Source organism: Misgurnus anguillicaudatus, chromosome 21 (genome assembly GCF_027580225.2).
Source record: "Misgurnus anguillicaudatus chromosome 21, ASM2758022v2, whole genome shotgun sequence".
In the NCBI taxonomy this organism is placed as follows: domain Eukaryota; kingdom Metazoa; phylum Chordata; class Actinopteri; order Cypriniformes; family Cobitidae; genus Misgurnus; species Misgurnus anguillicaudatus.
Window position 1 is genome coordinate 55,953,598 of NC_073357.2, and position 144,179 is coordinate 56,097,776.

Consider the following 144,179-nt stretch of genomic DNA (forward strand, 5'->3'; position numbering starts at 1 on the left):
TTTTATGTTTTGGGGTTTTTTTTGTCTAAAAACGACTTATTTTTTTAAATTTTGCTCATGAAGAAAATGTTAATTTAAGAATTTTTTTTAGATATTTGTACTGAAAACAAGACAAAATACTAAGTAAGAAAGTCATTTTTTGCAGTTTTTTGCAGAGATGTTAAAATGTCTGAAAGTAGGAGTCTCAGAGGATGAAAGCATTGACCTGCAAGATGTGATCAGATATCAAATTGACCACTTTCCTACCTTAAGATCTTCATCACTTCAACTGCGCAAACTTTGTCCACCACATCCAAGTTAGTTGCAGCATCTAGTATGTTTTGTTTACATTTAAAGGCATTCCATGCAGTTTGACGTTTTTGTCAAACAGCGACCCCTAGAGTCACTGGGGAAAACTTGCAACTGTCGTAATTTCGCACCCCCACTCTGTACGTACCTGTAAGGATAGTGTTGGGCGTGAATATGCAGAGATGGACTCCGAAGATAATGACCAGGGAATGTTTCACAATTTCATACAAATATTAGGCTACTGCATATCTACTAAACTACAGATGATGGTAATAGGATAATAAGAAGTTTATGCCAAGTGTAGAGTAGGCATATAATAATAAAGTAGCCTACCGCGTTTGCTGGCTTATTACGTTTATACAAGATTGCAGCTTAATCACAAGTAAACAGTCTATAGTCTAACGTTATGTCTACTGTATAATTTCATTTGTTATTTAATTGTAAACATTACAAAATGCATTGACAAAGTTAATTGTATACGTTGCATTACTTCATAACATTGGCCGTTATTCGTTGGCCATAAGAAATCGAAATTAGACAAATGACTACGTACACATCACAACACAACACTTGAGTTTAGATGGCAAAAAAAAACATGTAAGAGAAACGAGTGTTTGTTAGCAAGTCTGCTAAATGCTCTTATGATCATAAGCTAGCTAGACCCATGTTGAACTTATTTTACTGGTCTAATTATCAACACTGGATGAATGAACAGCAAAAAAATACGCAAGCAAGCGCAACCACATACAACATAGACCGCAAACAAATTTACAAATAAGAGATTTACTTACTTGTCCATCAACAAGATCGCCAGAAGAGTGGGACTCTTGTCCGGTTCCTAACTCCGTCAGATTCTCTTTTTCGCTTTCTACTCTCTTCCGAACGGGTTTTCTTAGTTGTTTCCCTCATCGAGCATCACGTCTCAAATGCGCGCGTGCAGTTGTTGTTACAGGCTTGTTTGACTTCATGCAGCGCTGCAGGAACCGACAGCCGGATGACGTCAAAGTGCCGTCTCGGATCATTCTCGCGGTACTTTTACGTCATCCGACTGCCGGTTCTTGCAGTGCTGCACCAAGTCGAACAAGCCTAACGTGTGTGACGTCGTTGCCGTAAAGCAAGTTGTGATTCTCGCGGGATTAAGTCAGGGGCGGTTCTCTCAAGCTTGCATTGGTGGTTTTTCTAGCGGCGTCCTCCCCGAGCTTCAACAGGAGGATGATTCGCCATACTATGACTTCGTTTACCATCGAAATGACTTTGAAGCTGTTATATTAAGGTAAAATAACTGCATAGTGTGTCTTTAAACACTGTAACAAAGTTGGTTTAACTTAAAAAAGTAAGTTACATGGTTGCCTAAAATATATTAGTTGACACAACTATTTTTCACAACTTTTTTGAGTCAACTAATATGTTTAAGTTGAATGAACTCAAAATCATCAATCGGCTAACTTAATCTTTTTAAGTTGAACCAACAAATCTTTTTAGAGTGTATATAATGTATCAGAATTTTGTATCTAAATCTTTACTTTGTGCAGATGTTGTTTTGAATTGTTAATTCGCGTAACTCAAAATGTAGAAGATGCCAGCAATGCAAGGTTATGGGTTTGATTCCCCAGGAGAGAAATGTCTCAGTTCACTTCAGATGTATAGCTTTGTGGACCATGAGTTGTTGCTTGATATCGCCTGCGTTACTTTCCCTTATCTACACTTTTAGAAAAAAGGTACAAAATCTGTCAATGGGTTTTCAAAAAGTACACTGTTGTACCCAAAGAGTGCATATTAGTACCCTAAAGGTACATAATGGCACCAAATGTATACATATCCACACCTAAATGGTAAGTATTAAGACCTTTTTAAAAAGTACCATCACAGCATTTGTACAATTTTTTTCTGAGAGTGTATTTATGGTACTCAGCATTGTGTCTGAACCTGTAATGATTGGCTTCTAAACCTTGATTTTGTTAAAGATTGATGTAGTGGCCCAGCACATAAATAAGAAAGGAAATGCCTGTTAGACGGCAAAATAATGAGCTGTTCCTCTCTTCGTCCACATAAATAAAACTCTGACCTGGTGTGTTCTGTGTGCTCACTTTGTTCCACTTTATTTTAGACGACACCAAAAAAAAGCCCTCTTGCAACACACAGACACGTGTCCCAGGGGGCTGAGAGGTCTATGATGGGCCTCCAGTCGGAATTTATAGACCTGTTTATTCTCTAATGCTCGCTTGTCATGCACAGCAAAGCTGAGGCCGTGTTTTTTGTAAGTGTTACGTAGCACAGACTATAAACACCCCAGCTGAGCCAATCATCAAATCTCATTGCACCCCTCTGTACACTGTCACTAAATGAAGCTTCTGTTGCCAAATAGGGAATTAGGATAACTTTATTGTTTACATTCTTAAAAGTTTGTCTACTTCTTATTTCTTAAACATTTTCATCTCAGTCAGCTGTGTTGGGGATATCCCATAGTGACTTGAACCTGGGTTAGAAATGAGGCAATAAAAGATTTACAGTAATTATTTTTAAGTTCAGTATATAGTACATAGTCTATAGTCTTAGTTATGTTTTTGCATTTTCATCATTCATGACATCTAAAAGAATTAGTGCAATAGCTTATAAGGGTGAAATTCAGTGGGTTAAACCTTTGTGTATTCAATTTGATACTATCATCTTTCATCTATATTATCATATAATATTATATATTATTATTGTCTCATTTAAAAAAAAAATATTCATGCAGTATGATTATATTAAAAAGGAAAATTTCTTAATGTTTTACGATTGCACCTACAGTAACTTCTAATCTAATCTAATATTTGGTGTCATGACTCCTGCCTCTTGTCATGGACAGTTCAGCAGTGTCCTGCAGAGAAAGAAGAGGCCTGACCTTAGAGATTTTAGACCACAGAGAGATCTTCACGATTTATTCCTTCACATTAGACCCTGCTGCTTTATGACATACATCACAGCTAATGGCAACCGTTCTCGCTTTCTGATGCTTTGTTCTAAAGGAATCTGTCTGGATACGGCCATTATGAACCCCACATATCTCAGTGACTGGAGCTCTGATGGTGACAGTATTTATGCCAACACATTTATAAGCATTTCTAAACAGTTTCTTTAAAATTAAATCTTTTCTAATACAGTTTTGTGAGGAAATAAACAGTAATAAAGTTTAAATAATGAATAATGAATTTGTTATTCACTTTTGTTATTCACCATCTGTCCCTATTTTGGACGAACTATTCACTCTGTTGTGTTCATACATAGTGTGTTTATGATGCACAGGAGAACCAATTAGTTTTGCACATTTTATTCCTTCTACAGCACTAGGTTTGCTTCCAGCTGTACGCAGAAAAGGATGCATATATCTTTTGTTTATTGTGGGGTTACAGATTACTGGATTACAGATTACAATGATACATTTACAGATTACTGGATTACAGATTACCATGATAAATTTACAGATTACTAGATTACAGATTACAGTGATAAATTTACAGATTACTGGATTACAGATTGCCGTGATAAATTTACAGATTAGTGGATTGCAGATCATCAAACTGCAGCTCTACAGATTACTGGGTTACACATTACTGGATTGTTGATTACAGTGATTGACTACAATTTACTGGTCTACAGATTACTGGACTACAGATTACTTTTTCTAAAAATTACTGGGTTACAGATAACAGGACTAGAGATTACAGTGTTGGACTTTAGATTACTGGATTGCAGATGACCAGACTACAGATCAGATTGCAGCTTTACAGATTACTGGGTTACAAGTAATTGGACTACAGATTACAGTGATGGGTTACAGATTACTGGACTACAGATTACAATGTTGGATTTCAGATTACTGGACTACAGATTACAGTGTTGGATTTCAGATTACTGGACTACAGATTACTGGATTACATATTACTGTGCCGGACTACAGATTACTAGTCTACAGATTACTGGGTTACAGATTTCTGGACAACAGATTACTGGTCGAAAGATTACTGGGTTACATATTACTGGACTACAGATTACTGGACTACAGATTACAGTGTTGGACTTCAGATTACTGGACTACAGATTACTGGATTACATATTACAGTGCTGGACTACAGATTTTTGGATTGCAGATGACCAAACTACAGATTGCAGCTCTACAGAATACTGGGTTACAGGTTATTAGACTACAGATTACAGTGATGGACTACAGATTACTGGTCTAGATAATACTGGGTTACAGATTACTGGACTATAGATTATAGTGATGGAATACAATTTACTGGTCTACAGATTACTGGGTTACATATTACTGTGCCGGACTACAGATTACTGGTCTAAAGATGACTGGGTTACAGATTACAGGACTACAGATTACAGTGTTGGACTTCAATTCAGATTACTGGATTGCAGATGACCAGACTACAGATCAGATTGCAGCTTTACAGATTACTGGGTTACAAGTAATTGGACTACAGATTACAGTGATGGACTACAGATTACTGGGTTACAGATTACTGGACTACAGATTACAGTGTTGGATTTCAGATTACTGGACTACAGATTACAGTGTTGGATTTCAGATTACTGGACTACAGATTACTGGATTACATATTACTGTGCCGGACTACAGATTACTAGTCTACAGATTACTGGGTTACAGATTTCTGGACTACAGATTACTGGTCTAAAGATTACTGGGTTACATATTACTGGACTACAGATTACTGGACTACAGATTACAGTGTTGGACTTCAGATTACTGGACTACAGATTACTGGATTACATATTACAGTGCTGGACTACAGATTTCTGGATTGCAGATGACCAAACTACAGATTGCAGCTCTACAGATTACTGGGTTACAGGTTATTAGACTACAGATTACAGTGATGGACTACAGATTACTGTGTTACAGGTAACTGGACTACAGATTACAGTGATGGACAACAGATTACTGGTCTAGATAATACTGGGTTACAGATTACTGGACTATAGATTATAGTGATGGAATACAATTTACTGGTCTACAGATTACTGGGTTACATATTACTGTGCCGGACTACAGATTACTTGTCTAAAGATGACTGGGTTACAGATTACTGTACAACAGATTACAATGTTGGATTTTAGATTACTGGACTACAGATTACTGGATTGCAGATGACCAGACTACATATCAGATCGCAGCTCTACAGATTACTGGGTTATAGGTAATTGGACTACAGATTACTGGGTTACAGGTAATTGGACTACAGATTACAGTGATGGACAACAGATTACTTGTCTAGAGATTACTGAACTACATATACAGTGCTGGACTACAGATTACTGGTCTAGAGATTACTGGGTTACAGATTACTGGACTACAGATTACACTGTTGGACTACAGATAACTGGGCTACAGATTACTGGATTGCAGATTACCAGGCTACAGATTTCAGGTCTACATATTGCTGGGTTACATATTATTGGGTTACAGATTTTTGAACAACAGATTAGTTGGCTGGACTTTCATATGACTGGATTTAGGATTACTGGTCTACAGATTACTCGGTTACAGATTAATGGACTACATATTACAGTGCTGACTAGAGATTACTGGTCTAGAGATTACTGTGTTACGGATTACTGGACTGCATGTTACCATTACTGGACTCCTTTTGGTGTCTGTTTATCTTTTTGAAGCGTGATAGTGTGCAGTCACAATCTACATCTGTAAGACAAAGGATGCCTAAATATTCTGTTATGTTATTCATTTTGTGTTCCCTTTTGAGCAAAGCTCAGGAGCAACATATACCTTATACAGATTTTTATATTTGCGCAAACTATACCTTTAAGAATTCATTTAATACCTGCAGTCATTTGTTAGGACTTGTGTGTTATGCTTGTCTTATTAAAACACACATTCATTTGTGTGTTGGGGAAACATTATACTCAATATGACATTTATTTATACTGTTCCCCTTGAGTAACCCTGTGACAACAAAGTCTGTAAATATACACCTTTTCTGGATATCTCAACGTGTTGTTCTCTCATACATTTTTTTAAAGGAACAGCAAGTGTTGGCCTGAGAAAGGAGGAAGATCCAAATGTTTCTGAGCCTGGCAAAGATCCCCTGTCAGCGCTCAAATATGAAAACCATTAAAACAGCTGACATACTTTTCAAAGGATGAGCACCTCCAATGGGTTTTAGGACAGAAGACAGATATGTACTCCTTTAATCTTCCTTCTTTTAAATGTTTGTCTTTTCTCAGGGAAGCCTTAACAGGTGCTAACATCAAACAGTCCCGCGCAGAGGGGCGAAATGGGTTGCATTAGCTGCGAAACTGATATTTAGGTCCGTTGCGTGCCTGAAGAAACGCATTTGGACTTTTATGTGCTAATCCTCGGTGCTATCCGATGCAGGGAGTCGTGTGAGAAAGATGCTCTCAAAAACCGAAAGCCTCATACATCTCAACATCTGCTGACCCTGTCTGACCCTCGGGTCACTCAATCTTTGCTACCGTCTGAATTATGCTGCATGCAGAGATGAAACTTTAACAAGAACTCCCCCATCTCGTTTTTCTCTCTGTCATGTTTATTTCCAATTTTAACAAAGGAGCACTTTAGATAAGATGAGTTCAGAGACCTCCTCCTCTCGGTGGGCAGGTAATGCGGTCGAGGTCTGCTGACACAGCAGACCGTTAACTGCTCTCAGGAGACACCGATGAATCTTAGATGACACGGAGGACGGCAGACAATGGAAAGACATAAACAAATAAATGAAAGGGGGCGGAGATTACAGTAACCCTTTCATTAAAGGCCTTATTAACCTAGGACAGTTTGGCCATTTACCGCCCGGCGCTCTCCGGTAGACTGTAAAATGTCTACGTATGTCTGTGAAAGAAATGTTTGTATTGAGTAAGATCTTGAGGTGATGAAGACAAGACAGATAAAGATGGGAGGAGATCCAGTCTGGATCTGCTGTATCAAAGAAGATTAAAATTAAAATGGCAGACATGTTTGGTTTAGACCTGGTAGACCAGCTGGTTTTGTCATGTTTTAAAGTACCAGCGTTACTACTTTAATTGCTTTGACCTGATTTTTCCACTCTTTACCCTTCACTGTAAAATACACATAATTCAATATGACCCTTATATTGAGGGCATATTTATACATACGGATCCGGTTTAATTGTGCTCTCAGGATCCAAAGAGCAGAGAGAGGGGAAAACCCAGAGGAGGTTAGCAAAGGTTAGGTCATCAGTGCTGTGGTTAGATGGTAGGTGGGGGGGGGTACCGAAAGATGATGTCATTGACTGCATGGCACACAGGGAAGTTTGGACAATATTTCGGTTAATTGTGCCAAAAGACCTGCCAGTGAAGAATGACCTCAGAGAAAAGGCGACATGGCGAATTATATGGCTATGGTGGTGCATCACTATAATGTAGCTGGACCGTGATCCCGTGTCCGAGGTCATAGTGTCTCAGGCTGTGGTACGGTGATTTAAATCCTGATGTGGAGTCACTCCTCATTAAAAGGAAAAAGGGCAGCATCTTTTCTTATATCTGCAAAAGCGATTGACGTCGGTATTGCTATGGTGATTGGTTAAAGGTACGATGACATCAACATCAGCTACACAAACATATAGTCACACTGTCGCATTAGCCCTAGTCCTTCTCACCATTTGTTTTTGCACATGTGCGCACAAAGGCGAGAAAGTGTCAGACTTTATTTTAAGCATGCATCTCAAAATAAATATGAGAACAGGAAATAATATACGCACAATGACTTAATTTATAGGACTAAAGTAGTTCTGCTTTTTCTTTTATTGTTTAGTAGAACTTTGGAAATTTCAAATTAAAAGCGTGAAGGTATAAATAAAAAATGAGTCAAAATATTAAAATATAGCATCTACTTTACACTGTAAATTGCTGTAATTTTGCAGCTGGTTGCCAGTAACTTACTGTAGAAGAAAAAGTCTGAAAATGTTTCATGTTCTTTTAACTTTGAACAAAATGTTGCCAGTAAATAACATAAATGTAAAATCTACAGTAAGTTGCTGGCAGCTAGTTGCCAGTAATACCCATTAATACTGTAATTTCTACAGACATTTTTTACAGTGTAGGTTCATGTAATTTGAAACAGGTTCCCAAATAAAAATAACTACAAAAATATTAAAACATGTCTGTTTATTGAAATTAAACAGGCATAGATTTTAGTTAAAAGACTTGAAGTAAATTATAATTATATTATATTATAAGTTTAGAGGCTATTATTAACTAAAATAAAACTAAAACTGAAATAAAAATGACATTTCATTTAAATTTAGCAATATTTGTTTGAAATTTTATAAAATAGCAAAGATACGAAATATTAAAATTAACTGAAAACTAAAAACTAAAATAAAAGCTAATATTAGTTATTTTTGTAAAATAATATTAGTAAAGCTAAAATAAAACTCTGGTTCTCAGTTTGATTGAAAGTTGTTTAATACTTGTTTCCTCCACGTTTGATTTTTGGACAAGAGTTAATCTGTTACTTTTTTGTAAGATTTATTCGTACTACATCGCTTTTACTTTATCCTGTATTGCTGTAGGTCAACTGGTATGTATAGGCTTTATGCCCAGCTGCACCACTTCCTGAACTTCAGCCGGCTCCTTGTTTCCTGTCTGCCATTGTTGGACGGGCTGATTAATCCAGGTGTGCCCGACCTCAGTAGTCACAAACAAACTGATCAATCCAGGTGTGCCTGACCTCAGTAGTCACACAACAACGATAATCAGACACACCTGGATTAATCAGTCCGTCCAACAATGGCAGACAGGAAACACCGAGCTGGCCGAAGTTCAGGAAGTAGTGCAGCTGGGCATAAAGCCTGTTGTATTTTTTTAGTTGTATTAACACAAAGGTCAGAAGTTCGAACCCATACACTGTAAAAATGCAGCATGCATTTAAAACAACTTGGTTGTTCAATTAAACCTGCTATTTTAAAGGGGACATATCATGAAAATCTTACTTTTTTAATGTTAAAGTGCTATAATTGTGTCCCCAGTGCTTCTATCAACCAAGAAATTGTGAAAAAAAAACAGTAACTTAGTTTTGGTAAACCATTCTCTGCAAGCATGTGAAAAAATAGAAAATTTGGCTCCCCTTGTGATGTCAGAAGGGGATAATACCGCCCATTAATCTGCACTATCCAACCACGGCGTTGCCATTTAGTGCAGAGATCAGCTCATTTGCATTTAAAAGGCAATTTTAACATGCTATAATAAATTATCTATATGGTATTTTAAGCTAGAACTTCACATATGGATTTATTTGACATCTTAAAAAAGTCTTGTGAAATGTCCCCTTTAAATGTACAGTTTTTTTAATGAGATTTGTGAAAGACAAACATACATTTTCTACATATGTACATCACTTAAAAACGTCTCATCTTATTTGCAAGTAAATCATGTTTCTAGGATGTTTAAATATATTTTTACTGATTACTCAACTGCTGATTGACAATAATGTTTTGCAGTGCTGTTAATATGAATTGTACGTATTGCAATCACACACCGATATTTCTGCATTCACGGATCCTCCAGTCGCGTGTCCTCGCCCATTCCTGTCAGCCCTCATGTGGGCTGTTTCCTGTGATTATACTTATCAACATCTCCTCAGAGACAACACACAAGACATGCATCTCACATTCAACTCACATCTTTCCAATCAAATGTTGCTTTGAAATTTCTTATTTCAAAGCAACATTTGAAATAAGAAATATGCTTCTAATTTTTTTTATCGAAATCAATGCAAAATCGTCTTACACAGATAAACTCAGCAAGTATGCTGAATTATTGGCTTGTTGTCTGCTTTAAAAGTTGGGTGATTTTATTAAATAAGGTTGTCTTGCAGATCGCCTGCTCAGGTTCATTCAGGGGTCAGCAGGACTAATGTCTCATCATGACACTGACTCATGTACACTGACAGAAATGTTATTGGTTATTCTAGTTAGAAAAGAGACTGGACTGTCTCTACCCCTTAGGTTTAATTGACTATGATGGTTTTCAGGTAAGGTACACTATTTACACAATGACCCTGTCACTGTTTTGTGACCTCAATGTTTCACGCCAAAGTTAATATTCTCGAGGTGACAGTAGACTGAGGAAAGATTCAGACTTTGTTTACATTTTCATGCTGCAGTGACACCACATGGCTTACGAGGCAAATTTGCAATAATATCACAGGTTTAGTGTAACACGGTTAGTTTGTTCTGACAGTGGATGTGTAAATGTTGGCAGTAATGCTGACCACCCTGTATGCTTTGTGGATGTGTAACTGAAACACTACACAGCAAACTGGCTTACGTTTCAGTCCACTTTTCTAAGATTTCTGGTGTACTCGTTCTGTTTAAATCTACTGTAATAGTGTGGCATATTAGAAAGTGATGGGTTTTTGCAATTTCACCAGCGTCTGTGGCATTTACTGTAGAAATTATTGTATACATTTACAGTACAGTATAAGTGTTCCTGTAGCTTAATTGGTTAAGCATTGTGTCAGCAGCACAAAATGTTGTGGGTTTGATTCCCAGGGAACACATACACTGTAAAAATGCTGACGTTGAAGCCGTTGTGTTAAATTAAAATGTTTACAGTATATTTGACCCAACAATTACAACCAAGCATGTTGGGTTCGTCCCTTTTTGACCCAATACTAGAAAGTAACTGAAAGTAATATGTACTAATAAAATGTATAGCTTGAATGCACTGCAAGTTCACTGTTAAAATTTCTGTAGAAATTACAGTATTGCTTGCAGCTATTCGCCAGTAACTAACTGTAGATTTAAATGTATGTTATTTACTGGCAACAGTTTGTTCAAAGTTAAATGAACATTAAACATGATTAAGTCTTTTTCTTTACAGAGTCTCACTGCTTTGCATAAGGCTCTTATTTTATTGTTTTATCTGCAAAGACAAAGACTTGTTACTGTTTAATATTCATTTAACTTTGAACAAACTTTTGCCAGTAAATAACATGAATTTAAATCTACACTGTAGATTGAGTAGATTCTACAGTAAGTTACTGGCAAACAGCTGCATAACTACTGTGACGGATGTCAGCGCCAACGCTCCCGGTACTTCTCATTCACCCGAGTATTGACTACATTCCCCATCATGCACTGTGACCCGCTGATTACACACCAGCTGTAGCGTATCAGCGGGTCTATTTAACCTGGGACTCTGCCACTTGTACTTGGCGAAGTCTTGTTTGCCCTAGCAGCATTACTGAGCGTTTTCCCTGTGTGTACCCGTGTTTGATTTCCTGGTGTTATATTGGACTGTCTCTTGGTTTATTGATTCTTGCCGCCTGCCCTGAACTTGGACTGGATAACGACTACGACTGCTTTCTGCCTGCCCCGATCTTGGACTGATTTACGTTTATGAGTGATTGCCGCCTGCCCCGAACCTGGTCTGTTAAACGTTTATGATTACTTGGATGTGCCCTTTGTTTATTGTTGTTTGCTACTTGATAACATCAATAAAGAGTTGCAAATGGAACCTAACCTGTCAGTCTCGTCACAGAAGACTTCGCCACCACAGGCTCCAGCAACCGTGGCACAGCTTACAGGCGAGCTGTCCACACAAGCAAACATCCTGGCGGCTCATCAACATCAGTTAGTCCGATTGACATCTCTCACGGAGGAATTAGTTCGCTCAGTGCAGAGCTTAGCTACATCGGCTAACACCGCCGCTACACCAGTTCCCACGCCTCCTCCACCTCAACCCATAGCCACGCCCCTGGCTTCAGTTACACCCCGTCTGGCATTCCCTGAAAAGTTTGATGGCACCCCAGATCGATGTAAAGGCTTCCTCATGCAGTGTGAGCTTTTCATCGCTCAACAACTCCATATTTACAACACGGAGGTTAGTAAAATCTCGTTGATTTGTTCTTTGCTTACTGGAAAAGCATTAGAGTGGGCTACGGCATTATGGGCAGCTGGCAATTTTAACCAAGGTACCTTTGATGAGTTTAAGAGTACCATGCGAGCTGTGTTTGAACACCCAGCAGGAGGTCGAGACCCAGGGGAACAATTACTCACCCTTAGACAGGGGCGCCGCTCAGCGGCCGAATTTGCTCTGACCTTCCGCACACTCGCCGCACAGACCAACTGGGTTGAAGATACATTGAAGACATTGTTTCGTCAAGGTTTAAGTCAAGAATTACAGTCCGAGTTAGCTTGCCGTGACGAAGGGAGGAGTTTTGATGAATTCGTCAAGCTGTCCATACGAGTGGATAATTTAGTACGCAGTCGCAGACCAGTCCGAGTAGTTGAGACTCACACGACTCATTCAGCACCCTCACCAGATACGAGTGAACCCATGCAAGTGGGTAGAGCACGTCTCACGGCGGATGAGAGAGAACGCCGTTTTCGACAACGTCTATGCCTGTATTGTGGTGAAGCTGGCCATGTCCTTGCTGTCTGTCCCTCACGACCAGCTCAGACACGCCTAGGTCGGGTGAGTGCATCTATACCATCTGCTACATTTGAATGTATGGAAGTTTCGGTCTCGTTGTCATGGCAACATAGTAAATTCAATACCAAAGCATTGCTTGATTCTGGGGCTGCGGGAAACTTTATTGACACGGGATTAGTAAAGTCTCATGGAATCTCTGTAACCCCTTGTGTACCCCCTCTCTCTATCGCAGCGTTAGACGGACGACCATTGGGCACCGGTCACGTCACGCACATCACTCAAAGCATCACACTTGTTACCGAACACAACCACACGGAAGAGATTGTCTTTTACGTCATATCATCTCCTCACAATCCAGTCATTCTGGGATTCCCCTGGTTGCATTTACACAATCCACTCGTTTCCTGGAAGGAAAAGAACATTCTGAAGTGGAGTGATAAGTGTATGAAATCCTGTTTGAATAAGTCACCTGATCTTTCTGTCTGCACGTCACAAATTAATCCAGTACCCAGTTTACCTGATAATGTTCCCCACGAGTATTCAGATCTTGCCATTGCATTCAGCAAGATCAAAGCCACACAGTTACCACCTCATCGAACCAGTGATTGTGCTATTGAGCTGTTACCCGATGCGGTGCCACCTAGAGGACGCATCTTTCCTCTATCAGAACCAGAACAACAAGCCATGAAGAAATACATCGCAGAAGAACTTGAGAAGGGCTTCATACGTCATTCTACGTCACCAGCCTCTGCAGGGTTTTTCTTCGTGGGCAAGAAAGATGGCAGTCTTAGACCATGTATTGATTATCGGGGCCTGAATGACATCACAGTAAAGTTCCGCTATCCATTACCCCTAGTACCAGCTGCTTTGGAACAACTACGCAGTGCTAAGATCTACAGCAAGTTGGACCTTCGTAGTGCTTACAACCTGATTCGTATTCGTGAAGGGGATGAATGGAAAACTGCATTCTCCACTAGTGATGGTCACTATGAATACTTGGTGATGCCCTTCGGTCTATCTAACAGTCCGTCCGTGTTCCAGTCCTTTATTAATGATGTTCTCCGGGACATGCTTAACCGATTTGTGATTGTTTACATAGATGACATTCTAATTTATTCTGATTCTCTAGAACAACATGTGGTACATGTCAGAACTGTCCTCCAACGCCTCATTGAACACCAGCTCTACGTGAAAGCAGAAAAATGTGAGTTTCACCAGTCCTCTACGTCCTTCCTGGGGTATATCATAAGTCCAGACGGGGTGGCTATGGATGAAAAGAAGGTGGAGTCAGTTCTACAGTGGCCCAAACCTACTACGGTAAAGGAACTCCAAAGATTTCTGGGATTCGCTAATTTTTACAGAAGATTTATCAAGAATTTCAGTATTGTTGCTGCTCCTTTAACTTCACTTGTGCACAAGTCCAGTCACAAGCTCTCATGGAACCCGGAAGCCGAAGCTGCCTTCAGTGACCTCAAGATCCGTTTTACTTCAGCTCCCATTCTGCATCATCCAGATCCCGAGAAGCCTTTCATAGTCGAGGTGGATGCCTCGAATTCTGGAGTGGGCGCGGTATTATCACAGAAACAAGGTAACCCAGGCAAAGTTTACCCTTGTGCTTTCTATTCAAGAAAACTGAATCCTGCTGAGAGAAATTATGATGTGGGTAACAGAGAGCTTTTGGCTATGAAGGCGGCCTTGGAAGAATGGCGGCATTGGCTAGAGGGCGCCAAACACCCTTTCTTGATTCTCACAGACCATCGCAACCTGGAATATTTACAATCTGCCAAACGTCTCAATACCCGGCAAGCAAGGTGGGCTCTGTTCTTCACTAGATTTCAATTTACTATCACATACCGACCTGGATCCAAAAACACCAAAGCAGATGCATTATCACGTATCTTTGATTCTTCACCCCAGCCTGTTTGTTCCGAGCCCATCATCCCACCCTCCCTCATTGTAGCTCCTGTTCAGTGGAACCTTATGCAAGAAATAAACCAGCTCAACAATGCTAACCCACCACCAGCGGAATGCCCTGCAGACCGTACTTACGTTCCTCCTTCTCACAGGAAGCAGGTCATTCAATGGGTACACACATCTCTCTCTTCTGGGCACCCGGGCATTAACTCTACTTTGGTGATGCTGAAGAACAAGTTTTGGTGGCAATCCATGTTACCTGATGTCAGCGCGGTGGTGAACGCCTGTATGGCTTGCGCAGCCAGTAAAACCCCACACCAGAACCCAGCTGGTCTCCTCCAACCCCTTGTGATCCCACAGAGACCATGGTCTCACATAGCGGTGGATTTTGTGACGGATCTGCCCAGGTCTGATGGTAACACAGTGGTACTTTCTGTCATTGATCGTTTCTCTAAAGCATGTCGTTTTATCCCTCTGCCCAAGCTGCCATCCGCCATGGAAACCGCTGAACAGCTGCTGCATTGTGTGTTCCGGTATTACGGACTTCCTGAGGACATCGTATCTGACCGGGGACCGCAATTCACGTCCAAGGTATGGAAAGCATTCTTCAAAGCTCTAAACATCAACATCAGTCTTACATCCGGTTATCACCCACAATCCAATGGTCAAGTTGAACGTCTTAATCAAGAATTAACTAAGTTTCTCAGAGTTTACTGTCACAAGAATCAGCATGACTGGTGTCGCTTCCTACCTTGGGCGGAATATGCACAGAATTCCCTTAAGAAAACTTCCACGGGTCTCACTCCATTTCAATGCGTCCTGGGATACCAACCGCCTATCTTTCCCTGGGACGAGGAACTCGCAGACATACCGGCCATTGATGCATGGTTCACTCGAAGTCAAGAAACCTGGCAAGAAGCTCACGTTCATCTGTCTCGAGCCATCAAGAAGGTCAAGGAAAAAGCAGATCGCCATAGAACCCCAGAACCCCACTACGAACCTGGTCAGATGGTTTGGCTCTCGTCCAGAGACCTGAAACTTCGTCTCCCCTGCAAAAAGTTGAGTCCCAGGTATGTTGGTCCTTTTAAAATTTTGAAACAAGTTAATCCTGTCTCCTACCGTCTTGATCTCCCCCCTAATTACCGTATCTCTCCCACTTTCCATGTTTCCCTGTTAAAACCTGCCGAGGACCCGGGAGCGGCTGTAGATTCTGGAGGATCAGGGCCCCCTCCCATCATGGTGGACGGAGAAGAGGCCTATCTGGTCAGCGAGCTGCTGGACTCCAGACGTCAGGGCTCCAACCTGCAGTACCTCGTCAACTGGGAGGGGTATGGTCCCGAGGAGAGGTCGTGGGAGAACACTAATGACATCTTGGATCCCAACCTCATCCATGAATTTCACAGACTACACCCGGATAAACCTGCCCCTCGTCCCCGAGGTCGTCCTCGAAAGAACACTTCCCGCGTCTGGAGCCGCTCGCAGGGGGGGGGCTCTGTGACGGATGTCAGCGCCAACGCTCCCGGTACTTCTCATTCACCCGAGTATTGACTACATTCCCCATCATGCACTGTGACCCGCTGATTACACACCAGCTGTAGCGTATCAGCGGGTCTATTTAACCTGGGACTCTGCCACTTGTACTTGGCGAAGTCTTGTTTGCCCTAGCAGCATTACTGAGCGTTTTCCCTGTGTGTACCCGTGTTTGATTTCCTGGTGTTATATTGGACTGTCTCTTGGTTTATTGATTCTTGCCGCCTGCCCTGAACTTGGACTGGATAACGACTACGACTGCTTTCTGCCTGCCCCGATCTTGGACTGATTTACGTTTATGAGTGATTGCCGCCTGCCCCGAACCTGGTCTGTTAAACGTTTATGATTACTTGGATGTGCCCTTTGTTTATTGTTGTTTGCTACTTGATAACATCAATAAAGAGTTGCAAATGGAACCTAACCTGTCAGTCTCGTCACAACTACAGCAAATCGTTTTCAGTGTTGCTTTGGATAAAAGCATCTGCCAAATGCGTAAAGGTCCCATCCTGCGTTTTCAAAGCTTTGGTCGTGTTTAAGGGGCGCAATATAACATGTGTTCAAGTTTTGTGTGTAAAAAACGTAGTATTTTTCACTCAATGTACTTATCTCTATAGCGCTATTTTTCACCATCCTAAAAACAGGCTGATGTCTTCCTTGTCCTTCAGAAATATGTAACGAGTTCTGATTGTTTAGTGTGTTATGATTCGACAGCTTAGCTTAGCTTAGCTTAGCAGAATCGTTAGCTTAGCTGACGACTGACGTATTCCTGTGGGTGGAGTTTAGTCAGAAACTCTTATATTGACGTCAGCGAATTCTCTTGAAGAATATATATCGCTTGGCATTAAGCTTTGAGCTTTATAATTTTGCAAGCATTATTATGCTCTAACAGCAACCTTACAACAAAAATGTGAAAATGGGATCATGAAAAACTGCAGCTTTAAATGTAGGAAAAAATCCAGTTAAAATTCAGTTAAAACTCAACAAAGATGATTCTTTATCCTTACAAAGTTAAAAGGGCCATGCACTTAAACATGAAACTTGTATTTTATTTATTTTTCCTTTTTATGTCTTTCCTCAAAGTTTTTTACATTTATTTTTTAACTGTAAATTTAAAGATTTTTGAGTTTAAATCAATTTCATTTTGTCATTGACATGCCACAAATACGAAATATCTCAGTTTGTATTGACCTTTCCTTTAAAGAATGTGGCCAGTGTAACATATGTGAGTTTCTCATGCAATGCAGCCATTTCACAAAATAATGGTCAGTTCATTTATGGCAATAAATTATGATAACTAAGTCCATATATTTCTGGTAACAGTGCTAACGGTGTCTGGTCTGTGTGGTGTGTATGTATGTGATGTGTGCATGTACTGTATGTGGGCTTTTCAAGAAAGAAAATGGACAGACTTCATTACAGACGAATCCTCAGTTGGCCGTGAGGGTCACCAGCTCAGACTACAAAAGCTCCACTTGTTTTCCTGACGAAACTCCAATGGCGAGGAATGCTTGACCAACTGAGGAGAACAGATATAAAGGACGGACAGCAGTAAGCCAAGCATACACTACACAAATTGTGCTGGGGATTTACTGCAGATAGTGTCATCTGGGAATTTCGAGGTGTGTGTCAAAAAACTCTTCATCATATTCTTGACTACAATAAATGCCATTGACTGTTCTTCATGACTGCAGAGTAAATCTAATAAATAGTTTTAATCTTAATATCACAAAGATCAATATTTAGATGGCAAAAAATGACTTTCTTACTTAATAGTTTTGTTTTCAGTAGAAATATCTAAAATTCTTAAATCAAGATGTATTTTCTTGATGAGCAAAATGACCCAAGAAAATAAGTCTAGTTTTAGACAAAAAACAAACAAACAATTTAAGTAAGTTTGTGCTTCAAACGAGCAAAAATATCTGCCAATTGGGTGAAAAAAATTTGCTTAAATTGAGTGTTTAAGAAAAAAAACTAATTTAAAAAATTTTCTTCTCACCCCATTGGCAGATAATTTTGCTTGTTTTAAGCACTAATTTACTTAAATTGTTTATTTATTTATTTTTGTCTAAAAACTAGACTTATTTTTCTAGGTCATTTTGCCCATCAAGAAAATCTTATTTTAAGAATTTTTAAATATATTTACTGAAAACAAAACAAAAATACTAAGAAAGAAAGTCATTTTCAAAAATGTTCTTAGTATTTTTGTCTTATTGTCAGTAAAAATATCAAAAAAAAAAATCATAAATAAAGATGCTTTTTCTTGATGAGCAAAACGACCCAAGAAAATAAGTTTTTAGACCAAAAATATCAAATGTAAGTGATTTTGTGCATAAAACAAGCAAAACAAATCTGCCAGTGGGTTGAGCAAATTTTTCTTGAATTTTTTTTTTTTTTTTTTGAATTCAGTGTTTAAGAAAAATGTTCAAGATTTTTTTTTGCTTACCCCATTGGCAGATTTTTTGCTTGTTTTATGCACAAAATCACTTACATTTGATATTTTTTGCAGTGTATGAACACATACATCAATAGTTCCTGATGTTGTGGATTTTCCAGATGGAATAATGGATACAGATATGTAAACTAATTCGTTTTATTAAAGAATTGTATCAGACAGCAATTAAAACAGTACTGGCTCAGCCTGGTGATCACCAAAAAGATGTAACAGCTGAACTGAAACTCCAAACCCCCAATTCCTATTCTTATAGTTTCATTGCAAGCTTGCAACGCACACATTTCATGTTTTTTTAACACCTTTTAATACCTAGACTCAATGTTTCCATAGCAACAGCTACAGATTCTGCGTCTGTCACATTTGCTAATTTGAGCTGACGAATTGTCTGGAATTGTTTGTTTCAACCTTTAAGTTTCCACCAATCAACAATTAGGTTTGCTTTGTTTGCTACAAAGCAAGTTATTTCTGTTTCAGCGCAACTGCACTTTTCTTGGAAACAATGCACTTGCAATGAACTTAGTTTAAAAGGGCAATAATGCAATCAGTGTCCTTTTGATGAACCGATACTTAACAGCAAAACAGTTCTATTCAGGTGACAGAAGACACATTAATATTCAACTTTAAGATATGCATTACAGTTAAAACACTCAATAAAAAAAACATTACACAAATACAGGATTTAAATGCAATATGAATCTCCCAAATTCTCTCTGACACTGATTATTTATAGTGAAGGGGTCAAAGGTCACGCAAATCCATTTGTGCTTTTCGACGGCCACGCGGATATGTTACGCTAAAGCGTAATTGATATTTACTTCTTAGGACTCAGTTGTAAGTCAGTGAATAGATAACAAAGCTTTGTGACAGACGTGTAGACAAGGGGGTGGAGGTCGGGGTGATCGAGTGCACTTTTCTTGGCTAACCTTGACTTGCTGACATCAATAGTTTGGTTACCGTGGTAAATTGGCTGAAGTGTGTGAGGCAACCAGAACAATGGACTTCCTGTCCGTGGTAAACTGGTCACTCATCTCATGCCCTCAAGGAAGGGGGGAAAGGAAGGAGGATTACAATCGACAGATTTCCATTTCCTTGCGGAAGAGTAGTGGGTGATGTCATTTCTGGAGTAGGCTGGGTGTGAAGCGTTGATGTGCCAGAAAAAAAACTTCTTGGCTGGTTAGAAGTTGTGCCTCTTGATTTTGTGAATGTTTGGGTGTGCAAACAACAGAAACAGTGTGAATTACAGGGATAGTTCACCACAAAATGAAAATTCCAAATACATTCGGAGTAAAAGTAAATAAAATACTTATACTTTCAACTTGATAATTGCATTAAATATTTAAGTCTCACAAAAATGCATTCATCTCATAAAAACTACTCCAACAATTTATATGGTACATTACTTTTGAGGTAAAGTGATGGGTTTTTGTAAGGAAACATTTATATTTAAAACTTTTTACACTACAGGCGTACACATGTTCATTAGAGATTTAAGGTCAGGCAGAAGGCTGACCCAACATTACAAAAACCTATCGCTTCATATCAATTACAATTAATAACTGTATAGATTATAGTCTGATTAATGGAGGTGCTTTTGGAGCTTTAAAGCTCACGTAACACACGCTGTATCTGCATTTCTGATGTTAATCTGGAGTACCTATAGAGTAGTATTACATCCTTTTTATTTCCGAAGAGTCTTTAGTTTAATCAGATTTATAAGAGAAAGATTAGCTTTACTGAATCTTTCCGATAATGTACGAAAAAATGAAGAAGGAGGAGTTACTACCGCAGGTGGAGCGAGTACGAGTCATGCAACACTATACAACACTTTCAACTTATTATTCACTACATGTTCGTGTCATTTATATAATATGCACGCGCCTATTTCCAACATAAGACAGAAGTCTTAGTTACCGCATGCTGACCTGGTTGGGAAAATCCAGCGCATCAAACATACAAGCAAAACTTCGCTGCTACCCCGGATAATAAACTATAGCCATTGTTTTCATAAGGCTGACTTTCTTCTCCTTACATCCAAAAACACACTTCTTCTTTCGTGCCATTGTTGAGTTTTGAAATTAAACGAAGCTGTGTCGCGTGATAAGATGTTTGCAAGTTCTAGCGTGTCCCGCTGATTGACGGGTGGGCGGGGTTTTCCGGCGGAAGTGCCCAAATAAAGAAGTGATACGTATAGAAACCCCTGAAACGTCAGCTGGAACTGTATTCGAAAAAAACTTTCTGAAACTTGTACGAACTCTGTCGAAGTGCATTCGGCACAGAAATACTCTTTGCCAACGTTTAGCATGAGGAAACAACTCTATAACTGTGTTAACAAGTCAGAATGCTTGAAATACCATTGAACCACCCCTTTAAAAATGAGGCACTACTATCAACTATCAACAAAAAATCCAACTTTTGTTGGAGAAACTCTGTTTTTAATTTCACATTTAAGACAAGAAAAGTTGAAATAACTTAAAAAAATATTAAAGTGAAATTGTTAAGCAATTAGTATGGCAAACTATGGCAAGCTGAGAGAACTAAAAGCTGAAACTAAACGCCAGGGGGATGCAAACTGTAGGCGCTTGCCAGCTTTTTTCAGCTGAGTGCTTTGGTTGCTATAATCAGTCCCTCCAGAAAAACGCGATAATGCGATCGCATGATTCAATGCATAAGCAACCAAAGTCCACATATTTATGCGGGGCCCGCATTTTTTAGATGTGCCGCACTTTCGCCGCATAAATTGCAGATTTCTGCTTGCAAAAAGTCATATATATCTTGAAAATTGTTGCATTTACTTCACACATGCGCAGCCATGTCCCCTGTTGTCATGGGAATGTTAGGAAGTGACGTAATTACGTGACGTAAATTTCAATGAAAAGCTGCAAACAGTTTTTGGAATTCACACACACTGAAAAAAACAACTTGTAAAATTTACTTTAAAAAATCCTCGTAACAATTTGCACGAACTTTTTTTTACTGCTTTTTTATAAGTAAAACTTACCTACTAAAATCAAATAAAATTTACTTAAAATTGCATGATAAAACATATGTTAAATAATTAATTAAATGTTACTTAATTATTTTATTTAAAAGTTAGATTTATTTTAATCGTTTAGGTAAAGTCTATTAGGTTTTTTTTTTTAATTGAAGCATTGCTGTCCTAATAATATTAAATAAATCGTATTTTCTGTTTGTTTTTTCTTTAACATATTCCTATGGACCTAGTTATTTTTAGTGTTATAAATGGCATTATAACACAAAATTCATGACTGACAACAAGTCAGTCATTGAATAAACTTGATTCGGAACAGAAACGCACACAAACTGTGTTTCTGACATGCATTATCAGCACTGTGGAGAGAATTACAATACAATGTTCTGAACAGGGTTCATGTAAAGAAACACTGATCACCTAAATGGTGACTTCACAAAAATATTATTCACAACAAAACAACATTAATAATATAAGAGCTTAAACCTTTATGACATTTTGCTAACAAATATTTAAGTAGTTAAAGTTCTTATCAGTTCTTATTCTGTGATAAAGTTTAAAAAATAAAAATATTCAGGCGCAAAGAATTGTGGGTATTCCTTTCAACATGTGCAAATAAATGTAAGTAAATTTTACTTAGATTTTTTAGTTTAATGGATTTAATATTTTTAAGTAAAATGAACTAAGATTTTTTACTTGAATCTGCTGAAGTTTTTGATTAAAATGTACTTAATTATTTTAGGACTATGTGCAGTGACTATAAAACAGTTAAATCATACAGGAAAATATCTAATAAGACTTACTATTCCCACACAGTTCATTTTTTACATTAATTAATTGTGTATTTATCATCATTTTACTTAGGAAAATCTAGTTCTCAATAAATGTTAATATTGTTATGTAGAAATTATGAGAGTTAATCTAATAAATATTACTACACCAAAAAGTTCGTTTTTTCAGTGCAGTTTTTGCAAGTTCCCGCAATTTCATCGCATAAAATTGCATAAATATCCCACATATTCAATCGCATTTTTCAAGAGAACGTGCCACAAGATCAAGGATTTTTGCCCGCAACAATCACAAAAAAACCTTGTTTTTCTGGAAGGACTGAATTATACTTCTGCTTTGTTTATCAGTCGTTGAATGATGCACCGGTTGATTGTTGTAATATTTGTCCCACCCCTCCTCCACTGTGATTGGATGGCTTAGTGAGAAGTGACATTGATGAGCTGAGCGTTTCACCCAAAGTTGAAAAATATTCAACTCTCTGCGCCCAGCTGCTGGCGTTTTTGAAAAGCGCCACGCTTCCATTGGAAGCAATTGAACACATACGCTGGCTGCCAGCATTAACTCTTTGGCATGCACGCTAACTAAGTGTGTTAATAAAATAGGGCATTCTCAGTTTGGTATTAAGTATGATTTTTGGCATTTCTTCCACATTATACACAAGGGTTGCCCTACTTTGGAATTGTTTTTGTATCTGGTTCTTACATGTTCTTTTGCATTGCTCATGCCATTGCTCATGCCAATTGAGCTACTTTATAAGATATCTTAGGCGAAAGGATATTTAAAGAGCACCTATTGTCCGATTCACGTTTTTAAAATTTAATTGGGGTGCATAAGTGTGTATTAGTACACGTTAACTATATGCAAAAGGAACAAACCCCAAAGTAACCAATGACGTGAGTTATCGTCTCCAACGTAAATCTCTTTTCTTGGACTACGACCAACAGACGGATTGTAGGTAACAGCTTACTTTCTGGGATTGGTGACGTAGTAAAGACCGACATTATCATAATTCCTCCTGCTTTGGACAGTCTGTAAGTTAACTTATGTTAGTAACTGAATCTTTCAAACATGGTAAGGAGCGTCACATTTCCGACTGACGTCAGAGGTATTTAGGCCAATCACAGCATACAGATTAGCTGGCCAATCAGGGACAGAGAGCTTTTCAAATCTGTGCGTTTCAGGAAGAAAGTGAAATCTGGAGCTACAAAAATGTACGGTGGTATATGGAAAATAATGTGTCTTTTAACCATAAACCACAGGAACACATTGAATTATACCAAATACACAAAATAACATTGTAATACCGGTGCTCTTTAAAATATATGAATGTGTACAAAATGGATGTCAGTTTCAGTAATAAATTATTCCTCTCTCTCTCTCTCGCTCTCTCTCTCTCTCTCTCTCTCTCTCTCTCTCTCTCTCTCTCTCTCTCTCTCTCTCTCTCGCTGTCTCTGAGGCGTGTAAGCTGTAAAAACAGAGGTGAGAAAAGCACTTTGTTTTTAATGTGAGTCTTTGAGACCTTTGACCGGCTGAGAATAACAGCTTGCACGTGAGCACTGGCGTACTGTGACGGAGCAATAACCCAGACTCCATGCTTTGCCTATGAGGTCAGGAGGACCATTATTATAGATCTTAATGCCTTCATTTCGACCTGCTGAGAGTGTTTCTCTGATCCTGTCTTCAAAGAGTCCAGTCCTCCCTGAGATTCTTATCGCTGAGAGCTAAAACTAACTCACCCGTCGTATAACGCTCTCTGTAAACCAAGCTGAAAAACAAAATTCACCTGGTGTTTAATGAATAACCCGAGAGTCTCTGTTGTGATGGTTTGCTCTGTTGACATGGATTGACTCATGCCCTTGGTATCGTTTACATGCTGCTTCTCTTTACTAATCTCACGCTGTATGTTTACATGCACTTTAATGCTTCAGTTTCAGTCTGACTAAAACGATAACTCAACTTTTTAACATTTCTGCTTTGGTCTTGCTAAATGGTTTTAAAAAACGCTATGCATTAAAAGATGATGTCATCCTCGGTTCTCTATGACTCTCAAATTTAATTATAAATGCTGATGATATTCAAATGAGTTTAAGTTTGATGATTTTATGGATTGTGTGAGTCCAAGCGAATTAACGGCCTTTCTGGTCTGCATACACAATTGTAGGATAAAACCAATAAATTATTGATTAGCCACTCCTATGAATTCCTTAAGTGTTCCCCTGCATCAATATTCCTAAAGGGAACATGTTTTGCTCTTGTATAGATTAGGAGTATGAAGTATGAATTGTTCAGTACTGTGCAAAAGTCTAAGGCTTTGTAGGTTTTTTCGGGTCTCATTATTAAGATACAAGCAGAAAATACTGGAAATACACACACACAATGGTAAAGAAAACTCACAAATTTCAACACAAAATGGCTTCTTCAGGCAAAACTCAATATTTCGATAAGAATGTTCAGATAATTTGAAATCACATTTAGGACACTATTTTAAAGGACAAGTTCGGTATTTTACACTTAAAGCCCTGTTTTCAGATTGTTTATGATGAAATAGAACGGTTTTGACTGAAATTTCGACATATGCGGCTGCCCCCGAGAATTTTCGGGTGTTTGTGTTTCACCTCCTACCTTTACAATGGGTTTAATGGTGCACTGTAGCAATCCTTCCTAAAATGCATTAAACTTTCGTTTACAAAGACGTGAAACTCACCGAGTGGTCAGGGATGTTCACTGGTATTCTCACACAAAAATCGCCGCAAAATACGCATTCCAACAGGTTTTATCTTAGTTTTTGCCAACTCCATTGACTTGTATAAGATGTGCTGTGAGGTACGGCATTACTCCGCCCCAGGAACTTTGTTTCTATTCTTGCAATTGGCAATGGCGGATAAGCGCCACCACCTGGCCTGGAGGGTTTATTATTCAAGCTCTAAGCGGAAGAATGTACGGGTGTGAGGTGTTTGAAAAAATAGGTCCACAAGTTAACAACGAATGCTTAAACACCTGTTGGAAAGCATCTTTTAACACGATTTTTGTGTGAGCATATCAGTGAACACCCCTGACCACTCGGTGAGTTTCAAGTCTTTGTAAACGAAAGTTTAATGCATATTAGAAAGGATTGTTCCAGTGCACCATTAAACCCATTGTAGAGGTGGGAGGGGAAACACAAACACCTGAAAGTTCTCGGGGCAGCCGAAATTTCGAAATTTCAGTCAAAACCGTTCTATTTCATCATAAACAATCTGAAAACAGGGCTTTAAGTGTAAAATACCCAACTTGTCCTTTAACGATCTAAGCGCATTGTCTAAAGCGCACTGTCTAAACAGGCGTGTCCGATTCCACTTTTGCTAATTTAACGACGGGAAAAATGGTTTTTGCACCAAGCGCGCGGCCTAAAAGGGTTGTTTCTATTCTCCTAATAAGTAATGGGTGTGTTTTGGGTGTTACGTGCAATAAACCAATGAGTCTCAGCTCTCATCCCCTTTAAAAGCAAGTTGCGCATGGCGCCATGCCTAATCCCTATTTAGAAAGCTGAATTTGTAAACTGAAAAACTAAGTGGGGAAGAAGACCACCAGTTTAAGAATAATGTTAAAATAATTGAGTTGTTTTCATTTTTATTGAAATTGTTATTTTTTTTGTATTAAAAACGTTAAAGCCATTTTTTTTCAGTCATAGAAGTAAAAATAGCAGGCTTTTAAATGCTGTAAATGTATTGATATCCTACATAATCATTGTAATCTCATAAAATAATTTGCAAATATGCAAGAAAAGGTTTGTACTATAAAAATACAAACAAGAGATAAAGAATTTACAAAAGTGCGTAGCGACTGATGTGATGATTTTTTTTAAGCATTACTTAAAATGTTTCTCATCTCACCATATCCACAGGTTCAGAGTCATCATATAAAATAAATCTGTAGGGTAGCATTTAAAAAAAAAAACATTTAAAAACAGATGCATTTGTTTAAAGCAAAGCATTTATTTACTTACCAGGGTAACAGGTGAAGCAGCTCTTTACGCCTTCTAAAGTCTTATAATCGGTCCTCATTTATGTCCAAGAGACTCAAAAATAATCTTTTACATTTTAATCCTTTAATTTTTCATATTTAAAAGTGTTTTTGTGCTGCTGCGCTTCCATGTGCAATCAAAAAAATAAAAAGTTGGATATACTTAAAAAAACTTCGTCAAGTGGGTTCCACATAGCTTTGTTAGGTAATGTCAACAAATAAAAAGTAAGTTGTATTTACTAAAAAAGTTTGTGTAAAATTGACAATTTAAATGTTGCATGGACTAAAGAAATCCTAGTAAAGTCACTATTATGAAACATTAAATTGATGAAAACAAAATTAAAAATAATGATTTAATAACTCTATAACAACGAATCAATCAATCAGAATGCAGCTGCTCAATACAACCTTTATTTAATTACAGTTCATCAAACTTATCACAAACATATTTGAAATGCAATGTAACATTTCAAACCATTTGTTGGTTTGTTTTGTTGTAAAACATATCAGAACAAGTTAATTAACTTATACTTGGCCACTTATTACTCAGGTAATCGTGCTACACTTTTGCAAGAGGGTACAAAAATTCTGCCAGAACAACAATTTACCCATAATACACTGCAGCATCATCAGCCAATAAGATGCAATTCTGTATTGGTTTTATTAATCTGTTACTTTTACGCAACAATGTTATATTGGCTGAACAAATAATTTTGAAGTAAAGCTGACAAGACACAGTCTTTTGTTGAAATTACTAAGTTAAATTAATCATATGCCATCACTTGTGTTTGTTAAGTAAAGTGAACAAGAAATTATTTAGTAAAACTGACTCCAACCAAGTTCATTTTTTTGAGTGTGTGTGATAAGCAAACCCCCGTTGTCGTCCCATTTATAGACGCATATTTCTAACGTGCTCTTTAAAAAACAATAACAATATTGCGCCATTCACTTTAGACCAGGTTTTAGTTGGTCAAAGGCGTAGTCTATTTTAATTGCCTCAAAATAACAATGCGCCTGAACACACCTCGTTTTCAGACCAGAACACCCAGTGCAAAATTGAGGGCAAATGCATTTGCTATTTAAACAACGTGGTGCTAAACGTGAAAATGATCATTGCACCGGGTTGAAACTATGAACCTCCGGCCGAAACACTACACTAGCAAAAAACACTTGCGTCGCACATTGCGCTGGGTGTATGATAGAGCCCGTAATGTCAATGACATTTAAATGCTGACTTTAGTTAAGAGAGTTAAAATCTTATATGAATCTAGACGAGATGCATGACCAGGAAAGCAAGAGACTTAACAGTTTGATCATTTAATTTAATAAAAAGCATTCACTCATCCTCTTGTTAGGATGTCTGGGATGAAGTCAATGTGAGCAATGCATTTAGAAATGCACAGCCCGCAGCTGTAATGTGGACCACAGACGCCAACGTAACACTGTCTGTAAGCAGGACTGTCATTATTAGTCTGATGTTGTCCTTCCTGCTGTTGTTTTGTTGTCTTAATTGGACAGAACAATGTCATCCAAAAGAGGTCAAACTTCAGACAACCTTCTTCAGACTGATAATAAAACTGCCCCATTTTTTCAATGTCAACATTATCTGAATTGTCCATTATCTTTAGTTTCGTTCGGACGTCCGCTTTTAAAACGGTAAATAAGCGCTGAGTGGTGGTTTTAAACGGATGGAGTTGTTTTGCATGCATGAATGGGCGCCGTTTACTCAGGACGTGTTTTTGTGTTAATAAAAAGCTAGACGGAGCGTGATGGAGTGGAACAAAACGCAGGTGTCTCGAGACGGACGCTTGTTTAAAAGTCTAATAGTTTTAATTTGACACAGCGTCACGGTGATCAAAGACGTCTGTCTTGTGCATGTTTACCTAGAAAAACACTGAAAAATCTTTACAGATGGACACAAGAATGCATCATGTGTAAATGGCCCCCGAGTGTAATAAAAACGGCCCCCTTGCACACACGTTAGTTCCCTTTTTACACATTACTTACATACACAGAAATGCTAACAAAGCCATTGAATACAGAATGGTGCATTAGGTCTAAATTATTTTACTCAGTTTTTACCGAGGGGCAACCTTCCATTCTCTCTGAAAAGCCAATACGGAAGTGATTTAAACTGCAATTCATCGACTGGCCCCTAGAGGCAGGCTTCAAAAGAGAGTCAATTCCCATAGACCTCCATGTTAAAATGGCCAACTTTACAGTAGAAAAAATTATGTTTACAGCCTGGTACAAAAAGTGTTTAGTTAATTTTGCCCTTCATGACAACTGTGAAGGTGGTGAATTTGTTTGTAACTCATCCGTTTAAATTATATTAAGCCTTAAAGTTCTGCATAATTAAGGGCATGACCACTTGATTGAAGGTTGAACCACTGCCGTCACTAGAGTCGAGCTTGGGGGGCATGGTTTAGGCAACCAGTCACCTCAGCTTCACCCACGTCCCGCCTCTTTACCCATTTTTGGATATCCGTGAGTGATGCGCGGTGACACGCGGCCAAGATGGCCTACTTTAAGCTTCAAAAACGATCTTCAGAACCTATGGGTGACGTCACGGACACTACGTCCATCTTTTTTTACAGTCTGGTTTTTACACTAATACTGTACATGTTGAGTGCATTGCATTGTGTCGTGTATTACATGACGACATACTTCGGATACAGTTTTATTACTGTGAATCATGGGTCTCCATTCTTGGAGGGCACCTGTCCTGCATTTTTAACCCTATTTCAACACACTTGCCTGCATCTATAATTTTTTGGTAGCCCTAAACAACTTGATTAGCAGGTTCAGGTGTGTTTGACTGAGCTTGGAGTTGAAATCGTCACGGACAAGGTCGGAGAGCCATGCTGTAAATACTATGCATAATAAGTAGTGCTGCACTGTAATAGTAGCATGCATGTTAGTATGCTATACCAACATAGCCAAATTCATACAGCACACACCTGCTGACAACAATATGAAGTTGAGAATAATTGCATCCCATTTAAAAATTCTTTTTGGCAGGCAGCAAACTATAGCATGCTGTCACACGGCCACGTGTGCGATAAATTGTCGCTCTTGTCAACCGTCCCTTCCACCCCCACCGCTTTTCTCTATTTCCTCTATATGTCCCTATTTACGAGCCCGTGTGTTTTCTCGCCCATAGAGAAGCAACACCCCCCATAACTCCCCTTTGGCAAATGAAATAAGGACTTTAATGTGATTGAGCGGCTCTCTCGCTCACTATCTCTCTCTCTCTTAGTGTTCGAATGGAAGAGGAGGCATCCGTTGACTGCCTTAGCTAATTTAATAAAAACCCCATCAGGCTAATGGGGCCATGTGCACTGAGTCGCCTCCTAGGTCCCCCACTGCCCGGCACACCGCCCTTCAAGTCCCAGTGCATTGTGGGAAACCATTCACATTCATCAGCATGTGCTTTTGGCTCATTTATTGAACATGCCAGAATAGAGAGGCATGGCGAGAGTAAGGCTGAGAATAATGAACAGAATGGCTGTGCGATATTTCCAGTAGCTCAGTGGTAGATCATTGCGTGAACAGCGTAAAAGATCATGGGTTTGATTCCCAGGAAACACACACACATATTGATAAAATTTATAGCTTGTAATGCATTATTAGTTGCAACATGATCTCATGGAAAGTCGTGTTATAGAAAAAATTTGATTAATTTATTTTTGTCCGTGGCACGAAATTCTGCTTTTTTCGTGCCTTGAGCACGAATGTCTTTTTCGTGTCACTTGCATGAATTTCTATAAATAATTTTTCATGTCCGTGGCACGACTTTATTTTCCGTGTCATTTTATGTATTGTTTTCTCTTTTTTTCCTTTTTTTTAAATCATTGTCACTTGGGGTTGGGGTTAGGATGTACTTTTATTATTGGTTTCTACATGTTTTTCATCCGCTTTTAAAACTTTTCTCACCTGGAGTTGGTGTTAGAGTTGTGGTTTTTGGTTTGGATGTCTAAAAATGTAACAGAAAGTGATTCTAACCCCAAGCAACAATGGTAAGAAATAGGAAAAAACTATGAGAAAACAATACATAAAATGACACGAAAAAGAAAGTCATGCCACGGACATGAAAATGTTTTTAAAGAAATTGGTGCGAGTGACACAAAATAGACATTCATGCTCAAGACACGAAAAAAAGCTGAATTTTGCATGGACACAAATAAATTAATAAAATATTTCGTGACTATAACACGACTTTCCGTGAGATCAGTCTGATTAGTTGCTTTGGATAAAAGTATCTGCCAAGTGCCCTTATGTAAATGTATTTTAGCTATTTATGAAGTACTGGACATAGTATATGCATTTTCTGTAAACAAATTTGCAGAATACAACAATATACACTGTTTGAGATACTATTTCCGATAATGCAATGCATGATCATTCATTTTCTATGAGATGTGATGAATGGTTCATTCATTATTCAGAAATCATATCCAACACAAGTGGTTTGGCTGATTAGCATGGGCCAGTAACCTCTACTGGTCAAAATATATTATCCTGACCAAATAATCTATGTGCAAGCAACATATAATTTGCAAATCATATAGTATTTTGTTTATTTTTTAACATCATCGCTATAAATATCTTCAACTTCTGCACTGCCATACTTTAGCATAGTAAAGGATGTGCTGTAATTTGGGTAACAGTAAAGATATCAGTGGATGGAATTCAAATTTACATTTATGCATTTGGCAGATGCTTTTACCCAAAGCAACTTACATTGCATTCAATCTATACTTTAATCAGTATGTGTATTCCCTGGGGTTCAAACCCATGACCTTTTATGCACTGCTAATGCAATGCTCTACCAATTGGGCTGCAGTAACACTAGGATAATATATTCAGCTTATGCTTTTGTCACAGTTGTTTCTCTACACTACCAGTTTCCTAACTCAATCTTGTGGCCCATTTTTCCAAATGCACAACCCTTATCTTACCCTCCTTGACATTATACCCATCGTATCTTATCCAGCCGTCTCCAGTTTTTGCATAAACTCATGCTATCTGATGTATCTCGTTTATTATGACAAGACTGTTTAAAAATATTATCCTAATGCATCACTCACTGGGCCATTATGAGATAAGAGCAAATGGATTGTAAATGATAATGGTGGGCAGTGAAAATGTTCTGTGTTTTATTGCCGCACACTACATTTGTCACAATCAGCAGGAAGGGGGAGTGTCTCTGACATTTAGGAATTAAACAGACTGTTCCTATTGCTCCATTGGTAGAGCATAAGCAATGAAAAGTTTGTGGGTTCGATTCCCAGGAAACACAAATACTGATAAATATTGTATAGCTTGAAGTCGCTTTGGGTGAAAGCATCTGCCAAGTGCAGAAATGTAGTGTAAATGTTTTTACTTTTGCAACCTTACTACTGTAAGACCTTTGTGTGTACTGTAAGTATACAGGTTTTGGTCGTATAATTAGAATATCATCAAAAGTTGATTTATTTCACTATAAAGTGAAATATTCATGTAAAAAGTGAAACTTGTATATTATATTCATTTATTACACTATTTCACATGTTTATTTCTTTTAATTTTAATGATTATAACTGACAACTAAGGAAAATCCCAAATTCAGTATCTCAGGAAAATCCCAAATTCAGTATCTCAGAAAATTTGAATATTACTTAAGACCAATACAAAGAAATATTGGCCAAAGTATGAGCATGTACAGCACTCAATACTTAGTTGGGGCTCCTTTTGCTTGAATTACTGCAGCAATGTGGCGTTGAGTCTGTGGCACTGCTCAGGTGTTATGAGAGCCCAGGTTGCTCTGATAGTGGCCTTTACTCTTCTGCATTGTTGGGTCTGGCATATCGCATTTTCCTCTTCACAATACCCCATACATTTTCTATGAGGTTAAGGTCAGGTGAGTTTGCTGGCCAATTAAGAACAGTGATACCATGGTCCTTAAACCAGGTACTGGTAGGTTTGGCACTGTGTGCAGGTTCCAAGTCCTGTTGGAAAACGAAATCTGCATCTCCATAAAGTTGATCAGTAGCAGGAAGCATGAAGTGCTCTAAAACTTCCTGCTGTATGGCTGCATTGACCTTGGACCTCAGAAAACACAATGGACCAATACCAGCAGATTACATGGCACCCCAAACCATCACTGACTGTGGTAACTTTACACTGGACCTCAAGCAACATGGATTGTGTGCCTCTCCTCTCTTCCTCCAGACTCTGGAACCCTGATTTCCAACAAAAATGCAAAATGTACTTCTGGAATAGCAAAATGTACTTTCATCAGAGAACATAACTTTGGACCACTCAGCAGCAGTCCAGAAGAGAGACGCTTTTTAAGCAGTCTGTAGTTTAAGCTTGACACAAGAAATGCAACAGCTGAAACCCACGTCTTCTTGCATGGTGCTTCTTGAAGTTCTTGACTACAGCTGCAGTCCACTCTTTGTGAATTTTTCCCACATTTTTGAATGGGTTTTGTTTCACAATCCTCTCTAGGATGCGGTTATCTGTATTGCTTGTACATTTTTTCTACCACATCTTTTCCTTCCCTTCGCCTCTCTATGAATTCACCTCTCTATTAAACACAAAGCTCTGTGAACAGCTAGCCTCTTTTGCAATGACCTTTTGTGTCTTGCCCTCCTTGTGCAAGGTGTCAATGGTCATCTTTTGGACAACTGTCAAGTCAGCAGTTTTCCCCATGATTGTGCATCATTTGAACAATTTTAAAGGCGATTTTAGATTTTTTGCACCTCAGATTCCAGATTTTCAAATAGTTGTATCTCAGACAAATATTTTGCTATCTTAACAAACCATAAATCAATGGAAAGCTTTTTTATTTAGCTCTAAGATCAACACATTTACCCTGTATAACTGGTTTTGTGGTCCAGGGTCTAGTGTTGTAGTTCTCGAGACCGGTCTCGGTCTTGAGACCGGTCTCAAGACCACTTTTTAAAAGTCTTGGTCTCGTTTTGGAATCGACCGCACTTTTACTCTGACTCGTCTTGGTCTCAGACAAAGAGGACTCAGAATTTTATTTCAAGACCGGTCAAGACCACAACTGATGGCTCATCACAAATTTATTTTTTATCATTAATTGTATGCAATTTATTCAGGTGTGGCATATTGTTCAAGCATTGTTTAAGTTTCTCCCAATGACAATTTTTCTAATTTTACTACAAAAACACCTGCATTGTTTTAAGTGGATGGCAAGCCATGGAAAAACAGTTCAGAATAAATGGTTAAGTTGATTTCAGCTCTTTAGTGTTTGTTCACTTTTATTTGCTTATAGACAAAGATTAATTCCCACATATCTGCAATGCCTTTGATTATTTTATCAACTTCTCTGATGGCATACAAACACACACACACACACACACACACACACACACACACACACGCACGCACACACACACACACACACACACACACAAAGAAGTGCCTAATCATATGCATATTCCACATTTTATCATAAGTGTTTTAATGCAGTGACTTGCACTGGTCTTGGCCTTGACTTGGTCTCGGCCTGTCTTGGTCTTGACTTGGTCTAGACCCTTTAAAGTCTTGGTCTTGTCTTGGTCTTGACCTGTCTTGGTCTTGGTCATGACTTGGTCTCGGTTTAGGTGGTCTTGACTACAACACTACCAGGGTCACAGATGTCTTTTAAAAGAGAAATTAAAACGGTTTGACATCCATAACACACACCCTGTTCCTTTAAGTTATATTCATTATATATTTTTTTATTAAAAGAACAATTGACCACTTTGGAGAGACAAAGTAATTTTCTGAAAACACAGATCTCATTGACTCCATAAAAATAAACCTCACTGTTGTGGAAAACACTGTGTCAGCAAAGCTACATAGTGTAGGATTATGTGCAGCAAAGAGACACTGAGGTCTTTGAGGTGATAGACAGCCAGCATCATGACCGGCTGTTGGTTACCATGGTAACTTCCATCATCTTCCTGTGCTGAGTCATCTCATGTTTTCCATGGACTGTTTAATGTCTCTTGGGCTCATGAGAACCTCATCACTGGTAATTATAGCAAAGATCTGTTTGTTAGCAGACGTGACCCTGGTAACAAAGTTTCCCAGTTGTGAACTGTACCTGCCAGGATTCATCTAGCTAAACATGATCCACACAAACTCTACACACACTGTAATAAATACATACCAGTATCCTATCCTCCCCGGCTTAGAGACATAACTAGAGAAAACACAATATCAACTGACAGGATCTCATAAGACAGGTCACATTTTACAGCAATAAAACTCATTCACTGGAACGCAGAGAAACAGAACGCCGAGCTTATAACTCTCAGACCGGCTGTCTCGTAATGTTCAATGATGAGAAAACAGAGAGACATTAGGCTTGATGAGGGAAGAAAAATAGGGATTGTAAAATAAGGGAGTGCCTTTACTGCGGTAAAATACTCAGATGGTCTCATAACATTTTGAAATTCACACACAATTACTTCTCACACAAACATGCGCACACACATATGTGGGTCATTTTTTTGTTATGATGAGGACTTCTCATTATCTTTAGTCGTATTGTCACATTGTGTATATTTATTAAATTCTTTGAACATGTTTTAGTGAAATGTTTTTTATTTCTCCTTTAACTATGAAGTGCTATGGAGTCTTTCTACCAAGTGATACCGTACTATTTCTGAATACTATTAATCTGGTTAGTGCAGCCATGTTGTACTCTTTTTATATGAAGAAATAAATCATTGCTATATCCTGTGCCGTTCACTCATGTGCCCCGCAGTTATGTTTAGATGAACAACGTATTTAATGAAAACCCGACCAAAGAAAACATAGAACAAAGCATACGTGCCATATGCGTTGGCTCGGCTGAATCTCATTTAAACTTCAAGGCATCGTAATGGTATTGAGACAGTATTACATAAATGTGGATTTTCTGGCCGCTTGAGTGATGCAATCACATTTTTTTTGGGGGGGGGAGCTGCCGTCCCAGTGTACAGTCACGTATTGTAGCCTGGTTTTCCATTACAAATTTGCACAAAACTTTTTTGTTATTTTTTATTAGTCAATAAAAAGCTATTGTGAAATGACTGCATTTCATATAAATCAATAAATATATGAAATAAATCAATTGATAACATATTAATTAATCATTAGGGTTGCAAAATTCAACGCTGGAAACTTTTTATGGGAATTAACAGAAATATATGGGAATCAACAAAAATGGGAATTAATGGAAATAAACTGGGAATTAGACTGTAACATGGAACTTAAATGTAACATAGTTAAAAAAAATCTTTGGTAACACTTTACTTGAAGGGGTGTTCATAAGACTGACATGACACCTTCATATTCCAACATGATCTCACAAAGTTCCGTGGCATAGTCACGGAATTTTGTGCTCATTTTTCCGTGGCATTCTCACGGATCTCCGCATTTTTCCGTGGCCCTGCTACGGACTGTCTTTTTCCGTGGCATTCTCACGGATTGGTTACTCAACTGCTTTTTCCTATTTTCAAACCATTTTCACTTCGGTTTAGGGTTAGATTTAGTGTTTGCGTTAGTATGTCACTTTAACTATTGGTTATATAAATTTTTTCTGATTTATTGTTTTATATTTTCTAAACTTTAAACAATTGTTGCCTGGTGTTGGGGTTAGAGTTGGGTTTGGGTAGGGATGTCATTTCATGTAAATCTAACCCTAAACCAAAGCGAAAATGGTAAGAAAATAGGACAAAACAGTTGAGTAACCAATCCGTGAGAATGCCACGGAAAAAGAAAGTCCGTAGCAGGGCCACGGAAAAATGCGGAGATCTGTGAGAATGCCACGGAAAAATGAGCACAAAATTCCGTGACTATGCCACGGAAATTCGTGAGATCAGGTTGTCATATTCATGATGTGACACGTGTTATGAACATGCAGGAGATTTTATGCCTTTTATGCCAACTGTCATTAAGTGTCATTTGCTCAATTATGTAATTTTTAATGCAAATATGACATTGTTTAAGATGTCTTTGTTATGACAACTTGACATAAACCAATACATCATTTCTTGTCATGACAATTTGACATTACCAACTCAAAACAACTTGTCATGAATCTGCCACAAACATGGCATAGCAGATTAATTATCAAACTTAAGAAACTACAGCTTTAGCTTCAATACGTACCACTGTAGTTGAGGTCAAGAAAAATATTCATAACGCTGTTATAAAACAACTTGACGGAGTTTTATCACTGACATTTGACTATGACATTTTAATGACAAATTCAATTTGTATCACTGACAAAAAGTGGTCAGAAAAATATTTGTGACGCTTGACAGCCAATGTCAAAACCAACCACATGACAATTTAATGTAACGTTAACCCATAAAGCTAGGAAGTGTCTTAAGATTGATTGTTAATCTGCTATGTCATGTTTATTACCTGGGAGTAACGCATTACAAGTAACACACATTACGTAATAATATTACTTTTCTGAAGTAACGAGTAAAGTAACACATTACTTTATAATTGCACACATTAATATTTTAGTTACATTTTTAAAAAAGTAATGTGAGTTACTTTTCAGTTTAATTCATTCAATTTAAAAAAAAATAATAACGTACTGAATTAAACTGAACATATTAACATAGAATTACACACTTTGTGCGCCTGAAGGGGAACAGTTTGAGTCAGAAACGGAGATGGCAGGCCAGAGCTTGATATTTTTGTGATCATAAAAAACACCTAAACATTTTTTAAAAAGCCTCAGCCAAGTAAGAAAAAGTGGTAACACTTTATTATAATGTTCATGATTTAACATAAGTTAATGTATTAACTAACATGAACAAACCATGAGCAATACATTACAGTATTTATTCATCTTTGTTAATGTTAGTTAATAGAAATAAAGCTGTTCATTGTTTGTTCATGTTAGTTCACGGTGCATTAACTAACGTTAACCAAATTTTAATAAAGTATTAGTAATTGTTGAAATTAACATTAATAAAGATTAATAAATGCTGCACAAGTGCAGTTCATCATTAGTTCATGTTGACTAATGTAGTTAACTAATGTTAACTAATGAACATTATAATAAAGTGTTACCTTGGGGAGTACTGTAATATTGTAATGCATTACTTTTAAAAGTAACTTTCCCCAACACTGTTTATTACAGATTTATGACAAGTTATGATTAATTGGTTTATGTCAAGTTTTCATAACAAAGACATCTCAACAAGATTTAACAAGATTTAATGCAGTTTCAGTTGAATTTCTACCCTGCATATAACTCAGTCACATGCACTCATCACACTTTTTACTAGAATGATTTCTGAAGGACTTTTGATGAAATAAATTTAGGCTTGGTTTTTATTAAAACATTTTTTTGCATCTTTGATGCAATTCTGTGACAGTAAGCTTAGGAAATTTTTTTACTTTTCTAACCATACTCCTCACTGTGCATTGTGGCAAGATAAACTTGGGACCTCTTCCAGCCTTGTTTGTCACTGTTCCAGTTGTTTTAAACGTCTTAATGATTCCTCCGACTGTAAATACGGGCAAGTTAAGGCGAGTGGCTATTTTTTTGTAGCCATTGCCTGACTTATGAAGGTCGACACACATCTGCCTTACTTGAATGGTGTGTTCTATTGTCTTTGCCATGATGACAAATGGGTAAGAGAATTAGACCTCTTTGTCACGTCATATTTATACCCCAGGGAAACAGGAAGTCATGAATTACTAATTAAAACTTTCTAGATGCCCGGACCAACTTTAGCAACTACAAAATTGCAACAGGAATTGTTAGGGGTGCCAATAATTGTGGAACAGGTGATTTTATAATATATATATTTTTCCTAATTCGTGGATTTTTTAAAAATTATTATTAACTTGTGCTAAAGGGTATATTTTTCAAAAAAAAATCTGTTAGAGATTATGCTTCTGCAAAAAAAGAAAGAATTAATTTGATCGCTTTTAACACATCTTAAAAAGGGGTGCCAATAATTGTGGAGGGCACTGTATATTTCCAAATTCAAGCATTACGTTGTACAAAATGTATTTAGCATATATTTAAAATATATTTTGGACAGAGAAATTTATTTTTTGCCATGGAATGATATAGTTTATATAAAAATTTCCTACATTTCCAAATAATTCCAATAAATTCCCGTAAATTCTCATAAATTCCAATTTGAAATATTTCCATAATTCCCCAGATTAAGTTTCCATGGAAAGTTTATGGAAATTTACCAGAATCTTTCCGCCCCTTTGCAACCACCGACACAGCTGTCTATTGTTTTGGGTGTGTAAGTTTAATCTCATTAAATGGTTACATTTGGGCACCCTAAAGAATGCACTTACTGCTGCCAAAAAGTATCAACACCATACTAGCTTGTTTTTGTATCCTGATGAAATTAAGGGCTAGTAAAGGGTTGCTAGGTGAATGTTACTGTAGGTTTTTAGGTGTGGTTGCTACACTCTAAAAACAAACGGTGCCACACAGCACCAAAAGTGGCTCCCCGCTCGCAATCACAGAAGAACCATCCCCAGCGCCATATAGCACCGGTGAAGCACCATTGCACCTGTGTAGAACCATTTAGGGGCCATATAGCACCACATATGGTTCTACATAGCACTATATGGTTCTACACGGGTGCTTCACCGGTGCTATATGGCACTAAAAATGGTTCTTCTATGATTACGAGCAAAGAACCACTTTTGGTGCTATATAGGACCGTTTGTTTTTAGAGTGTAGATGGTGGCATACTAGACTAGAGGAGCCCAAATTTGGGTCTCTTTTATTTGTAGCACATGATACAAGCCTTATATCTCTAACCCTAAGTATGAACAATAAATATGCACTGTGATGCTTGTCTTAGTAAATATTATTGATTATCAGTCCATTATCAAGAATTGAAGTTTGGATTCAGTAATGTACTCGTAATGTATAGAAATGTTCTTCGTTTCATTAGTAGTCTCTGTAATGTCTTGTGGGTTGTACCGGCTTGTACTGGCTTGTGCTCACCATTCAAAGTCGCAGCTGGCACTTGGCAGCCCTTTCAAAGCCACTGGCATTCACAGCGTCCAGAAAAAGCAGTTTCATATCTTACTGATTATGTTTAAGAATGGACTCGCTCTTGCCAAACCCCTCCCCGCTCCACAGGCTGCACCAATCAGAGTCCGACTTCCGGCTTGATTGATGGCTGCATGCGTCAGCCGCTAGAGGATGTTATATTTCTGCCTGACACTAAATAAATCTTCAGCATATCGCTTCTCTGGCTGTCCTTCAGAAGACCTTTAAAGCCTGGAATACTCACAAAGGGAGGCTTTGTGTTGTGGATGGCATTTCCCATCTCATTTTGAACGTCTCCAAGAAGTATTATGTGCTTTTACTGCTGTTCTACAACATTACAAAGTCACTCTGCAATATATCAAAAAGACAAATCCTGTGCTTAGGATCTGCTATATAGATATACTCATAATGGCCACCATGTTCAAGCCACATGAGCTGCTGAATGTTTAAAACTGTTATCGGACATTATCGGTTGTACATGTAAAAACAACCGCTGGTTATCAGTAGTTTTGGCTTGATCCCAATTTTCACCATACAACATAATACACCTTTTTGAATAAATGCTTTTAAATGTTTAACTACAGGCTTCAGAAAGTATTAAGACAGGCTACTATGAGGTTACTAAACATATTCCCATAAAACAAGGGTGTCATGTACTGTCAGTGTTGGCATGAAAACATTATCACTTAGTTAAATTCATTGCCTTAAAATATGTTGTAACATTAACACAAGAGTCACACTTTTCTTTTCTGGCATGCAAGGGATCATGATGAGTAATATTAGCCAAAAAAGCATGCATGATAATGCGGAAATCCATGGGAAATAGAATTACATCCGTACACCTTTGGCATACTATTTCCCCAAAGGTACATACTTACAATATAATGTACATTTCCATTTATGCATTTATCCAAAGCAGATTAAATGCTATTTTTTTAAATACTGTATGTGTTCTATGGGATTGAAACCTGGGACCTTGCCATTGCTCCAGTTTAGCATGCATGCAAAAATAAATAGTTAATAGTAAAATACACAATCTCATGGCAGGTATACAGTAGATATATACATGGATACGTTATCATTATCGTTATCGGTTGTTTCTATGGGCCGCTATACACAAGTTGTCTGCCATATTGAAACATTCAATGGGATACGATAATCAGTGTTGCCAAGTCTGCGGTGATTACTATAAAACTAGTGACACAGATTGCTTCCTGCAGGCCAATTAAACGTTGAAGCCAGGGTTTTGTTTATCGGAGATTGTGAATCCAACATGGAAGTGACTTAAACTGCAATTCATTGACTGGCCGCTAGAGACTGGCTCCACCCACGTTTTGCTTTTTTGCCCATTTTCGGAAATCTGGGAGTGACATGCAGTGACGCGATGCCAAGATGACGACGGCAGGCTCTGCCAGCTTGAGATTCAAAAATGCTCTTCACAAACCTACAGGTGACATCATGGGCACTACAACCATATTTTATACACACAGAAAGGATGTGTTAATTTTTTTACACATCTTTTTGTGTTAAGCTTTTAACACATTATGTGTCATTTTGTGTTGATTTTGTGTTAAAATAAAACCCAAATTGTGTTAAAAGTAACACATAATGTGTTGTTTCAATAATAACACAGAGATGGGTGGATTCTGGGACAACGCACACTAATGTGTTGTTTTTAACACATCCGTTTTAAAAGTGCAGTAGTGTCTAGAGCCGTATACACCCATGCTTGATCAAATGTTGTAGATCTAAACATTATAACTGCTAAACTAACATGATACACCAAGACAAAAGTGTTTGCAAACCTGAAATATTAATATTAATATTAAATACACATAAAAAAACATATATAAATATATCTATGATGACAATACTGGATGTTGCGAACAGTATTTTATTGGCTAATTCTTCATATGGTTTTTGCACAATCCCATTCGTTTTGGTGTAATATCCTTTTGCCACTGTGATGCTAGGGTTGGGGTGTGGTTTTATTTAATTTATGCTTTTTTATTTATTTATGCTTTTTCAGATCATCGTATACTGTTGTTAAATTTATTTTGTATGAATTCATACAAAATCGCCACCATGTAAAATAGGTTTACCTGTAAAACCTTTGTCAGAAACTGTGCATGTGTACATGTGAACAGATCTTTTACTGGAAGGCCGGACTGGAGGATCCATACTGACCGTTGCGATCTACCCCATTCATATCAATACCAGACAGTGACACATCTTAATATTGAATACACTTACATATTCACAAATCTTTCTTTAAAAACACATCCTAATATCCAGGGCTTTGAACCAGAATTTTTCCCAATTGGTTCGTTCCGGTTTTCGGTTCAACCCTAAAATTGACGTTCCTGTTCTAACCGGTTAGAACAAAAAAATAAAGCTCCCGAACCGGTTAATAACGTTCCATGTCAGCTGTGGGACATACAAATAAGTAGGCTGATGTTTAGGACATTAAACTTAAATTATTAGTCTACATAATTTTCCTTAAGTCTCTATCTTGTCATCAAACATTAAAAAAGGCTAGATTATGTAAGCGGCATAACTGTAATTCTGACATGCCTACATTTGTTAAGTGCACGTAAACACGCGCACACACACAGACAGAGGACGAATTCCAAACAGCGCTTCAGGAAGAAGATGCAGCATAAACAATCGCTCCACATAAAGTGAAAATTACGTTGTTTTCAATGCTTTATTCATCAAATGTATTTTGAAATATTTTGTTAAATCAACTCAGATTTACAAGTCATGTCAACAGAGATGAGTTGTCACAATTTATAAAATATAGTTGAGAAAAGTCAACTTAATTGTATAAGTTATAACAACTCACATGTAGTTATAACAACTCATCTCTAGTCAAGATAAATAATAATAAATTGAAATGACCCCGAGTTGATTCAACAAAAAATTTTAAGGCAGCAAAGTATTTTTTACAGTGTATGTAATCTACTTGCGCACATCGGTGAACTCGGTCTGGAGTGAACCCACAGTTAGGTGAAAGTTTTCATTTGCTCTCATTTGAATCTTATTGATGTCTATAAAAGATAATTAAAATTAAATCTCATCAGATTTTTTTACTTATGGGTGATGATAAAAGTTTGAAAAGCTGAAAAATCTGAAAAGCAGGAGAAGCGTCTCTATTTAATCTCATTGCTGCTTTTGCTGTCTGATTCTATTATCCGACAGGTCAAAGTTTTGTCTGCAGAAAATAAAAGGATAAAATGCATATGTAGTCACAAAAGCGCTCACAAATATTACAAAGTAACACCGATCACAGTCCAAACCGAATCAAGATTAACAAGAGTCAAATAAACTTTTTGCAAAAACATTTGCACAATCAGCATCAATAATCTGAAACATAATCACGTCTGCTGCCCATTAGCCAGCGGGAACAAAAAGAGAAAACGTTGTTAAAACAATGACGTGCCCACAGTAAATGCTCAATGCCAAACCATTAAAACATGCTAAGAGCCCATTACAAATCCATAAGACAGACTGCACCTCAGCTCAAATCTCCTGACTCAGCCTTCTTCGCAAAACCCTCATCATCGTCATCAGGGATTTTACAGGCCTGGCTTCCTCTCTGTTTCCCATGGTGATTCTACTCAGTGCTTATTCTCTATCTGCTTTTCCTACAGGATATCAGTTTTTCCCTCTTCCTTTTACCATCACTGTTTACTTGACCTACTTCTTATGAGAAAGAGAGAGAGAGTGTGTGTGGGTGTGAATGTCAACCTAAACTAGATAAAGGGAAAGAAATGAAAAGAAAGTTTGAGGGAAAATATCCAAACAGCCCAATGTGTTAAACTATAGAGAGTCAGAGAACAAACGGTGCTAAAAGCTTACAATGTAAAATTCCTATTTTTATTCATATGTATTTTCTTATGTTTAAGGCAGCAAAGTATTTTTTACAGTGTACAAAGTCAATGCAAAGACGCGATCAGACGCAATATGGGTGACTTGTTTGCTGCGAAAACACACGCTATTCGCCTCAAACGCGTCTTCACCCAAGTTGAAAATATTTAACTCAAGTGAAAAAATTGCATGACACAAAGTTAAATCCCGCGAGTAATCTTGAGCGAGTAACGCGATGCCCCGCGTTTGGTGTGTACGTAGCATAAGTCTCCTGCATGGATCTTTAATATTTGTCCTTAGAATAGAAACAGAACTCTCACAAATATCTGCATTAGTTTCAGTAGAGATCTGAACAATGTCACAAACATAACCACATAATGGAGCAATCAGCTAGGCATTGCAGACGACTCCGGGCCGGATCCGCACCGAAAGTGCTGACGTTTGCTGTCTGTGCTCTGATTGTTAACGTTTTACTTTATTTTTTTATCTTTTACCCTATTGATTGTTGATTCAAGTTTCACAAAAACTGTCTAAAAAAACCATTACAAGAGCAAGGATTATAAACAGCGTCACACACCTTGCTTCTCATGCATTGCTTTGTTAACACCCTCACAAGCTGTTTAATGTTCATGCATACACTGTGAGGATCGCAGCCAACCACGGGTTGCTATTCTGGGATGTGAGGTGTGAAGACAAAAACCACTGACCTTTCCACCCACTGCCTGTGCCAGCTTCAATCCGAGCCACATTTTCACTCGCCAGCCCTTTGGACAGCTGATCGCTACGCCCACAGAGCCACACACCAATACCCTTTCATTTCTGTACAAATATGTCTGTCAACTGAAATCCAGGCCCTCTCCACCTGTTCCCACCCAAGAGAGATGGGGATATAGAGCGGGTGATGAAGAGTGTTAGGGATGGAAAAAGCAGCAAATGCTTCGGCTCTCTTTCACCGCACCCTGAACGTGACCCTCGACTTGCTGCAACAATGTTATCAATTACATTCCCCCAAACACATCCATATCAGAATCAACTGTTTCAGAGCTTACATACCATTACAAAGCAATACTGCAAGGATATTTTAAGTGAATACCAAAGTACCAAAGAATGTATGTACGTATTTTTTCCCAATATGCAATATTACAATATAAGATACTATTACAATAGTTGATATTTTTGTTGCAGTTTCCATAAACAGTGCAATTTTGTGTCATATTTCTTAAAGCAATAATGACCCAAATCTAGAGACCTTACACTCTAAAAAGTGGCGGCCGGTGACTTATTTTTTCGAGGGCGCTCAATGCGAAGTTCGTCACAACATGTATGTAGCCCGTCATGTGTGTGGTTCGTAATTTCAAATTATGTGTTCTGCGCGTCAAGTAATCAGAGTTTACTGTTAAGGGAGTGTCTTCCGTGTATTTTGTGAACGTGAGCGTCTCTTTTATCATAAACCGTGTTGACGCGTGTGCAGTAGGCACTTATTTTGACAAAACACGTGATGCACATGGTTCACATGCACAACAAACACATATTTTGAAAACGTGAGCAACACACGACACTCCGAACACTTATTTTGAATTTGCGCCCCTCGGACAAGCGCCACTGTTTTTAACCCAGCGTTGGATCAAAAAGGGACGAACCCAGCTGTTGGGTTCAATTAACCCTAAAAGTGTTTAGATATGGCCCAACAATGGGTTAAAACAACTCAGCATTTTGGGATGAAACAACCCAGCATATTGTAGGTTAAATTAACAGGTTGGGGTCAGCCCTTTTTGACTCAACCCTGGGCCGAATACAACCTAGCATATTTTTTTTACTTTATAACGTGTATAAAATGAACATACATAGAATAAGGATTGAAATTATTTTATATTTATGTGAAATTAATAATGCAGTACATGCATGCTAGAAATGCTGGGTTGTTTTAACCCTTTGTTGGGTAAATATGGAAAAATTGAGTCAAAAATGTCCTTTCCCAGCCATTGGGTTAAATTAACCAAGAAAATGTTCACATTTTACCCAACTATTGGTTTAATCAACTCAGCATTTTTTTCAGGGTGTTGCTATGTAAGTTAGCACCACAAAGGTTTGCTCCTCAAAACATACATATTCATAAAACATATACCTTATGTCAACATTAGTAAATACATTAGCTAGCATGAACTAACAATGAGCAAAATTTTGCAGCATTTATTGATCTTGTTGATGTTAGTTAGTCAATAAAAATCATGTTAAAATGTATTAGTAAATACTGAAATTAACATGAACTAAGCATAATAAATGCTGTTCACTGAGCAATATGACATAAGAAAATAAGTCTAGTTTTAAGACAAAAAATATCAAATTTAAGTGAATTTGTGCATAAAACAAGAAAAAAATTCTTAAATACTTAATTCAAAATTTAAAAAAATCTTAACCCATTGGCAGATTTTTTTATTTTTTGTGCTTGTTTTATACACAAATTCACTTAAATTTTGTTTTGCTTTTCTAAAAATGAGACTTGTTTTCATTTTGCTCATCAAGAAAATATCTAAAATGAATTTTTAGATATTTGTACTGAAAACAAGACAAAAATTCTAAGAGAGAAAGTCATTTTTGTGCATTGCACTGCAAAAAAAAATATTTTCAAAAAATTATTTTTTTATTTTTGTCTTGTTTTTAGTAAAAAATATCCAAAAATTCTTAAATTAAGATGCTTTTCTTGATGAGCAAAACAACCCAAGACGTCTAGTTTTTAGACCAAAATTATCACATTTAAGTGATTTTGTGCATAAAACAAGCCAAAAAATATGCCAATGGGGTAAGCAAAAAATCTTGAACATTTTTCTTAAACACTTAAATTTAAGAAAAATTCGAGAAAGATGTACTTACCGTACTGGCAGATTTTTTTGCTTGTTTTATGCACAAAATCACTTAAATTTGATATTTTTGCTCTAAAAACTAGATTTATTTTCTTGGGTCGTTTTGCTCATCAAGAAAAAGCATCTTAATTTAAGAATTTTTAGAAATTTTTACTGAAAACAAGACAACAATACTAAGAATTTTTTTTATTGAAAATCATTTTTTGCAGTGAATGTCTTTTTTTATTTCATGTTAATGAATTATTTCAATTAATATTTATTGCAACAGAATAAGAATCGTCAAGGCACCTTTATGGTATGTTCTCCTTTGAGTGACAAGAAATGACAAGCAGATATTTGTGAAATACAAGGATGTGTTTGACACCTTCACAATGATATAAGCCCACATTCACCTGTTCACACAGTTCATCTGACAGGAAGATTCAGGCGGCAAGGCCTGCACAACACATGCCGCCCCCCAAGGATGTTATCTGTCTGACATCATCTCTGGGTTACTAGTTTACACATCCACTAACATTCCACACTAAATGCCTCCTGTCGAAATGCTTGACTAGTTACTTGCCACTTAACAGATGCTTTTCATCCAGAGTGGCTTTCAATACACTAATTGTAAGGATGATCCGCCTGAAGCAACCCTAAGGTTAAGTGGCTCGCTCATTACACATAACTAAGCTCTTACTCAATAGGTCGCACATTCTTGGATAATCGAGATTAAACGGATGTGCGAGCAAACTAGATACAGTGTTCGCCTGATGAAGATGGTGTGTGAGTACAGATGTGTTCTTTACAGCTTTGTTAGTCATATGCAAAATAAGTAGGATATGTTTCCCCTAATTCCTCCTTATAGGACATAAAATATTCAGTATTAAAGGGACACTCCGCATTTTTTGAAAATGTGCTCATTTTCCAGCTCCCCTAGAGTTAAACATTTGATTTTTATCGTTTTGGAATCCATTCAGCTGATCTCCGGGTCTGGCGCTACCACGTTTAGCATAGCTTAGCACAATCCATTGAATCTGATTAGACCATTAGCATCATGCTAAAAAGTAACTAAAGACAAGAGTTTGGATATTTTTACTATTTAAAACTTGACAGATAATTAAAAGTTGTGATTTTCTAGACAGATATGGCTAGGAACTATACTCTCATTCTGGCGTAATATCAATGGCTTTGCTGATGTAACATGGCTGCAGCAGGTGTAGTGAAATTACGCACTGCCCGAAAATAGTCCCCTGCTATTGAAAGATACTAAGGGGACTATTTTCGGCTGCTGCGTAATATCGTTGCGCCTCCTGCAGCCAGCAAAGTCCTTGATTATTACGCCAGAATGAGAATATAGTTCCTAGCCATATCGGCCTAGAAAATCACAACTTTTAATTTTCTGCACTGCAAAAAATATATATTTTCAAGGAAAAAATTCTTAGTATTGTTGTCTTATTTTCAGTAAAAATTTTAAATAAAATTTTTAAATTAAGATGCTTTTTCTTGATGAGCAAAACGACCCAAGAAAATAAATCTAGTTTTTAGACCAAAAATATTAAATTTAAGTGATTTTGTGCATAAACAAGCAAAAAAATCTGCCAATGGGGTAAGCAAAATTTTTCTTGAATTTTTCTTGAATTAGTGTTTAAGAAAAATGTTCAAGGTTATTTTCTTGGGTCGTTTTGCTCATCAACACTGTAAAAAAGTGTTTCTGTGCCTTAGTAGATTTAACAAAAATAAATTGAGTAAACTGTATTAAAAATTTTAAATTCTTGTTTTTTTTATCAAAACATGAGTTAAAATAACATAAAAATTTGAATAAATTCAACTTAATTTTATTATGTACAATCCATTTAAATTTGTAAGAAAAAAATTAACTTAATAATTTTGTGTAAAACTACATGAATTATTTTAGTAAACATAACTAACTAGGCAGTGGACTTGCAGTTCCCAGCATGCTTTGCATGGGACTGCATTTGGAGAGTAAAATTTGAATTGAAACTTTCTTTTTTTGTTTTTAACTAAAAAGAAAGACTTGTTAGTGTTTAATGTTCATTTATATTCGATATTTGGAAGAGTTTCTGTTTCTTCTTTGAGCTTTGTAGTTACCATTGTTCAGAAGACTGGTGCTTGTGCATAGACTGCATACTGAAGTATGTTACGCTTTACAGCAGCCCAAAACGAAACTGAGTGGGTGCGTTGATTGAATAAACGTTTCGTGCCCTCATCTCACAGAATAAAAAACAACAACTAATCATAAATATGTTACCTATACTGTACCAAGAAAAGTAGGTTTATCTAACTGAGTAATACAATTAGTTAACTCAACTCAATTTTATTGCATTCATATTAAGTAATGTTAGTGTGTTCAATATACTTAAAAAAGGTTGCAAGTTGACTCAACCTAAAACTTCCCATGCAGTCACTTGCCTCAAGTAAGATCTAGGTATTACTTTTTACAGTGAAGAAAAAGCATCTTAGTTTAAGAATTTTTAGATATTTTTACTAAAAACAAGACAAAAATACTAATTTTTCTTGAAAATTATCTTTTGCAGTGTGTTGGTCTCAGTAGACGATGTAACTACAGAAGAATCAAGTTTTAAATGGGAAAAATATCCAAACTCTTTGGTTATTTTTTAGCACGATGCTAATGGTCTAATCAGATTCAATGGATTATGCTAAGCTATGCTAAAAGTGGTAGCACCAGACCCGCAGATCAACTGAATGGTTTCCAAAACAGTAAAAATCTAATTTTTAATGCTACACTGCAAAAAATTATTTTCAAGGAAAAAAATTAGTATTTTTGTATTGTTTTCAGTAAAAATAAAAATCTTAAATTAAGATGCTTTTTCTTGATGAGCAAAACAACCCAAGAAAATAAGTCTATAGTTTTTAGACCAAAAATGTCAAATTTAAGTGATTTTGTGTATAAAACAAGCAAAAAAAAATCTGCCAATGGGGTAAGCAAAAAATCTTGAACATTTTTCTTAAACACTAAATTCAAGAAAAATTCAGATTTTTTTTTTTCTTTTTTTTTTGCTTGTTTAATGCACAAAATCACTTAAAATTGAGTTTTTGGTCTAAAAACTAGACTTATTTTCTTGGGTCGTTTTGCTCATCAAGAAAAAGCATCTTAATTTAATAATTTTTTTATATTTTTACTGAAAACAAGACAAAAATACTAATAATCTTTTTCTTGAAAATAATTTTTGCAGCGCATGGGAGCTGGAAAATGAGTATATTTTCAAAAAAAGGTGGACTGTCCCTTAATTCTTAATGCAATTCTTAATGTAAATGTTGGCTTGTTAACCCATAGTTGGATCAAATATGCACAGACTATGGTGTTTTAACAATATTGAAATTTAAGACATTGCTCAGATCTCTTCTGAACCTCTGTAGGAGACACATTAAGGTCTTTTGCTCAGAATAAAAATCTGCATCGGAGTTAAGCAAACATCTTTGCTCTTAATTTAATCTCATTGCTTTCCATTGGAAACAATTTAAGATGTTACAGATGCTGCTGTGTCTCATGCAGTGGTGTTGCTTAACACAGGGTGGAGTCCGATCCGTCTGCTGACCTTTAGGGTCACGGTGTCAGGTTTGTTTAGTCTGCCTCTTTCTGATCCCTCAACACCTCCTACGTTCAGGAAAGAGATGCGCTAACACCTGACAAAAGCAGAAGAAAAGAATGACAAAGACTGATGGAGGAGTGGGAGCGCCGCTTGTCAGACTATGAGTAAGACATTGACACAAATAAATGCATTGCAAAGATAGAGGCGGTGGGATTTTTTGGTGTTTGTACCGTATGTCGACACCTCAGGGTGACACATTTAAAAAAAAGTTCACCTCATATCTGTGTGGGAAAACATTCATGTGAACGCGTTTTATTGATCTGTTCCGTTTCTATGAAACCAAACCACTAATAAGGAAACTCCCACACACCAAAAACACAGCCATCCTGTCCTGTGCTTTCCCCATTGGCCTTCACATAATACATAAACTTCACCTCAGATAGAAACAAGGAACTAAAATACTAAAATAACAAGAGTGACCTTTGATCTCCTGTAGTGTTTAAGGTATCTGTGCTCTCATTGGTCAGTCCAATAGTTCTTGCACTGAATCAGTAAATGATAAATACGAAATAGTGCTCGTATGAAGGTCACAACTGGTATTCAAAGAGTTTTTTTTATTATGTCAGTCAAAATGGGAGGCTCATTCTGGTCCTTACCTCGCATCCCTAATTCTTATTTTTTTATGATTTTGGCTCAACAAGGTAAAAGATTTGATGTATCAGAACTGCCTATATGACATATGGTGTGAGATGAGTTATACTCAGATTGATTCATATTTCTAATTAAAGTTACAAGTTTTATAAAAGTATAAGAAACAGTAATACTGTAGAAATGATTAGTTATTGTGATGTGCTTTCATATTCTCATGTTTGTCCTTTGCTTCACGGTGACATTCATCGGCCACCACCACCAAAGCCAATGAAGAATTTCTTTATTGAACCTCGTCTGTCCTTTTATTTCTCCTCTGACGCCCATCCATCAACTACCGGACAGACATTTAGCATAATGTGATGGCTTTTTGTTTTTCTGCCTTCGCTTCGTACGGACAAAAGTGGGAAATCAATACATATCCAGTTACCATAACTCGCTTATATCCATTATAGACAGCGTGAAGAATCTTATCAGGGCTTTTGTGAGGTCACAAAGTATCCCTCAATGAAGCAGTGACTTGTTGACCTTGCATTTACCACAATTATTTCACTCTTTAAAACGAGTACATATTATCCAGTTCAATGGTTTTCTGCACATAACCGTGCGTCAAAGCTTTAAATGGGACATATCATAAAAATCTGACTTTTTCCCTGTTTAAATGCTATAACTGAGTCTCCAATGCTTGTTTCAATCTAGAAAATGTAAAAAAGATCAACCCAGTAACTTATTTTTGGTAAACCATTCTCTGCAAGCATGTGAAAACATAGATCATTAAAATTTGGCTCCCCTTATGATGTCAGAAGGGGATAATACCGCCCCTTTATCTGCACTGCCTTTTAGTGCAGAGAGAGAAAATAATTGACATAATTGAGTCTCAATTTCAAGAAACCACCATTATTGCAATCAGTGTTGGCATTTTATCAGCTCAATTGCATTTAAGGGGACACACCCAAAAAAGGCACATTTTTGCTCACACTTATAAAGTGTCAATTTTTACATGCTATATTAATTATATGTATAGTATTTTGAGCTAAAACTTCACATATGTAATTTGGGGATACCAAAGATTTATTTTACATCTTAAAGTCTTGTAAAATAGCCCCCTTTAATTTTGGGCATCTTACATGTCCCATATTGCAGAAATGTTTATTTGAAAGGACTTGCAATGCATTTAAGGTGTGCATTTAGCTATTTGTATGTTTCCTGAATCGAACCCATGACCTTGGCTTTCATCGCCAAGACCTTTGACGACTCCGGGCCGGATCCGCACTGAAACTGGGAGGCTTTCTTGATTTTGCCAAGTGGTTAATGTCCTCAGGGCAACATTGTGTTGACCCTGGGACAACATTTTAATCAACCAATCAGATTTCAGAAATAGGTTTAGTTTGTTTCAAGTTTTAGCTTACACCAATAACCTGCTTCTAGACCATTGTTTTCATTTATCTTTATCCTCTGATTTGAGGGTTCGAGGTTGGGTAGGGTGGGTTTAGGTTTTATTTACAAAAATATTGTCCTTAGGTCAACACAATATGTTGTTCTTTATGACATCTCTCACTTGGCAAAATCAGGTAGAGTGGATCTGGCCCGAAGTCAGCAGGTCCAGAACGGATCTGGGGTCTCATTTATAAAGCGTGCGTCTGTGCGTGCGCACAAAACGGGGCTGGAAACTTGCGTACACCACAAGTTCCCATGCAAAGGTTGTGATCTATAAAAAACAAACTTAATGGGAGAATGGTATTGCAGGGTGTGATCTAAGGATGATTCATGTACTCACACTTGCAGGTGATCTGTGATTTATAAAGGAAACATTGCTTCGTTTGACATTTTTTGTCGTATGCCATTTTTGGCTTTTGTGCGTACATAGACTTTTAGTATGGAAAGTAGTGTTTTATAACTGTGAGCCCCTGGTCCAGATTCATCTGCTGTCTGGGTTCCCTCTGTTCTCGGATCAAATTAGGTAATGATTTCAAGATCATGTTTCAAAGATCAAAATTACTTGTTTGCACCTGAAAGATTTCAGTGGCATTTGTGTACCTGTCTCAGGTAAAAAAACAGTTTTGTGCGAGGCGTGCTGCTGTCATAAGTGTATCTCTCACGCCACCTGGTGTCAATTGTGTGTAACTTAAGTAAAACAAGCTCACTTAAAGGGATAGTTCACCCAAAAATTAAAATTCTGTCATTACTTTCTTATCCTCATGTTGTTCTAAACCTGTATGAATTAATTTTTTCTGATGAACACAAAAGAAGGTGATAAATGATGGTAAGCACACAGATGAATTATCGACTTCCATGGTAGGAAAAACAAATACAATGGAATTCAGTCATGTGCTTACCATCATTTATCAAAATATAATTTTTATAATTTATCACAATGCTTTCAGAATATTTGTTTCCTACTATGGAAGTCAATGATACAATCACATGTGTGCTTACCATCATTTCTCAAAATATCTTCTTTTGTGTTCATCAGAAAAAATTCATACAGGTTTAGAACAACATGAGCATGAGAAAATGATGAGAGAATTTTCATTTTTGTGTGAACTTTTAAGCAAAGAAATACATTTTTTACCAAAATATTTTTAAACAGTTTAGATGTAAATGTATTTATTCACAATAGGAGCGAAACATAATGTGTTCACCAAGAAAAAATAAAGACAAAGATCTATTTATTTGAAAAGTTCTGTTGATATGGAAAATAATATAAAGCTTAGTACTAGTAGTGTAAATATTTTTGGACCTAAATCCTTTTTTCTTTGAAGCTGTACAGTTAGGCTACAGTGAGTTTTCCTCCATATTGAAAAGAAAAATAGAGAAACAACTTAACAAGAATGATGAAATATTTTAGTTGTTCACAGTATCTTGAGCATTTCTTTAAAAAATGCATCACCTTAATAATCTTGTAATGATAGTTCCACATACACGCTTCATTCACACATGAACAAGCACAAACTAATCTTTGTAAAACCTTCCATTCAGTCATACAGCAAGTCCACAAACTACCTGACAGACAATCTTCCATAAAATATTAAAAATGAATTTGTACGAGCAGTCACGTGAAATAAATGGCTTTGATGTGGGTGGCTCTGAACATCATTCTGGGATGTAGGAGAAGCCGCTTGCTTAGAAGATGCCGGGCAGCAGACGGTAAGGCACCGCGGCAGTGTAGCGGTCCCAGTCCTTGCTGTATTTGTTACTGCAGCGATGCTCATCACGGATACAGCGATGTACCAGCAGGATGGTCATGTAGACGATGTAAAAATACGGCAAGATGTGCTCGCCGCCGCAGGCCATGCAGTACGCCAGCGAGCCCATCAGGTCGCCCGTGTAGTTCATGTGGCGTGCCATCCCCCAGAAGCCCGAGGTCATCAGCTTGCTTTTGTGAATGCCGCTATCGGCCGACCGGTAGGAGCACTCGATGAAGGTGGGCTTCTTACCCCAGATTTTGCAGTTGCCATCCGTGCGACGGAAAAGGTCTTTCTGATGGTTGGTTGCACGGAAGATGTAGTATCCCAGCAGACCCAGGATGAGGACACCTGCAGCGTGGGGTGTGGAAAGCTGGATGGGGTTGTAGACCAGGTAAAGGCCCTATAGCGCAGGAATGAACGGAAACGTAAATGGTAACATCTATATGACATCTACTTTATTTTTTTGCAAGGAAAGGACAATGCAACAGAAAGTTACATATTGGCAATATTGCCGGAAACATCACCAGACATCTGCTGAGAAGATACAGACCTGTAATGTGTAAAGGTAAGGAAGCCAAACGCAGTCTCCCCAGCCCAGGTACCAGCCAAAGTGATCATGGCAGATGTCAATAGTTTTAAGGTACCAGGCTTCATTCCAGAAAAAGTCCAACACATAGATGGCCTTAGAGAAATAAAGAAGAAATGTTATATAGGATCGATAAGGATCGCAAATAAGCTTTTCTGTAGCTCAGCTGATGGAGCAAATAAAAGCATTAATAAAAATACACTGCATAGAATTACTTTCTTACTTGGTATTTTTGTCTTGTTTTCAGTACAAATATCTCAAAATTCTTAAATCAAGATGTTTTTTTCTTGATGAGCAAAATTACCTTAGAAAATAAGGCTAGTTTTTAGGGAAAAACATACAATTTAAATACAATTTGGGATTTTTTTCTTGAATTAAAGTGACACCATGTAATTTTTCAACCTTCATAATAAATTTTCAAGACCCTTGTGATAGTACATCGACTTTAAATAGGTTGAATGACATGTCTACCATAGCCTGACGGGATCTTTATCACTTTTACTCGTATTTTAAAACTTAGGGTTTCTGGTAGTAACCAGAGCACAAAAAAAACTACAAAATTCGACTGCTTTACGGCATACGTCACTTCCTCCACACAATTTGTTTTTAACGTGAATTTTGCTGGAGGCTACTTAAGGAGTGTAGAGAGCAGTTTCTATTATGTGACTCTGTGGTAGGCTTGCCGCGATAGTCGGTGAAACAGTGATAACCGGTGCTTCAGCCTCTCACCGGTTATATCACTTGCCCACCGCGACACCGTCTTTCACCGTCGTTTTGATATTTTCATGTAATTAAATCATTTAGTTTCGTTACTAGAGAGCAAACACTTACAACTGAATGTGTCTGTTGTCTGAATTCAGCGGGGCTGAACGCGCGTCACGTCACAGAGCCGCAGGTGTCAGATTTCATTTATTCCTGTCAGAGTTTGCAAGGCGAGCTGACTGACCAGATGATGACAGAAGCCGCGTGCTTTGCTCGTTTTTGTTATAATATACATATATGATGTTTAATATAAGCGAGATCGTTTTGTTGTTGTGTTTTTCATCAAGAAAAACATTAAACCCATCATTCAAGCAGCGCTTTTATGGAGAAGTAGCCGGTTGCTCTGCTTGGGACTGGCGGGTTCTGTGAGAATTACCTGCGCACATTGACTCAAGCACTTAAGTAAACCAGCTGTTGCACTCACATTGCACGCAAATTCATAGGCGATTTAACGCAGCTTACCCAAGCGATGCATTTAAACCGTTGCATAATTCAAAAGTGAAAGTAAAATGTGCACGTCTGCATGCGCATTTATAAGCCCCTCCCACTCGATGATACCGGGATCACCGAGTTTGTGACGCGCTGATTAACCGGTGGGAAAATTACGTCACCGCGGCAACCCTACTCTGTGGCACAGTCTTTAGTGTCACGGACCTATGACACGGGCGACCCGGGTTCGATTCCCCTTTAAGGCAATTTTTTATATAAACTGTTGATTCATACATAAATGCGATGTTCTTTATAAATTACGGCGATTATATTGCATATAGTTCCCTGTATTCAGATGCTGTGTTCACGTATTTACCTTTCTTTTACTGTGTCTATGATATTTACATTACAATCCAGGATGCTATAGCACTCAAACTTGCTCACAGTGTAAAACCAAACCCTATTCATTCACCAATCAGATCCGAGCGTTTCTCTCTTCTATCTTCCTCAATTGCTGCGTTCCGCTGTCACTCGCGTGACGTATTACAAAGCGGCAGACCTAAACGCATCGGTTTACTTGGATTTGGAGCGATTTTCACACAAAAAAGCGGAATAACGAGCGCCATTGCGGAAAATCCTGGTGGCGAGGGAGAGAGAGACGATGCAACAATATTTGTTTGGAAAAAGGCAAGGAAATACGTCTGGTCGTTTCTGAATTGGAAGGCTGCAGCCTCTGGAGGTCAAATATGCAGGCTGCATACGTCATCAAGCCTGGTTTATTAAGGTAAACTGAGCATTACATTCGCAAGTCATAAGCATACTGCAACAATTTACGATTAACTAAGTATAATAGTCAACTTTGTAATTGTTAATATTGTGAAATAAGACAGTCTTGATGACGTATACAGCTTAGAAATACGACATCCGGAGGCTGCAACCTTCAGATTGAGAAATGGCTTCTGCAACTTTTCTTCCTCATCAGAAAGTTGTAACATGACTGCGTTTCTCCCTGTTGTCTCAAAATGTTGATCGTTTAGCATTTTAAATGTTTAGTTTTTAGTTTAGTTTTAAGGTTGGCCAGTTCCTTTCCTTTGCGACAGTGCTGCGGCGCTTGTGGGCTCTAGGGGCGCTAGAAGTGAAAAATACGTGTCTAGCACCCCCTAGTGGCCAAAAAGTTTCATGGTGTCCCTTTAAGCGTTTAAGACAAAAGGTCAAGATTTGCTTTTTACCCTATTGGCAGATTTTTCTGTTTGTTTTAAGCAGAAGTTTACTTACATTTTATATTATATTTCTTATGTCATTTTGCTCATCAAGAAAATACAAGGAAGGATTAGGGCCAATCTAAAATTAAAACATAAAACCTTCTTGAGGTTAAAGTCATTATAATGCAGTATTTAACTAGTAGTTTTTAGATTAAAAAAAGTCTAAATAAATGAAATAATGATAATATTTTGTAATATTTCTAGAATTCAAGTCAATGTAACGAAAATAAAGTCATAATATTTTAAGATTAAAGTCAATATAACGTGAATAAAGTCATAATATTTTAAAAATAAAGTAAATATAACAAGAATAAAGTCGTAATATTTCGATAATAAAGTTGATATAACGAGAATAAAGTTGTAATATTTCTAAAATAAAGTCAATCTAACGAGAATAAAGTCAATATAACGAGAATAAAGTCGTAACATTTCGAGAATAAAGTCAATATAATGGAAATAAAGTCAATATAACGAGAATAAAGTTGTAATATTTCAAGAATAAAGTCAATATAACGAGAATAAAGTCATAATATTTTGAAAATAAAGTCAATATAACAAAATAAAGTCGATATAACGAGAATAAAGTCGTAATATTTCGAGAATAAAGTCAATGTAACGAAAATAAAAGCAATATAACAAAAATAAAGTCGTAAAATTTCGAGAATGAAGTCAATATAACGTGAATAAAGTCATAATATTTAAAAATTAAAGTAAATATAACAAGAATAAAGTCGTAATATTTCTATAATAATATAATGTAACGAGAATAAAGTCAATATAACGAGAATAAAGTCGTAACATTTCGAGAATAAAGTCAATATAATGGAAATAAAGTCAATATAACGAGAATAAAGTTGTAATATTTCTTGAATAAAGTCAATATAACGAGAATAAAGTCATAATATTTCGAAAATAAAGTAAATATAACAAAATAAAGTCGATATAACGAGAATAAAGTCGTAATATTTTGAGAATAAAGTCAATGTAACGAAAATAAAAGCAATATAACGAAAATAAAGTCGTAAAATTTCGAGAATAAAGTCAATATAACCAGAATAAAGTCAATATAACGAGAATAAAGTCGTAACATTTCGAGAATAAAGTCAATATAACGGAAATAAAGTCAATATAACGAGAATAAAGTTGTAATATTTCGAGAATAAAGTCAATATAACGAGAATAAAGTCGTAATATTTCAAGAATAAAGTCAATATAACGAAAATAAAGTCAATATAACGAGAATAAAGTCGTAATATTTTGAGAATAAAGTCAATGTAACGAAAATAAAAGCAATATAACGAAAATAAAGTCGTAAAATTTCGAGAATAAAGTCAATATAACCAGAATAAAGTCAATATAACGAGAATAAAGTCGTAACATTTCGAGAATAAAGTCAATATAACGGAAATAAAGTCAATATAACGAGAATAAAGTTGCAATATTTCGAGAATAAAGTCAATATAACGAGAATAAAGTCATAATATTTCAAGAATAAAGTCAATATAACGAAAATAAAGTCAATATAACGAGAATAAAGTCGTAATATTTCGAGAAAAAAAGTAAATGTAACAAAAATAAAAGCAATATAACGAGAATAAAGTCGTAACATTTTAAGAATAAAGTCAATATAACGAAAATAAAGTCAATATAACGAGAATAAAGTTGTAATATTTCGAGGAATAAACTCAATGTAACAAAAATAAAATCAATATAACAAGAATAAAGTCATAACATTTCGAGAATAAAGTCAATACAATGCAAATAAAGTCAATATAACGAGAATAAAGTCGTAATATTTCGAGAATAAAGTCAATATAACACAAATAAAGTCAATATAACGAGAATAAAGTCGTAATATTTTGAGAATAAAGTCAATAAACGAAAATAAAGTCAATATAACGAGAATAAAGTCATAATATTTCGAGAATAAAGTCAATATAACGAAAATAAAATAAATATAACGAGAATAAAGTCGTAATATTTCGAGAAAAAAAGTAAATGTAACAAAAATTAAAGCAATATAACGAGAATAAAGTCGTAACATTTTAAGAATAAAGTCAATATAACGAAAATAAAGTCAATATAACGAGAATAAAGTTGTAATATTTCAAAGAATAAACTCAATGTAACAAAAATTAAATCAATATAACGATAATAAAGTCATAACATTTCGAGAATAAAGTCAATATAACGCAAATAAAGTCAATATAACGAGAATAAAGTCGTAATATTTTGAGAATAAAGTCAATATAACACAAATAAAGTCAATATAATGAGAAAAAAGTCGTAAGATTTCGAGAATAAAGTCAATATAACGCAAATAAAGTCAATATAACGAGAATAAAGTCATAATATTTCGAGAATAAAGTCAATATAACGAAAATAAAATCAATAACGAGAATAAAGTCGTTATATTTCCAGAATAAAGTCAATATAATGAGAATAAATATAACTTTATTCACGTAATTTTACTTACTTTGACTTTTTTATCAAAAAACTACAAGTTAAATCTCGCATTATAATGACTTTAATCTCAAAATGTTTTTATTTTAGCTTGGCTCTAATTCTCCTTGGTAAGAAAATGCATCTTAATTTATGAATTAAAATAATATGTAAGAAAGTCATTTTTTTGCAGTGTGATAACAAAATTTGTGACCCTGGACCACAAAGCCAGTCATAAGTTGCACAGGTTTATTGGAAGCAATTATCAATTTTTTAATGCCAAAAATCATTAGGATATAAAGTGAAGATCATGTTCTTATCCTAACAAACCATACATCAATGGAAAGTTTATTTTTCAACTTTTTAAGATAAGACTCTTATGACTGGTTTTGTGGTCCAGGGTCACATTTGGAACATCTTTAAAACAATTTAGCAATTACAATGCATGCCATTAATAAACCTATCTTTACAGTTTCCTGTATAATAATTTGCAGTTGGCCCATAGTGCCACCTTGTGGCTACATGACTTACTTGCAAAACATTGACCAGGATCATCGAGTTTGTCACGTAACCGTACAGCTCCTGCTGTTTAGCAGCATAGGACAGGTTGATAAGAGTCCACGCTACGATACCCGGCCGTCCGTTGAAGAAAAGCTTAAAGTCGAACCATTTTCCTATACGTGGGTTAAACTCAATTCCCATCATGTAATTGTAGAAGACGTTGCCTGTGAATTTACTGCAAAAGTGAAACAAAACAGGACAGTTCAGGACTTTAAAACCAATGACATTATAATTCTGTATATGTCATATGTATTCTCACCAGTCCTCTGGATTGGTGGGAAACAGATAAGCTTTGATGAAAGCGAAAGTGGACACGATGTAGCCGAGGATGTTGGTGCACCACAATAAAGGGATCCAGTTGTCGATGATGATGGTTGGAGAAAACCAGTGGAAGTATCGTGCATTGGCCACCCACAAAACATGAGTTATTATCCAGCACTGTAAACCGTTGACCTCATATTTATTAATTAGACCTAAGAGAAAACAAAACAAACACATTGGATAGTCCTGGACACTGCGCTCGCAACTTAAAGGTCACGGGTTCATGCAAGAAAGCATTTGCTATGTGGTTGTTGCTAGATGTTGGCTTACGGTAACTAATCCGAAACTATTGATCCCTTATTTTTTAATACCTGCCGGTGTTCGAGCACCATCCTGAACTCCTCCCACATAGCCTGGCAAGATCTTGTGCAGAATATCTGGAATGCACATGTACAACACAACCTAATACAGAGACAAGCGTTACAATTCATGGCAAACCTATACAAACTTTGTTTCAATCTGTACTTCTGAGGTTCTCCAGACCTGAAAAGTGACCCAGGAGGCGTAGATCTTGGCAGAGGCCCACGAGAAGGACGGGGCTCGATTCCAGATAGTCAACAGGGTGGTGTCACCGTTGTAAAGGTCCAGTAATGGATGGGTGATGGAGCACTGGTACTGATCGCATGCCATGATGAAGAAGAAGACGATGAAGGGGGCCAGACATAGCAGCAGGATCACGCCTGTCAGGGAAAACCAATCCACCTCCCTACAAAGAAGATGAACATTAGAAACAATACAATACTAACGGCAAGCCACTGTTATGAACCTTAATCTATAATTATCTATATATAAATGCCACCTCCATTAAAAATGAAAAAATTATATTGATTGAATGCTCTCGGCACCTATTATACTTTTATCAAATACTTTTGCTTCATAGAATCCATAGTATCCAAGTGTGCACGATAAATGAATTGGATAAAAAACCGTGGATCACATTCAAACTTGGGTCCCTTGTTGGATACAACCCAAATGTGGAAGTAACATGGACCACAGCGCCCCCTAATTTGTGCCTTAGTTTCTTCATTTTTACATTCAGACTTTCATTGTTTGCAAGGTTTTAGTGGCATCTTTAATTCAATTCAATTTATTTTATATAGCGCTTTTCACAAAAGTTAATTGTTTCAAAGCAGCTTTACATTAATAGATGTATGAAAAGCATAGAAAAACAAGCATAGTAATAATGTAACGTATACAGTAAAGTAGTAAGTTAAGCCAAAGGTGGCAGATTCTCCAGGGGATGAAAAAAATGATTTTCATCTTTAATGATTTTGCAACTGTTTACTAGGGTGATTCTCACGAAACCATTGAAACACCACGGCACTAATGATTTTAGCTTTAAAATGTGTAATATAGTAACATTTAAAAGCATCAGAATTAACACAATACTGTGTTCTACCTTGCACAATGTGTGATTTCAACATAAGAATTTATAATTGTAAATTTTATCTCATTTTCTGTTGAAATTCTCATTACCGCAATGTGTCCGGCTGTGTTTGAACATGCGTTATGTTGTAATTTAATCAAATTAACACAAAAATATTAAGAAAAAAAATAAATGGATGTTTTGCTAGACTACTTTAGATGACAGAAAAAATATTTACTGAATATTCATGTATAATAATAATGAAGAAAAATTAGGAAAATTATGTGTCCATGCCTGATGTTCTCATCCTCCGCAATACTTTTTGAGAACAGTTTAAGCACACATGCAGAATTTTAATAAAGTTTGATTTTGAGTGACCAAGCACATGGACCAGTTACTTCAAGATGGCTACCAGGTAAGATCATTTTTTTTACAGTTAATTTGAAATATTGTCTTGTCAGAATGCTTATACGACATTTTGATTATCATTACCGCAACAAATGCTTATTAAATGTTAATTTAATTAATAGAAGCATAATACTTTGATTTTAAATGCATGTGCAGAATCTCCAAATTATGTTCTTTCAGGTTTGTCATGTCATTTTGAAAATATGTCAGTGTTGATGTTTTCTGACTGTTGCGGTAATGAGATTTTTTAGGACTAATTTTTTTAATTATGTTACAAAAAGTGTTAAATGATAAGTAAAAGTTTTTAAATTAATGTTCTCATTTACTCCAGACTTTGTTTTTCAATGTCAGGTGGGAAAAAAAGTAAATTTAAGCAATTTTTACATTTTCATGCTTGCCATTTTTAAAACCAAGTTTTCGTGAGAATCACCCACTATGTCTTTTCCAAAAAAGTGGATTTATTTTAAAAGTGATGTTTTTTGCCAAAAAAGCTTGCATGCGTTATAATGGTTTTGCAGCCGAATACATTAAAATTTGTTCAATTACAATGAAATAACTAAAATGACATTCATGAAAATAAGGCATTATGGTTACTGTTTTCATTGCCATTGAAGTGAACTCCTCATATTTACTATTAAAGGGATAGTCCGTCCAAAAATGAAAATTCTGTCATCATTTACTCATTATAAACCTATATCAATTTTTTTGAACATGAAGGAAGATATTTTAAGGAATGTTTGTAACCAAACCATTCGTGAGCTCCATTCACTTCTATACTAGGATAAAAGAATAATATGGAAGTGAATGGTGCTCCTGAACTGTTTGATTACGAACATTCCTCAAAATATCTTTTACATGTTCATCAGAACAAATACATTTTTACAGGTTTGTAACAACACAAGAATGAGTAAATTATGACAGAATTTTTATTTTTGAGTGAACTACCCCTTTAAAGCATATTCAGGTCTATTTCATATTAAACATTAATATATATTACTGTACCAAATAATCAATATGTGTCAAATATATGTTTTGTGTGTTATTTTTGCTGCCAGTAATTGTTTTTAATTAATTATCTGACATTCTTTTAAAACTTTGTCTATTAATATCTGGTTTGGTGAAAAGAGTGCTTTCTGTATGAGAGTTAAATATTATTGATAAGCCTTAAGTATGCAACCTTGTTCACTCAGCATTGTTGAGATACTGTATCTGTAACACCTGTACTGAGGTCAAGGCTATACTTTGATTCGCTTGCAATTCATAGTGATACAATACAGTGCTTTAATTCATATTTAGCAAAACGCCTAAATAATTTGTTAATTTCAAAAGAAGAAAACGTATCTAAAAATGTCTATACTGAATGTGACTGATCAATGTTGAATGTAACTAATAATCATGCTTATTGAATTATATTTCATTCATGAAGACCTGAACATTACTGTCTTAATATACATGCAGTATCTGTATAAGCAGAACATATCTGTGACTTACCACGCTCTTCCCCATTGTGCCGGCTCCTTTGCTCCTTTGTTTCCTACACCTGCCCCGGCTCCATTGGAACTGCCCTTATGGCGCTTTCTTACAGAGCTGGATGTAGTCATGGATGTCTGATGGGGTGAGATGTTAAAAGCCGTGAGAAAGAGAGAGTGAGACCTTTGAGAAGTATCCCTGACTCTCTGGGGCAAACTGGTATAGAGTAAGTGATCCAGCCCCCTAATTCAGTGTAAAGGGAACAAAGTTCACTGAAGATAACAGAGATAACACAGAAGATAATAAGTTAATTGTATATGATAATGGATGATATTAGAAATTGCACGAGAGTAGGGTTGTGCAATTAATTGCCTTTTTTTCCATTTTTGATTCAAAAAATGACAAAAACAAGACAATCGAGGTTAAAGGAATAGTCTACTCATTTTTAGTGATGGTCGTTTTCGAAGCACTGCTTCATGAGGCTTCGAAACATTTACGAATCTTTTTTTTTCGAATCAGTGGCTCGGAGCTTGTTTCAAACTGGCCCAAGTCACGTGATTTTAGCAAACGAGGCTTCATTACGTCATAACTGTTTCGAAAGGTTTCGAAAATCCGACGATTCACCACTAGGGGGAGTTGATCACATGACCAGTGTCTAATATGTTTCGGTGAACTCGGGCCAGTTTTATTATAAAAGTTCATAAAACATTTATCCTTCTGACTAATAACACAGCCATTTTGTCTATTTATTGTTTATAGACAGATTTAATGACAAAAATGTGCATAATTAAAAGGGTAGTTAGTTTTAATCATTTGTTTGCCCTAAATAAAACTAAAAACACATAATACACTTTTAAATATGTCTAAATTAAGTTAAATAATTGTGAAAACGAACAACCCGATAACTTAGTTTTGGTAAACCATTCGCTGCAACCATGTGAAAAAAAAGGTAGCCTAATTGAAATGTGTCTCCCCTTGTGATGTCAGAAGGGGATAGTACCGCCCCTTATTCTGCACTTTATCCAACCATGGCACTGCAATTTAGTGCAGAAATCAACTCATTTGCATTTTAAAGGACACAGTACACACCCAAAAAAAAGGTACATTTAACCTATTTAACATGCAATAAATTATCTATATGGTATTTTGAGCTAGAACTTCACATACGCACTCTTGGGACACCACATATTTATTTTACATATTAAAAAGTATTGTGAAATGTCCCCTTTAAGACTTAAGGTATAATTTATGAACTGCAAAAAGGGTGTATACTGTTATATTCTAAATAAGTGTTTGGCGTGCCATACACATTGACCTTGCATGCAGTTGCTCAATTATCTAAATGTGAAATAACCGGTTTTTAAAGTGAAATACGACTCCGATTACGTCCTCCTGCGCCTAAACTACAGCAGTATTGATAGTGTAATTATTGTGACAGCTGCTGTAATTACAACGAAAAGTCTACAGTCACTAAACTTTACTTTGAAGCAGCTCGTGTTACATTGAGTCTATGGTCTAAAGTCTTCTGTATGATAAACGTGGCTGTGAATTAGTGAACAACCAGTAGGAACAACAATCGCGTGCATGCACGTTTACAGTAGATCGTTATATACAGTACATCAAACTATTATTTTATACCGTGAATAAAACTGCATTAGTGGAAACGCATAGCAATACTCTTATTTAACGTTATTGTGCTGCACACAGGCAATGCATCTTGTGGATCGATCTTTGAATATGCTTACGTTATAATAATAGCAAAGATGCTTAATACAATTTACATATATACAAGCAAATGTACCTCAAACATACAAATTTAACGAGTGCTTACTGTTATGTGGGTGATGCTGCGCCACTTATCACGCTGCCCAGATGTTCCGTGATGTAAACACCTAAAGGGGAGTCGCTAGTCTCATTCTAACTCCACCCACAGCGTTTTAAATGGCCAATCAGAAAAAAGAAAAAGCACATCTGCATCAGTGATTGGACAACAGAGACCTGAACCCATAGCGCCTGATGAGCTCAGCCAAAATGTATCATCAAGAGCATCCATGTGCGCCACATTTACGCAGCAACAATAGAGCTATTCCAAAAGGCAAATATTTAACTTATTACAGACATAAAGAGTGTTTTAATTTACGCAGAAATAAACAATGCATATTAAATATAGCTTAATAATAATGAATGAACGAACAAACGAAATCTGTAAATATAACTGGATTTGCGCAGCCAATGCAATGGGTTGCAGATTTAATCCAAACTAGGTGAAAAATGCATCACTGCTGGACACTTGGGTGTCCTTGAAAGTTTAATTATTTACTGTTCCTCACTCGCACTAACTGACTTTAATTTTGAAGTAGATATTAAACAAGACCGGAAATGCAAGAAAACAAAATAAAAGTTTACAGGACTTTCACGTTTAGTATCAAGTGCAGATTTTCCCATACAATTTAATCTGTTTAAAATGGGTCGCAAGGTTACATTAGCGACTTGCTCCTTAAATCAGTGGGCTTTGGACTTTAAGGGCAACCTGACCAGAATCCTTAAAAGTAAGTTTTGTTGACATTTGACTTGTAGTTTTTTTACCCCTCACGTTTCTACAGAAGTTTGTATTGAATGCTTAAAAGTTAACGTTACCTCTTATTTGTGCATCGACTTAATTCTGCAAAATAGGTATTGAGATAGCCAAGCTGAAAGGAGCCAAATACAGACTGGGACCAGAGCTGGAGATCTGGTAATACTGTACTCTTTAACCCACAGCAGAGACTATGAATATATTAAAGAAAAAATGTAACTTAAAGCATTGGTAATGAGCAATGCAAGACGTTTTTTATACTTTAGTAAATTACTTAAAAAATATAAATGCTTGAGGGAAGTTTTCCTAAAGTTGAAACAGCAAGTAGATTCCTGGTGTAAATCATTTGTTTTCAAGGGCATACCAAGCATTTTTCTTACAAACTGCATTTCAATGTTTCAATTTATAATTTATGCTTTTCATTTCAGAATGGTTTATATTAAAATTACACAACTGACAGTTTCAGGCTTTACACACTTTTATTTTATTTTTTTGTAATTTTAATGTAGTTATTAACCCTTTATAGGTCACGCCAAGAAAAAAATCATTTTTTGGACTTTAATAAAAAAATCACGGAGTATACAAATCTGATTAAAAAAATGTGCTCTTCAGGAGCCCTTCTCTCACCGTCATTCTGTCAATCATAGCTGTCAATTGCTTAGTCATCTAGTGGTCATTTGTGGTAATACATGCTTCATGTCATACAGATGGCCCCAAATGTTTGGTTTTTGATTTGACCATATGTGCTTACTCAAAACTAGTTCAACCAAATGATTATTCAGACCTTCAAAGGGTTAATTACAACAAGGGTATACACTTATGATGCTTTGTTTTGTAAACAAATTATTTTTTGGTTTAGTGGGTACGGTTGTGCCGACCATTTCTACGAGTCCGACACCTTGCTTCATTGCTTTCAAGTCCTGAAGTCTCTCTTGGAATCTCCCTTGACAGAAGACATCATCTGTGATGTGGGAATGTAGGTGATGGGGTCTATAGTGTGTTTCAATTTAACTGAATACACTACATGACAGATGCAAGTGCAATGTATTTAAATATCAAAACAACGTTCCAAAAAGTACAATGCTTGTATTTGAATTATAGTGTAAAGTTTTAAATGCATTAACATTTCGATTAAATGTGCTCTTTCTATAGGCCTATTATGCATCACAATGTTCGATATAACTGCAGAGTCATTTTCCTGAACAAGTAAGTTTTGTTACAAGTACTTTACAGTATACAGAGGATTTTACAACTGTTTAATTATCATCAAAGCAAAAAAAAAAAAAAATCTGCATAGTAAGTAATAGGTCAAGGATTTGATAATGTCCATTGAACACACGGATTGATAAAATGTATACCTTGCATGCATCGTAAGCCATTTTGCATAAAATTTTCTGCCAAATGCTTCAATTAAACATGAAAATTATATTTAATTCATGTCTAACATTATCACAGAAAGATATTGTTGATTCGTCCAAAAATGCTCTTGGCAAATTATGGCAACAACAGAGAATTTCGGTGGTTTTCACCTTGGAGTCAACCTAGGGAAGTATTTATATTGTATTGATATAAAAATTAATATGGATTGATGACAAATAACATTTTATTGATTGAACTTCATTTCTCTACAGACATGTTGAGGAGTACTTTTTACCAAGAATGATTCAAGATGTGACAGGACAGGTAAAGTATTACCTGTATCACAAAGAACTTCATAAGCATAAAAATCAACATTTCATAATATTGACAATCCATATTGTAATATTTTACAACTATAAACCAGTTGACAGGCTTCACTAGGGCAGGGGTTCTCATAAGGGGGGCCCAGGGACCCCTGGTGACTCCCAATGCTTAGCCGGGGGTCCGTGAAATAATTTGTTATAAATTATATAATTGTGTTGTATTATTAAAAAGGTGATATTTAGTGTTTCTAAACAAGGGGACGGGCTCCACTAGGGCAGGGGTTCTCATAAGGTGGCCGCAGGAACCCCTTGTGGCCCTCAATGCTTAGCCAGGGGTACGTAAAATAATTTGTTATAAATTATATAATTGTGTATTATTATTATTATTATTATTATTATTATTGTAAAGGTGATATGTGGTGTATCTAAACCAGGGGACAGTCTCCACTAGGGCAGGAGTTCTCATAAGGGGGGGCCCAGGCAGGGCCGGCCCTGGGCATAGGCAGAATAGGCAAATGCTAAGGGCGCCGCCGACCCCTTGGGGCGTCCATGCGCCCAAATTATTATTTTTTAAATATATGTATAAACATTTAACTATAAATATTTAATTTTGCACAAGAAAACATCAGTTATTAATGAATTATTAGTAGCATATAAATAATCTCGGAAGATCGTGCTTGTTAAATAGCTCTGTGGCTATACTGCACTGAAGCGGCAGTTTAAAATATAAATCCAGAATTCAGCAAACGTCACGAACAAGAAAACAACAATCAGACAGAGACGCGGAATTTACATAATGTTACACAGACCATGTTTAAATTTTAATGTTTCTACACAGAAATACCAACTTGTTCACTTTGTTTGTTATTAATAAGCTGCGCATTGGAGTGCTGGCCGCGGTGCTGAAGACGCGCTCGGACGGAGTACTGGTGGCAGCACAGATATTTACGTGCAACCTATTGGAAACTATTATTCGTTATTATATAATTAGTATTCGTTTTTTTACTTTATTACTTTCACTTAAGAAGAGTTTTGCACTTTTTATTTCAACATTTCTCTTTATATAAATACTATTTTGTACTTAAATCTATAATTTCATTATTTTACTAACCAAACTCATCTGCGCTTTCCGATAGGTTGCACGTAAGGGGAAAAGTAAAGCTTTCTTCCCCTTGAGAAGAGTTGTGCACTTTTAAACTTAAAAAATATCTCTTTACAAAAAAACTTTTTTCTTCTATTTAAAAGCTATAATTTCGTTATTTTACTAACCCAACTAATGACTCCTCCGCTTTCCAATATATTGCACGTAGATATCTGTGCATAGTGCCATCACGCGTCTTCAGCACCGCGGGGAGCAGCCAGCACTCCAATGCGCAGCCCACCAATACCAGACAAAGTTGGTATTTCCGTGCAAAAACATTGAAATTCAAACATGGTCCGTGTAACGTAATTTAAATCCAGCGTCTCGGTCTGCTTGTTGTTTCCGTTTTCTTGTTCTTGACGTTCGCTGAATTCTGGGTTTATATTTTAAACTGCCGCTTCAGTGACAATGTCAAGATCAAATGCCTGAGTGACAGGGTATTGTGTGTATGTGTGCGTGCGTGTGTGGTTGTGTGTGTTTCCAAAATATTTTCAAAATTAAGAAAAACAAGACAAAGCTGTGCACTTTGTTTCTGTGTAAGTTTATGAACAAAATGATTGGAACATAATTGTGATTCTGTGATTCTAAAGGGCACCAGGTGAAATTTGCCTAGGGCAGCAAATTGACCAGGGCCGGCCCTGGGCCCAGGGACCCCTGATGGCCCTCAATGCTTAGCCAGGGGGTCAGTAAAATAATTATTTATAAATAATATAATTGTGTTGTATTATTTAGAAGGTTACATTTAGTGTTTCTAAACCAGGGGACAGGCTCCACTAGGGCATGGGGTTCTCAAAGTGAAATAATTAGGGCAGGGGTTCCCATAAGGGGGGGCCAAGGGACCCCTGATGGTCCTCAATGCTTAGCCAGGGGGTCAGTGAAATAATTATTTATAAATTATATAATTGTGTTGTATTATTAAGAAGGTTACATTTAGTGTTTCTAAACCAGGGGACAGGCTCCACTAGGGCATGGGGTTCTCAAAGTGAAATAATTAGGGCAGGGGTTCCCATAAGGGGGGGCCAAGGGACCCCTGATGGTCCTCAATGCTTAGCCGGGGGTCCGTGAAATAATTAGTTATAAATTATATAATTATGTTGCATTATTAAGAAGGTGATATTTAGTGTTTCTAAACCAGGTGACGGGCTCCACTAGGGCATGGTTCTGAAAGTGGGGTCTGGGAACTTGTGGTGGTCCTTATTGCATAGCAAGGGGGTCCGTGAAATAATTAGTTATAAAATATATGATTGTATTGTATTATTAAGGTGATATATACATATGTGGACCATCTAAGAACCATCTTAGTCTTTCTTCTGTTAATTTTATGAAGGCTTTTTTAAATAATTAAAAAATGTATAACTGTTGAGTCCAAATGTAACTGGAACCAAATTACCCTTTTAAAAACACATAAGTTGAATTAACATGATTTAGGAGCTTGTGTTTTACTTTATCACTATGAAACAAATGTAAAAATATGCTTTAAAGTAAGAATATGCTTAGGAACTGTTAGAATCTTAAGGGGGTCCTTTAAAATTTTGCTCACCTTTAAGGGGTCCCTGGGTGCAAAAAGTCCAAAAAAAATTCCAGTTTCTGTAGCATTCAACAAATTTGTATTCTTCTCTATTTGTGCAAAACGTGAAAAATCATAGACAACATTTTTCACAAATAATTTAATCTCAACTTATCTTCTCGTTGGTAGGCCACAGTACCGTTTGGAGATGGGGTGCTGTCCACCAAGGACACCTGTTTAGGGAGTGAGATTTGTGCTGAGCTGTGGAACCCCAGAAGGTATTTCTTTACAAATACAGACATTATCATAACACCATAGAGCACATCTTTGTTCAATGTTAAATTATTGAAAATCACACTATTATGATTTTCCAAGACCTTTGAACTTTCTTCCTATAGTCCACATGTTGACATGGGTTTGGATGGCGTTGAGATCTTTACCAATTCTTCTGCAAGCTACCATGAGCTACGCAAGGCTGACCACAGAGTAAACTTGGTGAAATCTGCCACCACTAAGGTAAATCCATTGAGCAAGCATGTTTGTTTCATTTACATTCGATGAGACACGTTATGATTGACAGGAAGCTCAACTAATATTACTATGTGACACACATTCAAACACAATTAATCGTATATGTGAACATTTTGCTTGCATTTTTATCCAAATTTCAGAAGTTTAAAATTTGTTTTTGTTTTTTAGAGTGGAGGGATTTATCTGTTCGCAAATCAGAAGGGCTGTGATGGAGACCGTTTGTACTATGATGGCTGTGCTATGATCGCTCTCAATGGAGATATTGTTGCCCGGGGGGCGCAGTTTTCACTTGAAGATGTGGTATGAGCTGATGGGCTAATTCACACTTAATGAATATTTAGCTGTTAATTCAAAAGCAAGGAGGATTGTTAAATTATTACAAAATATTATTAAAAAAGCACAGGGAGCACATGAAGAGTTCAGATGCAAAACCCTTTAAGTGTGCCTTACATGTTTTCTTGTTAGCTTTTTTTATCAAGCTCTTATGTTAGGTTCAGTAATTTCACTTTAATGACAATGAAAAGGTTTTTTAGGTAGTCATTGAATTGCCTTATTTTTTACCATTGTCACTTTAGTCCTTTCATTGGTATTTAATTTAACAAATTTGACTGACTTGCTGCGAAACCCTCTAAATGCATGCAATCTTTTTAATTGTTTTTGCAAAAATATCCACTTATCCACCTGGGTGAGTAAAGGTAAAATGCTCAATAACTAGGTCAATATCCTAAAATATTCGGTAAACCTCTTTTAACTAGATAAAAAACTTAGCAGCTCGACAACTGAAATCCAACGTACACGCACCGTTGTTCAATTCTTCTTCCGTGCACTTAGAGGACTTTGCTAAAAAATCGATGTCGCTTAAAGGAAACGTGGCAATTTTTTAAGCAGACTTAGTTTGCAGCACTTTGACCTCGGGCACAGTAATATTGACAGAAGTTTGAGCGAGAGGGGGAGTAGTCAGAAGTGATGATGTTACTGCGCGCCAAGCTCGAGAGCTGCAAACGAAGTGCTCTTTCGCCATACAATATATTTCTCATTTTTTATCCGCTTAAAAAGCCGTCAAGTTTTGTTTTGTCCCAACATACTTACTCGTGTTACTCATTTAACGGTCTTTAAATAGAGAAAACATGGAAGTGTTTGGTGACTTCTAAATTCATCCCTGTTTGGATCCTAAGCAATGAATGGAGCCACGGAGGTGGCGTTTAGCAGCTTTTGCAGCCCTTATAAATAATATTAGTGTTTAAAATGCTTCTGACCAAACAGATACTTTTTCTGTTAACTTGCAGGAGGTTGTCACAGCTACTCTTGATCTGGAAGATGTGCGCAGTTATCGTGGAGAGAGGTGTCACCCTCACATGGTGAGCGATTCTGGATACTGAAACATTAAAAAGCAATTTTATTACTGTACTTTTGTCATTTTTGTTATTTGTATTCTATGCACAGTGGTGTTTACAATTTTGATGAGTATTTAATTATTAAAGTGATACTCTTGCCAAGTACCACATGATTTACTCACCCTCAAGCCATCCGATACAAGCTAGTTGCTAGTTATTTTAGTGTGTAAAGTTTTAAATATAGATATTTTTCTTGCAAAATCGCATTGGTTACCAGCAAAAGACCTTTATTAACCTCTTAGAGCTGTGTGAATTACTTTTATGAAGGATGGTTAAACTTTTTGGGCTTCAAAGTCAGACGTTGTCTCCCATTATAAAGCTTGGAAGTGCGAGGACATTTACTTTACTCCAAATGTGTTTGTCTGAAAAATAAGGGACATATGTATTCGGATTGCTTGATGGTACGTAAATTATGAGGTTATTTTGATATGGCTAAAGTATCGTTATAACAAAGCAAAAAAGTAGCAGCGGATAAGGTCACGCATTTCATCCCAGGAAATGCACATATTTTGATACAATGTATACCACATTGAACTGTAAATTGCTTTGCATAAAGGTGTCTGCTAAATGCATGTAAAATGTGATTATGCTTCTTTTTTCTGTGTAGGAGTATGAACACAAACCCTATCAGAGGATTAAAGCAGACTTCTCATTGTCTAACTGTGATGATATGTGTCTGCCCACGCTTCAGCCTGTGGAGTGGAGTTTTCACACACCTGAAGAAGAGATCAGGTAACATCATTGACTGATCACTTTAATTGCTACATCAACGTGATGCCTATGTTACAATACAGTACCAAAGGGAAAAAATACACAGGCATTTTTACGAGCGACCTCTGACCCCACTATACTTTTATGTGCTGCTTTGCTTATTCTAGCTTCTGTATACTGTCGCTCAGTCGTATAGGATTGCATTAGCAGCGCAAAAAGAGATGGGGTCCAACCCAGGGATCATATATAATGATAAAAAATGTATAACTTGTAATGCATTGTAAGTTGCTTTGGATAAGTGTCTGCCAAATGCATGAATGTACATGTAACAATGTGCGCCCTCTAGTGGAGATGTGGATTTTTAAAATATCTCTTTGGCTAAGTGCTCGAATGAAACCACTGAATTTAAATGAGAGACAGACACAGACACTGTACTTTGAATAATAATTTCTTTATTGATACTCTTTTGAAATAAACCACGAGCAAGAGAAAATGTCAGTAGGCAAAGTTGATTACAAACATAGCATTTATAATAAAGCACTTACAGTAAATTAGTGGGTATAAGCGATGCATTGTGTACTTGTGTTATTGTGATAAGTGATGTATTATTGAAGTCTGTTACAACATGTTTTTGGATGTTATTTTTAGTCTTGGTCCTGCTTGTTGGCTATGGGACTACCTAAGGAGAAGTGGACAGGTGTGTGTTTTTGTTACCTTGATGATTATTGTGACATTCCTTGGGTGCATCCCAATTCGAAAGTTAAACCCTTCAAAGGAGCGAACTGAACTAAGACGGTCTAGCCTTTGGAGGGAGTTGTGTAACCTGCTGTTCCCGCCCACCACGCCTGTCAGTGAGACATACAGTAACAGCAAAGACATCTCAGACTTTGAAAAATAAATATTAGGGTAGATGTTTTTATTGTATTTTGGAGACTATGGCACAGATAAAACTACCCAACAGTATTTCAAATTTACCAACCTTAAAGAGCATCAATAGTCCAACAATTTTACATGTCCTTTGGTGTGTAAGTGTGTATTAGTACATGTTAACGATATGCAAAAGGTACAAACCCCAAACTAAACAATGGCTGTTTCTCAATTCCAAGAATGCGTAAAGTGATTTCAGCGCGCAAGTCTGTACTCGATGCATCCTCGATATCAAGAACATATCCGGGTATTTTCATGCATCCTCTGTACTTGCGTTCTTTGGAATTGAACTTCGACGGTTAATGATTACGTACAGTGAGAACACAAGGACGCAAGATCGCTGAAGAACGCATATTGAGAAACAGCCGATGACTCGAGTTATCGTTTCCAATGTAAATCTCTTTTCTTGGACTACAAACACAGGGATTGTAGGTAACGGTTTACTTCCTGGGATTGGTGATGGAGACAAGACCGACATTATCATAATTCCTCCTGCTTCAGACTCACAGCCTGTTAATTATCTCCTGTTAGCATTGCATTGTGCGCGAATCTTTCAAACATGGAAAGGAGCGTCACAGAGGTATTCAGGCCATACATGCAGATTAGCTGGCCAATCAGGGACACAGAGCTTATCAAATCCGTGCGTTTCAGGAAGAGAGTAAAATCTAGAGCCACAAAAATGTACAGTATGTGGAAAATAATGTTTTTTAACCATAAACCACGTGAACACATTGCATAGCAAATACACAAAATAACATTGTTTTAAGCAATGAAATAGGTGCCCTTTAAAAATATACATAAGTAAAACGCAACATGCACAGTTTTACAGCAATAATATTAATTCACATCATTAATTTATAATAGTAAAACAGTGACAAGGACCTTTAATTTATTTTTAAATTAAATGATACACTTAAATTATTAAACTATACACTTTTATTTAACTGCAGTTATTTTAAAATACCCAAAGGTCACAGGCGTCCATTGAATCTTGGGATAGCCAAGGCTGTGAAGGATCCATTTGATGTATCCTTCATTTCACAGTAAACAAAGGACACATTTGGAGGCCACATTTGAAGGCTTTTAATTCTTTCTCCGCCATTGACGGGTTATCTCGTCAATTAAGAAAAAACATTTGCATGAAAAAAAAACGTGTTCCTGATGAGTTTTTATGGTTATCTGTAATACAGCGCTTATCAACTAGATGGCACTATTACCCAATTTATAAAAAATCTGAAGCAAAAAATTATTTATTAATTTTTAGAAGAAAATTTTCCTGGAAGGCATTTTGTGAAACTTTTTGTGAAAATTACAAAAAATGCTGGCGGACAACTTTTTAAATAAAGGCTGGCAGGGAATTATTTAAATGAGCCACCGAATTGGGACAGCCTCTGTTGCGGCGCGTTGACGTCACTGGCCTTTCAATAGGGCGTTTGGAGGATGCAGCCTTGGAATTGGGATGCACCCTTTATCTTGACAATTTGTAGGATATCTGTATTAGCATGTTATACCTGAGACATGGGTAAATCTCCTGTTTCAATTTTTTCATTTTCGGGGTGATGTTCCATGTTAAACTATATATATATATATATCATATTTTTTTAATGGTCATTTCCCCCACTATTATTATTACTGTAATGGAAAAATACAGTACATTTAGTATAGCACATATCATAATGTATTTGTAATATATATTAAACATCATTACTTTTCGCATATTGCACTGTAAAAAATCTGTAGTTTTTACAGTAAAAAATTTACTGTGGTTGCCGCAAAAGCACCGTAAACATACAGGATACATGTAAGCAACTTTGCATGTAAAATCTGTAAAAAAAAAAAATATAATAATATGGTGATATTTTTTTATTACAGCATACAGCAAAGTTTAGTAAATTTCACAATTTGTAACTGTATGTAAATGTCAAGGTTTTTCAGAGTGAGACAATTAACGGGTTTTTACTGTAGAATTTTTACATTTGTTCAAAATTAAGTTTTTTTTCACTGTGCAGTAATTTTTTTTGCATAGTATTGATGAGAGTTTAGAGGTGGGGTCGCAATGTCACAAAGCATATGCAGTTCCTTTGTTTAATAAACGAAATATGACCAAAAAAAGTTTTTTAAATATATTTATAACTTATTCTTTTCAGGCTGGCTTTCTTCTTCCTCTCAGTGGTGGTGTAGACAGTTCATCCAGCGCCTGTATCGTGTACTCCATGTGTGTGCAGATCTGCCAAGCCATCAGACAAGGCAGTAAGACCCACACTCACGTTAAATCTAAACCCTAATATTGTCCCATACAAAATGCACATCCCTGTCAGATTCTCAGGTGTTGGAGGACGTGCAGCGGGTGGTCAATGATTCGTCCTACAGACCCGATGACCCGCATGAGCTGTGCGGACGTCTCTTCACCACATGTTACATGGCTAGTGAAAACTCTTCTGAGGACACGCGCAACAGAGCCAAAGATCTCGCAGCTCAGATCGGCAGGTAAGGGAATGCATTTGCATACTGCAATACAAAAAAGTATCTTGCATTGATTATGGTTGGCTAGTACTCATAATGCTTCTGTTCTTATTTAGCAATCATCTGAATATCAATATCGACATGGCAGTGAAAGGCATGCTGGGAATTTTCTCCATGGTGACAGGAAAGTGGCCTCAGTTTCGTGCAAACGGCGGGAGTGCCAGAGAAAACTTGGCACTGCAAAATGTTCAGGTTAAATGAACACATATCATGCATTCATTTTTATTTTAAAAATTTTAGCCCACTGCATATTAAAATTTTTACTGCAGAAATGTTAACGTTGTTAATCAGCAAATAGTTGTTGGGTTGACCCCTGTGTAAGTTTTAGTGATCTGCAGAAGGCTGTTAATAATTTGCTCTTGCAAATTCGCTGACATTCAATAGGCTGTTTGCTGGCATTGTAACACAACCACCACAATTTTCACAGCAACTCATTGCAGTTGCACACCTCAAGCCTCAAATGACTTTATGCATTTGCTGACCCTGGTAACGCTGTACAATTAATGCTACAGTTTTCATGACACGTGTGCTTTAGAGCAGCATGTTTGAATAAAGCTCATGCAACTGAACTTATTGAACTTAAAGCACATTTACGGTTATGTTTTGACACAGCTTAGTTGAATTTGCAAAAGGTATAATGCATTTCAAATTCAGTTTATTATGCAAAATATGAATTGCATGGTATGCCATGTACGGCAGATAATATCATAGTTTCACCATGTTGCATGTCCAGAACATTATACTGATTTGCAACGCACATGCATATTTACTACAAAACTTTAAAGTTGGACCTGTAAGTCTTATATGTGCTGTTTGCCATCACCACAGGCTCGTATCAGGATGGTTTTGGCCTATCTCTTTGCTCAGCTCTGTTTGTGGGCTCAGGGGAAGCCTGGTGGTTTATTGGTGCTTGGTTCAGCTAATGTGGATGAGAGGTGTGTGGTTTACTTTTAGTGGTTATACATCTTCTGTTTGCCTCTGTCTTACAGTATCATTTGTTTTCTCAGTTTAACAGGATACTTTACGAAGTATGACTGCTCCAGTGCAGATATTAATCCCATCGGCGGTGTTAGTAAGACGGACTTGAAGTGTTTCCTAGAGTACTGTATTAAACACTTCCAGCTCACGGCCCTCACAAGGTGTGTTATCCTGATCAGGTCATGCAGGGTTATTGATGAGACTTGTAATTGTTGAATTGGAAATTGGTTTAAAAAAATGCATGTGAACTTTATTAAAGGAATAGTCCATTTTCTTAAAAGAAAAATCCAGATAATTTACTAACCACCATGTCATCCAAAATGTTGATGTCTTTCTTTGTTCAGTCGAGAAGAAATTATGTTTTTTGAGGAAAACATTGCAGGATTTTTCTCATTTTAATGGACTTTAATAGAGCCCAACATTTAATACTTAGCTCAACATGTAACAGTTTTTTTCAACGGAGTTTCAAAGGACTATAAACGATCCCAAATGAGGCATAAGGGTCTTATCTAGCGAAACGATTGTCATTTTTGACAAGAAAAATAACAAATATGCTCTTTTAAACCACAACTTTTCGTCTAGGTCCGGTCCAGCACAACCTAACGTAAATGCGTAAGGACGTTGGGAGGTCACGTGTTACATATATAAAACGCAAATTTGCGGACCATTGTAAACAATAAACTGACACAAAGACATTAATTAGTATCAGTTGACATACAACAATGTAGGAACGGTCCTCTTTCTCAACACTTGTAAATACTGGGGCGGAGTTTCGCGTTCGTCCTCTGTGACCTCTTGACGTCATGACGTATTGCGTGGGGTCACGCTGGCGCATCACGACCAGATCTAGACGAGAAGTTGTGCTTTAAAAGTGGATATTTTTTTATTTTTCTTGTCAAAAATGACAATCGTTTCGCTAGATAAGACCCTTATGCCTCGTTTGGGATCGTTTATAGTCCTTTGAAACTCCGTTGAAAAAAACTGTTACATGTTGAGTTAAGTGTTAATTGTTGGGCTCTATTAAAGTCCATTAAAATGAGAAAAATTCCTGCAATGTTTTCCTCAAAAAACATAATTTCTTCTCGACTGAACAAAGAAAGACATCAACATTTTGGATCTGGATTTTTCTTTTAAGAAAATGAAATATTCCTTTAAGGCATGTAAAAAAAACATCAAGTTTGTAGATGCACACTCTGTCTGACAGAACTTAAAAGGGATAGTTGAGCCAAAAATTTAAATTACCACATGATTTACTCAACATCAAGCCATTCTCGATGTTTATGTTTATCTATTTTCAGAAAAATGTAATCTGAGTTATATTAGAAAATGTCATGGCTGTTCCAAGCTTTATAATGGAAGTAAATGGTGCTTCTGATTTGAAGGGCCCTATCATACTGTTCCACCGCGCAATGCACGACACAAGTGTCTTTTGCTAGTTTCGACCCAACGCAATTATCCTTTTCACGTTTAGCACCACGTTGTTTAAATAACAAATGCATATGCGCCCAATGTTGCGCCCATGGGCGTTCTGGTCTGAAAACGAGGTGTGTTAAGGCGTTGTTGGGCCTTGCTATTTTGAGGCAACTAAAATAGACCACGCCATTGACCAACTAAAACCTAGTCTAAAGTCAATGGCGCAATAGTGTTTTTGTTATTTAATGAGCGCGTTAAAAAATATGCGCCTATAAACAGGACGACAACGCGGGTTTGCTTATCACACACATGGATGCGCAGCAGCACAAAAAAGCTTTTTAATATGAAAAAGTAAAGGATTAAAATGTAAAAGATTATTACTGAGTCTCTTGGACTTAAATGAGGACCGATTATGAGACGTTAGAACGCGTAAAGACAAGAGCTGCTTCACATGTAGCCTGGTAAGTATATAAATGCTTCGCTTTAAACAAATGCATCTGTTTTATGATGACTCTGTACCTGTGGATATGGTGAGATGAGAAACTTTTTTAAGTAATGCTTTAAAAAACTCACGGCGCTGTCCGAGTGCTGAAATGCTTCAGCTCTCCGCACGTTTGTACATTTTTTATCTCTTGTTTGTATTTTTAGAGTACAAACCTTTTCCTGCATATTTTCAAATTATTTTATGAGATTACAATGATTATGTAGAATATCAATACATTTACAGCAAATAAAAGCCTGCTAATTTTACTTCCATTACTGAAAGAAAACGGCTTTTAATGGTTTTAATCCCAAAAAATTATAAATTCAATACAAATAAAAACATCACAGTTTTTTAACATTAATCTTAAACTGGTAGTCTTCCTGCGCTTAGTTTTTCAGTTTACAAATTCTGCTTTCTAAATAGGGATTAGGCATGGCGCCAGGTGCCACTTAAAGGGGATGAGAGGTGAGACTCTCATTGGTTTATTGTACGTTACGCCCAAAACACACCCATTACTCATGAGAATAGGAACAACCCTTTTAAGCCTTGCGCTTGGCGCATAAACCATTTTCCCTTCATTAAATTAGCAAAAGTGGAATGGACACGCCCATTTAGGCCGTGCGCTTTAGACAATGCGCTTAGATTGTTAAAATAGGGCCCAAACTAAAATAACTAGCTTCCGGTAACGACTGACGCACGTTCACTTTTCCAGCATATAAGATAGGGCGTAGAACACAAAACGAGAGAGAAACGAGACGCTACGTCCTACGTCTTGCGCTGGAAAATCATCTCTCGTAAAAGTTAGTTACTGGAAGCTAGTTATTTTAGTTCGTAAAGTTTTAAATATTGATATTTTTCTTACAAAATCACATCAATTGCCTTCAGAAGGCTTTTATTAACCCACTGGAGCCGTGTGGACTACTTCTGTGAAGGATGGATGGACTTTTTTGGGCTTCAAATCAGAAGCACCATTTGCTTGGAACAGCAAGGACATTTTTAAATACTCCGATTGTGTTTGTATGAAATAAGATCATTATATACATCAAATATGGCTTGATGGTGATTTTTGGCTGAAAATGAACTTTTAAAGGAATAGTTCCTTTACTCGTATTTACTTGCCCTCATGTTGTCTCAACTTTCTTTTGTGCAACACAAAAAGAGATTTTAAATGTTGACGCTTGTCCTTGTTTCATTTAATTTAAATAAATATTCACTGTGTCTCCTTTTGGGTTTTACTAAAGAAAGCAGGTCAGTTTTGGAACTACATGAGTGCTCTTTAATTAAAGAATTTAAGTTTCGGGTGAAAAATATTTTAATGTTATCTTGCAAGTCTGAAATAGTCAGTAGTGAGTCCGGTTTGCCATCCATAAATATGGTAACATGGCATTAACACATCATCAATCTGCCATCATTTATGCAGAATCCTGGAAGCTCCACCCACTGCAGAGCTCGAGCCACTGACAGACGGGAAGGTGGTCCAGACCGATGAGGTAAAAAAAACTTTACCAGGAAGGGTACATGCAAATTGTATGAACTGTATAAAGTACTGAATTAGTCTGTTAGTCAAGTCCTGATCTTAATGCATAACTTACATGTAATGTGACAAGTGTGGTGGGTACGCACTAATGAAAAACTGATCTGAAGAAAACCTGTATTGAAGTAGCAGGCCAAAAACGCAACAGTGTGCCAGACTTAAAACCAGTTTACCCACTTTTAATGTTATGTTGAAATAGGCCAAATATATGCTGTGCATCAATCAGCTCCCTTGTTCAGTAGTCAGGGCACTGATCGGGAAGGACTGCCTCAATCGGAAAATCCTTTCAGTAAACTGGAACATACGTAATAAACTTCATTAAAATGCGACTTTTATCAAGAAAAGCATTTGATTTAGTTTTAATATTAACACACATTGAACGCACAGGAAGGGGCCGCAATCTAGGGAGCTGATTGAGACACAGCCATAGTAAAAAGGGATTTTGGTAATGATTTTGAGTGCTTGCTTGAAATTTGAGTGATATAAAAAAATTTCAAATCGTACGATAGTTCCATCTCTTACAATTTGTTTGGGTAACTAGTAAATATGATTTCCTCAGTGTCTTGGGAGTACTGGTTCCTTTATTGTAATATTAACTGTCACAAAACTTCCTCTTTCCTAATACCACATACATGCAGACAAAGGTCTTATGCACGTGCATCTGTCCTTACCCAACAGGCTGATATGGGAATGACCTACTCCGAGCTCTCTGTGATTGGCAGACTCCGGAAGATTTCCAAATGTGGCCCGTACAGCATGTTTTGCAAGCTCATTCACTTATGGAAAGAGACCTTTTCTCCTTCACAGGTTAAATATACTCTACCTATCTCACATCTTTACAGAATATGCTTGCAATAATTAGATTAAGATTATTCCTGTGGCTTAACTGGTAGAGCATTGGTTTAGCAACACAAAGTAACAAAACATCTATAGCTTGAATGCACTGTATTGAGATTGCCAAACATTACATTGCTTACACTCCCTGTGTTAAAGGACAATGGGGTCATTAAACTGTTGTAATAGTTGAATGCCTTTTTATTTTGGGCTATTGTAGGTGGCTGCTAAAGTGAAGCACTTTTTTAGGATGTACTCGATCAACAGACACAAGATGACGACCGTAACTCCCTCATATCATGCTGAAAACTACAGCCCAGATGACAATCGATTTGACCTACGACCCTTCTTATACAACACACGATGGGATTGGCAGTTCGGCAGCATTGATGATGAGGTCAGTCGCTTTGACCACAGGTTAATTCATTATAGAGGCCGATCTACTGTAAACACAAATGTTTAAAACCTTTTGCATTTTTGTTATATAGGTGGCTATAATTGAGAAAGAGGGTGGCCGTATGTAGATCTGTTTTGAGATCTGTACTTCATTGATCACTGGTCCAAAGATTCATCTCATCCAGTGACGTGGATGCCGATGTTTTGCAGTACTCTACACTCCTTTATCCAATCTTGCTCCATTCACCTGTAGATAGTTGAAATGTTATTGATTTTTACTTATTTAGCAAATTTGTAAATCACAAATAATGTCTTTAGCTGTGTTAGCATTGATTATTAATGTAATGTATTAATGATAGATATGATAATGTTATATTACTATGACAGATCTGTTGTTAAATTCTTTATTATAATCAACAAACCTATTGTGTGCATTCAGAAAATGCAAAGTAAACACATTGGTCAGATAAGATCGGCGGCATATGGTGTGAAAGAAGTTTTGGGTCAGTTTACACTAGTTTACAATAATGCCATTTGCAGTTTGACAAGCCTAAAGTTAAAATATAGATTTTATATCAGGTTTTATGTTAAACTGTTTCCATATATCTGATTTAAAGAAAATGATGATTAGAGTTGTCAGGTTGATGCATGCAAAATGATAATATAAAGCAGTAAAGGGCGGATGTGGAGAGGTTTGAGGTTTGACTTCCTTCTTGTATGTGTGAAACGGTCTGAAAGTAAGATAACGCGACTCGTTTTGTCAATGATCAGGAAGAGATTAGTTGAAATCCATAATGTCATTCATTAATCTAGTAATTCATTTTTTTTCTTGGATCTATCCGTATTAATGGTGTTTAAATGAGGTCGCTGGCAAAATCCCATTATTGCTCAATCATGTTCTTATTCAGGTTATGACGTAAATAACTTTACAACAATCGGATTTTTTATTTATATTTTTTGTAAAATAAATATTTGAATATATATTTATAAATGATATAAATATGTGAAAAGCAAAAAAAAATAAGCAAAACACCAATACAATATGCGCAACAAAACGAAAGCGCACTGACTGTACTACAAATCGTCCAAATCACGAGAGAATGATTCTTTTGAATCGATTCCTTGTAAACAAACCATAATAAACAGCACATTAGTTACAGTTTATCAAAAACGTAGCAAAAAGTATCGTGTTAGCAGCAAATATAGCTTGTTCCGCTGTGACTTATGTGAGATATTTCTGAGTAACGACGCCAAAGAAATAGTGAATCATTTCACCGAGTGAATCGCTCGGATGAGTCGTTTAAATGAACAGAATCTTCCCAACTCTCTCCAACATGAGAGAGCAGAAAGTGTGAGTTGAGTAAAGATATGGGAGGAGTTGACGTCCCTTAAAAAAACACCCCTGAAATGTTACGCATGGTACCAAACCAGAACGTTGGGAACGAAACCGAGAATGTTCAACGTTACTGACAGACCAACAATCGGGTTATTTACAACAATGGACAGAAGGTGTACACTCGTTTAGATTTGTTCACTACTCGGACAGGGTTATTTTGAGTATTTGGAGACTCGTTTAGATTCACTTCATGGAGGAAGAGCCGCTGTTGACGGGAAACATTAACCGGAGCTCAGGTGATTATGGATCTCATAAAGATTCATTCGCATCAACAGGACAATCTGATTCAGACACTGAAGACGGTATGTGTTCAACAAACTGAACTTAAATACGTGTTGTGTCCGTACATAACCTGTATTTTCCTACTATAGTACTTTGTACTTTGCCATATAAGGCTACTAAATATTAAAGTATACAAACGTATTCACTACAGTAGGTAATGTTACAGAATACTGCAGTATACATTAACAAAGTAGTAGTTACTAAAATACTCTACAGTATACTTTACTACGGTAAATACTGAAGTATACTACATCATTCTTATCTACAGTTTCATTTTATTTTATATGTAGTTTTATACACAGTATAATCATGAACAAAAACAACAGAAATTCAAATGGGTTTAATGGTTGTAATGTGGGTTGCATTGGTTTTAATAGATAGTATTGGTGTCTGTGGGTCTCTCTTGATAATTTGTTGGGTTCTTCTGGTAGGATGTTATCTGGTGAGCAGGAACCAATATAGAGCACCAATAAAACCTACTGTATTAAGACCATAAACACACACTACATAAAGGAATTTTTTAATGGTTTTAATGTTAAATTGGAGCAGATGGTTCATAATGTTTTTTTTTTTTTAAATGCACATCACGTTTACTTTAAACTTTTATATAATGATTATGTACCGTATTTACACTTAGATTTTTTGATAACTCTAATGGATTGAATGGTGGTTATAATGGAAACTATACTGGACTCTATCACTCAGTGACTGGTAAAGTGTTGGGTTGTTATCTGATGGATGGGAACCAAGATACAATACCAGCATTAAATCCTACTTTAATAAAACCCAACAACATGATACATAAAGAAATTTTGTAATGGTTTAAGTAATTTTTTTTTTTGTAAGTGATACAGTAAAATTACAGTAGTTGTCTCTAATCTGGTTGAGGACAGTGAAGAATAAGCAGTAAAGTTACAGTGTAGCAGCCCATTATCTGATTCTGAATATTGTCAGAAAATCAAATACAGTAGTATTTTACCCTTTATTTGGGTTTGATTTAATTCAACTGTGTTTAGTTCATGTTGTGTTGTTAATAAGTCTGTAATGTGCATGTACTGTTGTTGTAAGACTTGTGTCATCTCCAGTGTTTGGTTTCTCTGTGTCATCCTGAAAAGCCTTGGTGCCTTATAAACCACTGTGCAGGGAGCATATTACAGAAAATTTCTTAATTTAAGAGATGATGTATTAAATCGCAAATTCATATCACAGAAACAAATCTTAAGTTGATTCAGGATTCTCATCTTATCTCACCAAATCTTATCTCATCCTTAGGAAATCTTATCTCATAGTTAGGAAATCTTAAATTGCTTAATTATGTTCGGCTATCAATTTTTAGGTCTGTTACCAAGCAACCACCAATGCGCGAGCTGCTGCTGTACAGTAAATAAAATAAATTTTCTTTTTATTTCAATGGGGCAGGAAAATTTGATTAAATTCATTGAAATAATTCATAGTCTGTGTTTTTATCATTGTTTTAGCATCTATGCACTGCGCAATATCTGTGAGTTACCATTCAATTTAAACATTTAGCAAATGTGACTTACAAGAGAAAACTATTATTCCTAAAGTGTCTATAAGTGCTAGGATACTGGTGTGCACTACAACATTTGATAGACATGAGAAGAAATAGATGCTGAGTCAAGTGTGTACGGTATTCTTTATGATCCAATCAAGTGTTCACGGATAAGATAACTTTTTTTTGTAATAATGAGGGATGACAGAGATTGGAAGATCGCTCCACTAGTGAAAAACATTGTGATTATGTGAATAATGGAAGTGATGTAGTGAATGTAGAAATATTCAAAGAGTAATCCAAAAACAAACATTGCTCTTTATCATCCTGCACTTTGTTAAACAATGTAATGTCATTCTCCCGCATGTTTATCATAATGGGATCGTTTTAAATTTTAAGTTAGGACACCTGTGGGGTTACCCTAAAGTTAAGTTTTGTCAAGCCAGGATGCTTCTGTAATACCACTTTCCTTTCTGCAGTTAAGATAAGATAATGCACTTAGGAACTTTATTCTGTAATAGCTTTTGTCTTAAATGAGGTACTAACTGAAATTACCATGTTTACAAAACAGTTAAGATAAGATTTTTAAGTTCTGATTTTTCTGTAATACGCACCATGGACAACATCTTTGACTGTGTTACTGGGATAGTTCACCCCAAAATGAAAATGCTGTCACCCTCAAGTTGTTCCAAACCTGTATGAGTTTCTTTATTCTGTTGAACACAAAAGAAGATATGAAGAGTTTGGTTCCAAAACGCAATAAATCCATTTTGACAAATTTCGGTAAAAACGTGTTTTCTATACCAAGAAAGGGACAAAATGAAAACCACTATTATCTTTTACAAACTTTTACATAGCATCTTTAGGTTATAAAAACATATTCAAATTCAAATCCATAACTTGATTTTCAAAGATTTATTATAAAAACGAATTACTTTTCCACAAAATGCGATACATCCATGACAAGTTTTTTTCCAAAATGCTATAAATCTATTGAATCAATGTATAAATGTGCATTCAAATTTGCCATGTTATATTCATTTAGTTGAGTAGTGGTATACACTGATAAAAAATAAACATTAATGGCATTAATCAAAACACTTACTTTGTCATATAGTCATTGCTGAGGTTATACTTGCAACGTTGTCGTTTAACATTTTTCACAGCGATCAGCTGTTAAATGTTTTGGTCCTGCTCGATTTTCGTTTGACTTTGAGTAAAATAATGGAAAGTTTTTCATAAGATTCCCTGGGGTTAATTTGTTAGCATGACAGACGGGGCGGCAGTGGCTCAGTGGTTCATGGAGGTTGTCTACAAATCGAAAGGTTGGTGGTTCAATCCCCGGCTCCACCGGACCAAGTGTCGAGGTGACCTTGAGCAAGACACCTAACCCCACCTGCTCCCGACGAGCTGGATGGCGCCTTGCATGGCTGACACCGCCGTCGGTGTATGGATGTGTGAGTGAATGGGTGAATGTGAGGCAACTTGTAAAGCGCTTTGGATGGCCATTGGTCTATAAAAGCGCTATATAAATGCAGTCCATTTACCATTTACCATTTACCATTGATGCTGTCGGGCAGTGGTTCTCAACTCCAGTCCTCGGGACCCAGTGCTCTGCACATTTTGGATGTCTCATATTTGACACACTCAGTTCAGTTCATGGAATCTATCCTAACGAGCTGATGATCTGAATCAGGTGTGTTAAATAAGGGAGACATCCAAAATGGGTCCCGAGGACTGGAGTTAAGAACCACTGCTGTCGGGAGAACAAGCAACAGTCTCCCGAGTGCCTCTCGCGTATGGCTTACGTTTCTTTCCCATCACAGAAAACCACCACAGGTTTATCAATCCAATCAAAAGTATTATTTTGTTTTTGTTTGTTTGTTGATCACAAATTACAAAGTAGATGAGGAAAACTCTGTGTACTCAACGCGCCGCCATTGTTTGTTCACAATGCGTGGAATGGTGCGCTGTAATTTGTGGAGCGGATTTATTGCGTTCTGTAAAAAAGGAGGAGTGGAGTTTTAAATACTGACCTGATATAATACTGATTTTGGCAGTAACTCATTTTTTTTTTTAAAAGGCGTTTATCGCGTTTTGGGACCAAACTCTTCATATTTGGACAAATGATGGTAACCACACAGTTGATGGTACCCTTTAATGTCTGTGGTAGGAAAAACAAATACTATAGAAGTCAGTGGTTGCCATTTACTCAACTTTGTGCTTACAATCAGTTATCAAAATATCTTTTGTTTGTGTTCAACAGAATAAAAAGTCTCATACAGGTTTGTAACAACATGTGAGTAAATGATGACAGAATTTTCATTTTGTGGTAAACTATCCCTTTAAATGTATAAAAAATATATTTTGAAAAGGTCACATGATGGATAATGGTCTCAAATTGATACAGTATGTTTTAATCTTGTCTTTTGTTGTTAACCTGGAAGAGGATTTTGTTTGTTAGTAGCCTATACGAAAATTTTTGTTGATAATGTCAAATGTTATATTCACATTTCAGACGGATTTGTTTAAGGAGCAGAGACCTAAATCTTAATCATTGTGCATGTTTGGTTTTTGTTTGTGTGAATCAGGATGATTGATTTTCCTTTATAGGTTTTCTCTTCCATCTGTTATTATAAAGGCCAAATCCAGTATAAAGCCGAATCATTGCTTCGATGTGTATTTACTGTCAGCTCAGCTCATGGTTTGGATTTGCTGGCTCATATCCTGTTGAGAAGCTCGGGTTTGGCAGGGAACCCTTGGATATCTTGTGACAATTTGAACTATGGGGCTTCTGGTGCTTAAAACATCTTCATCTGATTATGTTTAAACGGGCAGGTTAAAGGGTGATAGTAGTATGAGTTCCCATACATTTTGCATTTAAGTTAGAGATGACCCCGTAACCCCCATTGACCCAGACTTTGTCCCTGTAATCAGTTTTTCAGTTTTACTGAAGTGCTGTTGGGAGCTTTTCATATAATGTTTTATAGGATATATTTAATATTCATATCAATATTTCCAAAACTACTTCTAGAAGATTTAATTTGTTTTAGGTTTACCATTATGTATTTTTCACTAACTGCATACGTATTTATGTTTTGTCCTATGAAAAGATGCCGACCTTTATATCCAGCAAGCAGTTGTATTCATTGAAGATGCAATTCAGGTAAGAAAATTACATAAATTATTGTCAGTATTTATTATTTGCTGTGCTTTTGCTATATATATTTTTTCCTTTTCCCGCAGTATCGATCAATTAATCACAAGGTTGACTCTGGATCTTTACGGTTATATAGGTGGTATTACTCCAATATATGTCAATGGTAAGTGTAATTAAGCCTTATTTCTTTGTAAAAGCAACCAAAAAACTTGTTTACAGTAATGCACCTACAATAAAATGTATAAAATAGTGGTTTTATTTCGTCCATGCAAAGATATGTTTAATATTATTTGTCTGGGTTTAGTAGTATAAACATTGCTTGGTTTATTGTTACACACATGCGTCATGCACCAAAATGTTTTAAGGGAGCACACTGTGTACAGCTACCCTTCATACTGTAATCATAATTATTAACCTAAATTAAACATCAAAACCTTTTATACACTATATTCTTATAGACTACACAGACAAAAAGAGAAACATTTAAGAATTATTTTATTGCTATTTTACACATTAATGAAAAGCTCATGCGCTCAACAGTCACGTCTGTGATGGGCGGTAATGATCAACACAGTAAAAACAGTGAATAAAAAGAAACCTGCGGTAATCGACATATTTTCGTTTTATTGTTTATTTAATTGCATTGAAAGCATATCGTTTTTAATTACTAGCCTATTAACATAATATAATTGGTAACACTTTACACTAAAGAAAACATTGATAAATGCATTAATTAACATGTACTAACAGTGAACAATATAGTTTTTCAACACGTATTCATTCTTGTTAATGCAAATACGTTTGTTCATGTTAGTGCATGGTGCAAGCTATAGACGGTTGAGCAGTAACAACACAAACAAGCGGCTTTCGTGGTCCTCACGTAACTTCCGGTAAAGTCAGCGAAAAATAAATTACAACAAAGTCCTTTTGAAGTAGTTTATTTATATAGCAAGCAAAATAAACAACACGTAGATTACATACGAACCCAAAACCTTTCTATTTTCAACGAGTTATTTGTTTAAGAGTTCAGTTTCTGCGACTAGTCAGACCATTAAACAAAAAGAAACCGGAAGTAAAGTTCAGACCAGATCACCAAACGTGCGCCCCATGAAACGGTCTATAATGCCTGGTTTTATAAATGTATTAGTTAATGCTGAAATTCACATGAACTAAGATTAATAAATGCTGTAGAAGTATTAACATTGTTAGTTCATTTTATCTAATGCAGTAACTAATTATTAACCAATACAACCTTATTGTTACCAACATATTTACATATATTTATATACAGGGTTCCCACAGGTCCTTGAAATCTTTGAAAGTTTGTGAATCTGGGGGAAAAAATTCAAGGCCCTGGGAAGTTTTTGAAAATATACATACATACTGTAGATACAGGTCATTGAAAGTGCTTGAATCTATTTTATGCAAGAAGTTTTCTGGAAAATATCTATACTATTCTCTGTTTAGTGTAGGATAATATCATAAAAAATAGACTTTTTAAGCACGCGTGCTAAATGTTTATATCTTCTGTATTCAAATGTTGATTCATACCAAAATGCTTTTTTGCATAGTTGTGTTTGACACAAATGTCTCGGGTTACGTATGTTACTGTTGTTCCCTGAGAAGGGAACGAGGCGCTGCGTCTCCCTTGCCATACTTCCTGCGTCCCAGTAATGCCGCCTTTGGTAATATTTCAGATAGCGATAAACTTCCTGGCTCCCGCGTCACCCTGTTTTTGTCGTTATGTCTCACCATTGGTTGAATTTGATATACACATTCAGACGCACTTACCCTTGGAGGCGTCCACAAAGTGTCACCGCAGCGACGCAGCGCAAGTTCCCTCGAAAGGGAACTGTAACAATGTATCTTTAAAGGTAACACATTGTAACCTTGCTTTCACTTGAAATGTGTCCCCACATAAAGTCCTTGAATTTGAGGGTATTGGACCTGGAAAGTCCTTGAATTTGAAGTTAAGTAAGATGTGGGAACTTAGTGTTACCAACATATTTATATAAAACTATTTTAGGAATGCATTCTTGCATCATATTTGACGTCAGAGTACTTTTGTAACTTCATGCCCTTTTCAGGAGTGATTCTAGATATAAACATTAAGAAATGGACTTTGACCTTTGCATACGTGGTAACAACGTCATTGTTGCGTCTGGTTTTGTATAATTCATTAGTAATTCATTGCGTCCAGATTGAAGTGTGTGATTAAAACAGCGAAATGTGAAGAACTGATCATATATTGCCCATGAAACAAAGTAACAGATTAAAAGATGCTTAATTGATTTTAAGTTTGCATGCAAACTCCATTTGGCTCACAAATCAAAAAAGTTTCAATGGGCAGGATGCCTCTGGTTACACAATGTCCCTAATTGCATGTATTATGCCAAAGTACAGGGTTTGCCGGCTTAATATGGCGAGAATGCAGTTAAAAGACTAGATTATAGCACACAGACCAGATTAGTAAGTGATTCTGTCACACTAATCTCATGTTAAGTCTTGTAGCTTCTGAAACTATATAAACGCTATCCCAGTCTTGCCCAAATGTAAGTGCATTACTGTAAATGTGATGTTTGTTTTTGAGAGGTGTGTTCTGGGTCTGTTATTGTCACAAAGTATTTCCTGTAAAGCTGCTTTGCAACAATCAAAAATGTGGAAAGCACTATAAAATAAAATTGAATGTATTTTAGCCTTTTTATGTACAGGACTGAAAGTTTCTGTCAATCTATAGACACATATTTGACATTAAAAAGTGCTTTCTTGAAGGGGTCTGGGCTTCACCATTGCTGTTGTGCTGGCTCTGGCCTTCATTGAGAAACCCTCCTCTCTGACCTATACATCTGACTTACGTTTCAAACCTGAGCCATGGCAGCCTCCGTGTGGATTGACTGAGTCTATTGAGTTGGTTTGCCTTTGTATCTTCATCCTGGATGTCACTGTGAAGGTAGAAGAATAGAGATGTGCACATTGAATTTAATTGTATGGTTTCAATTAGCATTTCCATAGTCAATCTTACTGCAATATTTAAAGTAGCATATGTAATAATAGTATAATAGTATTATAATAAACCAATTATTATATAAACCAAAGCTTGCTCAGTATTATATCATAATTAAAGGTCTGCTTTTTGTTTTGAAGGGCTATCTGATTGGATGGGAGGAGTTTCGTGCGAACAAATGGCTAATTGGCTACGTAATAGTCATTTCAGCATCAGTTATTGATTGGGTGTTGAGTATTAGCATGATGTGCAATGAGGTGAGTTTGACTAAACCCCCCAAAACTGATTTTTTGGAATTTCAACCCCTATATACTGAATATTGGGTAACACATTACAAATGTTGTATTTGTTAACATTAGTAAATGCCTTAGCTAACATGAACTAACAATGAACAATATAGTTCAGCATTTATTAATCTTTGTTAAAGTTGGTTAAAGGCGGTGTGCATGATTTTTGAAAAACACTTTGGAGTCGGGCCGAGCATCAAAGCACACTTGTAGCCAATCAGCAGTAAGGGGTTTGTATACTAACAGACATCGTTGCCTGGGTTGCGTATGTGTAGGGCGGGTCTATCAAAAGAAGGTCCAGATTCTATTGGGGTAGGTGCGTGTTTGTTTAGGTGATATCAAATGTCAACATTGGCTTTCAGAGATCATGCACCCCGCCTTTAATGCCAATAGAGTTCATGTTAGTTTGTAGTGCATTAACTAATGTTAACAGTTACAACTTTTAATTTTTATAATATATTAGTATATGCTAAAAAAAAATCAATCAAGATTAATAAATGGTGTAGAAGTATTGTTCATTGTTAGTTAAAGGATTACTCCACTTTTATTTAAAAAATCCCGATAATTTACTCACCCCCATGTCATCCAAGATGTTGATGTCTTTCTTTGTTCAGGTGAGAAGAAATTATGTTTTTTGAGGGAAACATTACAGGATATTTCTCCTTATAGTGGACTTTAGTGGACCTCAACAGTTTACAGTTCAGTGCAGTTAAAAATTGCACCTTCAAAGGGCTACTAACAATCCTAACCGATGCCTACTGTAAGTGTCTTATCTAGCGAAACAATTGTCTTTATCGCCAAAAATATGTACTTTTAAACCACAACTTCTCGTCTTGCACTAGCCGCCCCAGCATGACCTTACGTATTGCGTAATCACGTCAAAGGTCACACGTTAGATTAATAATCAGAATTTTTTAATGAAAGTGGAATAATCCTTAAATGTTACCTAATTATTTTACCAATGTTAACAAATACAACCTTATTGTAAAGTGTCAGACTGATTGATGTCACACTGTCATGTGACCCACAGGGTTTAAGGGTCAGGAGATTGATACGGCCGTTTTTCCTCCTGCAAAACTCTTCCCTCATGAAGAAAACTCTAAAAAGTTTAAAAAAGACTCTTCCAGAAATTGCAAGGTAAACAGTTCATCTTTATGAGAGGGGTTTTGTTCAATTTCATTCCAACCTTGGTCAATATTTTCACTTCTCGGTATGTGTGGAATGTTGATACTGCAATGTTGATACTGTAATTTGAAGGTTGTGAAATAAACATTTTTTTCCTCTTGTCCATTTCAGCGTCCTTCTGCTTCTGGCCCTGCATCTCTGTTTATTCACTATGATTGGAATGCTGATGTTTTCTAAATCAGATGTAATAATTGATCACACTCTTATTTTTATTTCTCACTCTATTTTTTTTTTTAAATATAACATTTTTGCTACTTGCACCCTTAAAAATAAATGTGCTTCACGATGCCATAGAGCAGAGGTGCCCAAAGTTGGCCACAATGACTTTTATATGTTCTTTTGTTTTATTTACGCATCACAAAAAATGTTAATTGAAATGCAAGGAATGAAATTTAAGTGCAAGGAATTAAAGTGATTTTTTTATATACACGCAATCTCACGAAACTTAACAAACTATAGGTACTATATACTACTATGCAGGTACTATAGGCTAATAATGGAGAGGTCGAGGCAGTGGCACACAGACAAAAGGAAAATGCTTGGCAAAATGATTTTTTTTTACAACAGTTCCCTTTGAAAATATAAAAATGCATTAGTTATGCAAAAACAGAGTAATGTTTGCTTATTTATTTTTTTAAATATTAGAAAATTATAAGGAAAAGTTTGGGCACCCCTGCTATGGAGGAATCATTTCAGACTGAATGGTTTAATAAAAAAACCTTTCTGTTCCATCTAAAGGCTTCTTTAGATTATAAAAGTGTACGAAAGAAATCATTCTTTAAAGAAAATTTGACTGAATGGTTCTTTGATAACGTTAAATTATTTTTCTATGGCATCACTGTGAAGAACCTTTTTTTTAAGAGTGTAGAATAAAGACCTGTTCACGCCAACAATAATACTGATAAAAATTGACTATAAAGATAGTGTAGGTCAACCTGTAAGTCAACTGGTTCCCTGGCAAAAAAAAACTATGCATTTTTCCCATCGACTTTTGGAGTATCGCAAAAATAAGCTCTGTGTTTAAAAAAAGTTTATGACCAGCAAGTTAATCTTCACAGATGAAAATGTATGCATTTTTCTAAAGTGTAAATGCTTTACTAGAAATACAAAACCCAAATTTTGACTTTAAAATTCATTAAAGTTATGGTTATTTATAAAGTCTAACTTGTTGGACAAGACATGTAAGTCTCTTTAACTTTTGTTAAAGCGACAGTAAGTAGGATTTGTATTTTGCATTCAAATGAATAGTGCTCTCTAGCGCCTCGCTTTTCCAAATGGGTGTTGCAAATATGGTAGCCGTTATGTACTCACTGATCTCCTTGTCCGTTTCAGCTGTTTCACGTGTTCTGAACGTAAAAGCGTTGTGTAAACGTGTTGGTAGGCTAGTGCTTTTTATCCCTCTCTGCTATTATAGTTTATCAGTATAGCGGAACGACATGGAAGCCTTCTTGGACTTACCCATCCAACATAAATAAAGAGAAGGAATTTGAAGCTTACAAAAAAAAAGTCAAAATCATTGGCAGAGGTCATTTAACACCAATGAGGACATTTATGAATGAAGACATTGATTTTGACTAATAAAATACAAAAAAAACTACACATTGTTCCTTTAAACACAGAGCTTATTTTTTGCTGTAATTCAAAAGTCTATAGGAAACATGAATAAGCCCGCTAACTTCAGGGTTAGCCTACAAAAATACATCATCCCTGCGTCACTCTATAGCTTAGTCACGTTGATATCACTTTTAAAATAGCTGATGATCTTTTAAACATTGATAGCCATTCAAAATCCATGTGAAACTGTGGCGTACAAGCTTACAATCATAGATATATATATACATAGATATGTCATTCCACCGCTTCATTTAAGTAGACGCGCCGGCCATTTTGGAATTGTCTAGTTGTTAATGTCACTCACAAAACACAACACACACACAACACTAGCTGGGTTTTCATTCAAATGTGAAGCGAATCTTTTCAAAATTCCCTCAAAAAAAAAAGTGAATTAGGTGCGTTTCCATCAAGTTGTTAGAGTGAATGACGATGGTATTGGTAACCTAGTAACTAACAGTAAATAAAATAAAGCACGCTTAGAAAATAAAGACAGGGCATAAATAAATTTAAAATAAAAAAAAATTACTAGCAGTGAAGCTTGCACAAAGGAAGAAAAGCTGAATTTTTGATGCCGGCACTAACAGCAAGGGCATTACGATGTCGTCGAACCCCAAATATGGGAAAGACAACGTCAGCTGATACAGCTAGATGATCAGAATTTGTTCTGCAGATGCGTTTCCATTTCCCATTAGTCGCATTTACTCTTTTTCGCATGAATCAAAAACATTTTTGCAAATTAAGGGATTTGTATTTGAAATTTGGTGTTTCCATCATTCGTTTCTTATGTGATACTTCAAAATGCGCATATAATCATGGCGTTGGAATCCCAGGTACTGGTTAATTTTTCCGCGCCATTATCTCGTCAATTAAGAGAAAACATTTGCATTAAAAAAAAAACGTGTTCCTGATTTTTTTATGTTAATCTGTACGGTAATACCGAGATTATTAATTTATAAAAAATGAAGCAAAAAAACTATTTACAAATTTTAATCTCTGTGTATGTTTTGATAGTCATTCTGAATCTGATCTCTAACAAAATTCCTTCACAAGGATGCAATTTTTTAGATTTCTGCTTAAAAAAAAATTTTTTTAAAGACAAATACCAATCTTTAAGAATTTTTCAGCAGATAAAAAATATAGATAGGATGAAACCGATTTTTTGTTTGTTTATTGTTTGTTTGAAAATTTTCATTTGCTATATTTGTATGTTTATATATTTTAAGAAGAAAATTTTCATGAAAGGAATTTTATGAAACTTGTGAAAATCACATAAAATGCTGGCGGGCAACTTTTCCAAAAAATGCTGGCAGGAAAGAGTTAACGTATGGCATTGGACCGGTCCAATATGGCTGACGACTTGTTTATAGCAGCCCATAGAAGCAGCTGCTAATGACGTATCTATGCGTATATATATATATGAAGAGTTTGGTTCCAAAACGCAATAAATCCATTTTGACAAATTTCGGTAAAAACGTGTTTTTTATTCCAAGAAAGTGACAAGATGAAAACCACTATTTTCTGTTACAAACTTTCACATAGCATCTTTAGGTAATAAAAACATAAAAAATTCAAATTCATAACTTGATTTTCAAAGATTTATTATAAAAACTAATTATTTCTTCCACAAAATGCAATAAATCCATGACAGTTTTTTATTTCAAAATGCTATAAATCTATTAAATCAATGTATAAATGTGCATTCATCTTTACCATTTTATATTTATTTAGTTGACTAGTGGTATACAATGACAAAAAAAAAAAACATTAATGGCATTAACCAAAACACTTACTTGCTGCGGTTATACTTGCATCGTCTCTTTACATTTTTCACAGCGATAAGATGTTAAATGTTTTGGTCCCGCTCGATTTTCGTTGACTTTGAGTAAAATAATGTAAAGTTTTCATAAGATCCTCTGGGGTCAATGTTTTAGCATGAGAAGCTTGATGCTGTCGGGAGAACAAGCAGAAATTATTAGATGTTGATGGCTTACGTTTCTACGGTTCTGAAAACCATCACAGGTTTAGCAATGCAATTAAAGTTTGTTTACAATGTATGTTTACAATAAACATAATGTTATCATCTAGTGGTGCAGATGCTAATATAATTATCGTTAAAGTCACAATGAAATGGAAGTAGCGATTTTCTTATTTACCCCGTTGTGACGTATATCCAAATGAAAAGTAGGACTTGAATTCGTCCATCGAGAGTTGATTGGATTGTTTGAAGTTGGGTCATGTTGCTTTTTACTAATCGCTGCGATCTTTTCCCGGGACTCACGCACCTGCCTTACTCCATGACCCGAAGTAAAGAGAAATCGTTTTTTTTATTATTAAAGATTATGAGGACACATAATTTTTTTAAATGAAGCTCACAGAGTCATTTGTAAAATACCACAATATAAAAAAGTTTTTAATTTTAATTTCTTTGTGACTTTAAAGTAGGGGTGTCACGATTCTCCAAATCCTCGATTCGATTACATTTTCGATTCTAAGGACACGATTCGATCCGATTCTCGATTTTTACATATTTTTTATATGGCATATAATTTAGACAAAAATTATATGCCATTATTTATTGTTATTATTATTATAATACTTTAACATTAACATGCACATTGCACAACTCGCATGGGGGTTTGTGGGCTTCACTTAACGCGAGAGCTTGTAGAGAGAGGATTGCTTCTTGCACACACAGATCGGGCGGATGACGTGACAAATTTTTTTTTATTATTAAATTCGGTCGACTGCTTGTTATTAGCTGTGTCCTTCTAAGCATGCGACCTCTCTGCCTTTCATAGTGGCAGCCACAGAAGTTCAAGAAGAGAACTGAAATGAGACGGTCTAGCCTTCTGAGGACCCAAAATTTGCGTCACCTGTTGCACACGCCCCCAGTAGCGCCCACCGCGCCTGTCAGCAGAAAACAGCGGAGACATTTCTGACTTATTAAAATAAATATGTAATCAGAAAAATATTAATTTATTTTAGAACATATGACACATTGATGTAGATTAATCTATTCAACAGCATATCAAATAATCAACCTAGAAATATACGCAACATAAACAGAATAATATTAACACAAAACATAACTTATAATACTAAAACAGTGACAAGAAAAAGTTTTCTAATAAATACACACTTTTATTTAATAAAGCTTTTAATTGTTTGGGATATCCTCGGCTGTTAAGGATCCATTCGTTGAGGATGCATTTTGGCACAGCTCTTATCAACGCCAGCGAAGGAGGAACGTGGCAAACTCAAAAAATGAGAATTAAAAACAAAGGAAATAGAATGTCAGAAAAGGGTTGCCTGGAATAAATTTTACAAAGTGGTAAATCAGGATGACACCAGTGCAGGCTATGTAATTTGTGCGTTTAATTTAGGCTATTTATTTATTTGTTTTTGTCCCATGTGCGCCGATCGGAGACGGAGTTCACTGCAGATATTTAAGAGCTTTCTAGTCTCGCGGCTGTCATCAGCAGCGTCTTGCATCGCCCAGTCAGCGGATGGCGGGCGGGTGCGGTTTTGAAAACTGGTTAGAAACTGTGCGGATGGATGGTGGACGGATGATGAGTTTTGTTATGCGGTTGCGGATGAAATAATAGTCCATCCGCGCATCTCTAACATGGACTTAATGCACATGGACTTAATGCGCGTGTCTTGGACTCATAGCATCTGAAATAAATCCAGCACCATAAGCAGCTGCGCTTCTCTCTGTCTCACGTGTGCATGCGCTCTCGCATCTGTCCGAAGTCTGAACATAAACTAAAGTAGTAATCCTTATGTATTTGTTCAGTTTTATGCGTTTCATGCAAGCTGAGGCAAACTATCCTTTTGTTTAAAATATAACCCGCTGCATCTTTGCGCCTTCCTCACTATCGCGCACGTGCAGAGAGCTGCGCTCTGTCCAAAGTCAGATCACGTAATCCTGTTTATGATATGCATTTCAAGGAGTTGTACTAGCAATAACTTACATCCCTCGTGTTTAAAATATGATCGCTTTCTGCTGGACAGATGTTTTTAAAGGCATCTCTGAGGGTTTTTTTCCTCGCTTGCCAAGCCGACCAGACGTGAAATGGGGGCGTGGCAGCATCGACGATCCCATTTTTTATTTCGAAGTTCGGAGCTGTGACTTAATTTCGATCGATTTCGATTTAAAATCGAAATCGTGACACCCTTACTTTAAAGTTATCTTTATAGCTATTTTTATACTGTGAACATACTTTTAAATTTAAGGATTTGAACAGTATTCATGTGAATCTTTTTGTAGGACCCCACGAAGAACGGAGAGTGGCAAACATACTTCAAAAACATGCCAATGGCCCTCTCATCACTGCTGGTTCTTCTCACGACCGCCAATAATCCCGACTGTACGTCTTTATTTTTTTATTTTATTTTTTATTTTATTAGGATCCCCATTAGCTGATGCAACAAATGCATCCGCTACTCTTCCTGGGGTCCACACATAACACAAAACTCACATAACAATACACAATCCTTTTATCCAGTCCTACACCACAAACAGCAAATACTCATAAAATACAAATATACATATACCCACTCACATATACACATATACATACAGACACATATACCTCTACATACACATACAATATACTCTATATACTCTTCATTTAACTTTGACGTGTTGGGTGTGAGGTGCGAGTCTCTGAATGACTCAGTGTACAGTCATATATAGTTCAGTGACGCATTCTGCCACTGCTGTGTCGAATCTGCGTGTCATCACCTCTGGTCCATCGCAGTGGAAGCTGTGAGTCATTTGGTTAAACTTTAAAGCACATGATGTCTTGTGATCTCTCACAGTAGCGTGTTGAACTTTTACAGGTACCTGAATGTGTTTACAGATAACAGCTGTAAAGTTACATCTATGGCCTTCCTGTATTTAATGTGATACAATGTAATAACTCATCATCTCTTCCTCTGTTAACAGCCATGATTCCTGCGTACTCCCTGAACCGTGCCTATTCTATATTTTTTATACTGTTTAGTGTGTTCGGTAAGTTGTATGTCAATCATTTAAGTTTAGAGTATGTGACCCATGCATGCATTAGATATTGATTTGTTTTTGTGTGTATGCCAGGAACATATTTGTTGATGAATTTAATGACGGCTATTATTTATAACCAGTTCAGGGGATATTTTCTGGTGAGTGTCTTACTCCATTAAACTGTTTTTATGATTTTTTTGAATAATGCACTAAAAATAACATTAAATGATTAACTTTAGGATCTCCACCCATTTGTTTTAGATGTCAGTCCAGACGTCTATAATCAGGAGACGTCTGGGTATCCGGGCTGCATTTGAGGTGTTGTGCTGTCCAGGGAGAGGACACACCAGCAGTCAATCCGAAGGCCATGTGTAAGATCAGATCTTCTAACTTGATGCATCTAACTGCTTTTTGGACACTTTGCTTATGATTAGCACGAGGAATCCAACTCTTAAAGGGATAGTTCACCCAAAAATTAAAAAAATGTCATTAATGACCTCATGTCGTTCCAAACTCGTAAGACCTCACAGTTTAAGATGTCTTATATTAGCTACTGTATACTGTCCATGTCCAGAAAGGTAATAAAAACATCATCAAAGTAGCCCATGTGACATCAGTGGGTCAGTTAGAATGTGTTGAAGCATCTAAAGTACATTTTGGTCCAAAATAAAAAAAATTACGACTTTATTCAGCATTCTCTTCTCTTCTCTGTTGTGAAGCGTGAAGTCACATGACTGCAGTGACGCTGCTGACGTGTTATCTGGTGCGCCCCAGCTGTTTGTTTTTTTGTGCGCCTGGGCTTCGTTTACTGTCTGAGGGAGAGGCACGCTGCAAGTTTGGAAAAAAAACTTTGCAAACATGTCTGAGGATAACACGTCATCCGCTTCACTGCAGTCTTGTGACTTTAGTCTCGCGCATGCGCTTCACAACAGACGTGGAAGAAAAGAGAATGCTAAATAAAGTCGTTAGTTTTGGACCAAAATATATTTTCGATGCTTCAACACATTCTAACTGACCCACTGATGTCACATGAACTACTTTGATGATGTTTTTATTACCTTTCTGGACATGGACAGTATACCATACATAGATTTTCAATGAAGGGTCAACAAGCTCTCGGACTAAATATAAAACATCTTAAACTGTGTTTCTAAGATGAACGGAGGTCTTACGAGTTTGGACGACATGAGGGTGAGTCATTAATGGCATTATTTTCATTTTTGGGTGAACTATCCCTTTAAACACAGTTTATACGTCAGAATGCATGAAATAGCATTAAACACCCCCTTTAAGATTCGGTCTTGGAGCAAAAATCCGTAACCGTTCACTATTAGTGTTTTTATAATGTGGGGTTTTACTGTATGCCTTGTGACATCACTTCCTCTCCTGTTACTGCTCAGGGAGCGAGTGGCCGTTCCCATGTTTCTGCAGGTAATGGGTAGAGTTCATATGAAGTCTTACTACAGAGCAGCCATCGTTAAGGTTAGTACAGATCTCAGAACAGTTTGTTATACTCGAGTTCTCACTGATCATGACATACAGTGTATTTGTGTCTCAGGCTGCTCAGCAGTTTCCAGATGGCTTTATCAGCGGCGAGGCCTTCCAGAACCTGTTCAACGAACTCGACAAAGATTTTATCAAAGAGGTTTGCTTCCTCTTTTTCAGTATAGAAGCATTAGTTGCACAGTTGGCTGAATATCATGATAATACATTATTTACTGTAAATTTGTAGATGTCATTTACATTTCAAGCTAAGAGCTGGGCAAAAAAAATCATCTGTGATTCTCCAATTCTCATTCGTGTCTCTTCAGTAAAGCCGGTTCCTTGATTAGTATTAAATCGCCATAACCGGCTTTTAGATAGAGGGGCATTTACTACACAGAGCCAAATTTCACCAAGAAGATTGCAAAATCACGTTCATAATCGTCGGAATTCGCCTAGCTTCTCGGTGAAATACGGCTCTGTCTAGTAAATGCAGGCGATTTTTTTTTGCCCAGCCCCAAGATTTATACAAAGCAACGTAACACAAGGTATATTTTTATAAGTTTGTGCACTCCCTGAGAATTTAACCAATTACTTTTGAACTTACAAGAACACTTAAAGTAAATGTTTTGTCTGGTTGACAAAATTCAGAATTGAAGAATTGTGACCCCGGACCAAAAAAAACTTGCACGGGTATATTTTTAGCAATAGCTAACAATACGTCTTATGGGTCAAAATTATCAATTTTATTTTGCCTAAAATCATAAGGATAATAAATAAAGATCGTGTTCCATGAAGATATTTTGTAAATTTCCTACCTTAAATATATAAAAATAGGGCTGGGCATAGATTCATCTAGATTAATCTCATACAAAATAAAAGTAATTTTTTGCCTAATATATGAGTTGGTGCTGTGTATATATATATATATATATATACACACATCTAAGAAATATTTTATTTATATATATTTTTTTATTTATATATAATATAGAATATATAAAAATATAAATAAATATATATACACATGTAAATGTTTCTTAAATACATACACGAATGTGTGTGTATTTATATATACATAATAATTACACACAGCACAAACTCATGTGATGCAAAAAATACTTTTATTTTGTATGAGATTAATCTAGATTCATCTATGTACAGCACTAATAAAAAATTATTTATTGTTAGTAATATGTTTTGCTAAGGACTTCATTTGGACATCTTTAAAGACAATTTCCTAAATATATATATATATATATATATATATATATATATATATATATATATATATATATATATATATATATATATATATATATATATATATTATTTACATCCTCAGATTTTCAAATAGTTGTATCTCGGCCAAATTTTGTCCTATTCTAACAAACCATACATTGATGGAAAGCTTTTTTTCAGCTTTCAGATGATGTATAAATCTCAATTTTAAAAAAATACCTTTATGACTGATTTTGTGGTCCAGGGTCACAATTGGCTCCCTATTCTTTCATTCAAACTGCAGTTTACTAATTTGTCACAACAAATAGCTAATGCAAAATGCAAAAAAGCATGAATTATAAACTATCATGGATTACTATCTGTGTTTTTTTAGGAAACATTTTTTCAATTGACAGCAGTTTTGTGCATAACCCGGTTACATAGAAACTTGGTATTGATTCCCGTAAATGTTATAAACAGGTTAGTCTTGTGTTTTTGTGCAGCATCCACAGAAACCCGAATACAGTTCCTCTGTCCTGCAGCAAATCCAGCGGATCTACAGTCATTACTACATCACTGTACTGGGAAACGTCGTCGCTTTGGCAAACGTCATGTGCATCTGTGTAAGAAACACATCAACGCAAACACCATCCTAAATATACTAATTAAGACAATCAAGAAATGATAAAATATATATATATATATATATATATTGCATGATTAAATGTGTAACTTTTATTAAATGTATTAATAATTTATTATTTGTTTTATTTGTGAAAATATAAAGATATAATGTGGAGTGTCTAGACCAGGGGTCTCCAGCATTTTTGTGAGCAAGGGCTACCACAAAGTAGGGCTACATTTTGATATAGTGTACTTAAAAAGTTTTACTTGTTGATTTTATTTTATTTTACTTGTTGATATGTTTTATCATTGTTTAAAATGTTAACATACATAAAAGAAGCCAGACTAATATACAAAATATGTAATAAATAAATAAATATTACAATTGAGAATATTAATAGAATGTGCTTTGGCGGGCACCTCACACACTCTGTGCGGGCAATCTGGTGCCATGGGCACCATGTTGGAGACCACTGGTCTAGGGCAATTTTATCTAAACTATTCAGCTAACAGTCAGATAATAATTGAAAAATTAAAATCATTAATTAATGGACCTTTACCTAATGAGCTCTTGTTTTATAAACGTGCAATGAGGACATCTTGTGGATAGTAGATGTAACAACAGCCTCATAGCTTCATCAGTCCATCACGTGCATAAAACAGTACACAAATAGCTCAGGTTCTTCTCTGATATCTTCTGGATTTCTTTCTGCAGACTGTGTTGGTTCTGGATTCAGAGAAATCTGCATCAGAGAGAAATTACTACTACATGGAGGTACAGTATCATCATTTCAGCTTCATAATGGTGTTATCGGTTAGTTTATGTGTAAACAATTTTATCACTTGCTGTATATTGTCTAACATAATGTTTGATAATTTTTTAAATAGCAATGAAACCTTTATGCTATCCGTATATAAAGTACAGAGTGCATCAATGAATAATGCAAATATATTTTCTGTCTTCTAGATCATCAACTGTGTTTTCATCATGTACTATTTAATAGAGATGTTACTAAAAATACTGGCTTTTGGTTGGAGAGGTTACCTGTCTTATAAAAGTAACGTTTTTGATGGAGTTCTTACTGTTGTTCTGCTGGTAAGACATTTTTTATTAATTTATACGTGTGATTTAATTCAAAATCAAACCCTACTAGAGGTTTCACTACTAGAGGATAAAGTTAAAGTTGGTAAAGAAATGATTTTGGTTATTGAAGATGGTTTTGTATTCTTTTATTCTTGACAGGCGATTCAGATTGCTATATTAATCACATACAGGATTTCTCTTTCAAAAGTGTGAGTACTGTATGTGTAGTTTGTGCTACACTGAAAAAAATGATTCATTGAATTTAATCAGTTTTTTTTAAGGTAAGTGGTTGCAATCAATTTATTTAAGCTACATTTAAACAAAAATGATTAGTAACGTAAAATAAAATATAAAACTTTTGTTTAAATGTAGCTTAAATAAATTGATTGCAACCACTTACCTTAAAAAAATTATTAAATTCAATGAATCATTTTTTTCAGTGTATTATATGTGACCCTGGACCACAAAATCCGTCATAAAAGTTATTTACTTTTACTTTCCATTGATGTATGGTTTGTGATGATGTGACAATATTTGGCAAAGATGTAACTATTTGAAAAACTGAAATCTGAGGGGGCAAAAATATTACAATTTTGAGGAATTCGACTTAAAAGTTGTCCAAAGGAAGGCCTTAGCAACTGCATCCACTCACAAAAATATATTTTTTATATATTTATGGTAGGAAATGTACAAAATATCTTCCATGATCTTTACATAATATCCAGTGTTCGAATTGGGGGGGCTGGAGTGGTCCTGGACCTCAAGCATTGAGGGACCCCCATAAAGCACAAACATATAAATTGGGGGTCCCCTGGTTTTTATTAAAATTAAAATACTAAATGAATTTAAAATTCTTGTGCTGCGCTGCCACAAAGCGATACTGTTAATTATTTGTCCTAATTTCGCATTAAACTAATCCAAAAGATTTCTTTCTGAAATAAATGTAAATTTCTCAAGTGCGCCTCACGCTGTTTTCTGGAGGAATTGACAGATTGTTAGATTCAGGATTGGGTTAGGGGCTTTTAAAACATTATTCTCAAACTATTATTTCAATTAATTTGAGGGGTAAAATGGTTAGGGTTTGGATTAGCCTAATCTGGGGTTTCTTTGATTAAAACGTTGATCCACAACCAACAAAAAATGTTGATCCAGGATCACATATACTAATCACAATATCACAATAACAAATATACGCGTCACACGTGTGACTTATGAGACTGACTTTGTGCTTCAGGGTCACATATGAAGTATTGTTGAAATGATTTCTCAAATCATCTCCCGTGTTGTTCTTTCAATGACTTGATCTGATGATTTTTGTCATTCTGACAGGGATTCGGGGTCAAAGCATTTAATATCATTATGGGAGATGGTGCGACTGGTCAACATGTTAATCGTTTTCCGCTTCCTCAGGATAATTCCAGAAATCAAGGTTGGCAATACGAATCATAGTAACAACACACACACATGAAGTCCACAATTTATATTTTTGTTCAGGTGATATGTGACCCTGTGTCTTTTAAATCCATGCTAAAGTCTCAGAATCTAATGTTGAGATTTGGAGCGTTTGATTTCATACTTGGACATGATCTTATTTAATATTAAAGTTTTCACAAAAATATAATTCATTAAATTCATTGATTGTTTTCACTTTAGTTGATGGCTGTAGTGGCCAGCACTCTTGTGGACCTGGTGAAAAACTTACGGGCATTTGCTGGAATTTTATTGGTGAGAGCCGACTCAGTATTTGTGTCACTTCTTGGTTGTGATCTCAGTTTCCTAACATCTGTGTCCTGTCTGATCCAGGTGGTTTACTATGTGTATGCAGTTTTTGGTATCTGGCTTTTCCAGGGTGCTATAACCGCCCCATCAAACATGAGGTACCTTTTATTAACATCCAGTGAAAGATGAAGTCTGATGATTAAGTGTTGTAGTCAAGACTGCCTAAACCGAGACCAAGACAAAACCAAGACTTTGAGGGCTTAAGACCTGATGATAAGACCAGACAGGCCAAGATGCCATAATTAAAGTAAATGCAGGGGTAAATTTTATGTATAGATTTTGAGCAAACAAATACAAACACTAAGTGGACGATATGGATTTCTTTTTTTTATATTTTCAAGGCCGAAATAGTGATTTTACATAAACATTAACAAGAAGTTAATATTAAGTGACATTTTAGACACAATTTCATAAAACAGCACTTTTGCTCTTGTGATGATGGCGCTGCGTGTAGATTTTAGCGGCATCTAGTGGTGAGATTCTGAATTGCAATGGCTTAGTCCACAGCTCACTCCTCACTTTCGAAGCACACAGAGAGGACAAACATGTCATCGTCTAAGACAGCGTAGTGATGAAATGCGCTCTAAAGAGAAGTTTGTTTATTTAGGGCTACTTTAAAAACATGTCGGCACGAAATAGCAACTTCCATGTAAGGGGACCTGCGGCGTATGTAGATAAAAACGGCTCATCCTAAGGTAATAAAAACAACACAGTTCATTATTTAAGGTCTTTATACACCAGTGATAATATAGTTATGTATATAATATTGCATTTCTGTCAAGAGATCTTTCTAAAAGTTGCACAATGCACCTTTAATTATATCAGATGTTATAAAATAAATATTAAGATCTCATTTAAGCACTTTTTGCAATCATATCTTGAATTTTTTGGGCTTTTGTATTTTGTTGCCTGCCATTTTTAACCCAAACTCCCATTTATTTCAAAATGTATTTTTCACCAATACATTCTTTGGCCGTTTTTGTATATTTTGAAATATATTTAAAAAATATATATATTTTAAAGCATTTATATTCATGTTGCATTGGAAGAAAAACTTTGTATGTTACAAAACTGCAAACATAACAACTTTGAAAATATTCAAATTTAATATATTTTAAACCGCAAAAATAAACTTATAATTTTATATCTTATTCATACTTATGCATTTTACGCTTACATTTTAAACAAAAAATTTATTTTGGCCAGTAAAAATTTAAATTTTTTGTCGTATGTGTTGTAAAATTAGAAATGCATTTTGAAATATATATAAATATATGAAGGTTAAAACTTAATATATTTTAAAATCCAGAAAAATATTTAAAAATTATTTCTGATCCAATGACTAACAAAAGAAATCAAATAAGTCGTCATTGATTGATTTTGAAGCAGGATGTTTTTTTATTTAATCACATTAGTGATGTTAACAAATAAATCAGCCTGCAACTTCTCCACAGCTGTGGTCTTGTCCCGTCTTAAAATAAAAACTAAGTCGTCTAAAGCCTGGAGTGTAATGATAATGATAATGTTAATGGCAACCTGTTGTAAGCATACAGTATATGTGTGTGCGCATGTGAAGCATGTAGCAGATGGCGTAGTGTTGATAGCTGTAAATAAAGAAACCAATGTTGCTTTTTATGAAATGTTTTATTCAATGGACTCAGTTTTTACATATATGCAAACGTGCACGCACAATCGAACGCACAACCTTAAAAAGTATAGTTTATTTGACTCGTACGTGTACACAGACGTTCGACCAAACATGACCGAAGCGTATAATGTATGCCGGGTTTCAAAAATCTGATGAAAAGTCTTCTGATGACAAAAATGATGTCAAGCGCACTGTACGCGGACCCTCGTGTACACATAAGAAATAGACTATACTTTGCCCTTTAGTAAGGGACCGAGACAAGACCAAGTCCAAGTGAAGTCAAGACCGAGACAAGACCTAGATCATCCAAAAATTTGGTTTTAAGACCGGTATCAAGTACTTGAACACTACTGATGATGTACAGTATTACTAGATAAAGATTCTCATGTGATGCAAATGTTGTGCATTACAGTTCATGAATTGTGTTGTTACTCAATATGTCATGAATCTCAATTGAATCTAAACCTCTTTTCTCAGTGTGATCTATAACTCCAGTATTGTGAACCTCACTGGTGCCTACACCATGAGTTGTGGCTCTTACGAACAGCTGGAATACTGGCCAAACAACTTTGATGATTTCGCTGTAAGTTTCCCAGAGAATAATCATCTTGGCTTTTCTTCCCATGATGCACTTTTCTTCCACATGACCATTCATCATTTGAGCTATATTGCATCCAAAAGCTTTCCAACAAAATCTAACTTTTAAAGGGATAGTTCATTCTGTCATCATTTTCTCATCCTCATGTTGTTCTTAATCTTTATGTTTTTTTTTATTTTGTAAATGATGGTAAGCACACAGCTGATTTACTTCCATAGTATGAAAAAAAATAAGATGGAATTCAATGGGTACCAACTACTGTGTGCTTACATCATTTATCAAAATATCTTCTTCATAATTTATCACAATACTTCTATAATATTTGTTTTCCTACTATGGAAGTTAATGGATACAGAAGCTGTGTGCTTACCATCATTTATCAAAATATCTTCTTTTGTGTTCAAAATAAAAAATCTTATACCGGTTTAGAACAACATGAGGATGAGAAAATGAAAATTTTGGGTGCACTATTCCTTTAATGGATCGGCTGGCATTATGTATCATATTTAAATGGTCTTATAATGAGTGCTTTAGTAATAGGAATATTAAAGATTGTGAGCTTTGACATTGTTTAATGGCTTAGTTGTTGAAGGATATTTGTTTCGGTTGCAATGCTATGAAGTAAAAAAGATACTGTATCTAAACATACACCAATGCAATATACATGTACAATGCCGTTAAGTTTGATCACCAAGAAAACACATTTGGGTGATTCTCACGAAATCCAGATTTAGAAGGTGTCCAGCATCAGAAAAGCCCTTGAAGCCAATTTTTTTGCACAAATAAGATTAAGGTATGAACTTACTATAACCATTATTTTTAGAGGACTAAACAAATATTTACAATTTTTTTTTTAGATTATTATTATTAACAAAAATTATCATTATATTGATATGGGTTTCAAAAATCTGATGAAAAAGTCAAAAAATGATGTCAAGCGCACTGTACGCGGACCCTCGTGTACACATGATATTACATTAAATATATGCATTTACAAACTCATGTTTCGGTAATGAGAACTTAAAAGTTATCTATGACAAACTAAACTTCAACTTTTATCTGGAGAGAAAAAATAAGAACTGCTTACCAGGTAGCCATCTTGAGTGTCACAGTAAATAATGTTTTTTTGTTAAAAGTTAGTTCCTTGAGGGCTTAAACATTGATTGAAATTTGTTGCGGAGGATGAGAAATTTTTTCTTGGACACATTTATATTCCTTATTATTGTCTCTACATTTAGCAATGATCACCAAATACCACATGTTTCTGTACTGTAAATGTTTATAGTATAACATGCACTAAAGCTTTTTATTTTTTAGATTTTTTAATTATAAATATTTTCATGTCAAAGAACCCAAATCCAGTCATAGACATGTTGCGGTAATGAAAAATTTCCCCATAAATGTGGAAAATCAACAAAATTGGTTTGTATTCATGTGAAATCATGTGCAAAATAGTACATGAAGAGATGTTTGTTATTGTATGCTTCTTATTTAATAGCATTTACTTTTTTTATCAAAATGTTTCATGACACCTCATAAGTCTTAATTTGAGCGAGAATCTCCCCTTTACTTATGCATATGTGTCTTGTAATGCAAGTCGCTTTGGATGAACACATCTGCAAAATGCATGAACATAAATGTTGTCAAATTCTGTCTCTTTCAGTCCTCTTTGGTCCTGCTGTATAACATCATGGTTGTGAATAACTGGCATGTCTTCACAGAGGCATACACCAGATATACTACAGAGTAAGAGCAGCTCCATCAACACACATGCCATTGTTTGTTTTGGATGGGTGGGATTTTGTAACCTCATACCCCAATCCTCTCTTGTCAGGTGGTCTTTGGTGTACTTTGTGGCCTGGTGGTTGACGTCTTCAGTTATGTGGGTCAACCTGTTTGTGGCCCTCATTTTGGAGGTATGATGTAGATCTTTTATTGTAAATAATTATATGTTTGATGGTAAGTCGGTACTTTAGAAACAATACTGATGTTTAGTGATGAAATAAATAATCAATGAATTCCTACATCTCACTGTTATACATTGTGTCCAGAACTTCACATATAAGTGGGACAGAAGTAACACGCTGTCTGTTGCGGAAGTGGAGATGATCGCATATCAAAGCACCGTTCAGCTCATGTTCAGGTATGAATTTAATTTTGAGCAATAAACAGGACTGTGATTTACTCTCATTTTGCATTGTGTTGTGATTTTTGCGGTCACACAAGTGCAGCATAAGTTCTCATTTAAAGCTGAAAATCTTTCTGTGGCTCATTTGGTAGATCATTGAAATTTGAAGTGCAAAAGGTCATGGGTTTGATCCCAGCGAATACATATACTTGTTATGAACTCTGTCTGTGTACCCTGTCTTGTACTCTTATTTTGAAGTCATGTCTGTGTCATCCATGTCTGTAGTTCTTTGTAGTTCTTTTGTTCATTGGTCCGTGTGATGATTGTTCCCCAGGTGTGTCTTGTTTTCCCTGATTACTCTGTGTATTTAAGCCTAGTGTTTCCAGTGTCTGATGTCGATCGTTATTTGATGTTATGGTGTTTTCGTGTTCCGTGTTCTTGGTTCCTTGTTTGACTACCTGCTATGTTTTTGTTTGTTTGTTGTTATTTTTAATAAAACTCACTGCATTTGGATCCGCATCCTGTCTTGTTGGATTTACCCGTAACAGAACGATCGACCATTAAGGATCCAGCAGCAATTCCTCGCTCCCCTGTGTGTTTCCCCTCGTGCTTCCAAGGTTTCCCTGTGTTTTGTCCGACCCCGCTCACAAGATGACTTCCGCCGTGTCTGAGCCGGTGCACAAGTCACCAGGTTATCCGGTTCATCCCGTGAAAGCCCGGGTCGGCTGCTTAATCTCCAGTGTGTTGGATTACCCGCTGATCACTGTCCGAGCGACCAGAATCCCTGGACCGCTCGTTCTCTCGAGTGAATCTTTCCCAAGTGAATCTCCGAGTGAATCCCCGAGTGAATCCCCGAGTGAGTCCTCGAGTTTGTCTTCGAGTGCGTCCTCGAGTGAATCCCCGAGTGAATCCCCGAGTGAATCCCCGAGTGAGTCTTTCCCGAGTGAATCTTTCCCAAGTGAATCTCCGAGTGAATCTTTCCTGAGTGAATCTTCCCTGTGTAAATCTCTGAGTGAGTTTTCCCTGTGTAAATCTCTGAGTGAATCTTCCCTGAGTCAATCTCCGAGTGAATCGTCCCCGAGCAGATCCCCAAGTGAATCATCGGCCAGCAGGTGTGTTACATCACATGAGACAGCTACAGAGCTCTTGAAACTGTTTGTGCCCATTGATTCACTGAAGGCCTCGGAGCTCCTAAAACTTTTTAATCTGTGTGAATCGTCAATGTTAGCACTGGCATTGTGCTATGTTTTTTCAGTGTGTGGCTCACCAGTTCAACGGCAGGTCAACCAGACTCATGAACACGAGTCCTCTGAGCCGAGTGAATCTCCCGAGTCCTCTGAGCCGAGTGAATCTCCCGAGTCCTCTGAGCCGAGTGAATCTCCCGAGTCCTCTGAGCCGAGTGAATCTCCCGAGTCCTCTGAGCCGAGTGAATCTCCCGAGTCCTCTGAGCCGAGTGAATCTCCCGAGTCCTCTGAGCCGAGTGAATCTCCCGAGTCCTCTGAGCCGAGTGAATCTCCCGAGTCCTCTGAGCCGAGTGAATCTCCCGAGTCCTCTGAGCCGAGTGAATCTCCCAAGTCCACTGAATCTTCTGAGTTCCCCGAGTCCCCTGAATCTTCTAAGTCCCTTGAATCTTCTGAGTTCCCTAAGTCTTCTGATTCCCCTGAGCTGAGTGAGTCTTCTGATTCCCCTGAGCCGAGTGAGTCTTCTGATTCCCCTGAGCCGAGTGAGTCTTCTGATTCCCCTGAGCCGAGTGAGTCTTCTGATTCCCCTGAGCCGAGTGAGTCTTCTGATTCCCCTGAGCCGAGTGAGTCTTCTGATTCCCCTGAGCCGAGTGAGTCATCTGAGCCGAGTGAGTCATCTGAGCCGAGTGAGTCATCTGAGCCGAGTGAGTCATCTGAGCCGAGTGAGTCATCTGAGCCGAGTGAGTCATCTGAGCCGAGTGAGTCATCTGAGCCGAGTGAGTCATCTGAGCCGAGTGAGTCATCTGAGCCCCATTGGTCAGCTAGTGTGGTCACCGCGATGCCCCAGAGACTCTTTGTCGTCACCAAGACTATGGCCAGTGCTGAACTCTCTGCATGTCCCAAGATGACTGTCCCCAAGCTCTTTGCCCTCACTGTCTGGTCTGAGATGTCAATATGTGAACTCACTGCCCTGTCTAACCAGGCCCAGAGGGCCTCTCTCTGTTCTCTTCTACCCAGGTTCATGATACCACCAGCACCACCCTGGTATCCAGTCCCTCTCTGGTCTCCGGCTCCGCCCTGGCTTCCCGCCCTGCCGGCTCCGCCCTGGCTTCCCGCCCTGCCGGCTCCGCCCTGGCTTCCCGCCCTGCCGGCTCCGCCCTGGCTTCCCGCTCTGCCGGCTCCGCCCTGGGTTCCCGCTCTGCCGGCTCCGCCCTGGGTTCCCGCTCTGCCGGCTCCGCCCTGGTTGCCAGTTCTGCCGGCTCCTCCTTGGTCCCTGTCTCCGCCTGCGGCTCCTCCTTGGTCCCTGTCTCCGCCTGCGGCTCCTCCTTGGTCCCTGTCTCCGCCTGCGGCTCCTCCTTGGTCCCTGTCTCCGCCTGCGGCTCCTCCTTGGTCCCTGTCTCCGCCTGCGGCTCCTCCTTGGTCCCTGTCTCCGCCTGCGGCTCCTCCTTGGTCCCTGTCTCCGCCTGCGGCTCCTCCTTGGTCCCTGTCTCCGCCTGCGGCTCCTCCTTGGTCCCTGTCTCCGCCTACGGCTCCGCCCTGGCTCCAGCCTCCGCCCGCGACTCCGCCCTGGCTCCAGCCTCCGCCCGCGGCTCCGCCCTGGCTCCAGCCTCCGCCCGCGGCTCCGCCCTGGCTCCAGCCTCCGCCCGCGGCTCCGCCCTGGCTCCAGCCTCCGCCCGCGGCTCCGCCGTGGTCCCTGTCTTTGCCTACGGCTCCGCCCTGGCCCTTGGACTTTCATGGCCTTGGCCCACCATCCCTCCCCCGGGTCCACCTCCATGCCACCGCCCTCCTAGACTGTTGTACTTTGGGGTTTTCTGGGGGGCGTCTGGAAGCCGCCCTTTGAGGGGGGGCTATGTTATGAACTCTGTCTGTGTACCCTGTCTTGTACTCTTATTTTGAAGTCATGTCTGTGTCATCCATGTCTGTAGTTCTTTGTAGTTCTTTTGTTCATTGGCCCGTGTGATGATTGTTCCCCAGGTGTGTCTTGTTTTCCCTGATTACTCTGTGTATTTAAGCCTAGTGTTTCCAGTGTCTGATGTCGATCGTTATTTGATGTTATGGTGTTTTCGTGTTCCGTGTTCTTGGTTCCTTGTTTGACTACCTGCTATGTTTTCGTTTGTTTGTTGTTATTTTTAATAAAACTCACTGCATTTGGATCCGCATCCTGTCTTACCTGGATTTACCCGTAACAATACTGATGACATGCATAAATACAGTAGAAATGCACCGTTGCTTTGGATAAAAGCATTTGCCAAATGCATAAATGTAAATGTTTTCTTCACTTTTTTAAACTATGGGTCATGATTTGCTTTTGGTGGAATTGGTGTGTTTACATTTACATTAATGCATCTTGCATTATTGCATTACAAGGTATACAGTAAATAATTTTTAGCATGTGTGTTCCCTGGGTTCGAACCATAGACTGTTAAAAATATGGACGTAGTGTCCGTGACGTCCAAATGTGGAATAAAATATAATCATCAAGTTTGGTGTAATATGATTTTTTTACATACATTTTTACATCATTTGTCAAAGATTATTTAAAAACAGAGCTGTTTTCAGTATATGTCAGGACAAATATTACAAAAACTTAAAATGTGCATTTAGAAATTATATTTTGAATTATTATTTACGCTTACATGCCATCAAGGTGGATAAAATATTTAATATTTCTCATTCTTTGGCACAATTGGCGGTAACACCATTTAAAGGAATAGTCTACTCATTTTCAATATTAAAATATGTTATTACCTTAACTAAGAATTGTTGATACATCCCTCTATCATCTGTGTGCGTGCACGTAAGCGCTGGAGCGCGCTGCGACACTTCAATAGCATTTAGCTTAGCCCCATTCATTCAATGGTACCATTTAGAGATAAAGTTAGAAGTGACCAAACACATCAACGTTTTTCCTATTTAAGACGAGTAGTTATACGAGCAAGTTTGGTGGCACAAAACAAAACGTAGCGCTTTTCTAAGCGGATTTAAAAGAGGAACTATATTTTATGGCGTAATAGCACTTTTGGGAGTACTTCGACTCGCCTGAAATTTCCGCTCCCCTTCTCACTCTCATCATGGGAGAGGGAGGTTGTTACTGCGCCGAGTCAAAGCACTCCCACAAGTGCTACCACGCCACAAAATATATTTCCTCTTTTAAATCCGCTTGGAAAAGCGCCACGTTTTATTTTGTACCACCAAACTTGCTCGTATAACTACTCGTCTTAAATAGGAAAAACGTTGATGTGTTTGGTCACTTCTAACTTTATCTCTAAATGGTACCATTGAATGAATGGGGCTAAGCTAAATGCTATCGAAGCGTCGCAGCACGCTCCAGCGCTTATGTGCACGCACACAGATGATAGAGGGATGTATCAACAATTCTTAGTTAAGGTAATAACATATTTTAATATTGAAAATGAGTAGACTATTCCTTTAACATTTTCACATCCATTCAGTCTTAACTTTCATAAAAATGGTGCAAATGTAATTTTTTTATTGCATAAAATTAACATAAATACACTGTGCATTGAAATAAATATGGACGTAGTGTCCGTGACGTCACCCGTAGGTTTGTAAAGAGCATTTCTGAAGCCCATAGTAGGCGGAGCCTGCCGTCGGCATCTTGGCAGCGCGTCTCTCCTGGATAACGAAAAATCGGCAAAGAACCGGGACGTTGGTGGTCCTGGTTGTTGAAATCAACAACTAGCTCGACCGGAGTGACAGCAGCGACAATTTACCTGTCACTCAAATGGTCCTGCCCTTTATAATGCAGAACTTTAAGGCTTAATATAATTTAAACGGATGAGTTACAAAAGAGGAAAGTTTCCCCTTTGTACTCATAACCTTTTGCTCTCCCAATGCAATGCATGGATTTTTATGTTGTGCTTGTTGATTTATCTTACAGTATTGTTCTTCACAAAATTGTCTTTTTTTCCTCTTCTATCTATAGAGAGCATGTCCAAGAGCCAACAGAGGAAGAATTACTAGCACAACTACAACAACACCCTCATCTCCACCTCACCTGGTGACCCTAAGCTCATACACCCTTATCTTCACCTCACGTGATGTCTTTAATACATACAATGACATAATTGTGGCAAAACATCCAGAATCCTCTAGGATTGAGAAGGCCTCGTGTTTACTAATCCATCAATTTCTGAAGGCCTGTTTTCCATTATGGGATCTGTGTTCTTTCAGTTCAGCCGAAGAAAGGATGTGTGTGTTTTCATGTTTAGAAGAACAGCGGTTTTTCGTGAGACTTTAGATAAAGACTTAAAGGGACCCTCCACTTTTTTTTTAATAGGCTCATTTTCCAGCTCCCCTAGAGTTAAACATTTGATTTTTACCGTTTTGGAATCCATTCAGCTGATCTCCGGGTCTGGCTGTACCACTTTTAGCATAGCTTAGCATAATTCATTGAATCTGATTAGACCATTAGCATCGCGCTAAAAAAGAACCGAAGAGTTTTCGATTATTTTCCTATTTAAAACTTGACTCTTCTGTAGTTACATCATGTACTAAGACGCCAGAATGAGAGTATAGTTCCTAGTCATATCTGCCAAGAAAATCACCACTTTTATTTTTCCGTCGGTCTTAGTACACGATGTAACTACAGAAGAGTCAGTTTTAAACCTGGTACAATCATACAGCAAAAAATTAATCTGTGGTAAAATTATAAGGGGTGGTTTCGCAGACAAGGGTTTAGTCTAGTCCCCGAAAACAGCTTGTGCTAACATACACTATCTTAAAATATATGAGTGTCATTGTTTTGTTTCAAGGTTCATACCAGTAAAAGGTCTTTTTGTAAAAACTACATACGGCAAAAAATATATATTTTCAAACATAATTTTTAATATATTTCAAAAAAGGCCAAGAAATATTATTTACTGAAATATATTTTGAAATATGTTTACAAAAATGTATTTTTCACCAATATATTATTTGGCCATTTTGAAATATATTTTAAAAATAAATGTATTTTAAAGCATTTATATGCACGCTGCATTGAATGAAAAACTTTGTATGTTACAATCCTGCAAACATAACAAGTTTGAAAAGATTAAAAATAAATATATTTTCAACAGCAAAAATATACTTATAATTTGATATTTTATTCATAGTTATACATTTTATACTTACATTTTAAACAAATTTATATTTTGGCTGGGAAAAATATATTTTATTGCCATATGTGTTGTAAAATTAGAAATGCATTTTGAAATATATGTAAATATATGAAAGTTTAAACTAAAATTCAAAAATATGTTTCATTAAGCTTTACTTTCTACAAAATGTATTTCGCATAAATTTAAAACATATTTTGGGACAAATAATATATATATTTTTTGCCATTTGGCAAAGGCCTAGTCCTGGCTTAATCTAAACCATAATCCTGGAAACCACCCTATAAAGTTTAAGATTTACAGATATAGATCGCAGATTATGTATACAAGATATCCTCTGTGTGCATGGAAAACAAAGGGACATGGATCATTGCTGTCTTAAATGTTTTTATTTCTCTGTGTTGGTGATTTCTAGATTGTTATTCATTGTATGACCTGTTTGTGCAGTGCATTTATTTATAAAATATACTGAATATTTTGCAGAAAACTTGATGACTGAATCTCATAAATTTAGGAATATCTATATCGTATTTTGCCACAAAAAAAACGGTAACACTTTACAGTAAGGTTGTATTTGTTTTAACATTCAAGTTAGTGCACTGACTACACAAAACAGCATTTATTCATCTTAGGCTGGCCCCACACTTGAAGATTTTAAGCCCGATTGCACCTTTAAGAATCGAAAGGGAAGCAAGGCCTGTTTAGTGTTTTACCGCAGGCATTTTTGTTTAAAGAAACCTTTGGGGCCATGATCCAGATTTGGAAATCCCATGTTTTGCAATTCAGGATCAGGTAAACCATTTTACTTTAGTCCTGGTTTTTCAAAGCAAAACTGGATTGGATCTTTCAGATTAGCTATTCTGGATTACTAGTGTTATGTGATCACATGTCAATGTTGACTATTAGCTATGTAAAAAAAGTCCGTAAAAATTTCAATGTTAATGCAGCTGGGTTGCCGGTAATATACCGTAGATTTACATTTATGTTATTTACTGGCAAGAGTTTGTTCAAAGTTAAATAAATTTTAAATATTAACAAGTCTTTATCTTTACAGAATAAAACTATACAATAACAGCCTCATGCAAAGCATTCTGGGAACCAGAAATCATCATCAACTTTTTTCGTTTTTTTGCTTCAGATTTTGTTTCCCAGAATGTTTTGCTTGATGCTGTTTTTTAGTTTTACTCTGTAAAGACAAAGACTTGTAAATGTTAAATGTTCATTTAACTTTGAACAAAATGTTGCCAGTAAATAACATAAATTTAAATCTACGGTAAATTACCGGCAACTCAGCTGCAATTTCTACGGATTTTTTTTACAGTGTATGTAAAAAACAGCAGGGAGTTTGGTCAGTATGTGGTTACTATGTGTTTGTACTTAAAAGACAATAAAACAACACAACATTCCCTTACTTTTTTATTTCAATTCAACATTCAGTCTGTTCTTTTGGCCCCAAACAACAAACAAATATAGATTATACACAAACTTAAAATGCATTTTAAGTCATAAAGATGCTAAATGTTGGGTTGTTTAGCCTGATCTCACAGGAATTCGTACATATTTTACGAGTTGGCTAATTCGTATGAATTCATACGAAGTTAATCGTGCAAAAACGTACGATTCTATTGAAACCCAACCCCTAATCCCGCACCTAATCCCAAGGTCACAAATTGTACAAAAACGTACAACTGTGGTTGTATGAATTATTCCGAATTAGCTGACTTGTAAAATATGTAAAAATTCTTGTGAAATAGCGTTGGTAGGTTACATACGCAGAGATGCCGGTTGTTAAAACTACTTTTGACTGTTTTGTCTTTGATGATTGTGATCAATATACTGTACATTGCCAAATTACTTAATGTTAAATACTTTTTTAGTTTTGACTGCTATATGAGGGATTTATACGAAATTTTGTCTTTCTTAAAGGTGCAGTGTGTAAATGTTAGCGGCATCTAGTGGTGAGGATGCAAATTGTAACCAACGGCGTAGTCCACTGCTCACCCCTTGCTTTTGAAACACATAGAGAAGCTACGGTAGCTATCACGGGAAAAACATGTCATCGTCGGAGACAACTTAGTAAAAAAAGCTTGTCCGTAAAGGGCTTCTGTAGATAAATGGCGACACAAAATGGCGACTTCCATGTAAGGGGACCCTCTGTGTATGTAGATAAAAAGGTCTCGTTCTAAGTTAATAAACACATAATGGTGCATTATGAAGGGTCTTTATACACCCCTGATAATATAGTTTTGTATATTATTTTGCATTTCTGTCAAGAGATCCTTCTAACAATTACACACTGCACCTTTAAATGACTGGAAGGTTTAAATGATCACCCATTGTTATACTTTAAATACGTTATCATTATGAGTATTGAACTAATCAAGAGCAAAATTTCAACAAAAAAAATAATATAATTATAAAACGGTTAGTTCTAATCCTTGATTCTGATTGGTCAATAGCTGTGCTTTATTCACAATAAAACACAGCTAAGACCGCTTCACCCAACGGTTCTATTTATCACTGCGCCCTTAGCAACACCCTTAGCAACCACATGTATCAGTTTGAGAACGGTTTGTTGTTTTTATTTGAGCTTTGATGCATATGAACTTTATTGTTAACAGTCAGGGACTATTTTTTTCTAGCGGAAGGAATGCGTTTATTGATTTAACTTCATGAAAGTTGCACTAATACATTTATTTGTTATTTAATATTGTGTAGTAACCGTTTTATGAAAGCAATAAGGTACTCGAAGCAAGTGCTGTATCGTGAATAAGTAACGGCTGAAGGGGTTGCAGGCACTCCGCTTCACGTCATGCCTAACAACGCCCTTCAGCCGTTACTTATTCACAATACAGCACAGCCTCTCGTGCCTTATTGCTTACATATTACATGATAGAAAAGTTATATTGTAGACTAACTGTAGGCTTATAAGTTTTAGTAAAAAAATGTTTTTAGAAGTTTTATTAATTTTTTTTTATAAAATGACAATCGTTTCCCTATAAGACCCTTATGCCTCGTTTGGGATCGTTTAGAGCCCTTTGAAGCTGCCTTGAAACTGGAAACTGTTGAGGTTCAATAAAGTCCACTATATGGAGAAAAATCCTGATTGTTTGCCTAAAAAAAACTTATAAAGAAAGACATAAACATCTTAGATGACATGGGGGTCTGTAAATTATCCGATTTTTGTGGAAGTGGAATATTCCTTAAAGTCACCATGAAACGGAAGTAGCGATTGCCTTATTTTCCCCATGTTGACGTATATCCGAATGAAATGGCTTCTGAAATGAAATAAGGCAGGGCTGGATTTGAATTTGTCCATTGAGATCTGATTGGATGTTTTAAGTTGGGTCTTATTGCTAATCGCTGCGATCTTCTCCCGGACCCCGCCCACCTGCCATACCATATGACCGGAAGTAAAGAGAGATCGTTTTGAGGAGGGGAGTGCATTTTTGATTAAAGATTATGAGCACACACACATTTTTTTAAAATAATGAAGCTCACAGAAGTCATTTGTTAAAGAAATATTCCATTTTCTTAAAGGAAAAATCCAAATAATTTAATCACCACCATGTCATCCAGAGTGTTGAGGTCTTTCTTTGTTCAGTCGAGAAGAAATTATGTTTTTTTGGGAAAAAAAACAGGATTTTTCTCATTTTGATGGACTTTAATAGACACCAACAATTAACACGTAACAGCTTTTTTCAACGGAGTCTCAAAGGACCACAAACGATCCCAAACGAGGCACAAGGGTCCCATCCAGCAAAACGACTGCCATCCTTGACAAGAAAAACAACAAACATACACTTTTAAAGCACAACTTCTCGTCATGTAGATCCGGTCGTGATGCGCCAGCTGACCCCACGCAATACGTCATGACGTCAAGAGGTCACAGAAGACGAACGCGAAACTCCGCCCCAGTGTTTACAAGGGTCTTGAAAGAGCACCGTTCCTACATTGTTGTATGTCAACTGATACTAATTAATGTCTTTGTGGCAGTTTATTGTTTAAAATGGTCCGCAAATGTGCGTTTTATACATGTAACACGTGACCTCCCTACGTCACTACACATTTACGTTAGGTCGCGCTGGACCGGACCTAGACAAAAAGTTGAGGTCTAAAAGAGCATATTTCTTATTTTTCTTGTCAAAAACGACAATCGTTTCGCTAGATAAGACCCTTATGCCTCGTTTGGGATTGTTTATAGTCCTTTGAAACTCTGTTGAAAAAAACTGTTACGTGTTGCGTTAAGTGTTAATCGTTGGTGTCTATTAAAGTCCATTAAAATTTGAAAAATCCTGCAATGTTTTCCTCAAAAAACATAATTTCTTCTAGACTGAACAAAGAAGACATCAACATTTTGGATGACATGGTGGTGAGTATCTGGATTTTTCTTTTAAGAAAATTGAATATTCCTTTAATAATACCACAATATAAATATATATATACACTGTAAAAAAAATCCGTACAAATTTGTAGGGTTTCCGGTAACTTACTGTAGATTTAAATTTATATTTTTTACTGGCAACATTTTGTTCAAAGTTAAATGAACATTAAACATTTACAAGTCTTTGTCTTTACAGAATAAAACTAGAAAAACAGCATCGAGCAAAACATTCTGGGAAACAAAATCTGAAGCAAAAAACAGAAAATGGTTAATGATGATTTCTGGTTCCCAGAATGCTTTGCATGAGGCTGTTATTGTATAGTTTTATTCTGTAAAGATAAAGACTAAATGCACAATGAACTTACATGAACAATTGTATTGGCATTAACTAAGATGACCACTAAAAACCTATATTGCTCATTGTTTATGTTAGCTAATGCATTTACTATACAAATACAATCTTACTCTGTTAAAAAAAAATGAGAATTTATTTTACATTACTCTAATGAGAAGCATTTTTTTATGTATATGGAATAATATGATCCCAAGTCTTTCATCCATAAATTGATTGACTTTTGGTCAAAAGTAGGATGTTTTTAATTATCAACTGGTTTTACTGTTATAAAAAAATTTTTACTTAACATAATTGGCATAAATAATTGAGTTATACTTGTTTATTTTTGTTTCCGAGTCTCTGTGAAGTGTCAACCGGTAAATCATGCTTATATCACAGTGTAGTTTAGTGAAGCATGTTTAACTTCAGATGACATCACATATTACCAGCGGACCACACATAGACCTATAGGTTTAACGCTCTAATTTGCAAGACCCTCAGGTGATGACATGGAGTTATACTTCAGCATGAACACTCGCTCTCTTACTGTGGTTTACTTAGTAGGTTAAACATGCAAATACATCCTCTCACACAGGGCATGTTTTCCCAAAACATAGTGATGCGATCAGTCTGAACTTGTGTGGAAAACACATCAAAGCGGCCGCCCGTGTGTACACCCAAATTAACGTCTCTAATCTTTTCAACATACACACAGAGTTCACCTTTCACTGTTTGTTTAGTTTTATCCTTAATTGTGTTTATTGTAACATTGCGTGCTTACGTTTGTTATGTTATTACAATATGGAATAACATGTTTTTAACGGCAAACACATCAGAGCTTATTACATATTAAATTAAGCAAACCTTAAACCATGTGTGCTTCTTCATATGGATGCCATAGAGGAACCATTTTTGTTTTTTGTCCAGAGAACCATTTAGTCAAAGGTTCTTAAAAGAACATTTTTTTCTCAATCTTTTGATCGTCTAAAGCACCTTTTTCCACTATAAAGAATGGAAATGAATCATAAGACAACATGAGAACTCTATACGCAGTGTAACTTTTACTCATCACTTGACAATGGACTGAATTGTGCAACAGCTGTTTGGTAAATGACTTGAAACATCGAAAACTAGGTTATTGATCCATTCGATAGTTTACACAGTCTGATTGTGAAGTCTTTCAACAATAAACAATCGGCTGTTTTCAGGAGTGCCCCTGTCAGCCGTGAAGAAATCCATACTGCTCTGGAATGTTTAAAACTGCCGGCAAGCTTTTCACCTCGGTTGTCATTGTAAAAGGCTCTTGTGACAGAAATTTTACTTGATCATTTACTGTTTTAAGCAGATATTAAAGGTGGTGAGTGACAAAATGTATGCACATGATCCACAGACAGACATTGACAGGAGAATGTATACACAAAACGGAGAGATGACACATGGTCTGTACATGTAACACATATACAGGAGCGCAATATACAGTACATAATATTTTCAGTACTATATAAAAATTTTGAGCAGTATACTGTAATGTGCAATTGGTTCACTTAGATTACATTAGCAGCGCAACGGTCATGGGTTGGATTATCAGGAAACACATACACAAGGAAACACAAGTGATGTTCATTTACTATTATTTATCTTGACTATGAGTTGTTACTGTATATAAAATATAGTTGAAATAAGTTAACTCAATTTTATAAGTTGTAGCAATATACAAACTGTCAAAGTTTGTACCCCAGTTGTAAAAAAAAAATGTTAATGTTTTGACAATTTTTTTCAGACTGTACATTTAGACATTAAATATCAGCAAAACATGCTCAACAATTCGCCAATTTAATATTTTCCTAAAAACAGAAAGACAGCATGAGATTGATATACAGTATATACATTCAAACACATATACACATGCATACATGTAAGGGGTGGTTTCCCAGACAGGGATTAGCTTAAACCAAGACTAGGCCTTAGGAAATATAACTAGTTTTACAAACATGCCTTACTAAAAACATTACTGGCATGTATTTTGAGGCAAAACAAAGGGCACTGATGTATTTTAAGATATGTCAATGCAAGTTGTTTTTAGTTTGGACAGCTCTTTTACAGCTCACATTTTTTTTAGTCTAGGACTAGTCTAATCCCTGTCTGGGAAACCGCCCCTAAATGTGCAAAAGTACTAAACAATATTAATGTTTGTGCAAGAGAATGTGTATATACATACATTAGCCAAAAAATGTTGGGTTATTTTTGACCCAACCATGGAATGAAACCAGCCAATGGGTTAAGTTAACCCAGAATTTTTTTATATTTGACCTAATAATGGGTTCAAACAACCCAGCCTGATAAATTACAAACGAATGAGTTGGGTTTGTCCCTTTTGGGATTTTTTTCAATGCCTCAGAGTACAGGGTGGCAGCGGTGGTATTACCTGGGATTTTTTAATTAGGGCCCGAGCACCGAGGAGCAGGCCAGAATGGCCTGCACCGAAAGGTGCGAAGCCCTATTGTTTTTGCTCGGATTATTATTTTTTTTATTATTATTATTATTTTTTTTTTTTAACACTTTTGGGCACTTTGGGTGCCTAAACATACTCGAAAACTCTTGAAATTTGACACAGATGTCAGAGTCGTCGGCCATCAGGTCTGGGCAAAGGCTGGAACACGGGCGTGGCATGGGGGCTCTGTAGCGCCCCCTGTAATGCAAAAACAAACAGGAGTGCGCAGATCGGGCAAACATGTACGCACATTTACGAAAGTTGGTACACATATAGATCTCATCGACCCGAACAACTTTCGCACTCTAACATTTTAGCTCCGCCTAACAGGAAGTCCGCCATTTTGGATTGTTTAAAAAATGCATGCGGTAAACTTTTGAATACTCCTCCCAGGGGATTAATGCAAATGACACCAAACGTGGTGATCATGATGTCAAGACATTGGACTTGCTAAATTGCGAAGGGATTTTTGATATCTCGAACGGTGTTGCCATGGCGAAGCGGCAAAGTCATGGCGAAATCAGAGAAACAGGAAATGTCTAATATCTAAGGCAAAAAATGTCTTATAGTGATGACACGCGGGGTGTTTGTTCGTCTGAAGATTCCGATCGCATCGATGTGCCTGTTGTAAGTCTCGGGTATAGCGCCACCACCAGGCGCCAGGAAGTGTTGCAGTCACAAATGTTGATTTTTTTGACAATTCCATGTGATGTTCTTTTAAATACTCCTCCTAGAATGTTTATGCGATTGACACCAAAAGTGGTCAACATGATGCCAAGACATAGTAGATGATAAATTGCGAAGGGATTTTTGATATCTCGAACGTTGTTCCCATGACAACGCGTCAAACTTTACTTTCATTTTAAAGGCATATTTAAGCCCTTCAGTTGCATGCAGTGAACCTTTCAATACTCCTTCTAGGATATTCATGTGATTGACACCAAACGTGGTCAACATGATGCTGAGACATTGGAGATGATAAAATGTGAAGGGATTTTTGACATCTCGAACCCTGTTGCCATGGCAATGCATCAAAGTTTACTATCATTTCAGGAATATTTAAGCCTCTTGGCATGCTTAGATTAACTTCAAATTTGGCACACACAACAGCGTTGTCAACTGTTAAGTGTTGACAAACAGGTCAGACATAGGTGTGCCTCTTAAGTCGCTCACATTAGCGCCCCCGTTTGTCCAAAATGTGGGGTTTATTTTACCTACAGTCCCCAATTGGGTCAGTAACAACATAAATAGTCCACCAATATTTACCCACTTGATGCACTTGCCCAACGTGCATCGTTTTCTCGGAGGCACCGTGTTGCGGTAAAAAAACGTGTGAGGGCCCGCCATTGCTGCTTGCAGCTATATATATATATATTTTTTTTTTTTTTTTTTTTTTTTTAACAGTTTTGGGCATTTTGGGGGCCTTAACATACTCGAAAACTCTTGAAATTTGGCACAGACGTTAGAGTCGTCCGTCATTGCGAACTGACAAAGGCTGGAACACGGGCGTGGCACAGGGGCTCTGTAGCGCCCCCTGTAATGAAAAAAAAACATTGATGCACAGATCGTGCAAACATGTACGCACATGTACGAGAGTTGGTACACATATAGATCTCATCGACCCGAACAACTTTCGCCCTCTAACATTTTGGCTCCGCCCAACAGGAAGTCAGCTATTTTGGATCGTTTAAAAAATGCATGCGTTGAACTTTTGAATACTCCTCCTAGAGGAATCATGCGATTGACACCAAACGTGGTGATCATGATGTCGAGACATTGGACTTGCTAAATTGCGAAGGGATTTTTGATATCTCTAACGGTTCTGCCATGGCGAGCCGACAAAGTTGTGGCGAAATCAGAGAAACAGGAAGTGTCTAATATCTAAGGCAAAAAATGTCTTATTGTAATGACACGCGGAGTGTTTGTTCATCTGAAGATTCCGATCGCATCGATGTGCCTATTGTGACTCCCGGGTATAGCGCCACCAGCAGGCGCCAGGAAGTGTGTCAGTCACAAAGCTGGATTTTTTTGAAAGTTCCATGCAATGTTCTTTTAAATACTCCTTCTAGGATTTTCATATGATTGACACCAAAAGTGGTCACCGTGATGCCGAGTCATTGTAGATGATAAATTGCGAAGGGATTTTTGATATCTCAAACGCTGTTCCCATGGCAACCTGTCAAACTTTACTTTCATTTTAAAGGCATATTTAAGCCTTTCAGTTGCATACAGTTAACTTTTAAATACTCCTTCTAGGATTTTCATGCGATTGACACGAGAAGTGGTCAACATGATGCAGAGACATTGTAGATGATAAATTGCGAAGGAATTTTTGATATCTCGAACGCTGTTCCCATGGCAATGCATCAAACTTTACTTTCATTTTGACACATATTTAAGGCTGACAGTTACATGCTTTGAACCTTTAAATACTCCTCGTATGGGATTCATGCGATTGACACCAAAAGTGGTCAACATGATGCCGAGACATTGTAGATGATAAATTGCGAAGGAATTTTTGACATCTCGAACGCTGTTTCCATGGAAACGCGTCAAACTTTACTTTAATTTCAGGCATGTTTAAGGCTCTTGGCGTGCTTAGTTGAACTTTAAATTTGGCACACACATCAGAGTTTTCAGCTGTTAAGTGTTGACAAAAAGGTCAGACATAGGCGTGTCTCTTAAGTGGCTCACTAGTGCCCCTGTTTGTCTAAAATGTGGGGTTTCTTTTACCTACAGTCCCCAAATGGCTCAGAAACAACATTAAATAGCCCACTGATATTTTACCCACTTGATGCCCTTGCCCGCCGTGCATCGTTTTCTCGGACGCACCGTGTAGCGGTAAAAAAACGTGCGAGGGCCCGCCATCGCTGCTTGCAGCTATATTTGAAAATTGAAATTATGCATCAAACAAAAAAGTGTTTTTTGTGATTGCATGATTCAAGGCATAATCAGCCAAAGTCCGCATATTTATACAGGGGCTGCATTTTTTCAAATATGCCGCACTTTCGCAGCATAAATTGCAGATTTCTGTCCGCAAAATGCGGGCTTGCAAAAATTACATAATATATCTTTGCAGAAAGTTGAAAATGTTGCATTTACTTCACACAGCCATGTCCCCTGTTGCCATGGGAACGTTACAAAGTGACGTGATTATGTGATGTGAACATCATTCAAAAGCTGCAAACAGTTTTTTGCAAGTTCCTGCAGTTTTTGCAATTTCCCGCAATTTCATTGCATAAAATTGCATAAATATCCCGCATATTCCCTTTTTTAAGAAAACATGCTGCAAGATCAAGGATTTTTGCCTGCAACAATCACAAAAAACTCAGCGTTTTTCTGAAAGGACTGATTAATAGGCCAATAAGTAAGGGATAATGTATAGCCAGCCGGTTGTTTTTGCAGAAGGGGTCTTGTTTCGCAATAACAACCAGCTGACTGTACATTACCCTGCTTATTACACTGCTTGTTACCTCATAAGTAAGGTAAGGAGCATTAAAAGGAAACCAGGCAAGTCTGAGTATTAATTCTCTATGAGCTCCCACTAGTGTCTGGAAGTAAATGCTTTCAACGAACTGTCGTAAAGATTTACGACTAGTGTCGAAAATTGTTCCTCCACCCTTGCAAGTTGCGACACAGTTTATCAGATTATTTCCAATTCAGTTATTTACATCTAAGTTAGGTAAGTAATATTTACTTTCCGACTGATTTTTTATTTTTATTGTGTTGTCATGCATAATAGTATTTTTACAGTGAACAACCGATATGAACGAGGCAAACTACTGCTTTCGTGTTTTGTTTTTTATTGGGAGAGTGGTGTGAGAATGATATGAGAATAATATAATTATAAATAAATAAAAATATATATAAAGTAGGGCTGTCAAAATTAACGCGTTAATAACGCGTTAACGCAAATTCATTTTAACGCCACTAATTTTATTAACGGAGATTAACGCAACGCGCAATTTCTGTTTGACCCTTGGTCCAGCCCATAGTTGAATGAACAGAGACGCAGACAAATGTGACTCTCTCTAAATGAGTAAAAGGTTTTCATAGAAATAAGAACATTAAGCAAATTGTCTACCAAATCCAATGCTCTAAATGCTCGTTGGACATCTGATATGATCTTTATTTATACGTCTGAGAGGTGTGTAATGTTACCGTCCTCCTTATGCTTAATCTATACAAAGATGCGTCTCAATTCATTTTGGTTTCGCTTTTATGCATGACTTAGAAAACAGACTGCAGGACTTGCTTGATGTTAAAAGAGTCATTAAGAGAGATAAAGTTCGGTACCTGATTAATGTTAACGAGTTATTAAGAGCGACAAGACTCAAAAGCGATCCCCTCACGCTGACTGACTGATATCTGAAGCGCGTGCACACAGACGCGCGAGTGCGCGACCCGGATATATAGACATCTACACAAAATTACAGTTTTACAAATATCTGTTTTGATAAGAATTCACGCAGGTAGGCTCTATAATCTGTTATGTTTTAAGTAAATGTTTGGTTAACTGTTGGGTAAAACTATCTGATGTGTAACATTATATTAGATCACTTAGATTTTAAGCAGTTTGTCTTAATGTCAATCAAACAAAAGGAAAACAAGTTGAACATACATTGATGATGTTTTTGCTTTGTGTGTGCTAAATCTATTAGTTTTACCAGTGATTTTAAGGTATTGATGTGGTAATATAATGTATGGATGTGAAAATTTTTGTGGTAATTTGACTCTTTCAACTTCAAACATGTGTAGTTCTGTCATATTTTGTTATATTTCAACAAATCATGCATTGTTCTATGTTTTAATAGAGAATGTCAAAATATGAACAACTATTTTTTTAAAAATTTGCTAATTCCGACTCAACTTGCCTGCACAGGTCACAAATGATGCAGCAGCAAACAAAAATGGAGAAAGAAAAATCTTCTGAAAGGAAAATTCATATACAAAACAATGGCTGGTGATTCTGTTAAAATGTAAACAGGCTGTTGTTAACATACATTTGCATAAAGCATCTTTATATGTATATATGATTAGAATATTAAAAACCTGAAAAGTGTTAAATTAGGGTAAATTTAGAATGGATAAAAATGTGCGATTAATTTGCGATTAATCGCAGTTAACTCATGAAATCATGCGATTAATCTAGATTAATTTTTTAATCTATTGACAGCCCTAATATAAAGACAAGCAAAGAGAAAACATCATTCGTCCAGATGAGCTTATAGACCTTACTAATATAACTTTAGACAAATATTATCCTTTTACATCTATCTATATATCTATCCATCTATCTATATAGTTAAGAATAAATGAGAAAGCAATAGTAAAGTTATACAAGTATAGTTTTATTAACTTTTACCTCGCGCCAAAACAATAACAACACAAAAGACACTAAATGAAGTTTATTTAACAAAGTTCGGGAGGAGCATGGTCATGTGATCCATCCAATCAGCGGGAAGAGGTGCCTATAAATAGCAGTCCCTCTCGTATGTCCCGTGACAGTTTCACAGCATCCCTCCTCCACCCCATCTCCTCACTCTCGCCTAGTTGCATTTATCCCAGTTAAAGAGGGGGGAGTACTCTGGGTTCGGGCTAAAATCTGAGCTCGGAGCCCTCTCCTCGGACAGCACGCCAAATATGCTCATCTCATTATACTTATCGATTACATGTTAATGCGAACTCGTGAAATATGAATAAAAAAAGAAAGTAATAGTTTGATCATGACACCAAATACTGCTGATTTGATCTCATTTGACGATCATAAACAAACAAGGCTTACATGAGAGCCAGGGAATCCCTGTCAGAGATGTAGCCCAGAGAGGGCGGTGGTCAGCGGGGCGAGTGAACACTGACGTCCGCTCATGCTTTGGTTCTCATTCGTACCGAATCTCACTAAGCAAACGTTCAAACAGGCGCTATCTTTACTAATCGACTGCAGATTTAAATATAATACATATACATTCTCGACTGAACTAATCTTAAAACTACACTTTGTGACCAAGAAACGGTAATATAAAGTAACGGCTTTTCCGTCCATTGAGTTGTTATGAGCTTCAAAGCAGCCGAAAGTTTTACCTGTCATTCTGGCCGCCCTCAAATCCGTGGCGGAAGAAGTAGTTCTCAAACAAAGAGGCTTTTAAAATAAAACTTGTTTTCTAGTTTTCGTTTTTCAAACGTGTGCCGTCGAACTGTTGTATAAAAGCAATATCGCTCTCGGAGTCGTGTGATATAGCTCTATATCATCACGGCTGTGATTGTCTCTGGCCTAATCACAGCCGTGATGATATAGAGTAATATCACACTCCTACTCGAGCGATATTGCTTAAATATATATATATATATATATATATATATATATATATATATATATATATTATATATATATATATATATATATATATATATATATATATATATATATATATATATATATATATATATATATATCTGTCCTGGCCAGGATTTCTGTGCGTCTTCCGGAAGTCATATTTGTTGACAGCATACGCCATTCAGTTAAAGGCAGAGTCCACGATGTTTGAAAGCCAATGTTGATATTTAAAATCACCTAAACAAACATGCCCCTACCCCAATAGAATCTGGACCTTCTGTTGATAGACCCACCCCACACATACACAACCCGGCAAGGATGTTGGTTAGTAGACACGCTCCTTACTGCTGATTGGCTATAAGTGTGTTTTGATAGTTGGCCCGTCTCCTTTTCCAAAGCGTTTCCAAACATCGTGGACTCCGCCTTTAAAAACATAAGACATGCAATCGTAGTTTCATTCTTACCTTAAAAAGTAACTGTTGCTCTTCTGTAATAATAATAACAATCCTCTATGACGTATGCGGTCGACAAATATGACTTCCGGAAGAGGCACCCGAAATACGCGTCCGGGAAGAATGGCACGTATGGTCACCCTAATATATATATATTAGATCTGAAGCTCATTTTCTTTTCTTGGAATCTTCCGTCAAGGGTTTTCGTTGCTTCTTACAGCAAACTTGCAACTGGGGTATTCTTCCTACAGACGGTAGAGGGGGGCGAGAGAGTCTTCATTCGTCCGGTAATGAGTCATTTAACCATTTACCGACTTACGAAGATGATTTATTAACATAAAAATACTGCCTTGTGTCCCTTTAAATATTGCTTTGAAAAAAAATGTATCTGCTCATTTATAACAATTGCAGACCTTCCACGAGGAAACCCCATTTACTTTCGGTTTTAAGACAAGACGTTCAAATGTCACAAACACATTATTTGGTTTAATTATTCGATAATGTAATATATGTTATTAAAAGACATATTAATATTGAATTTATGTGTATTATTATAGAGCACAAAAACAATGTTATTTTGTGTATTTGGTATAATACAATGTGTTTGCGTGGTTTATGGTTAAAAAAACATTATTTTACACATACCGTACATTTTTGTAGCTCCAGATTTCACTCTCTTCCTGAAATGCACAGATTTTAAAAGTTCTGTGTCCCTGATTGGCCAGCTAATCTGTACGTTGTGATTGGCCTGCCCTGAATACCTCTGATGTCAGCCGGAAATGTGACGCTCCTTACCATGTTTGAAAGATTCGGTTGCTAACAGGAGTTAACTTACAGGCTGTAAATCAGAAGCGGGAGGAATTATGATACTACATCACCCATCCCAGGAAGTAAACTGTTGCCTACAAACCGTGTTGTAGTCCAAGAAAAGAGATTTACATTGGAGACGATAACTTGCGTCATCGTTTACTTTGGGGTTTGTACCTTTTGCATATCGCTAACATGTAATGCCAGTGGCGGCTCGTGACTGCTCATCCGACGGGCGCTAATTCAAAATAAGTTTTCGGAGTGTCATGTGTGTGGTTCCCTTTTCCAAAATATGTGTTCTGTGTGTCGGGAGATCCTATGTGCATCAGATGTTTTGTCAAAATAAGTGCCTGCTGCACACGCATCAAAACTGTTTATGATAAAAGAGATGCTCACGTTCACAAAATACACACAAGACACTCACTTAACAGTAAACTCTGATTATGCATGAAATTATGCGAGTATCTGGCAAAGGTGAGCGTCTCTTTTATCATAAACGCTTAAGACGCGTCAGCAGCAAGCACTTATTTTGACACGAGGATCTCTCAAAGCGCAGAACACATATTTAAAAAAGGAACCACACACATGACGGGCTACATATATGTTGTGATGAAATTCGCATCGAGCGCCCTTGAAAAAAGTCGTCACCAGCCGCCACTGACTAATACACACACTCCAAAGGAAATGTAAAAACGTGAATCGGACAATAGGTGCTCTTTAAACTACACCTGTCAAAATGATTTGCAGCATCCGTGTTACCATGTGTTATAAGTTTCAGCATCTGGAAATACCAAACCTGCAAATGTCGGCTAATCAGAATCAAGCATTCCGATAAGCCGTGTAATAATACAAATTTAAACTTAAAGAGTATAAAGTTTATACAGGTTGATGGTGACTATCCCTTTAAGTCATCTTGAGGCCCTTGGGAGTGTTTTTAAGATCTCTAGTAGTGGTCCCTGGACCACTGGTTAAGAATCACTGGTGTGGATCAACGATGCCAGCTTCCCATAGCTTCAGATTAAGCTCAACAGGTGGCAGTATTCTCTGTGATATCTCCGGGCTCGGGTCTCCCCTCATGGTAAGCTGGCGTACAGGTTGGAACAATGTTGACAGCGGCTAGAATGATGTCAGGCACGGCGGTATGTGAGCAATGTGACTCTCTGTTAGTTCTCCCATGCTTATCTCCTCTCTGCGAGCTGCTTGTTTGGTGATTTATATGTTTCCCATTGCTGTTGCTTTTCAGATGTTTGCGAGTGGAATTTGTAACTTAAAAGGCCTCGCCTCCCACCGCATTCTTTACACACAGAGTTCTCATTACGCCGTGCTATATTTCAAACCTCTCGTCCCATTTCTGTCAGCATACAGCAGCTATCGCAAACACCATTCTCTCTTGTGTTGAGAAGCTACATTTACAGCTTATTTCTATAATTATCTTTATGAAGATTGGTACATCACACACACTAATTGATCTCATCCATCTTATGATGTCTATAAATTATTTCTGTTTTCAGGAAAATATTGAATTACCAGCCGAATTGCTTGGGCATGTGTTGCTAAGATCTGATATGTGTGAATGTACAGTCGGAAAATTTTTTCAAAATATACCCCGGTTGTCACACAGCCAGTTTCCCCTTTAAAAAGTACACCTTTGGACTTAATTAGTATTAGTCATATTAGTACCTCATATTGGTACCAAATGTATATGGGTGATTCTCACGAAAACTTGGTTTTAAAAATGTCAAGCATGAAAATGTAAAAATTGCTTAAATTTACTTTTTTTCCCACCAGACATTGAAAAACAAAGTCTGGAGTAAATGGGAACAATAATTTAAAAACTTTTACTTATCATTTAACACTTTTTGTAACATAATTTAAAAAATTAGTCCTAAAAAATCTCATTACCGCAACAGTCAGAAAACATCAACACTGACATATTTTCAAAATGACATGACAAACCTGAAAGAACATAATTTGGAGATTCTGCATATGCATTTAAAATCAACATATTATGCTTCTATTAATTAAATTAACATTTAATAAGCATCTGTTGCGGTAATGATAATCAAAATGTCGTGTAAGCATTCTGACAAGACAATATTTCAAACTGTAAAAAAATGATTACCTGGTAGCCATCTTGAAGTAACTGGTCCATGTGCTTGGTCACTCAAAATCAAACTTTATTAAAATTCTGTATGTGTGCTTAAACTGTTCTCAAAAAGTGTTGCGGAGGATGAGAACATCAGGCATGGCACATAATTTTCCTAATTTTTCTTCATTATTATTATACATGAATATTCAGTAAATATTTTTTCTGTCATCTAAAGTAGTCTAGCAAAACATCCATTTATTTTTTTTCTTAATATTTTTGTGTTAATTTGATTAAATTACAACATAACGCATGTTCAAACACAGCCGGACACATTGCGGTAATGAGAATTTCAGCAGAAAATGAGATAAAATTTCCAATTATAAATTCTTATGTTGAAATCACACATTGTGCAAGGTAGAACACAGTATTGTGTTAATTCTGATGCTTTTTAATGTTACTATATTACACATTTTATAGCTATAATCATTAGTGCCGTGGTGTTTCAATGGTTTCGTGAGAATCACCCATACATAAATGGGCGCTAATTCAAAATAAGTGTTCGGGGTGACATGTGTTTTCTTGTGTTTTCAAAATATGTGTTCGGAGTGTCATGTGAACCATGTGCATCACGTGTTTTGTCAAATAAGTGCCTGCTGCACACGCGTCAAAACCGTTTATGATAAAAGAGACGCTCACGGTCACAAAATACACGCAAGACAGTAAACTCTGATTACTCATGAGATTATGTGAGTATCTGGCAAACGCGAGCGTCTCTTTTATCTTAAACCCTTTAGACGCATCTGCATCAGGCACTTATTTTGACAAAACACGTGATGCACATAGGATTACTCGATGCGCCAAACACATATTTTGAAATTACGAACCACACACATGATGGGTTACATACATGTTGTGACAAACTTCGCATCGTGCACACTCGAAAAAAGAAGTCACCGGCCGTCACTGCCTAATGGCCACCGTTTTTTTCACAATTTTTTTCACAGTTTAGCATTTTTGGGAGCCATTCCTTAGACTCAACTTCCCCTGGTGACACCTTATGTTGGCCACATTCGTGCACAATTTTTGTCTTTCGTATGCTTTAACCAGGTGTGTAGGCTCTCAAAACTTAATTTGGGAAATGCCTTATCCAAAGCAACAAAGGCTGGATTTACACTGCCCAATTCCGATATGCATGTATCCGAATCATCTCCCATTTATTTCCAACATTACTCCATTAAGTGGAGCCTTGTCCTCAATTGTGCTGCTAAGAAGAGTCATGTGATCACGGGTGGTGTCCACCAGAGTTGACGTAATTTGCCAGTGTCGCATTTTCAATGACGTGCAACATGTCTTGAGATGGGAATATCTGAACTGTCCGCTTACATTGCGGACGCACATGCATACGATTCATATCCGGTTTATTTCCACACATGAATGAGGCCTAAAACCAATCCGAGAGTATCGGAATCTATGAGCTTCTTTCTTGCCAAAGCTAGGGCCACACCAAAAGATTTTATCAGATTTTCAAAATGTGAGAGAGCACAAACATGATGTAAAAAATCAACGATTTAACACTTTTGTTCCTATAGTGTGTGTGGAGTGCCACTGTGTGCTCATGATAGGCAGATAATTTTCTTAAATAAATCCAGATAATTTACTCACCACCATGTCATCCAAAATGTTGATGTCTTTCTTTGTTCATTCGAGAAGAAATTATGTTTTTTGAGGAAACATTCCAGGATTTTTCTTATTTTAATGGACCCCAACACTTAACAGTTTTATTGTAGTTTAAAATTGCAGTTTCAAAAGACTCTAAACGATCCCAAACGAGGCATAAGGGTCTTAAAAATATGCTCTTTTAAATCACAAGTTCTCGTCTTCCTCCGGTCTTGTGACGCGCCAGCGTGACCTCACGTATTACGTCATCACGTCAAGAGGTCACGGATGAAGTGTGCGAAACTACGCCCCAGTGTTTACAAGTGTGAAGAAAGAGGACCATTCCAACGTTATTGTATGTGGAATTATACAAATTAATGTCTTTGTGTCAGTTTATTGTTTAAAATAGTCTGCAAATGTGCATTTTATATATGTAACACGTGACCTTTCCACGCCATTACGCAATTACGTGAGGTTGCTTATAGTTGTGGTTTAAAAGTGCATATTTTTTATTTTTCTTGCCAAAAATGACAATCGCTTCGCTAGATAAGACCCTTATGCTTTGTTTGGGATTGTTTAGAGTCCTTTGAAACTGCAATTTTAAACTGCATTAAAACTGTTAAGTGTTGGGGTCCATTAAAATCCATTCAAATGAGAAAAAGAAAGACATCAACATTTTGGATGACATGGTGGTGAGTAAATTATCTGGAATTTTTTTTTTTTTGGAAAATGGACTAATCCTTCAACTTCACAAACTACTCGAGTCTCCACTGAAAACACATAAATTCACACGGAGATCTTGCCATGTTTCTCGCCACCAAACGTGACTTCACAGTAAACAAACATGGCGAACATCGGGCATAAAGAAATGCCATGAAATGGACTGCTTTTTTTATCTCCAATGTCCATTTTACTTTGGACTGTCCCTGCTGCACCTGACTTAAGTTGTTATGGTTTTGTCTTTGTCTTTTACACATGACAATCTATAGCGTGCGTGTGCGCTCTGTCCTCGGGGTTCGACCCACACAACAAGATTTCTGATGTTGAATGTGTACGATTTGCGATCGGGGCGGCCCGATGTGTTTCCGAGCAGATTCAAATGCTCTTAACACGCCGCGCACCACAGGAAAGTTTGATATGATTATCGGTTCAACTACATAGACGATCAGGACCTTACCTAGGATTGTCGTAAGGGGGAAAATCGGCCCAAATTCAGCCTAATTATCTTGCGGTGTGTACCGGGCTTTACACATTCATGGGTCACATCCAAACTGTGCCACATGAGGGAAAAATGGGAATTGAGTTACTTCGAACATGCAATGTAAATGCAGCCTAATAATGCATTCAAGGTATACAGTGCTATACCAGTTGAGCTAGCAGCCTGATATAAAAAATATGTGAAATAGTCACGCATTATTTTGCGTGACATTGTCACGTATTTTCACCATTTTACGTGCCCCTGCCATGACTTTCTTTTCTGTGACAGTTTCACGCATTGGTTACTTAACTCTTTTTCCTATTTTCTTACAATTGTCGCTTGGGTTTGGGGTTAGAACAACTTTCTGTTACATAAAATGACATCCCTACCCAAACCCAACTCTAACCCTAACGTCAGGCGACAATGGTTTAAAAAGCATACGAAAAAATAGTATAAACCAATACTTTAAGTGACATCGTAACGCAAACAGCAAATCTAACCCCAAACCGAAACAACAATTGTTTAAAAATAGGAAAAACAGTTGAGTAACCTATACGTGAAACTGTCACGGAAAAGAAAGTCGTGGCAGGGGCACGTAAAATGGTGGAAATACGTGACAATGCCACGAAAAACGGAGCAAAATAATGCATGACTATTTCACGGAAATTTGTGAGATCAGGTTGCAGCTAGATGAACGCTATATGTTACAAATATTGTGCCAAGAGAGTTGTTTAAAGTGCATCAACTGAAAGGCATCCAAGCAACGTATATAAATAAAGGTGTTTTATAATGCCATAGAAGATCCAATTTTAGTTATGTGTATTCAAGCCCTTTATAAAGTACTTATAGTAGCTACAGTACTCACAATAATACCAATTCAGTCCACAAGTTCTGTCCAAACTGACTTTTTAGTGCTGCAATGTTAGCAAAGACTAAAACTTTATTCATATTAAATGTCTTCTAGGCAATCTGGTGCATCTTTGAGTGATCACCCCAAAGTTTTAATAGAACCCAACCCATCATTATCGTGCACATCACTGTCACATTCGGCGGGAAATGCCTCTTTAAACTGTAATGATGTCCCTCGTTCTCGCCCCGCTCTCCCGCCCAGCACCTGGACACCATCCCCGAATCCTGCTCCTGGAAACCCGGCCTTGCCGTCTTTTTCCAGCCTGTAATTAAGGAGATGGTTAACCTGGCCCCGCTGTAACTGGAGTGAAAGGAAAGTCCAGCCTCACCCTCTGGCACGGCAAAGCAGAGAAAGGGAAAGAGAGGGTGTCACTGCACCCACACAATGAAGTCGGATCAAGGAGGGTCCCCGATTTGACACGTAGAGACCGGACCATCCACTCCTCTCCGCCCTCTCCACACGCCTTCCTTACTGTAATTAGGTGGTCGTCCCCGAATCGCGGGGCCCTTTTGGGTCTCGGTGGCAGGACAGATGCACCTGTCCTCTGTACTTCACCGCTCAGGTGAGCCAGGGCAGTTAATCTCTCGTGACCCCTGGAAGACTCTCCCAAACACCTGTCTGCCAGGTGCCGCTTTATCACCTGGCCTCTCCCTGTTCTGGTCGGGTCGGGGATAAGGAGGGCGGGAAATAACGAGATACAATGAGTGAGGGGTAAGTTCACTTCTCTTCAGCTGTAGCCTAGCCCACACCTTTCTCCTGCTGCCCGGCCTATTGTGAACGGCAGCTGCTCAGATTTGTGCATGTGTGTGTGCGTCTCTTTATGTGATAAGAATAGTTCTGAATACTTCTGAAGTTCTTGGAAAGTTTTTAAGGAAAGTTGTAGCATTTCTTTGTTTATTTTTAATGCTGTATGCAACGTTTTATGTTTAGAGATTTTTATGAATGACAACTGAACTGTATAAAGTAGATCATCAGCTAAATTATTCATATTAATATAATAGTTTATCCAAATAAGTTCACCCAGAGACTATGTTGAGTCTCATACTGTATAAGAAGTTAACATGATGGCATGTTTATTTGTGTTTAACCTCAGAAATGAATAAATATGCTGGCATGTCATGAAGGTGGCTAAATTATAAGATAATTGTCATATTGGGATGAACTATTCCTTTGACACATTTAAAGGTGCTGTAGAACGTAAAACTGTATTTACCTTGGCATAGATGAATAATAAGAGATCTGTACATGGTAATGACATATCGTAAGCCTCAAACATTTGTTTCCTCATTCTTATGTAAACCTCCTGCATGTAAAAGACCGCTGGAAAACAGGCCAATCGTAACACAACACCAACTGTGACGTTACAGTCAAGATGTACGCCCCAACATTAAATTACACATTCAATTAATTATAAGTGTTACAATGCTAAAAAGTTGTGACTGCTGAGTTAGCGCTATATGCTAGTTAATGCTATATGCTAGCGTTTAGGCTAAAGTTCTACTTTTGATGTTACAATTACGTTTTGCAGGTCCACTGAAAAAACACAAACTTACCACTCAGAAATGTCCATTAACAATCTCCAAACAGTTGATTATTCCTTAAATTCCGCATCTTCATCTGATACAAGCTCAAACATATAAGGTCTGTTTGCACACACACAGAGCTACTCAAAAGAGCTGCTCTGAGAAACAGCCAATCAGAGCAGAGCTCAACATTATTATTCATGACCCTGTCAAATAAGGTAATAATAGACCATTTAATTCTAAAGGCAAATCCTAGGGTTGAAAATGGACATGTAAAATCATCCCTAGATAAATTTTGCATTAATAAAGTTACATACCTTCTATAGAATCAGAGAACAATTTAACATATAATTTCAATGCATGCTTTGGCACCTTTAACTATTTAAATAGACCCCTTTCACGACACGTCATCAATCCGGAAGTCGGCCATATTGGAGATACTGAGCGTAAACAATGCCATTGAACCGAACGCACCTCGCACATTTTTTGCTGAAAATGATCAATTACTGTCATGTTTTTGTCTGTACTAATCGGCCGGACGGGGAAAAACATTTGGAGTACTACAGACTGGCAAAAGTTTTTCAGGGCAAGAATGTTAATAACATTCGTGTTTGTTCTTCCCAACCCACAAGTTGTATTTCTTATCCGGACATCGTGAATATAGGGCCATTTGAGGAATAACTAAAAGAAGTAACATTTTACAAAAAAAAATGTAAATCTTGTACTATTAAAGCTCCCGTTCTGTCTGTGATTTTAAAGCTTTGATTGTGTTTATAGTGGGCAATATAACATGTGTTAATGTTTCATGTTTAAAAAAACGCCCTATTTTTCACACACTTTAAATATCTTTATAGCGCTGTTTTCACTGTCCTCAAAACAGACTGACATCTTCCTTGTTATGTGAAGTCCCTCCTTCAGAAATACGTATCGAGTTGTGATTGTGTAGTTTGTTTAGTGTGCTGTGATTCGATAGCAGCTTAGCTTAGCAGAGCCGTTTGAGCCAAAGCTGGTGACTGACGTATTCCTGTGGGCGGAGTTTAGTCAACGAACTGTTTTACTGACGTCATTAAATCAGGAAGTAGAGGGCTGTAGTCCAAACCTGCCGTTCGTTGTAGGCTTTTAAAGAGGAATTCTATTGAAGAAAATATATCGGCTGGCAGTGAACTTTGAGCTTTATCATTTTACAGGTATTATTTATGCTATTATAGCAACATTACACACTAACTAGGGTTTAAAAAATGGTATCAGGAAGAACGTGACCTTTAAAGTAGATAATGAAATTAGATAAGAATCAGATTTTTAGCAAAGTATTTTACAAACAGCAACGTAATATCAATATGAGTGGAAACTATTACACTACCAAGTTAGTTAAGATATTTAGAAATGGGAAGAACAGACACGAATGTTGTCAACATTCTCAGTCCACGACCAAAGAGCCAGCACATACGGATCTTTACAGCCTAATAACTTAGTTTATCAAAATATTGCGCCCTTTCCTGCTTACCAAGTCCTCTATATGATTTAGCAACTGACACAAGTTTTTTCTGTGGTTTTGACATAATAAATTAGTACGTCTTGAATACTACTTTAACCATGCAATCCATGCTGTTGTTTAAATCCAAGTATCTACAACATGGCCACGCATCCGGGTAACTGACCAAACCGTGACGTAGGTGAAAACCCTCTATACGTGTTTATCTTATTGCTGTTCTTGCAGTAACAGCAATAAGCCACACAAAGCTGTGCATTACAAGGGTTTTTACCATGGTGTAGTTATTTTTACAGCCCTTAATACTGTCAGAGCCATCAGTCTTTAATTTTTCAACTAAATGTTTGAAAATTTGAGTTGCACAGATAAATTCTTGGTAAACTACAATACCCATAATGATGCAGAGAAAGATGCAACCAAACAGAAAATCACAGCAAACCAAAATCATTGGTTTTTTGTAGTACATACTTTTGAACGCAGAGCAAAATATTATATGTTAAATAGTAAATGTTGCATGGACGACGCAGTGATGCTTAAGAAACACAAACGTCAAAATCCAACTCATCTTTGCATTTCTTCATGCATTATTAATCATGTTTGTAATGTTTACTGTGTAGTGTAATTTATTGATTCAGTGACGTATCATTTATTTAAGTTGTTAATTTCTTTGTAACGCAACTAAACTTCGCCCTCTCACAGTGAGTTGTGGGTAATATCAGCTACTTGACTGTGCATGGATCTACACTTCCAATTGTTAACTTAAATAGTAGACTATCATGAACTTAATGAATACTTATTTTAACATACTACGATTTGGGACTATAATTTGAATTTCAAATTTTATTTAGGATGGATGGTATGCGAATTGGGATATAGGAACACTTGACTCTCTTAATCAGGTTCTGAATAAGTAAATACTTTAAATATGCTGACTATTCATATGCATCGTGACGAAACAGGCAGACGTTTTTTCAACAGATGTTTCAGCTTAGAGTTGTTATTGTCTGTTTACATTACATGCACATAGTAAGCATCACTAAAAAACTCAAAATATTAATATGTTATTCTCACAACCCTTTCACTTAAGAAGAAACTCCAACTGAAAGAAAGACATACCAGAGGTGTAGCCAGAATTTTATTTTTTGGGGGTCCTATCCTAAAATGAGGGGGCAACTCAACTATATATATGATGTAGATGGCACATTGTCACTGAATATTAATGAACTCTCATGCGAAGATAACAGCGTAAGTTACGCACAACAACACGTGACATGAACTAATCCAATCAAGTTTGAAAATAGCTGCATTTTACCACGCAGCATTTTGATTGGTCAATCTATCAATCAGACTAAGAAATAAACATTTTCTTATTTTATTTTAAGCAATTGGAAATCTAAGGGGGCCAGACATGTAAATGAGGGGGCCAAAGCCCACCCAGGCCCCCTCGTGGCTATGCCCCTGAGACATACACATCTGGGATGACCTAGGGATGAGTAATTAATCAGTAAATTTTCAATTTGGGCTTGGAGTTATCCTTTAGGTTTCTTGATATGAAATTAAGTTTATACAAATTTATGATTAGCAACAAATCAATATAATATTAATCTTTTTTATTTATAACAATAAGTTAATTCCCTCAAAGATGGCATGTACACAGTCTTATATGCCATGTTCAAATACTTTATAGCTTGAAATCAAAGTTTCAAGTTTGTAGGGTTTGTGATAAACTCCTCAAGTACTTTTACTTCTGATCACCTTGTAAGGATTTATTTCACTTTATATAGTGTGTTAAATAGTTTTTGTTTATTTCTACTTTATGTCTCTCTCTCTCTCTCTCTCGCTCTCTCAAGAACTGCCCCTTGGTTTGGTTCATCAGGTTCCCTGCGTTCTCCGTGAATGGCCACTCTTTAGAGGGAATAGCTGGGGTTCAAAGCGCCGAGCTCCGGCCGCCTGAATGGATTGAAAAGGATCTTTAACAAACATCCACTGTGCGCCAGGCGCTCCAAACCCTCCAGTAATAAATTAACTTGTGGCCAAAGTGCGGCGAACATTCTGCAGCGGCGGAAGCAATCTGCTGCTATCTCACCCCACCTCTCGCAGATTAATGAAACAGAATGCTGGCCGATTTGCATACAGGTGAGAAAAAGAAAACAGGTCTAGATAAAGGAAGCGAATGGGGTGATGAGCTTTGAATAGCAAAAGAGAGGGATACTTCTTATGCACCGGGACGACGAGGGAGAGAGAGAATCGAAGAAAGACGAAAGTTTTTTCCTTTTCTTTTTTCCCCGTCTCAAAGGCCGGGGTCAGTGTTGGCATTTGAAGAGACTGCCCAGCAGCTGTCTACATAGCTCCGTCATTAGCTGCAAAGAAGGGCCCATTAGTTCACAACACTGTTGTTGGCTGCCGTTCCTTTACCCGCCACTAGAGGTCAGTACGCGCCGGCCGTCGGCCCACGCTGCCTTTGTTCTGAGGAAACTGAGAAGTTTGGGGCATGTGGTGGCAGTTGATTAATTGAGAAAGGACTGTGTGTCCAAAGACTACGACAACTCTCTTTGACTTCTCTCTGCTTTTGTTTTGCAAGCGTGTGCACCCTGTTATGTAACAAACCACGATGTCACGTTTGACTTTTAAAGGCTTATTTGGCTGCAAAAACATACTGAGATAATACAACCGTGCTGTGTAATCTCACATTGATACATAGCCGAGATAGCGGTGACCTTTTGCCTGTACGTCTTCTAATCATTCATCCAATGAGAACGGGCGACTTATCTGCCTCCCCACTGAGAAGCAACAGGCCGTGTTTGTGGTCCACGCAGAGAGAATAGATGCTCGCGTCTGGGCCCGTTGATAAAGCACAGTTAGGGTTTGTGCGTATACGTCCTCCAGTGCATGTGTGGAGATATGAGGGGAGATTTCTGCGTTCTGGTGGCAAACGTGAGAAGCGTCACTGATACAGCATCTTAAGTTTCCTGGTAATCGCCCTTGAAGGAAGTGCTGTGGCTTTCCCACAGAGACAGGACAATAAGCTCAGTCTTGTGCGGTGAAACTCAGCTACCTGCACCTCTCTCCGCTTGCACGGCCCATCCTGGACGCCCTGCTGTATGGAATGCGTTTATCGGCTCAAATTCATCTATCGTGAGGGGCTTTAAGCCTTTAACGTGGACATTTAGTTTGTTTGTGAGTTGTTTGGGTGATGATATTATTTAGTATTGTGTAGAGCTAATATCTGCACAGTTTAAGGCTGTTGGTGGTTTAGTTTCGCTCTAGTAAACTTCAGCAAGAGTGTCAGGTCCATTTAAGCTCATTACAGTATTTTGACCCTACTGAAAAATCCAGCCAAGACCAGCACAAGCTGGTGAGCTGGTTCCAGCTGGTCTCCCAGCTTGGTTTTTGCTGGTATTGCTGGTGTAGCAACCTGGTCTAGCTGTGTTTTGATCACCTTTTAAGCTGGTCTTGCTCGATTTAGCTGGTCATGCTGGAAGACCAGCTGATCCACCAGCTTGACCAGCTTTGCCAGGCTGGGAGGACCAGCATAGACCAGCTACTGCCACCTTAAACCAGCTACAACCAGCTACCAGCTTATGCTGGATTTTTCAGCAGGGGAGGCACACTGTGGTGGCAAGCAGTCAAGCCTAAAGGGTCACTGGGGTTATACCATTGGGTCAAAGGACGTCACAGTTATGAGGGTTGAGAGTATGGCTGATCATGTTCTTGTTTCTGTGTGTATAGATAGACAGACACAAAGATAAACAGACAGACGAACCCAGGGAAGATAGACAGACAAACAAACAGACAGATACAGTATACAGACAGAAAGACCAATAGATACATAGACAGATATATAGACAGAAGGATAAACAGCTATATTCATATACAGACTGATTGATTGACTAATTAGCTTTATGCCCAGCTGCACTACTTCCTGAACTTCAGCCAGCTCCTTGTTTCCTGTCTGCCATTATTGGACAAACTGATTAATCCAGGTGTGTCTGATTATGGTTGTTGAGACTACTAAGGTCAGGCACAGTTGGATTAATCAGTTCGTCCAATAATGGCAGACAGGAAACAAGGAGCTGGCTGAAGTTCAGGAAGTAGTGCAGCTGAGCATAAAGCCTATTGAATGACAGACAGATAGATGGATAGACAGACAAATGTAAATACAGACAGACAGATGTAAGTATGGATGGATTGATGGATGGATGGACAGTTAGATAAACAGGTATATAGATATAAAGATAGGTAGGTAGATAGATAGACAGACAGACAGAGAAAGACAGACAGACAGACAGACGGAGAAAGACAGACAGGCTGGCAGACAGACAGAGAAAGACAGACAGGCTGGCAGATGGATAAACAGAAGTATCGATACAGTATACAAACTGAGTGATGG

General features: G+C 36.9%; 3 protein-coding genes across 5 annotated transcripts; 2 read left to right on the plus strand and 1 right to left on the minus strand.

Annotated features, from left to right (window-relative positions):
• Nucleotides 1-53,035: 53,035 nt before the first annotated feature.
• On the minus strand, nt 53,036-65,156 carry dhcr7 (7-dehydrocholesterol reductase). Of its 2 annotated transcripts, none has more exons than XM_055214344.2 (8): nt 65,010-65,156; nt 63,200-63,315; nt 60,418-60,640; nt 60,246-60,336; nt 59,873-60,086; nt 59,584-59,788; nt 54,122-54,253; nt 53,036-53,971 (listed from the first exon to the last, which is right to left on the minus strand). In XM_055214344.2, the coding sequence occupies exons 2-8, from the start codon at nt 63,307-63,309 to the stop codon at nt 53,507-53,509; spliced, it is 1,440 nt and encodes a 479-aa protein (XP_055070319.2). In that variant the 5' UTR covers nt 63,310-63,315; nt 65,010-65,156; the 3' UTR covers nt 53,036-53,506. The 2 variants fall into 2 exon arrangements, with proteins under 2 accessions (XP_055070319.2, XP_055070329.2); XM_055214354.2 differs by having other exon boundaries at nt 63,200-63,421; nt 65,010-65,064.
• Nucleotides 65,157-65,564: 408 nt separating this feature from the next.
• Nucleotides 65,565-82,497, plus strand: LOC129451274 (glutamine-dependent NAD(+) synthetase). Its single transcript, XM_055214375.2, has 21 exons — nt 65,565-65,727; nt 65,852-65,912; nt 66,613-66,729; nt 66,906-66,959; nt 67,209-67,296; nt 67,383-67,436; nt 70,273-70,361; nt 70,482-70,599; nt 70,783-70,914; nt 71,901-71,972; nt 72,616-72,740; nt 73,368-73,416; nt 75,794-75,896; nt 75,965-76,133; nt 76,226-76,361; nt 76,998-77,104; nt 77,177-77,308; nt 80,465-80,534; nt 81,257-81,385; nt 81,633-81,809; nt 81,901-82,497. Exons 1-21 carry the CDS (start codon nt 65,643-65,645, stop codon nt 81,934-81,936), a joined length of 2,103 nt encoding a protein of 700 aa, XP_055070350.2. The 5' UTR covers nt 65,565-65,642; the 3' UTR covers nt 81,937-82,497.
• Nucleotides 82,498-82,628: 131 nt separating this feature from the next.
• On the plus strand, nt 82,629-115,295 carry tpcn2 (two pore segment channel 2). Of its 2 annotated transcripts, XR_008646724.2 has the most exons (26): nt 82,629-83,506; nt 88,113-88,165; nt 88,246-88,322; nt 90,932-91,109; nt 91,304-91,420; nt 92,481-92,587; nt 92,747-92,819; nt 98,520-98,619; nt 99,201-99,266; nt 99,351-99,415; nt 99,519-99,628; nt 100,658-100,739; nt 100,816-100,902; nt 102,464-102,583; nt 103,300-103,359; nt 103,552-103,680; nt 103,828-103,877; nt 104,998-105,097; nt 105,322-105,393; nt 105,472-105,545; nt 107,573-107,678; nt 109,357-109,439; nt 109,528-109,609; nt 109,745-109,836; nt 114,949-115,128; nt 115,162-115,295. XR_008646724.2 is itself a non-coding variant. In XM_055214362.2 (25 exons), the coding sequence occupies exons 1-25, from the start codon at nt 83,395-83,397 to the stop codon at nt 115,025-115,027; spliced, it is 2,274 nt and encodes a 757-aa protein (XP_055070337.2). In that variant the 5' UTR covers nt 82,629-83,394; the 3' UTR covers nt 115,028-115,295. The 2 variants fall into 2 exon arrangements, 1 of the variants encoding a protein (XP_055070337.2); XM_055214362.2 differs by having other exon boundaries at nt 114,949-115,295.
• The last annotated feature ends 28,884 nt before the right edge of the window (nt 115,296-144,179 follow it).

What these genes read in the sequence shown, in the direction of transcription:
- dhcr7 (XM_055214344.2), bottom strand. Translation starts at nt 63,309, where the DNA reads ATGACTACATCCAGCTCTGTAAGAAAGCGCCATAAGGGCAGTTCCAAT. An exon ending in GCACAATGGGGAAGAGCGTG is followed by an intron (nt 60,641 to 63,199) that starts GTAAGTCACAGA and finishes TCTTCTTTGTAG; the next exon opens with GGAGGTGGATTGGTTTTCCC. An exon ending in CCTCCTGGGTCACTTTTCAG is followed by an intron (nt 60,337 to 60,417) that starts GTCTGGAGAACC and finishes TCTCTGTATTAG; the next exon opens with GTTGTGTTGTACATGTGCAT.
- LOC129451274 (XM_055214375.2), top strand. Translation starts at nt 65,643, where the DNA reads ATGGGTCGCAAGGTTACATTAGCGACTTGCTCCTTAAATCAGTGGGCT. An exon ending in TGAAATCTGCCACCACTAAG is followed by an intron (nt 70,600 to 70,782) that starts GTAAATCCATTG and finishes TTTGTTTTTTAG; the next exon opens with AGTGGAGGGATTTATCTGTT. An exon ending in TGGCACTGCAAAATGTTCAG is followed by an intron (nt 76,362 to 76,997) that starts GTTAAATGAACA and finishes CCATCACCACAG; the next exon opens with GCTCGTATCAGGATGGTTTT.
- tpcn2 (XM_055214362.2), top strand. Translation starts at nt 83,395, where the DNA reads ATGGAGGAAGAGCCGCTGTTGACGGGAAACATTAACCGGAGCTCAGGT. An exon ending in TCCTGGATGTCACTGTGAAG is followed by an intron (nt 91,110 to 91,303) that starts GTAGAAGAATAG and finishes TTTGTTTTGAAG; the next exon opens with GGCTATCTGATTGGATGGGA. An exon ending in ACAACTTTGATGATTTCGCT is followed by an intron (nt 107,679 to 109,356) that starts GTAAGTTTCCCA and finishes TGTCTCTTTCAG; the next exon opens with TCCTCTTTGGTCCTGCTGTA.